The sequence below is a fragment of the Anopheles moucheti genome, chromosome 3, assembly GCF_943734755.1.
Source record: "Anopheles moucheti chromosome 3, idAnoMoucSN_F20_07, whole genome shotgun sequence".
In the NCBI taxonomy this organism is placed as follows: Eukaryota; Metazoa; Arthropoda; class Insecta; order Diptera; family Culicidae; genus Anopheles; species Anopheles moucheti.
Window position 1 is genome coordinate 72,595,485 of NC_069141.1, and position 122,038 is coordinate 72,717,522.

General features: G+C 42.9%; 7 protein-coding genes and 1 pseudogene across 8 annotated transcripts; 5 read left to right on the plus strand and 3 right to left on the minus strand.

Moving 5' to 3' along the window:
- Positions 1-2,598: 2,598 nt before the first annotated feature.
- LOC128302983 (diuretic hormone receptor-like) lies at positions 2,599-17,233 on the plus strand. The gene is made up of 11 exons (XM_053039834.1): positions 2,599-2,911; positions 7,780-7,978; positions 8,071-8,182; positions 8,541-8,634; positions 10,562-10,642; positions 11,837-11,919; positions 12,089-12,199; positions 12,393-12,578; positions 13,533-13,660; positions 14,071-14,121; positions 16,475-17,233. Exons 1-11 carry the CDS (start codon positions 2,599-2,601, stop codon positions 16,530-16,532), a joined length of 1,416 nt encoding a protein of 471 aa, XP_052895794.1. The 3' UTR covers positions 16,533-17,233.
- Positions 17,234-21,456: 4,223 nt separating this feature from the next.
- Positions 21,457-77,514, plus strand: LOC128302984 (diuretic hormone receptor-like). The gene is made up of 14 exons (XM_053039835.1): positions 21,457-21,480; positions 53,023-53,178; positions 53,370-53,493; positions 55,261-55,444; positions 55,534-55,627; positions 56,341-56,440; positions 62,206-62,286; positions 63,728-63,804; positions 65,469-65,579; positions 65,662-65,847; positions 68,605-68,732; positions 72,658-72,723; positions 76,764-76,917; positions 77,251-77,514. Exons 1-14 carry the CDS (start codon positions 21,457-21,459, stop codon positions 77,272-77,274), a joined length of 1,509 nt encoding a protein of 502 aa, XP_052895795.1. The 3' UTR covers positions 77,275-77,514.
- A 666-nt stretch (positions 77,515-78,180) lies between these two features.
- Positions 78,181-81,044, minus strand: LOC128302985 (ionotropic receptor 75a-like; annotated as a pseudogene).
- Positions 81,045-85,413: 4,369 nt separating this feature from the next.
- Positions 85,414-90,617, minus strand: LOC128302988 (uncharacterized; the record flags this gene model as incomplete). Its single annotated transcript, XM_053039838.1, has 2 exons — positions 90,605-90,617; positions 85,414-86,300 (listed from the first exon to the last, which is right to left on the minus strand). Coding segments are annotated over exons 1-2 (900 nt in total), but the record flags the coding sequence as incomplete, so codon positions are not given.
- LOC128305765 (vigilin) lies at positions 89,380-103,402 on the plus strand. 2 transcript variants are annotated; one of them, XM_053043363.1, is made up of 5 exons: positions 89,380-89,426; positions 91,885-91,965; positions 95,659-97,995; positions 98,078-99,715; positions 100,933-103,402. In XM_053043363.1, exons 3-4 carry the CDS (start codon positions 95,733-95,735, stop codon positions 99,694-99,696), a joined length of 3,882 nt encoding a protein of 1,293 aa, XP_052899323.1. In that variant the 5' UTR covers positions 89,380-89,426; positions 91,885-91,965; positions 95,659-95,732; the 3' UTR covers positions 99,697-99,715; positions 100,933-103,402. The 2 variants fall into 2 exon arrangements, with proteins under 2 accessions (XP_052899323.1, XP_052899322.1); XM_053043362.1 differs by having other exon boundaries at positions 98,078-99,710.
- Positions 103,403-104,277: 875 nt separating this feature from the next.
- Positions 104,278-108,296, plus strand: LOC128304698 (kinesin-related protein 4-like). The gene is made up of 9 exons (XM_053041904.1): positions 104,278-104,606; positions 104,672-105,353; positions 105,472-105,673; positions 105,957-106,072; positions 106,149-106,452; positions 106,514-106,548; positions 106,898-107,275; positions 107,405-107,555; positions 107,617-108,296. The coding sequence occupies exons 1-9, from the start codon at positions 104,278-104,280 to the stop codon at positions 108,294-108,296; spliced, it is 2,877 nt and encodes a 958-aa protein (XP_052897864.1).
- Positions 108,297-109,220: 924 nt separating this feature from the next.
- Positions 109,221-111,271, plus strand: LOC128305124 (uncharacterized). The gene is made up of 3 exons (XM_053042431.1): positions 109,221-109,426; positions 109,489-111,112; positions 111,185-111,271. The coding sequence occupies exons 1-3, from the start codon at positions 109,221-109,223 to the stop codon at positions 111,269-111,271; spliced, it is 1,917 nt and encodes a 638-aa protein (XP_052898391.1).
- A 6,272-nt stretch (positions 111,272-117,543) lies between these two features.
- Positions 117,544-118,032, minus strand: LOC128302989 (40S ribosomal protein S10b-like). The gene has a single exon (XM_053039840.1). It carries the CDS (start codon positions 118,030-118,032, stop codon positions 117,544-117,546), a length of 489 nt encoding a protein of 162 aa, XP_052895800.1.
- Between the last annotated feature and the right edge of the window lie 4,006 nt (positions 118,033-122,038).

Consider the following 122,038-nt stretch of genomic DNA (forward strand, 5'->3'; position numbering starts at 1 on the left):
CCATGGGAAAAGGTATCGCATCGATGAAGTTCCTTCCAAGAATTGTGGACATCGATGCTGGTGGTTGTGCTAAATTAGAACATAACCTTTTCGTTTGTGACCTCCGTCCACGCTCCCTACCGATCGGTTTGTATCTTTCCGTCTTTCTGGGAATAGAATTTCCATTTTCCCTTTCACCATTCTTCGGCTTATCTGCCGTTGGACAGTTAAGCTGGAGGAAAGTTTCACTAAAAGTTACACGAATTGATCTGTCAATCAGTTGTGGGAGGTAAACACAACGGGCAGATCGCAGTAGGAACGATCATTGGCGCTAAGAACAAATTATCTTCCATCGGTGCATGAAACAGACATACACAAATCTTTACGACTTGAAGTTGGAACATGTGTCTGTTGCTTGCCGGTTTGCGTCTAAATTCTCCCCCGAAAAGGGAGTAAATTTCTTGCCGAAACAAATGTGTTCTGCACGGTCTAAAATTGGCACCGGGTACCGGTGTACGTAAAAGGGCTTAACTGGCGAAAATGAACTCTACTCAGACCCGGGTTTATACCGATTGTGCAACAATTCGCAGCCAATCATGTAACACAAGCGTTGAACGATGGGCAAGATGAGATGAAAAAAAAAAACCTCTCCGTGAAAATCCCTTTTCGCATGAATAATTTTCCCATGCACATAGGCCTGCCGGTATGCTAAATTTACGCTTCGTGTGCGTGTGTTCGGGGCGTTTTTTTTATTCTTGTGTATTTGTTCCTTGTTTTGTTCCTTCCTTCATCTCGCACCCGTTTAACCGATCGGTTTGTACAAATTATCGCTACTGGAACACTCACGCACCACGCGTGGCACGAGAGTGCGAACCACAATTCAAGCAACGAGCCGCCTAAATGGGCATCCCCTCGTGGAGATGTTGATGGAAAAGTGTGGTTTGTTCTTGCTTTTTCGTTTGGGTGGCATGAAGGAAAATTTACATCATCCGAGATGGCACGAGCGCAAATACGTACAGTCATTAATCTCACATTACTCGTTCGGCTGAAATCGCTTGCTAAAGTGTAGCTGAGGTAGCAGATGTAGCCGGGGAAACTGATCCAAGAGAATGACATTTGGCTGGGTGTTCCTTTAGATTATGTTCTTCAAAGGTTCAGGCAGTGATATAAAATGAATTTTGTATGATATAGGTTGGCAACCATGCCAAAGGTAGTCTGGAGTAAAACTTCATATCGAATAACATATGATTCTTTATGGAAGACAAAAGCATACTTCAAAGTATTGTATTGCTTTGCTTGGTAGACGAGACGGAGTTCCTCTTTTTATATTTATAAAACCAAGCAATACCGTGCCCTTCACTTAGTGTTGCCTTTAAACAATCTCTTCTCAATATTGAACATCACTTTCCTTACACTTTGCAAAGTTTGTGAAGTGTTTTTCCATAGATCCATAAAGTTACAAAATTGTTTCATTAGATCAAACAAAAACTAAACATTAAAAGCGCTTTCGGTTCTCCAGCGCGCGCCTAACAGTAAGGTAAATTCCTTCCTTCGTCTTATGGGGAAACGATTTCAACACTCCATCTTCAAGATGACAGACGGTGTACGGTGGGTTAGGATTTACCATAGCGTGCAAAACCTCGCAACGAAAACACCGGGAAACACCGAGCGGGCACGGTGCAAACGAAAACAGTGTGAACAATAAGAACGGGGCGGAAAACACAAACCCGGCGAACGCAAACGATGCTCCATTTCAGTTGTGTGGTTGTGGTTGTGTGTGTGTGTTAGATTGTGTACACAAGCTTGTACGACTACGACAACGACGACTACGACGATGATGATGATGATGATGATTGCGATGACGACTACGACGACGCGTCTTTGGGGACCGGCAGCATCGAAAAGCTTTCCGCCGGCGAAATCAGTTTCCATCTGGACGGTAACGCGTTTGGTTGCGTGCCGAGTTTTTCCGATCGAGTGCCCGTTGACGGTGATGTAGTGCCAGTGCGCGTCGATGTTTAAATGTGCCTTTTTCTCTCTCGAAAGATGGGAAAAATGTGTGGTTTTGGCGAATGTGAAAAATGTTCCTGAAGAAAATTAGTTAAGAAAAAGGTGCTGCGTGTATGATTTATTATTTAGCGTGGTTCGTTTATTAATTAAATTTGTGAGTGTTTGAATCACTTACAAAGCGATGTAAAGGGCGGTGTACAAAGTGATGTTGGGTGAATTTTGCAATTGTTTTACAATATCTTTAAACGTTCTTCAACATTTTTTCGTTTCCACTGCTAAAACAGTGAACAATCAACCAATTTCCCTGCTGGTGAATGCATTATTTAATAATGGTTTTATGGGAAGCAAAAGAAAATCAACCAACACGGCACTCAAAACAATGTGCAAATGGTGCAAACAATGTGCTGCTTTAAAGCAATGCGAGGTGCCGGCAAACCCAGAATTCGATGTACGACGATCGTGAGCCCCCGAGGCAACCTAACCTTTTCTGTTCCAGCGCTACCCGTACCGTGTGGGTTGTGCAGTGAATTTTTAATGATTCAATACGTTCCGGTGCGGGACGGATCGAAAGTTTCGGTGGGGGAAAATTGAGAGGGTTGTGTGAGCGCGATGAACAACGAAACAATGCTGGCGGACGCGCCACTGGTGACCGACGGTTCCGGCGAGCCACCATACGGGGAGGCCAACCTTACCGACCTGTCGGTGGAAAATCCCTCGCTGGTGGATGGTTTGCTGGCACTTGCGATGAATGCGAGCGGTGCCGAACGGTGCCGGTTGCAGCAACAGGCTGAGGAGCTGCTGCAGGATGTGGCCTGTCCGTCCTTTTTCGATACGGTGTCCTGCTGGCCCCGTACGTCACCCGGTACGTTGGCCGTGTTGCCATGCTTTGCCGAACTGAAGGGTGTGCAGTATGACAGTTCGCGTAAGTATTTATCATATCAAACTATTTCTTGTTTTAATTTTAAGTTGACATTTTTGAAAATTTGTTTGCTATATTTGTAAAATTGTGATAAATTTAAAAAACGATGAAAACGTGTATGTCTTTAAAGCAGAATTTTGTACAGTGATTTAAAATGGAGTAAATTGATGTATTTCTTGAATTATACTTTCAGTATTGCGATATACTATTAATGTTGTCTTTCCTGCATACTTTTACTCGTAATTTTGACGTGACATCATCATTTTTATTGCTGCAGCTCTTATAATCATTTAAATACTATTATTATTAAATTATTTTTACTGTTAGTATTGTTATATAGATTGAATCGAACAAGACAATTAAAATTTTATTCAAAACTATTTTATGATATTTTATTTTATTAAACATAAGATTGTTTTATCATAACTAACTAGCGGTCCGTTAAAAGCGGGATGATATGTATATGACTATGCAAATTAATACAAATTCGCAATAATACGAGAATTAAACACATTTTCGGTTTCTACATCTTACAACTTATTGCTCTTTGAGGTGATTTAAGATAGAAATGAATGTAGGCTTTTGTTTAAACGATCAATTTATTATTCTTTTCGTGCAACATTACGTGAATTTTGCCAACTTATGATTTATGTTGTCTGATGGCTTTTAACATCCAAACGATAACGCCATACCTGAGCACTAGAAATGGAGCAACGGAAACAAACTGGAAGCCTAAACGAGATTATCTTCAAGAAAGGCAATTCCGTGCTGCTGTGATAGCAAAATCTACAAACAAATCTCACCTCTTTTTTTCGCTTACCAAACCACCTAAGCCATGAGAAGTGGGGTGAGTTACCTCCAAATAGCAATTTTCGATCGTTCAACACTATTGTTCTGTCGACAAACACAAAACCCACTCGAAAATTGCACAATTTTATCCTTTGTGCGGACAAATTCCGACTGAGACGCGCGTTTATGGCGCCCCCGGTTATGAGCGATGGTGACCTTGACAGCAGCCGCAGCAACCATATCCGACCTCCGGTGGCGGTTTTGTTGCCGCTAGCAAATGCACGAATTGTGGGGTTTCGAATCGAAGACCAAGATTAGGGACAGGAATTGAAATTTATGTTTCCCAACGTTCTGATCGTTTTGTGCCAGGCCTGGATGATGATATCAGGGAGGTTGTATTTTCGCGCGGTTGCTATAACAGCCGGATTGTGTATGACATGGAGTAGTTCCTTTGTAACTGTCTCCAAAGGTTAGGGACTCGATAGATCTCGGGTGAACAATTATTGAGCAACGATAAAACTTTAAAATCCAAAAACCATCATATCAAGAAAGATGCATCATAAATTAAATTTCCAAGTCCCTCATGTCCTCAAACTTTACTTGTTTTATTTAAAATTTTATTAAATTTTACATCAAGTAGCTCATGGGCAAAGAAAGTAAAACCTTCAAAGCAAAAACGTCTAAACGATACGCTAGAGAATAAAACGGGTGTCCCGTACGTAGTACATTAAATCACAATCAATTTCCAGCCGGGCGAATTCTCCGAGTATATCGGCCGTGAAACCGACATTCTTCACCCTGCAATGGAGACGCCTGGTTGCCCAGTCACATCAAACACACACTTGCTGCTGGTTTGTACACACACCATTGTTGGCGTGCCCGGTTTCGCCATTTCCCTACGCCCAGTACCTTGACCCTGGGCTATCACGCCCATGATAGGTTTTGGCCTAGATGCGAAGTTCCAAAGTATTTAACATTCACCCCCGGAAGCAGACGGGAATGATGAGATAGATAGCTCAGTGTGTGACAGGAGCTGAGCATATTAGCTTGCTTAGATTTTTGCTCCTGTTTGCTGCAACCTTCTCGTCTGCAGCAGCAACAAGATGCCTATTTGTTAAAAGTATGACCAACAGTGTGGGGAAGAGCGTGCGAGAAGCAGCTCTGTAACGTACATAAATCACTCCCACCAGTCACTGTCACGGTTCGGACGTCGTCGCACTGTTAGCCTTCACGTTATCGTCAGCGCACACCGAAAACACACCCGCCCGGCCCAAGAAAGATACACTCGACGCGGTACCGGTGAAGCAGATTTATACAAACCTTCTTTTCATCTCACCCGAAAGATGTACACGGTCGGGGTCTCGGGTCTCAGACAAAACCTGTACTCCCAGGCATCCCAGTACATCAAGTTAATAAGGTTAACTTGCTCGCGCTCGAGAATCTTTGGCTCCATTGGCACAGCGCTTTTCCTTCATTTTGTAATACCCGCCCGTTTAGAGTATGGCCGCTCTTGCCTTCTTGCTACGTTACACCAACCGACAGACCTGCTTCCGAAAGATAATCGGACATCTGCTCTGACCTTTGCCCGTGTTTAAGCTATTGTTTGACTTCGGGCATACATGGAGACGAAATGGATATCCTCATCTGCACGAATCAGTACACACACACGATGACTTGCACTAAAAGACGAAACAATAAGCTGAACCGGGCGCGTTAGATTTATTCCCAAAACGGGACGGGAAGAGTTAGGAAATACAGCCGTAATCTTCCGGCCTGGTAAAGTGTAGCGAAAGTGTTGGCATGAAAGTTTTCCGAACAAGTAGCTAAAGTTAAATTGAATATTGTAGAGAATGTTTTGCCAACTAGTGTCAAGTGTCTTCAAAACGAAACAAAGCGATCTTTTTTGTCTTCGCTCGCCGCTGTGTCTTGGGTAAAACCTACCAACATTGTTCCTGCACGGTTATGATGTTTTCTTTCCATCACTCGGGGCATTGTTTGTTTCGTGCGCTGCAAAGAAAGAATAAAGGAAAACGTTTTATCATACAATAAGCGCAAGTAGCGCGGCTACGCAGAAGCTTTCCATTACTGTGCAGCTCCGATCCAGCACCGTGGAATTACATTACGCTCGTTGTTTCGCGTTGCTCCAGGAGGTGAAACCTTGATATGCACCGAAACGCCGGTTAAGACGGTGGATAAGCTTTTTTCGCATTTTCCCTACGAGAAGGCGTTTTGGTAAAATGCTTCTTTTGCAGTTAGGTGTGGTCGTACGCAGCACGTACGGTTGCTGGTTTTAGCAGGCTCTCACAAAGCTCTCACAAAAAAAATACACCTCCCACTTGATTCTACCAAACGCTGGGATGTAATTTTCCTAGAAAATCATCTATTTTTTACTGCCACTGTTCTCGGATCGCAACACAAAGCGTGTTCGGCATCTTGGCATTTACCCTTGGACAAGCTAAGGAGGGCAGTAGTTGTATCTGCGTTCTTGCGACTCAACCAGCCACCTGTTGCATGTGGCCTACATACAATGGGCAGAACAAAGCGGAACCAGTCAGCAGATCCGCCCGCGGAAATAGCTTTCTGGTTTCAGCACGCGTCTTGAAAGCTAAGTGGTCGTACAATGGCGTCAGCTGATAATTACAGACCCGCCTTTAAGTGAACCATCGAAAAAAGGGAATGGATAATGGACTCGGGCCAGCAATGCTAATTAACTTCCGCGTCGTCGGGTGAAAGCGACATCGCTGAAGGGCCGTGTGGTCGTGTGTGTGTGTGTGACATTGGCTTCCATTTCACGATCAGAGCGACAATGGACGCCGTAGACGGTTTGAAATGAAATGGTTGCGTTTTGTGCGAGTGATTAATTATGCATCCCATCGACAGATTATTTATGAGTAATGGAGAATGGAAAGCAATACCAACCGGTATGGGTAGTGAGCCACTTCCACAGCGTACACTTTTAAAGCCATGTTGTGGTACACGTTACAAACCCCTGTTTCGTTTTTCCATTAGGATTTAATTATTTAATTGGTTTGCTGCAAATTTATGTCACGGACCAACGGTCCATTTCGCCTGAACTTACATCGACCATTGAAGTCCTTCGGCGAACCACAAAAATGGATCTATGCAACCCCATCCGACGACAAAACACACCCAAAACATACAAATAAACCATCCGCAGTCGCATAAATCGCTCTCACTCGTCGGAAATGTAATCAGTGATCAATTGGGCGAAAGCATACAACCATACAGTGTTGGTGTGTTGGTTTGTTTTGTTTCTTGGAACTGTTAGCACATGCCATGCGAAAGCACATCAAAGACTAATTGGAAGTGATCGGTTTTTTGACGTGTGAATGAACATCAAACGCATTGTGAGGTCCTTTGATTTCGGGTTGCATGTTGCCAGTTGGCTAATTTTGGTGCTGACGAGAGAAAAATAAAACATATATGGTTTAGTTTATTTTCCGCCACTTCTAGAGATTGTTTGCCATCATGTTTGCCAAGTTTAACATTTTCTTCTGCTTTATTGGCACAAGAACATCAAGCGATCTCTGGTCACAATTTTCTAGCATTTTCTTTTGACTTTATTTCTGAATAGTTTGACTTGCATAAAGTCAGTCTTGCGTACGTGGGGGATAGGTCCAGATGGGTTTTTAGAGCGATCGTCCACTGGAAGTTTGGCCATAAAAGTTGAACATAGAAATGTATAATAATGTTGAAAAGTTAACATAGTTAACGTTGATATTAAGAGAAGTTTCCTTTCTGTGTCTTACTTAACAATCTTTGCCTTTTAATGTAATAAATTCTTCCATTTAGATCAAGAATAATATCTGGTCTAGAAAAAACCAATAATTTAGATCACTTTCCATAACTCTAAAGGATATGATATGTAAGGATGTGATCCTAAAGGATTTAAATAGCTAGGAACGCAAAATTGTTCCTTCTGTCACTATTCTCATGAGGACTTTCTTCGTGGAAAGTGAATGACTGGCTGATAGAATAACATCTAATGCAATCCTCGCTGGTTAAAGACCTTCTAAATAAAGATTTGATTTATATTCGTATGCCACATATCCATTTTCCAGAAAATGCAACCCGTTTCTGTAACGTCGACGGTACCTGGGATAATTACACCGAATACGATCGGTGCCAGCACCTCGAACAGCCGGCCCCGCTGCCAAGCTTCGAGCCGGAAATCGAACTGCCAACGCTGATCTACTTCGTCGGCTACTCAATCAGCTTGGCCGCACTCGTGCTGGCGGTCGCGGTGCTCGTGTATTTCAAGTGAGTAGTCCATTGCAGTGGTGGGCGGCTGTGTGGCCGCAACCCTACCCGATCATTCGGTGCCGGAAGCGTTACCGTTTGATTTAAAATAGTAACTACTCTGCCCGCAGGGATTTGCGCTGCTTGCGGAACACTATCCACGTCAACCTCTTCCTGACGTACATCATGTCGTCGAGCCTTTGGATACTCATACTATCATTACAGGTAGGTTTGATGATAAATAAACGATCCTAAACAAAAGTTGATACCTGTTCATTTAAGAACCCCAATATATTAATGTATATTAAAAACTGATTAATCATTAGAGCCTCACAGATCATAAGAGTCATGCCTCAAAGTAATACAAAACTATTGCAGATAAATTCATCGTAAAGGTGATATTAATTTCTAAATCATCACCATCGTATAAGGGACATTTCGGTGGAGCTGAATTTCCTTCACAATTTCCACTCCAAATTTTCATCGTACCTTGGGCGGCTTGATGGAAAATCATTCTATTTCCTTTTTTTTTTATTTTCATCTGCCATCTTCATCTGTTCGCCTCCGTGCGATGGATTCACAGATCACCGTAAAGCTGGAAGTGGCCGGATGCATATTTCTCGTCACGCTCTTTCACTACTTCAGTGCAACCAACTTCTTCTGGATGCTGGTAGAAGGTGAGTATTTTACGCGGTGACAATATCCTTCCTTCGCTTACTGTCACGGCGAAGCGAATGGTTCAGATCAATATTTCATACCGTAATCGATTAAGGTGTGCTCCATTTCACTTTTCGCCGCTCCAGAGCTAACAGTTTCGGTAAACAACTTAATTTCCTATCACGAACAAAGGCCAACCAAGTAGATGCACAGTAGGGAACACCTTCTTGACGTCGTGATGAACGGCCCAGAACGTTCATTGATGGATGAAAAGTGTTTCGTTGTCAAATACCAAGTGACACCAGCGAGAGTCTGCTCTTGGCAAGCGCGTTAAACTGTATCGGGTAGTTGGATAAATTGCGGCAACCATCTGGTTCAACGCTATCCATTACCGTGCGTAGGCTAACGATGAGATCATGCAGCAGAAACACAGCGTGCAAGAAAAACTTTTCCCATCAAACCCTGTGCCCGTTACGCGGCCCTATAAAACAAGTATCAACAGCTGCCTGGAAACGGAAGGAAGCAAAAACAAAAAGTATCCATAAAATCTTTATCCTATCGCGGAATCATGAAACAAGTTTAGTGAAACTTCTGGTGTTGGGCGCTCGCTGCTTACTTCACTTGCATCCCGTGCACAGTGGTTTTCCACTTGCGCGTTGAAAAATGAGCTTCCATCAACGCCGATCGCTACTCCATAATCTTCCTGCCCCATGACGCATGTACGGGTAGTTCGGCCTCATAATTGACTTTAATTGCTTTTCGATGTAGCACACACAACCGGCAAAGGAGCCGGTAAGAGCCGGCATATTTATGGCACGATAATTATAATCCGTTTAATTACCGAAAACGATTCTGTGATGGTGGTTTGGCTGTTAGTGAAGCGATGTGTTTTCCGTTTTTTTTTGTTTGGTTTGTTTTGCATTTGCCTTTGCTCCGTGGCGATAATATGATGTTGAAGTAAAGTAAAATTAATCACACGTGTAATAAATAACAGTACTCCGATGCACTGTCTGAATGTGCAAGGGTGAGCTGCGATGATAACGTGCTTAGTTATTTTTGGATCTTTCTTAAGAAATTCCTTTCTTAATTTAATCTGAAACTATTAAATGTTTTTTGTTATGATTTTGTTTCCACGCCATTTTTTTAACATTATTCAAAGCATAATTTTTATTAATCTATTTTTACTACTAAACTATTGTTTCCATACTAACTTCCATCGGGAATTTCATATTGCACGGAAGCTAATTTGCAGAGAGTCCTTAATTGTAATTCCTTCACGCTTCTTATCCTTTAACCTCATAAATTTGCTACAAATCCTAGAATTAAGTTTGAAAAATCGATTTACACAACGTCCATACCGTCGTCGGCTCTAAATCTACTGAAGCATTCCATACGGTTCCCAGTAGGATGGCACACGGGAACAAACGGCTATATAAATCTTGCCACCAACAGTAGGTCCCTGCGTTTTCCACTGTGCAGGTACATCAGTCTGGAAGCCATTCTTTACCCTCTAAATGCAGGCGGGACCGTATCCTGCGCCATCGTTGCACCGTGCGTTGTTTGAGAGATGCACGTAATTACACTCTCGCACTCGCTCACATTGTCTTATGAATAGTTAAAACATCAATTACCTTTTCGCATCTAACAGACTCACCTGTTTGAGGGAGACAGCGAGCAAGAGAAGAAGTGCTTACCAAACTAATCTTTCAGGCAGACACCGTTTTAGAAAGAGACGTAACTAACCGTGTAATTAGTTTAAAGCATCTGATTAATACATGCTCCATCAATTAGCTACACCGGTTTTGGGCCGATGTTGGGCTGTGGCTGAAGAGATTAGTGCTCGGCGGAATCATTCGCCCGAACCAATTTAAGATGTCTATTAGCTTCATGTTCCGTAGGTGTTGCCTAACCTTTCCTCTCTTTCCGGTGTGACTTACCCTTTTACAGGTCTCTACCTTTACATGCTCGTGGTGCAAACGTTTTCCGGTGACACATTGCGCTTTCGAAAGTACGCCATTATTGGATGGGGTGAGTATGGATTTGGGGGTTTATTTGATGTGTTCAGTACATTCTATAATTTAACATTTTATGAAGTAATGAAGGATGGTTTAATAAAATATGATGTTACGATTTTTAAAATACCAAGCATTTTATATTTTACTCATTTGTTGGAATAATTTTGCATGAAAGGTTTCATGAAACGTTTCACGCATTAAACGGTAGCTTAATTGCCCTAGATAATTTTGTTAATCCCATCTAGATCAATCATTAATTATAGAAATAAGAGAAGGAAGATAACGGAGTAAAGAGTCATATACATAACATGGCTATTTCGCCATTTTTGTTTTTTACACTGAATTACTTTTATGATTTTAAAACAATTTGAAAATCCTCAATTCCCTTTACAGTCAAAGGTTGTACGAGCCACTGGGCGTCTCCATTACACACATAAGCGGATGGTTTTATCTGCTTGCAAACCGTAATCAACGAAATAAAAACGATTGTTAATTAAAATCTAAATCAAAAATAGCTTTCACGATAGCATGGCTTACACCAACTTCAAAAGGATACACATCTACCCCCACACAGAGCTTATCCTTTCGCAAGCAAATCGCAAAAGTAACAGTAATGATAAGGTTAATCTCTATCTCTCTCGCTCGGTACGCCCTTTTGCGCTCGAAATAATCCAATCTCGGTTGGAAACGAAACGAACTGTTGAACGTGTTTAGCGTCGTAGCTGCAACAAATGCACACGCTGCGCGAGATGAAAGCTTTCCGTAACGTGAATTGCGTATCTATTCCAATTAAATCGAGTGCTGTGCTTACATGCGATGCTGCATGGAAGACCGACAGGGAATGTTAATTGCGGCAATAAGACCTGCTAATATCGTTTACCAATCGGATAGTGTTCTGACTGCGTATACAGTGAACATCTTCTTCATTTGGTGCTTACGTACTTTGGTTCAATATTGGGCATGAACAAACATCTAACTATCTTTAGCAAGCGAAAAGACTAAAGGGTAATTCACGCCACAAATGCGCAACCACGGTGGATATCGTTTGTTCTGGAAAATTTGTATCACGGCACGATTGTGTGGTTTTCCAACTGATTTTTTTTGTTAGGAAATTATCTTTCGAAAAATGTCTCTCTTCCATTCATATCCTTCCACAAGGTACGACTTTTTAATAACGATTTTATATTATAATCTTTCCACTCAACAGGAGGTCCGTTAATCTTCGTAGGGGCTTGGGCCATCGCAAAACCGTTCTTCTTATCCACCTCGAATTTGGAACATCCTAATAAAGTAAGCAGCTTACGGATATCCTCAATCATCAAATTAAATTGCGTCAAATATATTACATCCCTTTAAGTACATTTCCTGCATTCATGATGCGCATCCTGGTGGATGTTGTAGTTATTTACAACAGAAAAAAAAACACCCACACTCCCATTATCCTTTTACTTTCTTCCAGCTCGAAATAGAATGCTCCTGGATGCGTGAATCTCACATCGATTGGATCATCCAGGGCCCGTCCTGTGCAGTGTTGGTTATCAATCTCATCTTCCTGCTGCGCATCATGTGGGTAAGTGATGCGAAAAGGAATTTCCGTTTTTCCCCCGATGATGATTGATTCGGTTTCAAACTGTCAGAAGAGATACAACAAAAAAAAAAACGAAATGCAATACGGTGCTAGGGAAAAAAATGAACGATTTTTTTTTTATTGTGACGAATCTATCAATTCTTTGCCTTCAATCAATTGCTTCCCACCGGACCAGGTGCTGATCACGAAGCTCCGCTCGGCAAACACGGTGGAAACGCGCCAATACCGGAAAGCCTCGAAAGCACTGCTCGTGCTGATACCGCTGCTAGGCATCACCTACCTCATCGTTATCTACGGCCCAGTCGAAGGTGTCGGGAGCCACATATTTGCCATCACGCGGGCCATTCTTCTTAGCACACAGGTAAACACACACCGAAACCACCCATGAACCGTTCAGGGAAGGGAATATTGCGAATGTTTAATGTTCGCGACTGTCTGAGGCGGACGTTTTGCATCGAAGATTGGGACGGTGCAGGTTTGGGGCGCTGGAAATGCCACATTATGCTCGCTATTCATGGGGATGAAAAAGGGATATGGTTCGATTCGGGTGAATTTGATTCAATTTGAAAGGTTGTAAAAGAACGTAACGCTTCATCGTTTGAGCCGTACCCGTTCAATCGTTTCGTTTAGCTATTTCAATCAGGATCGATTATGGAGCGGTTTGAAGTGTCTGGAATTTGCAAATCACATTCTGATGTTAACGATTCATCAACAATAACATCATTACTTTTCATAGAAGCAGTATTTCTCTCTACTAAGTTTATAGTTTGAAGGAATTAACAAGACTCTTACGCAACGTCTACACGTTTAGCGATAGGACAGACTAATATTTCTGGGAAGTTGTCAATCTTAATCTTATTTCAAATACGTCTCCTACCGTTATGAAATGCAAGAATAATACTTAATAGAAATCGACGGTTAGTTATCTGTGGATCTTGTTGCAATTCATCTGTGCACCGCGCGAGAAATCATAGAAGCATCGCGAATGTGCTGTAGAAAAATCAAACCAATGATGAAACCGTCTCACAATTCCAGTAATGATCCAATGCTATTATCGAATCAAATTAGTGCAACTGCATTCCAAACACGTTTCGATTTGATTTGAAGCTTTTACTAAGAATGGTTTTTTTATGCAGAATAAGAATATCTATTAACAAAATCAAACTAATTAAGCTGTTTTTAAATGTGGTTATAATTTTATGAATATGCTACATACAATAAACGAAAATACGGCATTGCCGTCATAATGGAATTTAAATAAATACATACAATAAAGCATCTCTTCAACAAACACCATTTTATCTTTTCTATTCAGGGTTTTGTCGTGTCACTTCTGTACTGTTTCCTGAATTCTGAAGTCCGCCAAACTCTGCGGCATCATTTTTATCGCTGGCGGGATGAGCGGAACATCCTTTCTGGGAAGGTGAACAATCACCACCGTAGGTAAGAAACGAAGCTGATGCTGCTATTGCGTTTTTATCCAATGTGTTCATGTGTTTGCAAAAGAACTGAAACCTCTCGCACAGTGATGCATCCGGGATTGATTTTGTATTCATTTCCAATACTAGCGGGTTTTATGTATGTTTACAGTTTCATTTATTTATTTCTCCCCTCCCGTTCAATGTTGGCAAACTGTGTGTATATGTGTGTGTCTGTCGGTCAATGTATCTCTTTTCATGTCTCTCTTTCTCTCCCCCTTCCTTTTTCATTCGTACACAAACTTTTACATGGTATGCTTGAAACAAAAATTAAATTCGAACAAAAATAACACCCCCATGACACCGTTCAACGAATTCCCCTGCTCCACATCGGTCAACATTGGGGTAACATCGAAAACATTCGGACAACAACAGGCCAACGTTCAGCAAGGACAACTCGCCCCGTTCGCGTACGGAAAGTACACGGTTGGTATTAGCAAGCGATAAAGCGAAAGCACAGCTTTTATATTGCAGTTTTAAAATGTTGTTCGCACTCTGTTTTGCTTTTTATTGCTGTTTTGATATTTTTGTTTTGTTTTACCGCTCCTTCATCCACCTATTGACTACTTCGACGTTGACAGCAATGTGACGTTCTTTCTTTATCCTTATTCCATTAAGGCGCTGTTTTATTAAGAAGTGAAACAAAACCATCAATGTATTGAGCTGCATAGCCACGGATTAGTAGATACAGCAAAGAAACAATGCCTGAAAGTATGCAATCATCATACTACAACTATCGTTGGTAGTGAAAATAGCATACTTTCAGGCTGACAATTAATTTTGAATTAATTTATTCGTTCACAATACAGGTAACAGTTGGCTAGAAACAATCTAATAATTTTAATAAAAGGCGCAATCTAATTAAAATGTTTTTATTAAATAAAAAGTGAATCACTAACTATGATCTCATATTAAAATCCCAATAAATGATAAAATTCAAACTAATCGCTTTATAGAAATGCTACTTTGTAATTTAATTTATTAAATGGTCTATTCCATGTTCTGCCATTCATTCCGCACTGTTTGTATTTGTTTAATTATTGTTCGGGCGACGCATTGCACTCTCATTGCAATATTGATTTGATTCAATTTCCATGCCACCCGTACCCATCGTTGAGTTGCAGTTGAGCATCTTCGATCCGTGTTTTCATTTAAAATATGTATCCATCGATTATAACCTCGCCCTCCGGGGCACACCACCAAACCCAAGTCCATCCTAATCCACGCCATGGATAGAAAATTGTTTACACGGGGCACCTGTTAGCAGACACCTGTTTGAATGTTCGATCGTGTTTTCATTTCTCGGACAAACACATTTGCTACAACATGCTTGCGCTACACGTGTTTTTAGTTCGCTTTGTTAGATTGCCAATCACCGTTTGTTTTAATCCCTTTTTTATATATTGTTATGATTTTATATCCTTTTTTATAAACTACAGCTTAACAACGACCACTTCTGCACCATTAATTTAATCCTGAGTTCCTGTACGTAGCGATGTGCTTCAGTTTCAAAGAAATTGTTATAAAAAGGTATGATTTTTATTTGGTTTGTATGCTATCATTTCATCCAGCATTTTTCTTTTATTCAAGTATACGTTAGAAGATTGTTATTAAAAATAATATAGCTTTACTTCATAAGGCATGATTCTATTATTAAATTATAATACTTTACAAAGAGGAAAAACACTACCCCGATGAGAAAAACATCACCACCACAAGCAAGAATATCACTTGCACCATCAATAACCCACACACGCCAATCATTAACACTTGCCCTGTAATGATTTCATCCATCGCACCGTTGCTGGCAACGTCGTACGCGTGCTGAATTTAATTTCCTTTCCATTGTTGTCGTTATTGCTTGCTGCCCGTGCTGCTACGCCCACACCTTCCTTGCTCTCGGATTGTCCCGGAACACCGATCCGTTTGGGGACGCATCGAACGAGCGTCACGCGAATGCAACACAACAAAATAAAATCCTTTCTGGTGGTAGAACGGTCGAGTACAGCATCGCCACCCTGAAGCATTCGTGCGTGCTGAGAGATTAAACGTTAATTGCAAGTCGCGTCGTCTCGGCGTACGGTTTATTTTCCCGCGCGAAGAAAAACATGACGGAGGAATGGTTGCATTCGCAAAAAGAAAGCGGTGTACCTATCAACGAAGATAAACGGTCCAGTGTTTTTGTTTGGCTGTCTGCGACAGAAATGTTTACGAATAATCAGTATGCTTTACATTACAATCAAAACACAGATGTTCAAACACATGCATAGCCCGTTGCGCGAAACATATTTTTGATCAAACATAAAGTGATATGAACTTACCAAATGCAAACATTTCAGGATTGTCTATAAATTGCTCCCATTACTGGAAGAGTTATAAGAAAAGAAATATTTTATATCTCGTTTGAAGCAAAAGCTCTCATTTAACAGTTAGCTAGGTAGCATGTATAGGACGAATGTTTAATATAATATAATTGAGTAATTTAATTAAAATTATGAAAATTCATTGATGTAGTTATTTACAAAATGACTAAGCTTTACAAAACAATTAGATAGTCTGCAACACTGTCTGTTTCCCTATTAAGATTTGTTTTGCCTAATTGCGTATCATTTCCCATGCTTCACCAATTCCTTCACAAATGCATCTTGCAACTCACAACTAAACACACATCCATTAAATCACGACGCAGTACAGCTGCATCAAATAATTATCACCACCTCATACAGCTCTAATAATCAACCATTCCTTCTGTTTTTTCCGATTCCTCTTTATCCCTCAGGTTTTCCCAGTTTTCCCGACCAGAGTCGATGAATTTTCCACCCGTTCCATTAGCGTAAACAGTGTATCGATGTATTAATGGTCAGTTATACAACTGGGAAACGCAAAGATCATGCTGTGAGCGGACGCAACAGTGTTGCATATGCATATGAAGCAGGGCGCTACAGAGTGCGACAGATAGAGAGTGAGAGCAGAAAGCAAGATGGGGAAAAGGGAAGCAACGCTAGACTAATTAAATTAAATGAAATGAAAATAAAATAAAAACAAACACTCGCTGTGAAAAACAGAAACTTCGGCTTCGGCAGTAAACAATTTAACCATTTCTCTCGATGTAAACAAAGTGTTCCGCGGGTAGCCTGGAAGGTATACCAACCAGATCAGACCTTTTGCCAGCAAAGGGTGATAAAGTTATATTTTTTCACTTAACGCAAATTAAACCGATAACTGTTTATCGATGTTGAAAGAGTGGTACACAATCGATCAAACCAATCACCAGTAAGTTATAGTAAGTGTATAAGGTATAAGGATGTAATGTAATGTATGTAATGAAAATTCTATGAAGAATATCAAACTGCTATAAGCTAAAACATGCCAAACGGTTCGGAAAGTATAGGACAAACAAGAAATCTTAATGTGTCACTGTGCACGAAACATAAACAATAGAAACAAACGTAATGCGCCAGAATAGGTCAAGTACAATGGCTTATAGAATGTTACTTATAAGAGATGTCTCTATGGCCCCCGGTTATTCTCGAGAATCATGTCAAGAACAGTTTTTGAATGTATTTTTGCTGTAAATAAGAATACAAATATAAAAGAAATCTCGATGTACGCTAACCTTGTGTTGTAGTTCTTTGCTTTATATCACATACTAGAATATCTAACGTTTCTTCATTCTTCTGACCTTACGCATGCTGACAATTGTTTTTATAAAGTTTTTGTGGCATTTTTAAGCAACATAAACCGTATATTATTGCTGTAACTTTAGTGACCAAAGTGAGAAAATATTGGTCGTCCTTTCGTCGAAGTCAATCCCTGACTATTTGTCACAACAATGTCACAAAATTCCACCATAAGGTCACCGAGCAGATGGTTGCAATTTGTGATCATTCCTTTGCTTCTAACTTGATTCTTCCCCTAGTTCCGGGTATGCTTTAGCTGCACACCAAACATTGGAACTACTCCAAAAGTCAAACGGGACTCCCAACCCAGCACCGTACGATGCGTTCCGTTGGTTCACCTTTCGGAGCACTGTATTTTGCTACCGAGAAAATCAACTGCCAGGCAACATTGCAATATCCAATTTCCACATACAGCCCGGTGCGAAGCAACATTCGATGTTGCCCGGTATGTATATCCTCCCGGAAAGTCTTCGTCAAACATTGTTGCACACGGGTATTCTCCCTTGGTCCGGTTTGCTGCAGTCGTAAGTCCCAATCAGCTCGGGCGGAAGCGGATGTAAATATTTATGAGAAGATTATAGCGGTTTGTGGTAGTACGTGGCACGGCGGTACTGGGTGCAGGTATTTCTCACACTCAGCACCCTGGAAGTCACTCGGTCAGTCGAGCATCGACACCGGAAGCAGTTGGGGAATTCTTTGCCAGCGCTGTACCGGTGCTGCTCGGTGTGCTTTTCTTGCGGTTTGTTTTATGGCGATGCGCTTCCAACTTCCGTTTGGTTTCGGTTGATCGTCAAATGGGTGGTTTATGTTGATTGCAACGATGCACCATCGTGCCGGTGCTTGCGACCATTGCCGGGGTTTTGGTTGTGGGCGGTTGTTGCTACTGGGACGTTTGTTAAGCTGCTTTGCTGGCTTTGCACTGCCTGAAGCAGCTGGCATGTGAAATGATTTAATTAAAATTTTGTGACGCGATGCTGCTACCAAACGCTGTTGCTTTGGTGGTTTCAGTGTGTGTTTTGATACGTATTGAAATTTAGCAGACTATGTGTTACTTGGTTTAGAATTATTTTTTTATATGATGTAACACATCTATGTTGTGTTCAAACTATTGTTGAAAAAACCTATATGTACCTGTATATGTAGCTTCTTTATCTCTGCATCTTTTGAAATTAATTTAAAAAAATAAAACATAAAATGGTAAGTTCTAAACTTTAATTAACCGAAGCAAAACCCATTGTCGACATGACTTCTTTTCTTTTTCTGTAAACTTTTCTTCTTCTTTTTTTCTTTTTCTGTAAACTGTTTTGTATTTGTATAATGATGAAAGTATAGAATCCTTAGATCAAATTAAAATGTAATTAAATGATAACGATAATGGTTTAATCTGTAAAAGTTGAGGTAAATAAATCAAGCCACAAAAGCATAAATATTTAACATTTATACTTCTGTTATATACTATTCGTATATCTTTACTTAATTTAGTTAAATTATTTGTGTGTGTTTAATATCATTTTTATATGGATATTATTTTCCGCAACATTTTTCCTAAGCTCATCTCCGGCTCACCCCTAACAAACCACGTGCTCACTGTAAACGTAAACAACCGTGCGTCTCCACCTTAATGTGATGTGCCGCGTTTAGCAGCGAGTTTCGAAATTCGAACATTACTTCCACGAAACGTAAACAAATCGCGTTCCCGCCAACGCTGCTCTTCGAAACCAATAGCAACAAGCGAGAGAAGTAACGAATGTTTGCAGGAGAGAAATTATGTAGTGTAGAGAGACACGACTTATCGCAGAGTCCACCTATATCGTAACACCGCTCAATACACTCTTTTTCTCTCACTTGCCAAACCTGCGAAACTGTTTCGATTGCTTCGTGTTTCGTTATGTTGGTTCGTCACTTTCGTTAAGTTGCAGATGATCGTGTACGGGGCTGTAAGGCTACAAACAAAATTTTCCATGCCCGTTAGTACAACGTTACTCGTGGTTAAATTCGGATACATCCGTGTGCTATCGTGTAATCGTTTCGTGGTTTCAGCTGCATTGCATAGCTAATCGTTCGGATTTCTTTATACCAAAATACACGTCAGTTTTTGGTGTCAGTGCAGTGTTTTATTTCATTGATTAATCAACCAACAAGTGCAATTGAAAAGGTAATTAAGCTTTTTTTCATCTTATAAAAAATGTTGTTTAAATCATATCAAAAGTGCATCAAAAAGAAAGAGTGTTTTGCTTAACTGATTAAAAGTTACTTACCGATATGAGGCTTATTACGAAGCAAAGCTACTATCTGCCCTAATCCTATTTTCCGATGCGGTGTTTGCCGTTCGGATTTCGTGTATCCGTGTCGTGTTTCGGTGCCTATGTGTACTGCTTCGATCCGCTTCGACTGTCACAAAGCGGGAACGAAAAATGTGTTTCGCTGTTATTATTATCCCCAACTGGGCTGGGTGTGTGATTCAACCACAAACCGGACGATGTCTCGTTTCGGTTCCACGGTGAAGAAAAAAATCCACCACAAAAAAATTGTCCCCAAAATTGTGCCCTTTGCGCCTAGGAATGTGTAGAGCTGAGAGTGTATGCTGTGCATGGTTGGGGCTTTAGGGCTCCATAAATCAAGCAATGGTAAACCCTAGAAACGGAAAACCCACCACCGGCAGTGTATGGAAATTTACGTGGAAAATTCGTTAAACGGTTGGATTAACTGAAGACTCGTTTCGCGAAGTGGTTACAGATTGCAGTGTAAACGCGTGTATAACAAAGGATGCAACACATGTGTTTGGTAAGTGAAAAAGGTTTTAGTGGGCTGGTGGTTACATACACGGCCATCGACTGTAACAGAAAGCGAAGCATATTTAACCATTTGCTAATTTAGCGCACGAAAAAATGCTCTTTCGCTTAGCTTGCTTTTGCTGCGTTTGTGTGGTGCGTTCCTAGCTGTTGGTGTTGGTGAGCGATTATTCAGAGTGTTTCCATTTCCAGCTGGTGGATTTTGTCGGCGAAAGTGAATTAAAATTGGATTTACGAAGGTAATTTAATTTGTGACCAGCGTATCTCTTGCTGCAATCATCCCCTGTCAGTTGGTATCGAATGTGATGGAAGGACTGTGGGACGAAATTTTGTGATTAGCAGGAAAAACAGTCACCCACACAAAGGTGGGTTTAGGAACGTTTTTTTGATACAACGAGAACGGGATTGAGTGCATTTTTTCCCAGTGGTAAACTTTGGTGTGTATCCTGCGGTTGTACCATTGGCCATCGGAAGTTGAGTAATACGTGGTAAGAGCAATTAAACGACGCTTAACAAGATGATGTTCCTGGAATATATTGAATGAATATCATTCGCATGAATTTAGCGAATGACGAGAGATTACTTGCTACAAAAAGCGAGCATTGAATATTCCTTGATTATTAATGACATTAATCGGTGAGTAAAATAAAGTTTTATATTTTATATAATATTTTTTCCCGAAGAATGCAACAATAAACACAATTCAAAAATGCTATCAGCATGCTTCTGTACGTTCAAAGCTCATTCAGGTTTGAAAGTCATTCAGTCCGTCTTCGCCTTCACAAAAGTCAACATTTACCTAGGCAACAATTGTTTGTTTTATCCAACGTAGAAACGTTTTCATTAGCGCTCGATGTCCTGCGGCAATTGACGGTTGGTCTTTTCACTCAGACAGCATAGAATTCTTTTTGCGGTCTAAGAAACTCCTTTTCACAGCGCATTGTTAAGGTACTATTTTCCTTTTTGTATTGTTTCTGTTTAATGTCGTACCTTAATAAGGAAAAAAATATGCTCTTTTGCCATTTTTTCTTATGACAAAAACATAATTAAAGCTCTTGATGGAACTTGCACGATGTACTTATTTTTTTTGGATTTTCGATGCATCAGTTAGTTAGATTAGGTATTTATAATCTTCACTTCGTAAAGCATTTATAGAATAGGCGAAACATGAATTCCACCTGAGCTACGTATATCACCTCGACTTCTTTAGATAAGTTACATATCTACTCATACAGAGATATGGCTAGAAGAATATTATGCGAAAATGTCATCAAAATATCGTAGACATCATGAGATTTGTGAGTGTTTCGGAGGTAATTTCAACAAAAATGGTTGTTCTCAAAAGCCTCATCGCTCTCTAGGGAAATTAATTGTTCTTATTCCTTATCTTACTTCTGCTGTACAATGAAATATTCTCCATTTCTTCTGTATTCTAAAGTCTTGCTATTCCTTCCTAGTCCTAGAAGGACATCTTCACTTTGGTACTGCCAATTCTTCATTTCTTAATCACCAAGTCTTGGCGCAGTATGACAATGCTGGCAAGAAATTCGTAACCCCTGTCAAGAGGCATTATTGATTTCATTAAAAATAGTTTGATATTCGATATCATTGCTTTATTTATCCTTAACTTACACTGAGTGCATTGATATATTAATAAAAATTACTTCTCAGTTCTTTGAATTTACGTTCAAAAGTTATCTATAGGATGAATTTAAAATACTTCTCTTAACAATGCGTAGTACAATAAAACTATTTCGATATTAAAGTTAGATGTTACGCAAAATAGCAAATATTCAAACATCCTAAATAATACGCAACTTGATTAACAATTTTATTAGAATGGATAAAATACAAAATACTCTTTCTATTATTGATCATAACCCATTCGATCACACACCCTTGTTGCTTTAAACAATATTGGTTTTATATTCCTTTTAAGTCGCCATCTTTTTCATCAGCATATATTGACATTGGTTTTTGTACGCACAATTTGCTACCTTTTCGATAACGCTCATACATTCCTTGTTTTTATAACGCGTGAGATTTAAGCCAACTGGTTTCGTATTGCATAGCTCCAGTTCGTCAAAATATTGCCTGCAAACATTAGCGAAAACAACAATGCTTCAACATTCCGTTTGAAGAGCGTTCCGTTCGCGTCCCAAGGACAATAACGGTGGAGTGCTTCCGGGTAACCAGGCGGAAAACAAAGCTTTATTTTTAATATCCTTCACAGCCGAGCGTGCGTTTTGTGTACGGCTGTACATTAAAATTAGGTCAACTTAAGATAGGCCCGATGTGAGCAGGAAATGTGAACAAACAAAACAGGAATAGCTGACTTTTAGCGTGGCGTTCGCACCGAGCCCAAAGGTCACATCGTTCTAGAGGCGCGCATTATGAGAGTGATGGAGCAAAAAAAATATATTAAATACAACGTGTTACCGCACCGTGTTACCATTTCCGTGATCCTTGACCGTGAACTAAACCGTCTTATCGGTGAGTCTTTCGTATGATTAAATTTCAACACACCGGTCGGAAGAAACCATTTCTCCCAATAGCTGCCACTCACACCGACCGAGCATGGAAGCGGACGGGAAAATCTCATTAATGTCCAAAAAATAAATCGCCCACTCGTTCGAGTGCTTCTTCCATGGTGGAGAATATGCTTGAGCCACTTTTTTCTCCCACCACCGGAGTGTGGCGATGGCCTAGTTTGACTGTCGTTTGGCACTTCAAGACGCACGGGCTTCCCGGCAGGGATTTGTGTGTTTTTGTCATGGAGCGCCCAGCCGGGGGAATGCCAGTTTGTCTGATCGTTATGTTAAACGAACGCCTGCGAGCGCAATACCCATCATCGTTGCCATTATCGTTGCAAGAAGTTTGCAATTTGTTGCCCATTATAACTTTCGCTACCATCGAAGCGGACTGTGCCAACAAAAAGCACACAAAAACGGTGGAAGGAATTCTTCAAATAAATCGACATTGCTTCAGCTAGGTCAATCTGATGCTTTTTGTTTCAACATCATATCGTTTGTATGCTTTTTGTATCACCGGGCTGCACACACAATTGCAGTGAGGAAAATATAATAATTTTCACAAAAGCGAAGAAAGCTTTTTGCTCGTTCCAGAAAGAATCAACGGTCGTTGTGCGTCTTGTGCTGTGGAACCGGCGCTGAAGCTTGGTTTCTGCAATTCATGATCATTTCTCCGCAGAGCTTTCATCTTCACATCAACAGTCAATGAGCTTCTTTTACTGCTCTTTCCCATTGCGACAGATAAATCCGTTTTCTCGCTCTTTCCAATCACACAAAACCGAAACCTTCCATGCGCCGTCGGATGAAATAAGTTAAAAGAATTCTTCTGTACAAATGCAGAACCCGTGATTGTAGTAATATGCTACCGGCGTCATTCTGCTTCCAACCGGGTGCATGAACGTTTGCACCAGCACAGGCAAAAGATCATCTTTTGAGCAAACATAGGAATGAAGCATATTAAACTAAAAAAAAATCCCCAACGGCAACCATTTCCCCATTTCGAGGAATGCAGCGAGTGCAGCGAATGATGAAAGACGATAGCGAACGGTTTTATGCTGAACAGCAACAACAGCAACGCTCAAAGAGATAACTAGAATGAGTACAACATTCATAGCGCCTTTTCGGGGATTTTCACTACATTGAGAGGGAAGGAAAGCTAATGTGAGCTTTTCTACCATTCGACAGTTACTATTTTCGTGCATTTTGCCTGCTTCATTACAGGGTAGTAATTGAATTTTACAATAGTTTCAATAAAAGCGAGCTTTTTTAAGTCTCGTTTCTATTTTTCTCTGTTTCTACAACAGTTTAGAAGAACTTATAATTTAAGACTAGCTTTGCAGTTTCGCAATAATTTCAACATAAGCACGAAATTGTTTAGTAAAACAATTAAGAATATAAAATGTTGATTTCATCATTTCTAACACACCATTCAGCATTCTTTCATCTGTATTGGTTCAAAAGGAGAAAAAAGTACTTTTAATATTAAATTCTACAAAAAAACGAGCCTACTTTCTTACCCATCCCGACAAGTTTTCTCGTTAATCCTCTTAAAAAGGTTTTTTTATTCTTGTTGAGAAAGAAAATTTAGAAAACATACTGCCGTTATGGTCTGCTGCCCGTGTTGCCAAACAATCGTTTTCTTCCGACCTTTCTATCAGACGCAACCATTCAAGTATCTTCCTCCATTTAGGTAAATTTGGGCCTACTACGCCCTATGAACATGCTAAAATGACTTTTAGGCTTTACAGTCAAGTGTCAGACGGATGAGGTAGACAGCGAATGTTGCTATAGTCTTTATGTTTCACGAGTTTTTTTTCGTAAAATTAGTATTTTATGAGTATTTTAGATTACTCTTAATAGTTCAATGCAGCCATTATATAGTTATTCAATTAGATTGCTGTTTAACAATTTTTAACAGAGTATTATCTTTACAAACAAATTCATGTTAAATGATTTTTATTTTCAACTTCATTCTGTGCAAATGTAATTTTGCTAAAAATGCCGTGGAACTAACGCAGACATGTTCTAACGAAAAAGCTGAAAGACTCGCAATGGTGGTGAATTAAATATTTATAATCTAAAATGGCTAGCGTAGGTGTAGCGCACTTTGCACAGGAATAATTTATCACTCATAAGGTACGGTGGCGTTCAGAACTAGTCTGCCAACGCCTTTTAAATCCATCGTATGGGAGGCAGAGATAATTGAATGATTAAGTGTACAGCTATTCCTTATCTATCACACATCTTGTCTGGTGTGTTTGGTTCACATTTTTCTACAGCTTGCACATGAATATCCTCATCAAACGAACCTGTTTACAGTGGTTGTAAATTGTTGCGGTGTTGTTGAGGATGATGGAGCTTTTTTTCGCACGTAAAAATGTGAAGAAAGATGGAATGAAAATTGCGATTATTATTATTGCTGGTAGAAAATGCAAGAGCAGGAACATGCAGAACATTGTGAGGGAAGATGTTCTGCGAATCATTAAGCGTGGCGTTAAACACATTTGAGGAAGACTCAAAAAAGGAGTGAATTGAAGTGTTTTCCAGGGAAGGGTTTGAGACTAACACTTCCATTTTCTGTCAAATTAAATAGACTATCTTCCTCTCAGAATCCTTTTGATACTACCTCTTTTAAATTAAACTCCAGGAGTTTCCAGGGGTGTGTACATTCAGTAATTTGAATATTAGCTAATCAATCTCTCCAGGCCTTTAAAACCCAAAATTTCAGTTCATACAGTGATTATTGAATTGAGTGAACCAAAATAGTCCCAACTGTTCAAATTCTGCTATGCAAGTAAAGCGTTGAACCATCACTAACAGCCGTGAAATAATTTCCCTCGACCCTAACCTCAGATACTTGCCCGAGGAAAATGAACACTCCAATGGAGTTAGTTCACTAACTCACCTAGTCCCTGTCCTGCTGCTGTCTGGGTGCTTGTGATGGCAAAGGATTTTTGGGGAGCGAGTGTACCGAGCCCGGATATCACTTTCAGTGACACTGATTCACGGAACTAATTATTTTCAACGCAAATTATTAATTAATGCTATGCCTCATCCGCGTCTGACAAACACGAGCCTAAAGCTGTGCCACTTGCGCTTGCACGTCGAATGAGGTTGAACTAATGTGGATAGATTGACGATAAGCTAGAGCTATGGTAAATGTTGAATTTAATGCCAATATCACTAGGCAATGTAGGAACGCGGTGGCAATAACATGTTTTGTACAATCATTAATGTTCCACACCGTACAAAAGCAACAACGGAAACAAACAATTCTATTGACACCAATGTGGCACACCAACACGCCCAAATTGCAGCGTGTAACAATCGAAAACATGTCAACGAACGAGCTGAAATCGTTCGAGACGTGAGCGGCTTACTGACAGTTACAATTTCACATTTACTCATACATTGTCGGCCGCGGGCAGTGAGAAACATCCCCACACGTCCACAAAGCTCCATCGTGCTCCGTGACAATGACCCATCAACGTCAGGCACGGGGGGGTTTTGATTGTTTGCAATACTCGGTGTCATCTTTCACTGCTGCGCACAGACAAAGACACCTCGAAGGCATCAATCACAGTGCCGAAACCGCTTGGCCAAAGTGCAGCCCCTCCGGGTGGATCGTTACGAATGATTTGTGGTGAAATTATGATAAACTAACAGTGGGCTGAGTGTTGGCAGTGTAGCTCTAGCGGCCGGTGCCCGCGCACGGTTGTTATTCCCAAAAATTGGCCTAAATTTATCATACAACTTTGCCGTTTTGGGGGGCGTCGAACGTTGTGATATTTTCGGTAGGAGGATGGAAAAATTCGTTCAAATACTCTCCGATCAAATTTCTTCCCTGGCTGTGCGGCATTGACCGTGAATCTTATGCAAAGTTAATTCATCACGAGCAAGATCCGATTCTATCCACCCTGTTGGGGTAAGCTTCACAAGCAGGACCATCTGCGGGTTGCTCGGTTCCACGGAAAGAGGTCTCCCTTGAGCGCTAATGCATAAATAAGCGTACATCTAATGAAACCGCTGTCAATCAAACTCGTCGCTACCCTGTCAGGCTCGGGGGCTCTCCATCACTCCCGATCGCAGGACAAGAAGCCAAGGGCACTGGGAACGTGTACAGAACGTGTCACGTAGTGGCTGTGATTGAAATGAAAGAATAACATACTTCATACATACTTCAACCGTTATGATGCTTCGTTTCGGGCTGGCTAAACTATATTATGCGCCTGCGGACAGGGAACACACATCAAAAGTGTCAGACGATAAAACCTTTCGCTTCTACCGGCATGGCTCCTAGAGGCAGGGTTCGCAAAAGTTTACCTTGCCAACTAGAAATCTTTGCCCTACCGTACCGGGCAGAAGTTAAAACGGGAATCGTTTGCCATCGGATGTCTCATCATCTTCCGTATGCCGATGCTGACAAGGTGGAACGGTGTACATCGGTAGTTTGTGGAGCATTTTACCATGACTCGTCGTTTGTGGCCCTGCGATTTGCATCAGCATCATCATCGTGCGGAGTGCTTGTACAACCGCTTAAGAAGCATACGCTTTGATGCACGTCTTCTTTAAATGGCCTTTCGGTGTATGTGCGCATACGCTAGTGAGACCGCGGCGGGAGGGAATTGTGTGTCGGAGACGAACGAGTGTTGATCCATATTATTCCATTATCATGCTAATACAATTTATTCGTCGGACACTCACGTAATGCAAACAAAACGCCGGAAGAGTACGACACACGGCACAACGGGACGGACCACCCAATCAGCTTCTCCATTCGGGTCTTTCTTTCCCGCACCCGTTTGTAAAAAAAAACAGTACATCTGAAGATTGGCCTTTCCCGTCTCGTTCACTGCACGCCATTCAAAACAGAATCCAAAATGAAACGAAACGTAACCGAAATAATCTTACAATCTGTTACATAAAAATGGACTCGCTCCATTTCCGATTGGAGGAGTCCCTTGTGTCGTGGAGAATGAAAAAAGTTCTATCCATTTTCGGAAGCCCTTAAAGCTCTTTCCATCCCGCTTACACGGGGTGAGCTTGGGGTGTGGGCAGTAAAGACAGAAAAGGAAATCTAAAACGTGCTGCGTCACGAAACATTTTTGTAAGGCCGGTTGTGTGTTATTATTTCTTCCCGTTTCGCCCCTTTGCTCGGTTGGCACGACAATCGCCATGTCCACATTCATATTCGTCTATCGTTGTTTCATCGTTACGGTACAGGTTGCACACCCGCTCTGCATTTAGGACACAAATGGTCCAACGCCACGGAACATGTGTGTGTGTGGGCATCGCATGCGAGAAAGTAAACAGAACTACTTTCTCCTAATGATGTAATCTGATTACAGCGATAACTTGTGTCCAAACGTAAACGGTCGTACCATTCAACCCCTTGGCCATCGGAAACGATTAGCGTTGACGAGCTTGCACATGAACGACATCGGGAACGATGGAAACGAAACGGTGGCGCTGTTGCGCTTAAATTAACAAAAAAGAGACAGCTAAGCAATATGGGAGGAATTGCTTTCACATGTGTGTTTGGATGAGATTCTTTTAGTGGTAATTAAGCTATTAGAGGAAACAAAATCGTCATGAAGAATGCATCACGCATTCTCATTGTTGTGCTATGTTTTTATATAAAGCTGTTTGTTAGAGTGAAATTTGAGTGATTTTTGTGGAAATATATTTGTGAATTCAATTTGACACCTCTGAATGTCAGGGTAGTAGCGGTTACTTCCGATAGAGGGCGATGGCGATCGCGATCAATATGTGCGAGTAATTTCGAGCCGAAGGGCTCTTTTTGATCGGACTACGACATAAAGCGGAAATAAATTTAAACAAGTGTGAAGAAAACTGCGGCTTATTAAAAATGTGGAATAAAATATCGTCCGAAATCCAAAAATATTGTTCAAACTTGAACATTTGCGTACCGATCTTAAAAACGTTTAAAAAATAAACTTCGTTGTAACTTTATTAATAACAACTAAGAACTAATAAAACAAATTTCCATCATAACCAACACCTCTAACAATCCTTTCAAATATAAACATAAGTAAGGTTAAGTAAGGTAGTACATTAAGGGTTTTTTTTGCATTCGTCAAAAAAACTAGCTTATTCCCATGTTTGTAACATCTCTAAAAAGTCAGTGCCCTTCTTAACAAGAATATTCACAATATTTGTTTGTGACAACATGAGTTTCCACTCACCCTGCTGAGGGTAACACGATATAAATTGTATTGCTATTCACTGTTCCCTGAATATCACACATGACACTCACGCAAGAGACCCTAACCTGAATGCACACCCTCGATAAACCGTGTATCCTGTGTGTCGTGTATCATTTCTGTTCAATTCATCTCGCACAGCCCCCGTACCCAATCAATCGAAGCTCCAAGGAGATTGATGACCGGCTTGTGCATGTCCATCAACCGGTGAGCACGATCCATTTCGGTGTTCTTCTACAGACAACTGCCTACGACATTTTTTCTTCTATTTATGGAGCGTGTTGAGATTTCTTCTACCGTGTATCTTTAGAAGAACGCCAAGAGAAAAAGAAACTTTCCTATTGTGTAGGCCAAGTTGTTTGACAAGACTTTCACGCTTTCTGCTCCAAAAATTCTACCGCTACTGCCAAAAAAGTTTCACGTGGTGATACAAATAAAACGAAGCAAACGAAAACGAACATCTCAATCAACAATTGGAAACGACGTAGGATGAAGACGAAAAACCACACGCGACAACCGCGCCAGCTGAAAGGGGATGAGATAATTCAATCAAGAGCTACGCTACACATACGATTGACAGAGGCTGTCAGTTCGTGTTTCAGCTTCCTGCACGTTGACAGCCCGGCAATAGGGTGGAAGATTAAAACCAAAAATAAAAACCTTCCGAAAGCAGAAATGCAACGAGCGAATAAAGTGGTTAAATTGTACGAATTGTAATCACGGGGCACGGGGATACGAACAGAACACATATTCCGCGCAAATAGCTGCAGTGTTCACGCAGCAGTGTTCTCACAGTCCCTGCATGCAGCTGCACAAACAGCGTCTTTTAAGCAGCAAATAACGTCGTGCCATGTGTCGAGCGCCGCTTGTGTAGCTGTCACCCATCTAATGAGTTTTGCATGCATTAAACATAGCGCCCCGGGATGTGTTGCCATCGTTTGGATTCTACACCCGCTCCGAAACACACACACACAGTCACAAATCCACCCATGATAGCGTCGGATTAGGCACACACACACGCGCAGGGGGAGTTTGCCGAGTTAACAGTTGACCCACATAACGGCACGGTAAATAGTGTGCGAATTCTCGTGCGAGAGCGTTTGTTCCACTGGCAAGCATAATTAATTCGGCAACGTACAAACGGAACTTTCTTCCCGTGGAAGTGAGCGCTTGTGTTTGTGGGATTTAGATCCACTGCTGGAGGTTGGGATGATTCGATAGCATCGGAGCGCCGGAGTGAATTTAATTAAACGCTCATAAGCCGTCTCGCTAGTGTAAGCACTGTTCGTTAATATATCATTCGATAATCTGTGCGTTCAATTATAGCCATTTTCCCCCGGAGAGAAATCATCGAAATGAACTTGGTTCGCTGAAAGTGAAGTAATGATGTCCTCTCGAGATATGCAGTGCAAATGTAGGAAAAAAAATCACTTCGTAACATTGAAACTGATTGATTAATTGAATTGCAGTATTTCGCAGTAATTGAGTTGGAATAATTGATCGCGCTAAATTAATTAAATTTCAATTTGAAAGATCCATGGGGTGTTTGAAGTCAACCTCTTGAAGATGCTCTATAATTACAAAAAATAAATTCCAAAACTGAAAAATAAAGCTCTATGCTACAATTTAACAACATTCTTGATCATTCTTGACCAACATAGGCATAATACTCACTTGCCCCCAACGTGCCTTCAGAAAACACGCTTTATACATTCCATTCCTAACGTATTGTTCGTTTCCGGATTGAATTAACCCACGCACCATCAAACATACCATGCGATACCAGGAACTATTCATAATTTAACCATTCGCTGTTGATCCTGTTTAGCCTAGCCTAATCACATTTACCATCACCGCTTGCTGAAAAAGCTCAATTTGTTCTACCAACCATCGAAACCCGCTCAATCTTTTGCACCATCAAGATAAAGTGCCACCGCCTACGCAAACCCACCCGTCGATTTGATGTTTGCTGTCTGTAGTCGGTCCATTTACAACACAACGCACAATGCACTGCTACTACACCGGTAGTCCATCGTGCTGGCGGCTACACGCGTCACACATCATACGCGACCACTCTGACGTGATGGGGTTGTGGAATGAATTATTCACACCGCACGAACGCTTGGGACGAAAATAAACTTTCCTCTCCTTCCGAAAACACACCCACACAAACGCTCTTCAATCGCTTTCACACCACTTTCCATGGCGCATTATTACAACTGGAAGCCTTATTGCTATTTACGAACGCATCCGTTGTCATATCAGCACGAAATCTTTACCACTCGTGTAAGAAATAAACAAAAATAAAAGGAAAAGTGTCCTTTGGGCGAGGCAAACGTAACGGTGTGCGTACGGTTGGGATGAACGATTGCGGCGACAGAATGGAACGTGCCGGAAATATCGATGCTTGGTTGCCGTTGCTCAAGGCGTTGCCACACTCCTTCAGCCAGCTCTATTTTTCGGGTTTTGCTGAATAAAATATCCTCCCGCTTGCAGCGCTCCCACGGGACCCACACGAACACGCGTTCACCACAAATCCTTACACGCTTCGGTGGAATTTCTTCTGCTTGAGTGCCATCTAGCCGGGGAACGAGGTGAGGAAAAGGAGTATGTTTTGGGAGGACCGAAACAACAGACCTAACAATGCGTGACAATGCGGGCGATCGTGATGAGGTGTTTTCTCATACCTTACGTGTTGTTATGGATTGCTTGTTTTGTGCTGGAATGATACACCGCACGGTAATAATCCGTCAAACGTTTCACTGTGGAATGGCTCCACTTACGCACGAGCGGTGGAGATATGTTATGTCTTTATAAGCAGGAGCGACAACGACAAAAAAAACATTGGATAAGGCAAAGTTAGTTCTTGGATATCTTGGACAGCTATAAGAAGAAGCCCACAATAAAACAGACCAACAAGCACGTAAAAAAAACACGCCCAACTCTAGTAGCCCATTGCCTCCATCGACTGAACAGTCAAGATGTCTTCCCCGAAGCATGCTCGTAAACTGTTACAGCTAAAGGGAGGAAAAAATTGCAAAACTGGGACCTAATCCCGACAAAAGTTTACCACCTAAAGGCAACCGGGTGATAGCGGTTCAGCAGATACAAGAAATGCGAACCCCCGACTTTGTATCATTTTACTTCACGCAGTAACGAGAAAACAGTGGAAAAAACACGTGCCAAACATTATATTAACACTTCCCCGAGGGTTCCCGCGGGTGGCCCATGGATAAATCGTAAGGATCGTAAAGCTTGGCGGGTATAAAACCACAAACCTCGAAAATTGAGCCATCTGCTTAAGATAACTAACTGCAGGTGGCAGGTGGCAAGGCTTTAAACGAAAGCTTTCCCCGAAAAACAAAAAAGGTTTAAGTAATGTGAGCTACCAGGCGTCTCCATTTCACGCGATCTTCCCGATGGAGACGCCTGGTCGCGCACGAATAGCCACGAAATTTGGCTACTCTGATAGACATTTTCTATTGCTTTATTCAGTTACTTTGTTAACTAAACGCCGAATTTAGTTCAAACGACTACACCGGAAACACTTTTAGCCAGATTTTTCCAGCACGAATGAGTGAGATTTGCTCCACCGTAAGGTTTGTTGCTGTTTCATTCAGTGGACTCTAGCGTGCTATACGCTGTTTTATGGCTGCAATAACTCAGTTCAATCTCGTCTTCAGGGCTTTCTAAGGGTGGCTAGTAATTTGAGTATTGAATAAAATGGTACACCGCCGTTCAAAGCCGATGTTTGGAGAATAAATTGAAGCTATATATTTCTTGTGCTTCGTTCGTGTTATGTTTTGAGTCTGTTTTGGGGAAATGCTTCACAACCAATTACTCTTCGTTTCCTGATTTCTTGGGCAAAAAAGTAAGAGAAGACAATAATAAAATTGTGGTTGATCATCATTTGGCTAATCAGAGATAGATTCTGATTAATGCAGAGCATGGTTGTGTGGCTACCTAAATATATTATTGTTATTTTTGTATAAAGCTTATAAAGTTATCAGCATAAAACTTGTAATAAAATACTAAAGTACTTATTTTTAAACTTATTTTCCCGTCAAGTGTCCTAATGCATTTATGAAAAAATCACTGTTAGTAGATAATAACATCATTATAAAGTGAACTACCCAAACAGGGGAAGTGGGGAGCACTTGTCAATAGTTTCTGTATGCGTTTAAATTACACATCCTCATTACACTCGCAGTGCACAATCATGAATCGGAAACCCATTGAATGAAGTACCACTGACAGCGTAATGGATGAAGGTGCCAAAGGTAACCCGAAGCTGGTCATCCACAGGTTGACAGCTCTGAAAAGTTAGCGTTGCAGAAAACAAACAATTTCACACCATCTTGGCATCGAATCGTAAACCGATTCTTACCAAGATCAATTTACTTTCCCTCCATCGGTAAGGTTTTGCGGTGCTCAGCTTTTCCACTTTCAGCACGTCCCACATTACTGTGAAGAAAACCGGATACGTAGGTCAAATGGAATTGGACCAAAAACCCGTTTGCAACTAACTTCTGTTGCTACTCATCCTGTTTATCTTTTCTTTTTCTTGCAATCCCGTTCAACTTCGGCAAGCGTGAAAAAGAATCTTCATCGTGGAAATTTTCACACCACGTGCGGTGTAAGTGGTTATCCTGTTGCGTTCGGGCACTCCCTTTTCGTACCAGCATGCTATTATCATCAAGTGAGCAGGGTGGTAAAATTGCAAACACTATTTGCTGCCACCATGACACCGCAGCTCGGCAAACGGATCAGATTACGATTCCCGTACGTAGAGCAACGATCGAGTACTTTTGTGCACGCGATGAGAGGGCGAACAACGACTTTCAACAACTCTCGTTTGCCGAAGTTTGTTCATTGAACGGTGAAATCTTTGAAATCTTATCTCAAAAAAGGGGAAAAAAAGTAAACGAAAGGGTTGGAATCCGGTGAACTGCGGATGAACACTGCGGATGAAGTCCGGTTGCACATATAAGAGTGGTAAAACCCCCTTGATGGTTACGGCTTGTTGGCAAATCTGGCCTGATTGGCTTGGAAGGCATACGGTCCAGAAGCGGCACTAATGCTCGTTGACAATTTAACGCTTGCCAAGCATGGGGTGAAAACCGAACGTGATAGAAAAATGGTTTAACCGAAGCGGAAAACAAATGCATGCGCATGAAAAAATTGATTACACATAGAATGAGAGCAATATTGGAACCATTTGCCTCATTTGATTTTTAGTGAACTCAACGAAAGTAAAAGCAGATGTTTGAAAAGAAATTACTTCTGTTCTTATACTATTTGTTAAATAACTGACTGGTGGTTCCAAAAACAATTAAACAAAATAAATGTATGGAATAAATCACGCTTTTAAAGCTATGTCAATACAATTTAATTAAATCATTTGTAATGCAAATGTTTAATTTACATTAGTCACGTTGATTTTATTTAAGCTCCATAAATAGTGAAATTCTAATTTGATTGCTGGCTATACAGAAAAGCATTTCTGTTACGGATAAGGAATTGAAACTACTCGAGCAGGCAACAAACGACCACTGAAATTGCTTTAGCTGAAGCACAGCTCAAACCACTGTTCGCCACGTTTTCCACAAGAATCCTTTCATTATCTATGCCACTGTCCATTAGCGACAGACATAAATTTAATCTCCTTCCTTGCGGTTATAATTTATGGTCATGAAGGTGAACCCGTCGCTATTGCTATTGCGCTACGCCATAATCTAAACATGGTACGAAACAATATCGTGCCATCATCGTGTTTAAATCTTTGCTGCAAAGGAAGGCTTCGAGATGCGAAAGAGTTTTTTTTTAAATGAAATTCTATTATCATTCATGATTTCCCTGTAGCCAATGGTGGAATGTAGCCCGGATTTTGGCCATTCCTAATTTCCCTTGTGTGCTTCCTGGACACGTTATTTCTTTCCAGCCAGACAGACGACCTACCCTCAATCCACTCGATTAGAAGCCGCACACTCGCTACCAAAAACATTCCTTTTCTGGCAGGACTTTCCACCAAACAGCAGCTTTATTTCGTTCACTTCCGGTGGCCGGAAACACTGTCTAATGGGAGTATAACATCACACAAAATGAACTCTCCAGTCGGGCCACTTCCCGGCACGGAGAGGCTTGTCTGAGTGGAGTGAATTTATTATATTTTTCTCGCCTCATTTTGCTGGAAAAATTTTCCCCACCGTGCTACAGCTGCCGGAAGCACCACCGGAAGGAAGCGATAAGTTTGCGCTCCCTCTGACATTCGTTCACGGGGGGTTTTTTGGAGTTCCGTTCGTACCGGTGCGCCTTCTCTTCGGCAACCTTTCGGTTAGTAATTATTCAATTAGGATCCCAATCGGTGGAGAAATCTGCTCCCAAGCACAATCCATCAGTTTTTGGAAAAATGGAGGAAAACTAACCTTACGCCGGAAAACCGAGGGGTGGTTTCGGATAAAAATGCTACCTTCAGGCATCGGGAACACCGATGATGGAAGCTAATTTCTTCATATTATAAAGACAAATTTCAGTACTGATTTTATTTATGATTGTACTATAATCAAAAGCGCCTGTTGTACAGGGGTTTATGCTTTCCAATTAAAATAATCACAGTACTGCGCGCAGGACCAGATTTGGAAAACACACCTCCATTAAATCGCTAATGTCATTTTAATTACAAGAACAAATGTTGATCCACGTAGCATTTTATGAGACCCAAATCAGTACACTGGCTGTACCCTTACCTCAAAACACACCATGCGTTCCGCACCGACACAGATTGAATCCATTTCACGCCAACGCATCGTACAAACAGCACAAAGTGCAAAGTCTTTCGGTTGGCAAATTCGATTAATTACTTAAGGTACACTTAAACCAGTCACCATTTGCACAGTTTCTCTTCACTGGTAAGGTTCACTACGACAAATCACTGGCACTAACTTCATCGCACAGCTATGGCGACCCCCGCCGGTGGTGTTCTTCATTGTGCGCTTAAATCAATACGAAACTCAACCACGGTCAAATGGTAAATTTTAGCAACCTGTGTGCAGGTTGTTTAATTTAATTTGTAGCGACTTCTCTGGTTGGCCCAGGTCAAAAATGCTTCATGATTAAATTGAAAGCTCACGAATAATTGTAGAATTATTTCAACAATTGTATATAAGGGTCATATAGTTGAAGAATTCTCATTTACAAATCACAAAAGTTTAGTGAAGCTTAGAGTAAAAGCGACCTCATGAAGAATATGTTTAAATAATCAAATCGTTTTCCTCACAAATATTCTACGACGTCATTATATAAAGCGTGTTTTTATTGCGATTCCTGATAAGATTCCAATCAACTTCTTCAAAAGAGATTACATTACCGCTATCCAAACCAAAAACGACACGTGAAACTTCCTCCGGGATAGGATAATATGAAGAATTGTCCACAATAACGCAGTTCATCCATCGACACTCTACCAGCTCCCGTCAGCAAACTTTCATGTTGTAATTTGATTTACTATATTCATCCTTACGTTTTGAGTAGGAAGAGTACAACATCGCACCCCGTGTCTACCCAATCCATCCACTAAATCTTTGGTGACGTTTGACGAAGTACCAACGGGGCCAATAATTGAATTTTATCTTCCAGCCCTACCGTTTATTTGTTTGGTGTCGCTTATGTTTGTGTTCTGGGTTGGAAATGTTTGAAGTTTGGAAAAGCACAACACCGCCCACATACACTTCAATGGTTTAGGCGTTCCACCCGGGGGTCCCGAAAAACTACCTACAAACTGCCTCTGCCATCGTTTCGGTAAACGCGCCGGATAAACTTTTAAATCACGGTACAAACTTTTCTGCCCCATATTTACACACCGTGACGGTGACTGCACCCACCACCCTCCGTGAAATGTAACGCAACCTACGCCAAATGGCAGCGCACTCAATTGTGCCCTCGGGGGAGGAATTGTGTTTCTTGAACAAAACCGAAGCATAATCCCAAACCCCAAGCTTAGCCAGTTTTGTTTCTCTTTCTTTCTGGTGGTCTATCGGTGGGAAGAGAACACGCCGCGGGCAATTTCACGGAACAGGTCATAACATAGAAAAGATCAACCACTGAGGTTGAACAACTTTTTGGACGAATTTGCCAACGTCCAACGAAGAGAAGCGTAAAACTTCAAAATGTCACAAATCATTCGGTTTTTCTTCAGTCGGTGTAGAAGTTTCTTCAGCTGGTATACGCAAAAGACAACAATCAAACCGTCGTTGTGGTTTTGCTTGGTGGTAGAATCAAAGGTTTGAGTGGCCGGAAAGCTTCTTATTTGCGGAACAAAAAAGTCACAATCTATCAATTTGTCCACAGTCCATCAGCGTCCGTCACGCTTTTCATTCATTTTGCCGTTGGTTTTTTGTGAGAGTCTCGTACCCAAGCTTCAAAGCTTAAGTCTTTTTATTTTTAAACCTACTGAAATGTGATCCATTCTTGCGTTCTATTGCACTGTTTTGCTGAATTCGCAAGAAAGTGGCCAAAAATATACCATATGAAAGAATAATAAACTATAAATAACAACAGGGTTTTCAGTGTTAAATTGCAACCATTTATGGACCACGTTCAAGCTGAAATAGAATATGTAAAGGCAGACGAGGATTCTTTACACCTTACTCAAACTTATGCACGACGAACTCGATTCTCTCTATAACTTTCTCAACACCTATTGTGACAAGTTCTTGACAATGGAGAGGACATTTTAAAAAATACCTTCTGTCAACAACAAAATTAGGAACGCGAAACCTTTATCTATCTAGACGATTTCCACTTCCACTCGTTCAATTGTTATTTATTTGTTTATTTATTTTATTTACTTAAAATTCGAGGTTTTGATAACTGGTCTCTAGAATGTTAAATTAGATTAAACTATTTTAGATAAAATTATAATTATTATAAAATACCAGATTCTTACTATACTTATTACTTGAATCATAAAATTCCAATAGCATTATAAATAATGCTCTAGCCCTGATTTCATTTGGAAAGAAATATCAAAATTTTACATATTTTTGTTATTAAGGTTTTCCATGAAAATTAATTTTTACAAAACAAATAACTATTGTTAACTGTTCCTTCATAATTACGCAACCAAACTCGATAACAACTTGTTTGGGTTCCAAAATTTTACATTTAAAGTATAAAGAATTCATCATCATGTTGTCCCTTCGATATTCCCATAGTTGTTAAAAACACTACCATCAAAGCGTGAAAAAATTTCATGCTTATTTCTATCGCCTTAACTAGCAACCATGTCCTCCCGAAGGCTATTCCCACGAATGGCATTCGGGGAAGACAACGCAAACTAACGGTAGCACCGAAATGCACTCTCGCAAAGCCACTCGACTCATCCTCCAACGGTGCGACCGAATCGAGGCTTTTGAGTTATTTATGAGGCCACAACTATTGTTGACGGGTCTCGAAACTTCCCGGGCTTCTTCGACGCCGTCGAACTTTTGCCGGCCAAAAAGTCACCACACTGGAAAATATTTCCACGCACCTCACGTTGTGCAAGTGGCAACGGTAAAACGGAGAGACTCCAAAACGAAGAAAGATTGAAGTTTTCTACCGTTCGTTCTGTGCAGCGTGATGCTCCACAGCGTCGTCTGAGTTGTTCTGTCCCCAAAATTGCCGTCTTTTCAAGATGAAAATCATTTTAAACCGTTGGTTCTGTTCGCGCCGAATGGGAAAGGCTAGATCGGCAGGCAGGCTGCCTCGGTTGACAACCGGTTAAATGCCGAGGAAGAAACGCTTGGAATTGGACGGTTTCAAACTAAACTTTCAATAAACTTGGCACGCGATAAGCTCCGTTTGCACGCTAGCTGTGGTTGAAAAAGTTTTGTCCGAGGTTTTGTTTTCTTGTTTTGTTGACGGAGCAGAAGTCTTCCCAACGCCGACAACATCCTCGCAAGGAAGCACATTCTGTGCATCTTCGCGTTTTTTGGTAACTTTCGCATGCTGTTTGCACTGTCACATCTTGTTTGCCCCTCAATTTTTCAAGATGTTCGTATATTTCGTGCAGGTATACCTTTAAACCCTGTAATCTTCATCGGTTTTCTTCATTTTGTTCAAGCTACTTTAAGGTTTATGGTTGATTCTTTAACCAAGCCAATGTATTCTTTAACCAAGCCACTTCAAGTTTAAAGCTATTCCTGCCAAAATCTCTATCCCTCAAAGTGCTTAAGCTTAAAGAGAAAACACGAAATTTTGCTATTGTAACTGGCCAGGAAGAAAAACATTCACCTAACAAATTATCATTCTCGCCCTTCCTCAATTAGTGTCCCAGCGGAGAGTTTTTGCCTTAAAACGCACTTTCTAAGCGCTTAAAATTGTGGACAAACTTTTTGCACCGCTTCCGAGGTTGTATGTCAAACGACAAATCCTTGTCAAATTAAGCCCTTTTCATTCCCATCCAGCTTCCTTTGTCCCACCGTAATGGGTTTCCGTCGATGGCGTGTTAATGCATGCGAATGTGTTCCAACCCAACGTTTTTTTTTTCCTTCCCAACGGGAAAATAAATTTAGGTCGAATGTTTTTTTTATCTAAGTCACTTGTAAGCTTTAACTTCCCGGGCTTAAAGTGTAATGGGTGAAAATTATGGATTCCAACCAACAAAAGTACCGAAAGTGTCAGGGCTGGGTAAGGGGACGGAGCAAAGTCCGGAAAGCGTTTTTTATGTCACACTTTCCTGGTTTTTTAACTTTTTTTTTGGTTTTTGGGAAAAATATTTTCACTCCCTGCGAAGGAGTTACTTTCAATGGGTAAAGTTTTCGACACGTTTTATCATTACCATCAAAATGTGTGAGCTACAACACGCCCGCCCGGTCGCCCGTTTTGCGCACGTACAGGTATTTGTGTGAACCTTATAGCTTTCATCCGTTTCGCACCGCTTTCCTTTAAAGTGCCTTCTTTCAGGCTTAATTATTATCCGGCCATTCAACAGAGCGTTTTTGTTAGGGAAAGATCTTGTTGATGTTCGCAGGGAGGTGTTGGTGCTTTTTTCTCTGGTACATGTATAACGTGTGAAACCTGCTTTATGTTACAAGATTTAGAGATTTCGCAGGATTAAAATGTGTGAATAAGACGTTATTAGCACTCCTTTGCACATTTATTCGAAAGAAACTCCTTACTTATATCTATCAGGCGAAACAAATTTGATTCAAAAGATGATGAAAATGAAGTAAAAATGTGATAGTTTCGATAAGAAAAACCTAATAACCTTCGTTTGGTTCTTTCGTGCTTAATGTGCTATATTTAGCGGAATGTTCCAGCACGATGAGAGGCTTTCGGTTAAAGCCTCATTAGCTAGCTCAATCCTCTTCATTCCATCAATCTTCCATCATCCCATACCGTGACCTGATTCGGAGAAGGCTTTTTTGTTACCTCCTGCAACGTACATGTACTCTCGCAATAGGAGTAGAGCTATTAAAGTCTCATTAAATCGTACGCAACGGAAACGGATCAAACACTCCCGCACACTCCAAAGCCATCAATTTCAATTGAATGACTGTAGCAAAAACAGCAAACAAAAAATCTACTCTCCTCCAGCACGCATCACCAGCGATGGAAAAAGGCTACATTTCATCACTAGAGTGTGAGTCCTCATAACACAACCGAACACCCGAATAACTTGTTTGTGTAAAAACATTTCTGTTGCGCTGGGCGATGTTTATCTGCACGTTTGTAACGACCCATCTAAATAGCTACGCAGTAGGCCATCTTGATTTGAGCGTTAAGCTCAGGGTGGGCAGAAAAATTGACCTTAAGCCTCGCCGCAGATCGTTCTGTTCCGTGAGCCCCTTTGCTGAGAAACTATCGAATAACAACAACTTTCGATACGTTCGGAAAACATCACATTACTCTCAATATCCCTCTACTACGGTGTACACGGTGCGAAGCAGAATGGATGTTGCCTTCGAGTGAGGAGAAGAAAACAAAAACAACCTTCGCTGAGTGACCGGTGGCATTTGAGTGAACGTGAATGTTTGTTTTACCACAGCATGTTGCTTGACCTCAACAAACAAACCTCACATGTCATGCTGCTACGGCTCATCGTTGTGTTTCTCAAATCCCTGGAAGTCATGAAAATGTAAATCAAATAAATTTGATATTTTCCCGTTGTGATAGGTTTATTTTTTCAAAACCAACCATTAATACGAAAATGTATTTTCATGCGTATTTTGGTTGTCCTTTTCTCTGTTTTAAAACATCTTTTCAATCCATGGAAATACTCGTCCTTCTTGAAACGAAGAAGTTTCGGAAGGAAGGTATTAAAATAATCAGTCGTAATTTGGTTACCAAACAACAGCACACAATGCGTCCATCATGCAAATGGCAATATTATTTCAAGTATCAAAGCTACTCACACAATTTATCCTAACCCCGCCATCTAATGCCATCCATTCGTATGCCAAACGTACACGTATGTGCATCAACTCAATGCAAGTGACTTCAACTCCACCCCAGCTAGAACAAACACACTTAAAAAAAATGCAATGCAAAACAGAAAAAAAACGAAATCTAAACTTTCTCATACGCTTCCAATGTACCGAGTGCTATTTTCTGCCACATACCACGTACCACACAAGACGATAAAAAAGCGTCCTCGAGAGAACACCCACAGAACGTGTTCAATATTAATGTTGTCAATTCTTCAAAACACGCAAAAATACACGCGGGTGCGCGGCAACGTGTGCGAATGTGGGAACAACCGGGGACCGCAGCACAGAAGGAGCCAGGGATGATTGCTTTTCCATCCCTCGGTACGACTGCACGAGCAGCTAAGTAGAGCGGTGAGCCGATCATCAGGGGCCTTCTCTTCGGTATCGGGCGAGTGGAATTAATCAACGATTATGTTTTAATGTGCTTGTAACGATGTTTTGATCACGGTACTTCCCAAGAGGATACAGGGAGGTGAAAGTAGGAGCGGTAAAATTAATGAAAAACATCGATCCACGCTGTGGTTTTGTGCATTTGTGGTTGCTTTGCAAGATGCGGATATGTTTGCTAATTTTTAAAATGAAAATGCCTGCAACGGTTTATACGTGTGACAGGGTATTCTCACAAGTTGTAGAAAATTATTAAACAATTTTAAAGAAAGGATATTTTACACCACTAACGAGCCACATTTGCACACGCCTAAATGTATGCAATTCATTGTTAAATAGCTCTTATGTACATTTAATTGGCAGTACTTTGAAACTCCGTTTTACCAAACAAAAACAAGTAAAATGTTATATTTCTGGGAATCACAACTACAGACCATCATAAAAACAGCTATTAACGTTCATTTCTGCTGATTAAATACGTAATTCAAACAGTCAAACTTGCATGTTCGATTTAAACATGCGCAAAATTGATATCGCATTACACAACATAATACCCACTCAGCACCTGTTTCGCGTGTCAGCACTCTGGAAACAACTAATTAATCTATTATTTTATGACTTGTACCGGGTACGGTGTAACATGACAATGGCAGTGCCGTCGCTGTTGGGTCAAGCAGTAACATGACGATGACAGCTTGTACAGCGGATGGACAATGTTTTGTTATCCAAAACCATTGCTTTCCGAATTCCAACAGCTGTCTGTGAAAGCTTCCCACAATATCTGATGACGTTTGTTGTTGAAAGTTGTGTCCACTGTGTCCACCTACGAATGCAATATGCCTTTGCACTTACGTTCAGCACAGTATATTGCAAACATCTACTCGTTCTACCGACATATCACTGTCGTGACAAATTTGGGACATTCACGTAGTCGAGAGAATTACAACGGACGCTCTAGCAAGTATTGCGCCAAACGGAGCCTCAAAGGTAATTGCTCGTCAACAGTTCCGTGCACTTACCATAATCAGGTTATGCACCGACGCACTTTTTCAACACACGATGGGGTTCTTTTGACATCACGTGAACCACAAAATCATCGCTGCACCATAAATCCTAACCCCCGGTATAACCTTTTGAAGATTGGCTATAACTACTACAACCCCATGGTACTTCTGACCACTGTTGACCACAACACACACCCACCCACACCCACACATACACACAGACAAAAAACCACCAGACAACTTTCCATGAGAACCATGTGCTAAACGCCTTCAATCTGTCGTTTCTACTTACCCTAGATAGTCAGCAAACCGCAGCTGCCAACACATACCAATTCATTCCTCCCCAGCTCGTGGCACAATGGTGATAAATGTGTGCACTTCTGTCATCAGTGTTGTCTGGGTGTGCGCGCGTCCCGACGACCGTGCTGTGGTAACCGTTTCCGGAAACGCGATGATGGCACTTGAGGCAACGCGTGTTGCCCGATGCACGGAATAAGCAATTTTTGGATTTACTGTTTCTGGTCACAGTTGCCCGATGCAACCAGCGTTTGACCTCGAAACGTCCAACATAAAGCAACATGAATATACTGCAACACTGGCCCAGCTATAACTGTCTCGAGCAATCTGGTTTGACCGGAACCGGGCAGCGAAACACTCCACCCTAACCTTGTTAACTGCAATTGTACGGCCCTGGGACGGAACGCGTCGTATGGGGGGCTACAAATGGAACTGGCATACTGGTTCCCTGCCATCTCTATCACCGTCCGGATACGCCCGCGTACGGATGCCGATTCCGATACAACAAACTACACACACCAGCAGCAAATACTCACATTCACGTACCACGGCACTGCATAACGGGTAGGCTCGGAGTGTGCCTTCTTCATCCGCGTCCAACGGTCAGTTCCGTTTTGGGAAATAGGTTGCATAACCTAACTTTATGCAATACTGCAAATAAAACAAAATAGTATCTTTTATATTGCTGAAAGCGATAACGTTAGTCACTAGCAAAAAAGTCACGTCTAAAACAATCCTTAGAGCAAACTTCTTCCCTATAAACGTCAACTGCCATGTTTAATCCTGCCCAAAATGCTTACCTTCCTTCTTGCACACGAAGCAAAAACTCCCTCTGCCAGCATTTGCATTCATCATCCCATCCATTTGACTCGGCTGGTTCGACGCAACCATACAATAATATAAGACAATACGGCCCAGTGCCGATAGTTTTTTGGGCACCGTGCCAACTCAAACAAATGAAGCGAATGATTACCGCTAGTGTCACTAAACGGCAAGCTATGCGGGTAACGGTTCAACTTTGCCAACGGCTTATGCATGCCGGAAATAAATGACTGCAAAGTTAGAATTGCAATACTAAGTGGTAGATCAGCGCTAGCAGCTGGTGGGAGGAAGTTTGTGTGCACATTTGCATAAGATCGATAAATTGTGCTTAAAGCTTTTCTTGTCGCCTGGGGTGCTGGTTTGTCGTATCGGGCTACACAAATAGTAAAGTGGTGTCATGAAACGCACGCAAGCTGGGTGTGAATTTGAAATGGATCTTACCTTCCATACCCAATACATACTTATTCATCTTTGTGTAATTTCAGTTACTGATACTAATCCATCAGGAAAGCAGCATGAGGCGTTAGAGTTGAATACGAATATTTTTCACTCAGATTGCATAACTTTGGGCGTTTTATTTTGCATTAAAGCTTTACTAACGCACGTATCATTGGATTCAAACAAATGTACGTTCACCTGCCACTTGAAATTATCTGTCATAATGCAGGATACCATTCTTTCCTTTCAACAAATAAAAATTCATTTACAAAATCCCACATCTAGCCATTTCCTGTGCACTAAACAATCTATCACAAACGTTTCCCATATTAATCTACCCAGTGTCAGCAGCAGCATCCTTTCAATGTCATCTACATATCAACGCTTTGCCCTAGAAGCCGCCAGCTCGTTGCTTGAGTGTCTATTTTGGGTATCATTGGACTCATTTCACAACTTATCCTTTACCCTGGAGAACACAAACGCTTCTCCACCGCTTCTTCTACAAAGGAAGCAGGATTTGGTACTTTTTCTTCACACGTCCATCGCACAGTGTCTGGCTTGACCGGTGACCACCATAAGTGTCCGTATTTTATCCTCACTTTGAAAACATAAGAGCTTCATAAGCTTGATACATTTATCACACCGTCAGGGCAGTGTGTGGTGGCCATACGCCAACCGGGAAAGCAGCAAGAAACCCTTATTCATCTCTTATTCATCTCTTTTTTATACATATTTTTACCCTTTTCAATGTATGACGCGTATGTATGAGTATTTTTTGTGCCTTTTTCCGGGGATTGATGCTCGTGTTCAAATATAATATGATCAATATATTCCATGCAGGATGAAACAAACAAAAAATCACTACCAAACCGAACTTAAAGACGAGTGAAAATTCCTTTAAGCACGATGACAGCTAGCATAACCCATTTCTCCATTGTGCTTCCATATGTGGAGGCAATAAAATTTTGATACAATCTGATTTTGCACCATTTCTACGATTTAGCCACGGATGCCGATTGTGGACAAGCAGTTGTAGCTGCTTCCCACGTCCGGCAACTAAGTAAAGCTGGACTCGTGCAAAGATTTTGAAACACATTTCCTTTGGTCAGCATACCAGCGTACCGGGAAGAATGCTTCTGGGCCATCCCTTGTAAGGTGACCCAGTATGCAAAGCATGCTCGAACTGACCCAACCGTACCGAGATGACATGTTTGGGATGTGAGCGTTTCCTGTGAAACGACGATGTAAGCAATTTTCATTATGCATTATGATTATTCCCAACATTCTGTGCATACGATCCCAAATGTGGGGAATAGGTCAGCTGGTTCTTAATCCAGAAGTTAATCATGCTAAATGGGATCGTACCAAAGCCACCACGATGCATCACAGTCACGTTTAATTTAATCCTTTATGAAGCATTATTTTTTAACAAGGAGAATAGCAAGTCTTTAAATCGAATTTCACAGTTTGATAAACAAATTTTCCCTCTTTACATCTTCGGTTAGATTATAAAGAAATTCTTTGCTTTTCTTTATTAAAAGTTGGCTATGATGTTTCCATATGGAGAATTATGATTGTTCAAAAACAAATATTGAGTTTGATAGAAGTTCTTAATGATCTGAAAGATAATGTTAAACTTGTGAGCAAATGTCACAAAACCAAAGTCTAGGCATGAGAAATATGTAGTCAGCTTTAACACATCCGATATATCTTCCCACACAAGTTTGCGACAAAGATCAACCATTTACCATTTGGTGCAATCTTTCAAAATACGCTCCAACTGATAGCGGGGATGATTTATGCAGTTCAATTTAAAATATGCATACAAACAGCTAGCTTTCACTGAAACTCCCAAGCTCCTGAACAAAAAATGACACAAAAACCAATGGAAAACAACCGGCCGGTTGCGTTCGACGAACATTTGTCAGAATTCACTTCTGTGTTTGTGTTTCACATTTCGCCACTGCGAACCCAGTAGAATGAGTTTATTTGCACAAGAAACGACGCTCCGGGACAGTGCTGCTTGCAATATTTCTCTCGCTACCGTTATTCATTATTGATGAGTTTATCGACAGCCCACCGGTCACCGGTATTGAGAAAGATTGCGAGTTTTTGTTGATTTTTTTTTTGTTCGAGCAGAAGATAAATGAATGTCTCAATGAAGATGTTTTCCAATTCTGGAGGGTGCCCTATTCGTTCGACAGAATTGTTTAAAATTGATACCTGATATAAATATGTCTCAAAAATAATATTTATTATCGTATTGTGTATTTCAATGGAGACGCCTGGTTTTTCACAATTTATTTCGACCGTGTAATGGAGACGCCTGGTACTTTGTAGATCCCAACAGATTCTAATTAAACAATGATGAAAAAATTAAAACAAAAACAAACAGAAAACGCATGAAAATTTATATAATGCTGTTCATGGATTTTCATAAATTAATCCGCTTTGCAAGGCCACACTCTCGAGCGTTCGTTCAACTTCATCGCAAACCAATAGCTCGAAAAGCCACTGCCACTGTTGGATGTTGGATGAAAGCCGGCTCGGTCAAGTATAGCAGAACGGAAAGGTTTACGACCCCTTCACAATTAAACCGATTTATCACGTTCAAGATTATCGGTCCACAACGCAATGCCCGTCCAGCGTTGCGGAAACTGTCATCCTTCAAAAGCATGCTTCCTCCAATTCTGGACACCACGCAGGATTCGTACAACGAGAGCAAAGGGGTTCCTTTTTTCATCACGCAGCAGTTTCGAGTTTTCCAATTCGTTTCATTGCATAGACGTTGCAGGGGGAAACTGGGAAATGCACTGGGCTGGTGCAATGGTGATAAGTGTTCGTTGCATCACCTACCGAACCGTACGCGGAAAAGGGATCATTTTACCACCGAACGGTTCGTGCTGCGAGTAAAACCAATGATCAATGCTTCTGTAGCACACCGCGAGTTTTATCCAGCGTTATAAACGGTTTGATAGTTCCTCCCGTACCCGGGCCACCGACATCGCAATATTATTCACATCCATTCGCACGTACCCGGATTTTACTCTCGAGGATTTCATCCATAAAGTTTGCTAGAGTAAAAACAGACAGAAACCGAAATAAAATTAGACAAGGGATCATCTCAGCTCATGAAACTACCAGACCTGACCAGCTAGGTGGACGCTTTAGTGAGATTTTACTCTAAGCTCTTCTTACTTCTTCTGAGCATGGTCACCTTTTTCAAGCCAATCGACACTAATTCTTCTAACCTCCGAGCAGCACTAGGTAATTTCACGCTGTAGCAAATTTGACGAAAGTTTCTTTTTTCTGTACCCTTGGGCACCATGTAATGACGGACACGGACAATAGCTTAACCTTCGGCAACGATTTGGAATAATGACTGGGGAATGAAATCTGTGATCTTTCCATTCTTTCGTGCATACTGGAAATATCAAGCTGGAAGCGCTACAATCCCGAGTTTGGGTACAGAAAATTGAACTCAACACCGTGAAGAAAACAGCGATTTCACTGTTCCCTGATTCTGTTATTTGAATTGATGGAAATAATAAACATTTCTGGTACCGTCCGAAAATTTACATATATTTTGTTAGGATATATCAAACGGGATAATTATGTTTTTACATAAAAATAATTGTAATTTGTTTTTTAATGCAATTATGAAGTTCAATAAAGTTATAATTCTGTTAAAGTAAACATAAAAGATCCGTTTTTCGCAGAAAGTTTTGTTTTATTCATTTCGAAACCTTATGCCACCAATCCGAAACACTGCCATAGAATTATAGCAAAAAAACGAACATAGTGACACCAACCATCTACAACAACAGGCTCAACTATTGCCAAACCCGTAGCATCGTTACTGTCGCGTATGAAATATGTGCTATAAATTTGCCTGCCTTCATTGTCTCCTGTAGGTCAACATCGAACGCGCAGCACATAGCTATCCGCTGCCCGATAACATACATACCAGCGAAAGGAAACCATTAGCACCATCGCGCTGACCCAAACATTATCTTCATCGGAGCTAAAGAGCTATCGAACATAAAACAAACGAAAAAAACACACCCGAAAAAGCATTCTAACGCTGCGCGTTCCAAATAAAACTTTTGCATTCATACCGAGCGTACAACCGTGGGGAGCAAGACAAAACTCACAAATAAATAACACCGACCGAGCGGAAGAAAAACAACCACTCGTGTGGTCCGTGTGCGCTAGGAAAACAAAGACATTTCCCGGCGCAAAACTGCTGCTGCTGCTGCTGCTGCTGCTGCTGCTCTACATAAATTAGTCCTAGCTGTCATTTGCTACGGTCCGGCTGCAAAGGCACATAAAATCTAATTAAATTAATCGTCCCAGCGGGGGGATGGTTTGGCAAAACCGGGCGCAAAATAATGCTTCGATACGGGATGGTCAGTTTCCCCCCCGTCGGTGGCTTTTTGGCCAATTTGAGGGCCAAAAAGGCTCAAAATGAAATGTGGAGCAAAAGCAATAGACGAAACGGTTCACTTGATTTGACACAACTCGTCAGTGTACTCCATTGTTACGCATTTCATTATCTGCTTCGTTTGCCCAAAAAAAGCCTCTGGGTAGAAATGGGTACCAGATGTAAAAAAAGACTGACATCTTTCCATTGTGATGGGAAATTGCATTACCTCGCTACCTTATTTCGATCGCTTGGAAGGCAAAACGGTGTGTAATTTGTGTGAAGATAACAGAAGGGAGATTGAGCAAAAAGTGTCAATATAGAAAACCATTCAAGCACCCCGTAACAAATTTCGTATTATTTCAATATTTGATTTACAAAACATTAAAAAGGAAAGCAAAAAAAAGCGACAAAAACCACACCTACAAAAGAGAAACAATTTCCGCAACTTGGCAAATGCTGTCAAAAAGTTACCAACTTCAAAAGCAATGAAGCGAACCGCTTTCCCGGCTGTTAATGTGTGCAAAGGTAACAACAAGAAAAAAAAACCCATTGCTTCACAATCATTAATTTTCATTCCCACAAACATTCGTCTTGCGCAGCGGATGACCACAGTGCGGCACGCGAACGCGAGGTGAAAATAAAACCCTCCAAAAAGAATATCCAATTTTACCGCGAACCCGACCATGATGGAAAACTTTTGTCCTTGCGGCGGAAGGTTTAATTAAGTTTTTCTCCACTTTCTAATGGTTTTTTTGTGGGACTGGTTGCCAGTTACGCGGGAATGAAAATTAAGTCGACACTTGGACTTAATCAGTGAGCAGGGAAAGACACACAAATACACGGTGACAAAGAACGGATGAGTCTCATTTTCTCACCATTCAGTGCAGCGAGCTGATCGTTAAAAGCGCGTCAAGAACAATAGCTGCGTGTGTGGAAAACATGGAAATCGGTATCGGCACTGATTAAAGTCACACCAGCTGCTCATTTCAATTGCTGTTACCGCACAAAAGATTCTGCATCTGCGGGCGGGACTCGGACAATTCCCAAAGCAATTGCAATGCATCGGGCACCATCAACAGCATTAACCCGATTCGGCAGCGAGGTAGATGCAGCCACTGGTCGGTACGGTTTCTGGTAGATTTTTAAACAGCTGCCTTGCTGTGAGCACTCATTTGCTTTTGTCAGTAGTTGCTGCAGCACTTCCGATATCGATGGCCGATAAAGCGTACAACTTCGTCCACGCGGTGCAGTCATTAAATGGACAGATAAACCATACTACTCGTAACCACCGCATCGCGTTTACGATCGCTGCGCGGAAGATACGCTGTTGCGAACGATAATACCGATACTGCAATCATCCAGAGTCACCCGGATGGCTCGGTGTATCAAGCGTGAGTTTTAATGAGACAATTGTTTAACGATCGATGGTACGAAAACCAGATTCACAGAAAAGCGCATCATTTCATTTGGTGGTTTTTTGGTGGAATTGGATATTGAAGTTCATTATGTTGGTGTTGGAACCGTTCCATAATGGTGATAGTTGATTGTAAATATAATTTATGTACAATTGCACAAATTACTAATCTCATCAATTATCCTCCACAAGCGATATATTTGGAAAAGGTTAGATCATTGTTCGCACGCCTAAATGTATGCAATTAGCATATCTTTTAAGCATTACTCAAATAGAAACACACAAAAATTTACCACATTTATTGTTCAAAAAAATGGTTCTGCTATTTATATAGAATGTATTCGGTTTCTACATAGTTCCATTGGCTTTTCTAACCCATTTTGTAAATTGTAAATTGCAATGGAATCTCCTGGAAACGATTGACTCGGTTGAGTGGTAAATTCAAACAACCGATGGTAACTAATGCACAAAACCAATTCACGTTCCGAACAGGACAAACATACGATATGAAGCATATAACTTTTGTTTCCGCATGTCCAATCTAATTGTAGCGCTATTGATCGGATGCAAATGTAGCTTCACTCTTTGTCGTTCGATATCGTACATTAAATTGACCAAAACAGCTTTCACAAAACCATGCGCAAGTTGCTTTTTTCTCCATGGGAATTCATCCATCGAATGGAAATGGAAAGAAAAACAACACACACAAGCGACAAAACTCCCACGAGCCATCACAAATTAACCTCGCAGCGCACAGTGGTAACAGGCTCACGAGAGTTTGGACAACTGCAAAATGCGAGTGTGAAGAAAGGAACATCAAGTAAGCTTTTCCACGTGCACTGTTCATTTGAGTATGAGATCATCAGCATACGCTCGCTACCAGCACGATCTCCACCCGGAACGAACGATTCCAATAACCGGAGGATATGGATGGTGTGGAGTGGATTTTAAACTAGATTTATGTAGTTCCGTGGTTAGCCGAAAAGAGTAACAAACGATACCGGCGGGTTTTCGGTATTGATTGAACGAGCTTTCCTTTTTTTGTGTGCCGGTTGATTTTTGCACGCTAGTGGCCGGGAGGGAAAAGAAACGAACACTGCAGGTAACAAATGTACTAGTGAGGGCTATAATTAAAGTTGATCTAAATCCGAGTCATGATGGCGCCGGTTTATTCGCTGAAAATGTATGTTTTTTTTGTGTTTGATAGAATGTTTTTATATTTATTTAGAATGCAGTATTATTTGTGCAAACGAGCATTATTTTTGGAGCTTTATATTTTTGTTTGAGTATTTGTTCACCATACGTGGAGTTGTTGGAAAATAATTTCGAAAGTAATGCAACTTTGAAGAGGACAAATTTTCAAACTGGCCATTGATGGGTTACCTAACGGTTCCCCTTTCGTTGTGTTTGTTGATTTTTTTTAACGGAACACATTATAATGCTAGTTATTTAATGATTGTAAATGTCAAAACCGCAACCATGATTTACTTTTAAACATTTAAGATTACCTAAGAATGTCTAGACCGGAATATTATTGTTTAATTAAGTATAAACAACATTTGTGACGGTACCAACGCATACTTTCGCAAGCAATATTCATCGCAAACCGGCGACCAAACTCCTACACTGGTATAACAAACCAGCCGCAACCAAACGAATTATGGCTTGGAAGTTCCACCCGCGGACTGTGCAGCTGACTGGCGACATGATTTTACAGCATCAGTATGCAGACTAACCGACCGGCGTCCCAACAACCCAACGGGAAGGGTCACTGTTCCGGGAAGGTGTGTTTGCAATCAAAGTTTTGCTCCGGCCCTGCTTTGTGGACCGCGAAAAGTGTCCAAACTTTAGACCCGGCTCAGCCAACCTTCCGCCACAATCACACACACACACACACACACATACACGCACAGCGTTAGGCGGGGATGGTTGGGGGCGGTTAAGTTTTGTGGCAAACCAATTATCAGAGTATTTACCACTATTTCAAACGGAAAAGTGGCACAGAAGATGAGCGGATGCGGACGATGGTCCCGGCGTTCCGCAGACGGCCCGCAGCACCAGCCAGCGCAGGATAATTGCAAAAGTTTCGCTGCTTCAAACGCGCTTCCAACGCTCGCTGGTGCCCGGTGCTTAGTGGTCGCTGGTCCTAATCTTATTTCCGAGGCCGTTATCTGGTGGTTTGTGGTCTGATGGTCCTAACCTTGAGTTTGACGGTTATCTGGCGCTGTAGAAAATGTGGCGCTCGTTCTTTTCGCGTTTTGATTCAGCAACGCGGCCGTTGCCGTTTATCTGTTTAGTTGTGGGCAGATGAGAATAAATAAGCCTTAAAAATCCTGCCTATTTATCAAGCTAACTGACAGCCCGTGGTGATTTCAGACGGTAATGCATCAGTGTTTAGGGCTTTTGTTAATTTTAGGTTCAAAATCTCTTCTACATAAAACATAAATTTCATAATCATAAAAAGAATACCGTAGGTAACAAAGTTTTAATTTTAACAGGATTTTAACAAAAAGTAATTTATAGTAAGGTATTCTAATTAGATATTACACTGTCAATTCATTAAAATATTTAAAAACTACCTACAACTTTATCTCTATTTTTACTTACAGTTGATGGAATCTAATAAAAGTCTGCCGGGAAAACAAACTGAACTGAAGCTACATCAATACCAGCAGCATGTCATCTCCCAAGCATAATTGTGTCAGGCACTAAGAGCAGTTGTACGAATTTCTGACACCCAGCAGGAAAATAAACCGGCACTGCTTCCGTTGTCTCGCAAAACACAAACACGAAGGAACAACATACTGCACCGGTACATATTGCGAACGGTACGTGTCCCTAGCGAAGGGTTGCCAGCGGCGCCGGAAGCGACAAGCGGCTGGTCAGCGTGGCGGACTACGACGAACTCAGCTCGTTTCCACCAGAACTACTCGGTGCATTCGAGAACAGCACCGAGCTCGAATGTCTGCTGCGGGCACACCAGGATGCACAGTCCGAGGTAAAGCGTTGGGTTGGGGCGTAAAGGGACGATGTCATCCAGTCACTGTTTTCACCGAGCTAACAATGTTATTGCATCTCACTCAATGAACCAATCGACGTACCTAACTTTGCGCAGCAACAACACAAAAAAAACACAAATCAACTCGGTTGTTTACTTTTTTTCTCTTCGAATCTTCTGTTCCGCCACAGACGCTGTTCGATGGATGTCCGGTGGACTTTGACCGGATTCTGTGCTGGCCGAAAACGGACCCCGGTACCTGGGCAGTGCTTCCATGCTTCGAAGAGTTCAAAGGCGTCCATTACGATGTGACACGTAAGTAAACGCAACCCCGTTCATCCATACACCCCAGTGCGTTTGATTCGCGTTCTGCCCTGCCGATGCTGGGTATGGTACAGCCCGAACAAACACTTTTACGAGCCCAGCAAGCCTGACGAAATATGATCGGCACTAGTAACAGTCTAGGCAAACAAGAACCAACACACGTGTGTACTCTATCAAACGAAGAAGAAAAATGCCCTGTATAGTGTGGTCCTTCCTTCTTCGATGAACCTAGGCAATACCTTGTTAATGGATGCAGTAGTTGATTTTCATATGGCAGCAATTTAATCATGCACTAACAGGCCACCTCTCCTCTTGCTCTGCTTACATAGATTCGATAGAATGCTGTGGTGTACGGTTCGCACATATCAAAGATCATTCCTTTCCTTATGCTTTTTCTTTCAATGAAAGCAGCGCAAACATTTTCCTAATAGGGGTAAATTGTGTCTTGTAATCTAATTGCCCAATAGTTGAACACGTAGAAACTGATACTAGCTTGTTAATGGTGAACTGTACTCTCGTGTGTGGAAATTACATTTGAAACCTGCAAACAGGCTTTTGTTAATTTCCTTTGACATTCGACCAAGTAGACATAGTAGGCCTTGTACAGCTGGATGAGTACAAGTGAATGTGTGGATTTGAATACACTAATCGAATAAAATTCGAGACAACTGAAAATGTTTCAAATCACTTTTACGACATTTAGTCAGAGTGTACACGCCTAAATGTATGCAACCCGTTTTACAACTTGTCAAGATTTGACGAAAAATGGGCTAAAAAGAGGCTTAAATAGTGGCTTAACAACAAGAACATTGCGAAATCGAAGATGCATCCCGAAGTAACTTTGAACAAACGCTACCTTAGATAATAGTGTAACATGTCTCTACTCCTTCTACACTTTACTAATGTTTTTGGATCTTAAACACACACACACACACAGATGTCAAAAGTCTCGTTTTGTACGTTGAAACAAACTTCCTCGACATGGGAAAATATCTACACCGTCGTCCAAGTTAACAACTTTCCGCCCTCCATCCATCCAAAACCAAACTTTAAATAACATTCATTTATGAGCATACGGTGTGCCAAAGTTTCACACAAGTGCACACGAATAGAAATATCAAACCTTACTACATCCCTTCGACGGTTGTTTTTTCGCCATCGTCGCACAACCACACGTTCACCGCCGGTATGACATTCAATTAAAGTTTTCCCAACGGCGTAATTGAAACTTGGTGCACTTGCACTTTCAACCCCACGAAATGCAAACCGGCACACAGACACTCTATTCCCACTCTCTTCCCCCTACTGCAGGGTGGCTTAACGCCCGTATGAAAGCGAATGTTCGGCTCGGAAAACCCTTACCCGCAAATCATTGAACCACAATCAAGCTCGTTCCAATGCTCGGGGGAGCGAAACTTACTCTACGGTGACAAACTTGAACTTGAAGTACACTGTGGCCACACCGCAGCACCGCAGGATTGTCCGTTCCGTCTCGGCCGAGTGCCACCGCTCCGGGTCGTGTGTTCTCCCTTTATTATGGTTTGCTTGTTTTTTTGAGTTCCGACATCGTCTGACCGATCGACACGCTGGTGAAAGTGGGCTCTGAAATTTAATGAGCAATTAAATAATCTTCAACAACCATCATGGTTGAACCGGTTGCCGCCATCGATCGAAACCATTCTGCCCCGGACACTGTGGATAATTATTTCTAATTGTGAACTGCCGCCCTCTCCCCCTTTTCCGTATCATCTTCACCAGAAAACGCTACCCGGTACTGTCATCCGAATGGTAGGTGGGACAACTACAGCCACTATGCCGCCTGCCATCACGTGAACGAACCCCCGCCGGACATTGTGGAAATTTCGTCCATTATCTACTACACCGGCTACATCATCAGCCTGGTAGCGCTTAGTCTCGCTGTGATAGTTTTCGTTTACTTCAAGTAAGTTGCTGCTGCAGTGGCGGAAAGGCCCATAGCTAAATGAAGGGTAATTTCATCAGTGTGCCAAACCGTTTCCATTTCATCGACAGAGATCTGCGCTGCCTGCGGAACACGATCCATGCGAATCTCTTCATCACCTACATCCTGTCGGCCTTGCTATGGATCATTATCCTTACGCTGCAGGTAGGAGTGAAACATGAGTGAATTGTTTATTTATAACCTAATGTACTACTTCAGAGGTAGGTGTAGCGTTTTCCAGAACAGGGTTGTTTGGGAATTGATATCTACAAACAATATAAGGATTCACATGTACTTTTCACAAAACGGTCAAGGAAGTCTTGCAATTTATTTTCAAATTCATAGGTTTTAGAGGAAATAGTACAGGTTGTGGAACCTCTAATATTTCATGTTCAACTTAGTCACTTAGACAATAAGTATACAAGAAATTTTCCAATAATAGAAAACATTTCGCTATTTTCGCGGTAGCTGTCGGATGTTTTTCTCGTTATCCGTTGAGGAATTGTATCTCCTTGTATATTGTAACGAAAGCAAATTAGAAAAGTTGGAGTTTGAAAATTACTAAACGATAGCAAGAACATCTGGGACTCTAACCACGTGCGCTACAACTAGGAAGGTCTCCGGACCTATCATTTATCTCTAGCTTATTAAGCTTTATCCTAATAATGATCGCAATCCTTCGTCGATAGAACTTCGATAGAAGGAAGACGAAATTCTAGTCCTTGAGTTCTGAATCTACTCTGGATCAAGTGTAACTTTGAGAATTATCGTCCTCAATAACTTTAAACTACACTGTCCATCAAGGATATTCGAACATATTACATAAAAAAAACATATTTTTCTACCTAATTTTCCTTTTAACTTCCAATCATACTCAGCTTTCCAGTGGCAACAGTACCGGCATGACAAGCTGCATCATCTTCGTTACGCTGCTGCACTACTTCACACTAACCAACTTCTTCTGGATGCTTGTAGAAGGTATGCTTACTAGCTATTCTTACTCATAAAATCATTGTAGGTATATGTAGAAATCTAAACGATCGATTGAAAAATGGAAATTCCTTTATGCTTCATGTTAGTAACACCAGCAACACCCCCCAAAGTATCAAATCACACATTTCTAAGCTTTTTTGCCAACGATTCTACAAATTGTTTGTACCCCCAGAACACCGTACACCGCAGCGCAGTTTGCTTCAAAAGTTTCCCCACATTTTCGCCTATTTAAATAAACACCATCGTTTACAGACGCGATCTTTATTTGCTCGCGAAACGTGAGCCGCCTCTCGAGTGGCGTCGTTCGTCGTCGTCGTCGTTGATATCATTAAATTTCGCTCCTGCTAGAAACGAGCGTCCTATTGCGTGCAGCTGAAAGCGTCGGCTGGTTTTCGGAAAATTTCCACTCCATCCTTGAGTCGACGAAAAAGGAAACCTGGCTACTGATTCTGGTGCTTGGTGCACAACCGTTTTGCTAATATAATGCCATCACCCAAGCTTGTCTTCGTTCAGATTCCTTTGGAAACGCTCTGTACCAGCATCTTGCTGTGTGTTTGTTTTTCTATATCTTTCGTCACCTTGAACACATTGAACAACTGTGCTTCCCAGTCATGGAAACCGAAATCTTACCAAAATGAGCCCACGTCATACGAAACCGAAAGAAGTACACGGGCTTCTTTTCACTGCTACAGGATCCCCAACACAACGAGCCAGTAATGTTTAGTATTACTGGTGCTTTAGAGGGAAAAAAAATCCCCGGAGTCTCTTGCGCGAAGAAAGCGATCGTTCTGTTTTGCTAACTCCACATCCTTCCGGCGTAACGAAAGCGGAAGCTTTCGCTTGTTTACTGTGAGGTAGCGCAATACCGTGTGTCGTATATGTCGCTTAGTTCTTAGTTGAAAGGCGTACGTTCCCTGCCCATCTTCTCCACTCACAACAAGGACACTCACAACAAAGGACCATATGGTACATCAACGTACCGCCGCTACTCGTGCCGGAAGAACAAAACAAACACTGCGTCGGTGAAGCAAAGCGGATAGCTTAGGACGTGGCGCTTGGCGAGAAGCAAACATCCAACCGGCCGTGTTTAACATTTATCCACATTTGCTAAAGTTTGCTTCTTGAGAGCTGGCTGGGGCGAGGTTGCAGCTGTACCTTAAGGGTTGCAAACACACGCGTAATTGAAGTTTAGCGTTGACAATTCATTTAAAAGAATAACATCATTAGTTAACTACGTGAAACATTAATTATGTCGTACGCGGAACGACTGGAAACCAACCTCAGTGCATCATATTCCGCGAAGAATGCGTTGAATTTACGTAAATGTGGGTTGCTTTTGTTGGATGGGGAAGCAATACTACAGTAATAGACAGATGACAAAGTACGACTAAACAACAATTCATGATCCTTACTGATAAGCTCTTCAAGTACTCCTTACTGTACGCAAATTATTAAAATAAAGTGATTCAAAAGACCCAATAAACAAGTAAAAATGAGATTGTTCTACAATTTCTTTCGCAGTGCTTCTTATATACTAAAGTCTTATTTAACAATAATTGGTCCACCCCCTCCCATCACATCAATACAACAAAAAAACTATCCAAGTACTCCATTACCGTTCTTTCTGCGCTCGCGCTTCAAATCAGACACGTACAAATCAGCATTAAAACACGTTCACCTAGTTTATTCTGCTTCGTCTATCACAGATGCAGCTCATCGCCCATTTACCGTGCGGGCTAATGCGAGTTGATCGTTGGTGAACACGCTGTCACAAAACCAGTCGTCATACTTAGGCGAAAAGAATGAAGGAACGGATTTCGCCGGACGTTACAACAAAGTTGCAACAAGCAGCTTTTAGTTTCTTTTCTCCATCTGCCCATCCGTTGCCAGTTGAAATTTAAGACACTGGAACACGCGAACGTGAGCAAAATCATAATCAGCAGCATGGATTTTGACTGCCACCGGTTTACATTGCTTCGTTAGCTTTCGGTTCGATCGAGCAAAATGAAAGCTTTCGATGGTCCAGTTATGGAACAAAAAACTGGCGAGAAAAAAATGCATTCACCCGTAAGTGGTCGGTTTCTTTATGTTTGGTTGAGATTGGATTTTTTCTGTTCGATGATAGTGTTCGTGATGCAATAATGATGTTCTACGAAATACGATCACTATACCGATCCGAATAAAGATCGGGTTGTAATGGATGCATAATTGATGGAATGCAATCATTTTCTTTTCAGCGAAATGTATTTATTTTACAGATAGTAGCTATCAATATTTTAATAAGACACGTAAAACTAATAAATTAGTTCTTTCGATAACTGTTCTACAAGTCATCGTAATGGATTTTCGTTGAGTTTTTAATGCAATTTGAACAGTGCTGTTATGCGGATTGCATAGTTTTAGGAGGTTTCAGCATTTTTGCGGATTGCATAGTTTTAGGAGGTTTCAGCATTTTTTAAGTGCCTTTAAAAAATTTAATAGTGAATAAAAATAGGTTAACTAACAAAAACAATATAAATTTATTTGGCTTAATAAGGACCCTTCGCTCGAGTGCCATTTTCTCGCCCAAACATTCTTGGTTGACGGTTTCGCAAAGGGAATTATTTGCACATTTCCTGCAGAAAGGACTGCACGGTGACATGTAGCGAAAAAATGTAAGGAATTGTTTAATTTCATTCCTAATTTCATTCCCAATCCAATCGCTGTCTGCCATTGAGCAACTTCCCGGCAAGGATGAAGGACAGCCTGAACGAATGTTGACATTATCCCCTGACCGAAAATAATTGTTATCAAATCAGGCTCAGACCCTTCTAATCCGGTGCGGCGTATTAGATATTCCTGCCGGGGGCATGATCCTACCCTCTAAACCTATTCCCGATTTTCCGATTCCCCCTCCAAAAAAGGGCAATGAAAACCCCCGGAGGTGACATCAGCCTGAAAGACGGTTTTTTTCTTATTTTTCATTACTGTTTTGCAGCTTTTTCTTTGCTAGAACAGAATGTAGATACAAACGATGTACAAGCGCATAAAGGAAAGATCTTGTAGCTAGTAACGAAGGCAAACCCCGTGGTATGCCGCGAATAAAACCGCCGGCGGTAAAAAAGAAAAGACGAATGAAGATAAATATTGATTATGGATTCATCGTTCACCGGGGTTCGAGTGCTTGGAGGGGAAAACTGTGGTGAAATTGTTAGCAAAAAACAGAACCCGGACAGCGGGTACTAAGACGAAACGAACGAACGAAGATTATGGTCTTATGTCCTTGGCAGAAGCACGAACGTTAATGGTGAGATTAACTGGGTTAAATCGATCCGGACAAAACCAGAATCTTTCACCCCTCCCGGCTCTCGCCAACATTACATTACCCTTCCCAAGCTGCCAACCGCCAATCGGGATAGAGAGTTTTACCAAGAAAAAAAAAACAGAGCAAACGCAAACGCCACATGCCCTGAAGGAAAGCATCCCCATAGTTGGTGGTGCCTTGGAGCAAAGTTACATGCCCTTCTCCAACGCGAATGCACGGATCACTCGTTTTGCGATTGGATTTAAACCGATCGAAGAGAGATTTAGCTTGCGTTTGACTTTGGATTAGCAACGGGATCCATTTGTCCTTGGTGAAAGCTTTCGTTTTTATTATTTCCCCTCATCCCCCCAACTCCGTTCACGAGCTTGAAGCGAATCGATTTGTAATCTGATAGTATTTACGATTAGGTTTAAGCGAGAGATCGATTCGCGCCACCTCTTCTCACCAATTAACGCAACGGCACAGATTGCTTTCCAGCCCATGTTCATGTTGCCGTGTGCTGTACTATCCGATAGGAAAATCGAACACACTTGGAGTGTACTAGGTTACCCATACCCATGCACTCTTTTATCACAACTAGAAGCAAATTCTAATGAACGTGCTTGCGGTCAACGGTGGACGGGTTGCTTCGATTCAATTTCCATCGCTTGACTTCCTTCTGGTCGACAGTAAGTGAAATAAGCTTTCGCCATTCGTTCCCATCACGTCCACGATCAATTAGGGCGGGAAAGCTAAACAATATTTAATCTCTTTTGCTAGCTTTGCTTCGAATCAGTAAACTGTGATGAAGCTCAAACCGTGCCTTGTTACGGTCAGCATAGGTTGACCTGTGAAAGAACGTTTCTGTGAGAAAATGATAACCCTTTTTTCCTTTATTTGTTAAATGTCTCCATGACTTTTATTTTAATATTATAATGTTTGAAATTTTATGGAGCTTACCTTAACAATAGCAAATAAATTTGTTTGCTATTAAAACATCTCTCCAATTCATGTTCGTTATGTAAGCGAACTGGCTCTCAAATTCAAATCCCTTCATTTCAATTCAAACAAGAAAAATTGCGTTTATTGTCTTATCATTATTTTGTTTAAAGTAATCTTGAATTAATAAGATCTTTATAATATTTTCCGTAATACCACCGTCTAAACCTAACTGCATATAAACAAACCATTCATCTCTCTTGCACAACACACGATGCTAAAGCAAAATCCAAAACGTCCAACTGTCACAACCGCAAATATAACGAAACCCTGCGTGTACACAGGCACTGTTGACGAGAAATGTTTCTTTGCTGGCCTCCTCGATGCTCGGTGGTACAACTTTTTTCAATTTACCTGCACACTCATTAAGGTAACCTTTGCCAACCGAACGAACAGAACGGCCGTAAAGAGCTCCTGCAGGTGCCCAGGTTATTAATGAGTGCAACATTAAACATTCTAACACGCGTGCTGCCAACACGTTAGCACAGGGAAGACTTTTCCATTCCGCTTTTTTTACGCCATAACCATAGAACCATTCTCTTTCTCCTGGTCGCTACTTTCACACGCTACTCTGCACGAAAATCAAAGAAGAACTTCCAATTTGGAAGCTTTTGGTGGTTGCTTTTAGGAAAAGTTTTGTTCAAAGGTGAAAATTATGAGCGTTTTCACGCAGCGCTTTCCTTTTTTATTCTTCAGGGCAAAATAGTGCGGTGCGGTTGGAACTTAATATAAAAGCAGAAAAGCTGCTAATCTACTCGAAACGTTATTTCTGGTCTTCTTTTAAGCGCCAGCGATATTCTACCGGACTCGATTGTATTAAAAACAGTGAAAAGCGGTTTTCGGACTTTCTTTTAGGCTTCTGGTCTTTCTGCTAACAAACCTAAGAAAAAGCTCATTCAAGAGCTCTGTTTGCCTCCTGATGTGGCACACATTTTGAACGTTGAACATGGAAGCTATTGCCGAGACGCTAATCCTATCGAATCGGATACATCCGCCCTAACCCCCGGAAATGGTACAACTGTTTAAAAGCTTCGACCGGCTTCCAGCATCGAAATCGAGATGTATATCCGAGGTGAAAGCCACGTCCGGCTCGCTTCCAGAACACTATGCTTAGTTCCTTCCAATTATGCTCCAGTATCGTGTTCATGCTGTAGGCCTACGGTTCTGGGAAATGATGCTACGCCGCTCACTGGAATTTCGCTTCGAACTCATTTAGTTCACTATGCTTCGTGCGTCTTAGCGGGCGGAGCATTATAATCACTACCGCTTAATCGATAAACGACTTGCACGATGGCTGCGAATTGCTCATCACGCCCGGGTGTTGTAATCTTGGATTTCATGCAAGAATGAAACGTTTACCAATATTTGCGAATCTTTCCAGCGTGTAATTTGATCCCAGCGTGGACTCTAAATCATTATCTTTCCATATGTCTCACGCGTTCATTCTCGTTCCATTATCCCTTTACAGGGCTCTATCTGTATATGCTCGTGGTGGAAACGTTTTCGGGTGATAATTTGCGCTTCAACATGTATGCCGCCATCGGTTGGGGTAAGTTGAATAGTACAGAAAAAAAAATTATCGTTTCATATTGGGGTTTTTTAGCAATCATCAGACTTTTCCAGAATCAACAGAATACTCGTGTATGTTAAGCTCGCTTTAAGTTTATATATGAGTGCTTATTATTTGCTATATTCATTATAAATAAATAAATAGTAAGATCTACTTTTCCCATCTTAAAAATCGGTTTCCTTAAAGCTTAAACGCCTGAATGTATGTTTTTTGCACTACAACATTGTTTTGAATTTATATTTTTTAATTTTAAGACTTCTATCTTAGTTAACATTATGTTAGCTTTTAAATAAAAAAAGAGCTTAAATAAAAGCTTTTAAAACATTAAAATCATACACCTTAAAACCGCTTCACACTACAACGTAATGAAAAGTGCATGCTCACTTCGCAGCCGTCTCCCTAACACTTAAAGTCAGATTATCTGTCCGACCACCGAAAGCGTCCACTATCTTCTGGCAAGTGGCCAATCGAATACTTAAAACCCAAAGGCCTCCGTAAATGCAATAAAGAAACCCGAACGGAGCTAACCAGCTCCGTGAAGTCGAAAAAAAAGAAACAAAAGTGCAGCGGGAAAAGTAGAAACACTACAGCACCAACACCCAGCAGTGCTGGAGCAACCATTATCGCCACAATAAACACTAAATAAATTGTCCATTTCAGTGTGGCGACCATTATTTCGAACCGGCGCCCGGCCGGTTCATCCGTATGTCCGCTCTGGATGGGTTCTGTAGGGAAGCGATAGAAAGCAAAAAATCACAAGCGCACAGTCTGCCGTTGCCATTTCCCACCAGGGGGAAACACACGACTTGTGGCAGCCCTCCTTTTGTGGCTCGCCTGCAATCATTCGTTTCAAGCGCACATCGCGAAAAAACAAGCAAAATAATAGCAAAAAAAGAGAAAAAACGATAGTCCTTCGGCACTTTTTACTTTTACATTAAACGACCCAACGTTTGGGAAAACCGTTTTTTGTTGCTGCCTTTTTTTTAGCTTTCCATCTGATCGGCCTCTGCCTGTCATTTGCCTTCTGTGCCGTACTGTGCCATGCTCCCGTGAGAGTAGTTATATCGGCAGGAAATATGCTGCGAAAGAAGAAAACACACAACAACACAAACGCACCAAATTGCTGCGTAGTGTAAGCATTAAATATTAACAACCCATTGTGCAACGGTGAAGGCGAAAAAAAATAAAAAAGGCACATCGTTATCATTATGATGCAGTAATTATCTTCGCAAATCGTTTTAGCGCAACATATTGAAGATACTGGAGCGCTTTTGTATCGTTTTTAAACTCCCGCTTCTGTCGCTTCTGCTGCCGTGTTCCCAAACATCATTTTATTAATCTTTTTACAAAAAACAAATTACACTCATAATATAGACTTTTCTTCATTACATAAGTTGTTCCATCCTGTGTTTCCCATCAGGCGGTCCAGCCATTTTCGTCATACTGTGGGCCATCGCCAAAGGGATCACCCTGTCCGGGCAGGGCAAAACGGCCACGGTAAGTAAGCTTGCCCGAAAGTTCCCATATTCCATTCCCATCACGATTTCCGCCCTCGGCCTATCGACGAAACAATTATCTCGAAGCAAAATGGACCATCATCGTTCTCTCGAAGCTGATTGAGAGGAAAAGTGAAAGTTTAAATTGTTACTAACTTTTGCCTCGGGGTAGATACCTCGTAAAGGCGGACATTTGTTTCTCTGTTCCCCTTTGGAACATCCCTATTGGTGTGGTGGCACTTCGTTTCTCTACCAGTGCGAATGAACCACAACCACCAGTGGGCTAGCTGTGCTTGGTGGTTGGGAATACTTTTTCCGAGCCCTAGCTGAAAAGTTCATTTTATAGTGCATTTTTTATATCATATATTTCGGGTTTGACATTTACCATTTCTAACACTTGCTTAATTTTTCATTAAACTGATGTTATTATTAAAATTAAACTACTATTTTGGTTGTAATAACAATAGCCATTTCAACAATAAAAAAAATTTTGCAAATTTCCTTTTATGTTTTTAATAAGTAACAGTTTGAAGTACAAACATTTAAATATGAAACAAATTCAGAAGAGATTTTTGTAGATTATTAATCAACCCAACTATTCGATATTACTGATCCAGAAGAAGAGCTCTCAACAAACCAAGCCCTAGCCGTAAGTGGAAATAGTAATAAGCAGTTGAACTTCTAAGCACCACAAACTGCCCATTGTTTGCAGTAGTTAGTGAAAATTGCCTTTCTTCCAAAATGCAGGGTTGAACAACTTAAACTGTTTCGTTTGAAAAATAATAGCTTTATGAGCAATCTCCAATGCTAGGTCGATTGAATACATAAGAACATGTATATTGCATACCTTTAGGCGTTAAATGTCAGTGGCGATTTATCGCTATTTTTCTAGACATTCTGTCATTGAATGTTTGCATTTTTGTTCCTAATATGCAATATGATTACCTAAAATTAGCTTCAGTAACCCTGTCCAACAGCGGTCTGGCTCTTTCCTACTAGAAGATATGAACAACTTCCAGGAATAAAGGCGAATTCCTCGCTCAATTAGAGGTGATTGTTGTTTTCTTGTCGTATTTCCCTGTCCAATCATACCCACTGGCACGGAGTTGGAGCATTTTCGGAACAATCTTCCCCAACATCGGAGTGTCCGTCCGACACTAGAAACCCGGAAAATAATTGTTCCAGCAGAGCGACGCTGTCGAAAACGCTTTTTACCATCCGTTCGTCCGATTGCAGTGCGCCACTAGAAGAGTGTACCAAATGGCGAAGAAAGCACTAAGACAAACAAAGCTCTAAGAAGAAGAGGACACACTCGTTAAATGGGCGCCGGCCAAAATTGCCATTTTAACGGCTGTTGATATTCCTTCCCTACTGCACGGGGTGGTGTTTTATGGAAAAATAAAAAGGAAAACCCGAAGATACTGTTCCTCGTACCAGCTTAAGGAACCAAGTTTCCAAGAGGGTTTTCTTTCCCATTCCTACCACAAGCAAAACAACTCGGATTGCTGTGGTACACATAATGACCTAGTTTAGATTTTCCGGAAAGCCTTCCCCTTGTTCATCAGTATCGTGTACCGATTTCGATCGATAGTGAAAGCCACTCTCATGTCGTTATTGTGTTTTACTTTTTCCCATTTATTGTGGGTTCGTTAAACGCCCTGCTAGCTGGAAATCGAATGCTCCTGGATGCGTGAGTCGGTGGTCGATTGGATCTTCCAGGGCCCGGTCTGTGCTGTACTGATCATCAATCTCGTATTTCTTATACGAATCATGTGGGTAAGTTGCACCGAACGATACATCCGGGTATGCAATTCCACCTGCTAACGGCTAACGTTACCCGTTGTACTTCCTGTTTTAGGTGCTTATCACAAAGCTACGATCGGCGAACACGGTCGAAACGCGCCAGTACCGGAAGGCATCGAAGGCACTGTTGGTACTGATTCCGCTGCTGGGCATAACGTACCTGGTTGTGTTGGCTGCACCCGCCGAAGGGGTCGTCAGTGACATTTTCGCGATTGCCCGAGCGTTACTACTAAGCACACAGGTAAGTAAAGGAGGGGCTAGGAACGGCTAGGGCAATGGCCTCCCATTACACGCTAATTGTGGTGTGAAAAATAATCGATCCTACATGGGTCTGGTGTGCCCATAAATTATAATTTTACATGAAGTCGACACGCCCATGTTATATGTTATATTTGCCAGTTAATTTAGAAAAAGGAACAAGCTCCCAAGCTGCTTTACATATGTTATGATAACAATCCTTTTTTTCTCTTTATTTTTTTGCTTTTAGCTGACTTTTTTGCTTGTTACCATTATTGTATTGTTCATACTTTCATGGTTTATAGTAGCTTTAGTTATTCTGAACATTTTCAGTGTTGACATCGGAAAGGTGTACAGTTCGTGTTCACTAAAAAGAGATTTCAGAATTAAGATTTTGAAATTTGTAAAACAAAGTCTCAAAACAAACTTATCGATTCAACATTTTCGTTCGTCAAACACTGTGAAAGAACCTGGAAAACTTGATAAACCTCAAAAATATTAAATCTTATGTTCAAGAAAATGTTACGAATCGTGCCGTTTCAGATAGATATACACTCGTACGTTATAATTATGAAAACGGTGGTAAATTTATTATATTGAATTAAAGGTATAAATTACATTAATTATACAGCTTCTTTATATCATCATCAATAAGAAACATATCCACGCATTATGCTCCGCACCAAACCCCTAATTACACTTTATATAACATCAATAGTACAATTTATACCACGAGTACCCTGCTGCTACGCCAACTGGCGAGATCGTGTTAAATTTCAACTCCCACACACACTCACACACACACATACATTTAACATTATGGCTATAAATGGCTAACACATTGTAAATTCCAACCCACAATCGACCCACAAAATGGCTTACAGTGCAACAATGTTACAGCCAAAGTTACAACCACGCTACAGCATGGCTGCGGCCCGTTTCAAACCGGCAGCCAATTAGCTGTTCGGTTACAGCAAGGAGTGGCTTCCATATCTCTTTTCGCCTCTTCAATAGAAACCGGTAAAAAAAAAACACGTACGCTTCGAATGGCAAACAGTCATGCTACAATGTACCCGTAAAAGGTTGAACGACAACGCTTACCAACCCTTATCGAACAGAATTTTCCCACGATGCAAGTACAACTCTCCACAATGTCCGAATATCCCCGACATCTTGCCCATAACGGCTAATCGAAAATTGAAATGTAACACGATGCAGTACGCCAACACTAACCGGTGAGGGGCCACAGTATGTGTGTGTGTGTGTGTGTGCGAAGAGCGTGGAAGTCATCGCGCAAACGGAAATAATTTGTCACGCTGGGCGCTGGGCGACTGTTGGTGTGATACGCTGATTGCTGGCACAAATTAAGCTTTGGCTTGCAAAATTAGGTTATACGTGTGATTACGGATGTGGCATGGCGGAAGCTTCCGACACCGTGTGGCCGTGGACGGGCAGGCGTTTCACAGTTCAACATCAAAGATAAGAACAATAACCGGTGATGATGGGATGGCATAACATAATTCATTGACATGATATCGGCGAAAGCGTGCGAGTGTGATGATTGCAATCATTGATAAAACCGCACGCTAATGTGAGTTATGTTGTGCCCTTTAAACCGCTTTAAGCTACCCCAAAAAGGAACGTGACGACAGGCATTTAAATAAGCGATTAATTTAGAAGCTTTTAATAATAGATTAGGGTGCAAGTGTTAATTAACGGTCGATAGCAGTGCCATTTTTTGCAGGAAGTTGATGTTCTTTCGACCTTTGTAATGTTTAATAATTGGCTCTTTCGATCTTCGTAATGTGTAGTAATCATAATTTAAAAAAAAACATGATAAAAGGTTAAGAAATCCCAATGATGAGCATATATTTCACTGCTCAGAAATAGCAAATAGTTCATGATTTATAAATTAGGTTACAAAATAAATGTCACATCGGCCTAGATCCTGGGGTTCAAATGCAATAATTAAGCTTTTTAATCTGCCTATTTATTGCCACTTTGCCCTTTAATCTCATACAACATTCACACCAATACGATTATGTTTTAAAGTTATAAAATTTTATGCTTATGATTTTGTAGCTTTATCACCTTTTCTGTGATTGCATATCGAGCATGAAATTCAGTAGAAGTGAAGGCAATTGCATAGTGTTTAAACTTAAGAAGAATTGTGAGATAGTGAAGGTGGTTGTTTAATAATTTAATCAATATAATTTATTTTTATATCGTCTATTATTTACAACATATTCATCAATTCCTTATGATGGTTTTAATTGAAATTTAACAAATAAACACCAACAAAGCCTTAACAGTAACAATACGGCACAAAACCTATAATGTAAGGGCAAAACACTTGCCTTGATGCACGTCTCGTTAAGAGATAAAAGTTATTCCCAATCAACCCCCACCCAACACCGACACAATTATTCCACCAGCACAAGCAAAAATAAGCCCACCGTCCCTGTGCACTTTGCAAAACAACACACCAACCACAAAATGGACGGGAACGCAATTTTTCCATCGCATTAATCCACACATCACAGGAAACCCGGACGAATCAGAAAACACTTTCCCATCGTTGGCGTTCGGTCGGTCTCATTTGTGAAAGTGTTTTCCGGGCGTTGCTGTCGCTACCTAATCTCCCTCCTCTTACTCACCTTGGCAGCGATCCATTCCGTTTTTCTTTGTTACACGAACCATGCGGAGCCAACTTGCCAGCACTCATCCGACGTTCTTTTCTTTTCCTTATTGATCTCGGCAGGGACTTTCCGTGTCACTGTTCTACTGCTTCCTCAACTCGGAGGTACGGTTGGCGCTGAGGCACCGGCTGGAACGTTGGCGGGACGAGCGCAACATTCGTCTAGGTCAGGTCCGGCAGCGAAGTCGACGGTAAGTGTGCGACCACCAAATCGTATTGCCGGCGACGGCTGACGGTGCACCGTTCCACCACAAGATGGCCTTCAGGGTTAATTATCTTGGTTGAAGTTTCAGTGCAGCTTTCGTACTGATAGTGCTGCATATTCTCTTTTGTAGTGTCCTTTTATTTTTATGTATGTAGTTCAATATCAGCACTGCTCAACCTTGAACCTTGTATGGTGAATTAGGTTTTTTTTTAATTTTATACATTTACATGTCACGAGAAATTATTTCCAGTGATGAATATTCCCACAGTGAAGGATGCATGTCAAAGGCAGTTAGTTGGTTCGCACCGTATGTTGCCTTACCTTATGCAAATGATGTAAAATGTTCCTACGTGTTATTCCATCGACAAGTAAACAGACCAACGATGCTTGGCATATTGTTGTTTAGGCACTAACCTATGAATGTCTGATTATTATTAACAGGGTTTTAAATTTATTTTGATAACACTTTTGGTAACTATGACAATTTTATGTACAATTAACAGAAAATTTTGTGAAAAATCATATAAGGAATTCAAATATATCCGTTGTGTTGGTTACGATATTTCCATGAGCGGTTATTTAAATTTACTCAGAATAATCTTCATGATGGAGCCGCCCAGTAGTTTATTAGTAGCGGTGTCAGTCACACGAAAAGGCCGGTCAAAAATCCCATCCCCATTTACCCAACTAAGAGTAAATCAAGTTAAAGAAAGCCAGAAATGGCAGGCCTAGCCCTCTTGAGGTTGTTGTGCCGATAAAGCAGAATAATCTTTACGCTAATGGTAATTAAAGTATATTTATTGTGAGAACAATCTACAAGACACATAGAAAATTTTTAGTTGTGTATAAGAGTTATTCCTAATGAGATCGCTTGTTGAATGTTAAGCAAAACATACATAAAATTTTGTGAAAAATAATACAAGGAAATTAAATATATCCGTTGTGTTGGTTACGATATTTCCTTGAGCGGTTACTCAGAATAATCTTCATGATGGAGCCGCCCAGTAGTTTTTTGGTAGTGGCACCAGTCACACCGGTCACCAGACCGGTCAAAAATCCCATCCCCATTTACCCAACTCAGGGTAAATAAAGTCAAATAAAACTAGAAATCGCTTGTTGAATGTTAGGACAAACTCACCAAAATTTCATGTTTCAAAATTTCGAAATTTAATCATTCAGAGCTTTAAGTCTGGCGAACAATAATTGGATAATTATTGACAATATTGTATAATTTACATACAAGCACGACAATCTGATGCATCGAAGCTTTGGTAAAATGCTAGAATATCATTTAAAAAAGGTTCGCCTTCAAAAGCTTATTTTGCACCCAAGGGTTATACCACTTTCGCTAGTCAATTTAATACTAAGTCATAAAAAAAGTCCGACCCTGCCCTACAAACCGTTGCGAAGTCGCGTGTGTTTGTGTCTTTAGCGTCTGGTTTTGTCCCTTCCCTTAAAGGGACCATCCTCCTTGTCTCTGGCCGAGCATTTTCACCGTTCAGCCTCATTTACGATTATGACTTTTACGAAACAAAGGCGTCAATGGGCATCCTACCAGATAGTAGTTTGGAGAATTTTTGTTTCTTTGCTTTCATGGTTGGATTGTTCGTTCCGTTAAATCCTTTGGAAGGGCAACCTCGTAAGGAAAACGGCACTACTAAATATGTTCGTGCATAATTGAGCATTGTTCTGGGGGTTTCGCGATGTACTGAGGTCTTGTCTCCGCTTCATCTAAATTAGAATTGTCATTGAGAATTTTTATAGTTAAGAGTTTTATATTCTGTTAACATATTACAAAATATGTTAAAAGTGTATTTAATGGAATTATTATTTTATAAAATACATTATTTGCAATATTGGCCAGCCAGAGCTGAGTAAAGCAATCCATCTGCTTAAAGTATTTTAAACATTAAAGTGAATACAATTCATCCGTGTGGAAAAAAACGCATAAAAATCCATCCAATCAAACCATTGCCTTAATCTTCACCAGAAAATATACTAAACCGAGCGCTTCGAAACGGGAAGCCAACGAAATATGGTCCACGAGCAGGAGACCACCCTCGCACCATATCGGCCAGTTGAAAAATGGTTCACAGTTTATCTCGGGAAAATTGAAACACAGAGCGCCACTGCACGCGTTCAAGCAGTTTTGTATCGAACCAGCCAGGGCTGTTCATTCCATTCCTTACATTTTCTTCACGTCCAAACGGGGAAAATCTGTGAAAATGTCTTCCACTGTTCCATAGCGTTCCCAGTTTTCGCGTATTTCCTCATATTTTTTTTCAAATCTTCCAAAAGTAAAACACCATCCACCATCGCTTCCCGTACCGGGCCGTGTTATGCATTTTCCCCATGGCAGCCAATTTTCTCGCACCGCCCTTCCGGTGTACAGTTTTATTTTACCGATTTATTTTATAGCCACCAATCATGCTGTGTTCCGCTCCCCCCCAACCACCCATTCTGTTCCGTGTAAGAACCCCGCATGAAGCTCAATCGAGTGCAACGATATTGTGTAAAATATTAGCCGAATATTGTTGGACCGAGCCAAAAATAGCCGTTTCCTGTACCGTGCTCTGTTTGTGTTGGTTTGCGGCAAACCCTTCGTTCACTGTCCTTTTAAATCATATATCAATTCCATACCGGCCATCAATTGTCGATTTAGCTGCTTATCCTGCTATGCTCGAGCAAAATAAGTTTCATAGGATGAAAATCATTGTTTCATTCCTAATTTTATCATGAGAGCGTTGTTTTCAATCGTCGGTACACTAGTATTTCACCAATACTGTTGCGCAACTGGTAATCTATGTGGTACTTTAAGAGAAGTTCAAATTTTATATGAAATAGGAATTACCCAATTACCAAACAGAATTACCAAGAAGAAATGGAGTTGATTAAACTCGACGTATCTAATTTATAGCTAATCTCAACATAAGCAATATACCAACATATTTCTAACAATAATTATCAGTAATATTCCCTAGAGCTGGGACATTTTCTATGGAATCCAATGTTTATTGAAGGTTAATTTCTGTTTCCAAAATAATTAAAGTTACTATTTACCACGAATTTTGAAGAATTTCTAATTGCCGAAATAATTTATTTAAAAATTTAAAATTTTTATTTAAAAAGATGCTAACAGTACCTCCAAATATTTATTAGTACTCCATCGTAGTAACCAATGCGTACAAGCCAAAAACACTCAAAATGACACAATATTTCTACCGATCACTGAACAACTTCTTTCCGTGAAAAACATCTTTAAAAAAAGGGATTCTGTAGCTGGCTGTCAAGAGTAACGCGAAAGCCATCATTGAAGTCCTTGGTGCATTAGTCCCGTTCGTACCATTCCTTAGTAGCTATCACACTGTTCACCATCCGTTCAGCCTTGCCAATGCCCAGTGATAATAGTCGATGTTTTCCTCTTCTTTCAATTCTCCTACCATTTCCCAGCGGCAATCCTTCCCTCGTTGCGTCGGCTCGTTCTTCTATTTTCCCGTCCATTATATCTAACCGGTTATTGTTAACGTCGCAAGCGCTGTTTGCCTACGCAGCCGGCGCTTGCCACATCGGCCCGATATGGTAATGGGGCTTGCAAAATGAGTTTTGAAAATATTTCCCTGCTATTCGTACCGTACTTCTTCTAGTGCTGTTTTACTAATCTTCTATTTTCGTACATGTTTTCTATTTCTTCTCTTACATTTGTGCTTCACTTTCTCTCTTTCTTTCTCGCTATCTCTCTTTTGTGACATGTATTATTGTTCAACAATGTCCAATGTTCGGTGTACATCTTCCCTGTTCCTGATGCGTGTGGTCCCTTCCATCCTGATATTCGCTCTTGCATCATTGCGCTGCATGTTACATCTACCATCGTGGCCACAACCTCCCGCCACATCAAACAACAACAACTACAGCTTTACCAATTCCGGCTACAATCAGTCGAAAGAATGTTCACCGCGGTCCCGCACAGAAAGCTTCCGGTAAGTTTAACTCCATTATCCGATTTGTAGGCGATCCTTGTGCTGTTTGAATCGTTTGCTTTATTTTTTATTCTTCTTGTTATTGAGCTGAAATGATTCACTGAGTTACTCTTATTGTCTAAAACATTTTAAAATTTACAAGTAAAACAATACCTCTAGTAAGGGGAGGCAGTTGTGATGCCTTTAATATAATAAACAAAACTGTTCTACTGCAAAATATTTGTGGACTTAATAATTCTATTATTAGCAATACTTGTACGAGCAAAAAGGCTAAATAAAATCCTTCAAACACTTTGTCGACGCAGTACACAAGGTTCAAGGCTAGACACTTTAAAGACCGCCACGAAAGTGCCATCGATTATACATCCCCGACCCCACACATACTCCATTTTGATGCTACCCCTGCACAAGCACAGTGACAGCGACTCATAAACGTGAACATGCACTCCCTTAGCTAGCCCAGTCTCCAGGACATAACAGCCAAGAAAAGGGTGGAAACGAAAATTTACGATAATTATGAAATTTAATACCCTCGCTGTCGTGAGCCTCGGCATCGAAGTCGCATTTGCGCCAAGCACACCGGAATGACACCGTCACGAACGTCTTTGGGCGGAGTGTCGTAAAAGCTAAACATATGTGTTGTAATCGTTAGCAAACGGGGGCCGAAGTTTTGCGACCATTTTAAAGCGTTTCCAAGGATGGAAAAAATAGGAAATCGCCAACATTTTCCCACACGCGGCGTTGCCGAGCGCCCGGCACGTTTTGTCACGAGCTGTTCTGACATAAAGCTAACGCAAAAGGAATTAAAACAGTCTGACAACCGGAGATAGTGTTCGCGAGCAGTAATAACCCAACCAGAAATAACGACCCCTGGCTAAAACTTATTCCGTACGAATCCGCTCTATTTTTCCCGCAATAATTTAACACGAAACCCAATAGCGCCATAAAACCATAAAATCTCTCATCATGAACTTCGAAACACTTCCAGACAGGCAAACAGTAAAAAAAAGTGGTCCCTATGCGACCATTTCTACGAGCCATTTCAACGGTACTTAAATATTAGTCAATGCACTGTTTTGCACACTCCACTTCCTCACCAAACGTACTGGGCCGGGCGAGCGAAACAAAAGCCCGACCTAAAGTAAGCAAAAATCTTTCAACCTTCACACAACCACCGAAAGAAAAAATGTGTCTTGAGCGAAATTATTTACGAGTGTTTTATGCGCTAAAAACGATGCTTCATAACTCTTGCGCCGTAGCCGGGTAGTAGCGTGCGTTGAAAAACGAATGCTTTCCACCTGACGCTTCCTCACACAGCACAGAAGTCTCCCGGACGAATATCTGCCAGAATTTCCCTGATTCCTATGCATACATTTTCTCCAAGAATGTTCGCACGCCTTGCAAACCGAATTTCTAACGCAAGGAAAGAGATCATAAAAATGATCTGGATGGTTTTTGTCTGACGGTTTTAGTGAAGCGGAAATGTTCATCACCGAAACACCAGATACGGAAATTTAACTCAAACCAAACACCCATCTGTGTAGCGGAGAAAAAGCGGAGAAAATTGTTGTAACGCTACCAGTTTGGGTAGCGAGCATGCAAACATCTCGATGAAGGACACAATATTTACATTTGCCAAAGGTACCCCTAAACATACATGCTGGTACAAGCGCGAATTACCTGAAACGCAACTGGATACATTCACCCTTTTGGATTCTTTTAGAGCTAATAATAGGTCTAAACTGGTATCACTGTGCACAGCCAATGAAAGCCTGTCTGAACTCGTCAGACTTTTGCTTCTGTCAAGGATACCAGCTTGAGAGTTTTCTCCTTTGCCTTGTGCGAAAGTGAATTGAATGATGCAAGCTTTGGGGAATCACTTTCTATAAGTCAGTGTCAGTGTACGGAGTTGAGCACTAACGAGCACTAAGTTCTAAAATATAAACGACATAATTATCTGACCTTCTGATAGATACTGATCCGGAACAGACATGGGAAAGCATCTCCGAAGTCGTCCAAAACTACTTGATTGATCGTTTCTGTCAAGTAAATGGGCAAGGCTTTGTCCTGTAGGCAACAGGCTTGACGATACATATTGTTCAACTTATGGTTATTGTTTTGAAGATCGATCTACATTGAATGAGTAGGTCCAAAGGGTGACACTGGCGAAGCAACATGATCAAAAGGCATGAAACCCCGAAAAGAATTATGCGTCGGGTCGCGTTGATGTTGAATAAGTATGTCCAGGAGAAATAGCCCCCAGGAAAGCAATACGGGGAGCATATCAGGAGCTGCAGTACGCACTCTATTCAATTCGATATTAGAGGTTAATTAGAAAATGATACGCCATGTTCAATGATCACATTTTTATGTTATTAAGCAATCCTACCTGACTATAGTAGCTTTCGGAAGAGAATACGAATATACCGGATCGGTGAACTCAATAAACTTCTACACTTTTATTTGAATTCTGGTTCTGCGACGTCAATGAGCGACGACGTTGGGCGAAACTGTCGCCAAAACAGCAAGCGATGCGTTCGGTTCTTTGACGTTCGGCGGATCTACTGCCGAGTCAATCGATGAAAAGTCCAGAACCTAACGGTTACTTTAAAACATAGCCCATACAACTTGGGCAATGGCTAGTGCACTCCTTCCAAGTATCGATGCATACTATGTGTACGTTTTATATTCCCCTTGCAATAAATGATTATTTTGAAATAAAACAGCTGACCCATATTGAAAAGCCTTATTAATTGGTGGTGTTAATTGGTCGAATGTTTGCAAAATTTACTAAACCTTATGTAATAAAACAAAACAAAAACGTTCAGTGTTATAACGGCGTCTAGCATGGTATTCACAGAATTGTTGAACCAGTACATTTTTGTTAAGAAAAGTAGTAATGAAAACCATCCATCAATTAAGGTGGATTTACAACTTTTCCAACTAGCGATCTACCATGTGAAAGTCCGAAAATTGGTTGAGCTACTAATGCTGTTCCAACATCCCATCCAGGCCAATGCTGGACCAGCAGTTGTGTACCATTTTTTGTTCTAGCCCTAATTCTCCGAACCATTCGAGTGGAGTACCTAAACTAGGTCAGAGACGGCTTTTACCCAAGTGTTAGCCCCCGCTTACCTTCCTCGCGCAACCAGCTTTAAACCAGGAAGAAAATCAAATAAACCCGTAAGGAAAGCCTCGGCGAAGGCAACCTTTCTGGCAGATTTGCGCTGATATTAGCAGTTAATCCAGTTCCTTAAATTGATGATCGTACGGATAGGGGAATCAGAAAGACGAGGCGTCGTTGATCCAGCCCAATAATAGCACCCAATCTTGGTGCAGTTCAGGATTAAAGTACAAGCTTTCGCTCAAATTGGATTTTTTCTTATCATTGTGTTAGTTCAAAGTACAAGTTAATTAAAATGAATACCATGACGAATGCAGGCTTAGGACAATCTCTTTGTAAAAAAACGGGCTCGAAATTAATAGCAGCAAATTCTAAGTAATAGCTGAAAATCAGTACACTGTAATGAAGTTTTCTGTAACGCTCGTTTTATTTCAAATACTATAAATCTTCACACAGCCAGTATAAAGTTGGTAGACTTATCCGGGCCAACGCAAGAAATTTCTGATTTTATAATAATCAATTTCCTCTTCTTCCCAACAAACGAAGCAATATCGTAACATAACTCAAAAGCATGTTAGTTCACTTTACTCGAAGGGAATAACCGTGCAATTGATTAGTGACAATAATTTTTTGCACCATTACCATTACACCAAAAAATACTCCTTCCGGGAGTAGCGTTTTATCAGCAAAAATGAAAACGAAACAATCCATCACAAACTGGGTTCCGGTTTGATTTTTCCGATTCCTTTTTTTTTTTGTTGCCTTCCATTTCATTTTCCGCTTTCTCCACATTTCGAAAACAGTAATTGATTTCGATGATTTTGGACGGTTCGCTGGCGTCTCGCAGTGGCGACACCGTTTGCTGGCTTTCCTATCACAACAAGTTCGTTGCCACTTTTGTTTCTCTTCTTTGCAGACCGCTAACCTACAACAAGCGGGAATCGTGCGCATCGTCGGCCACGACCACAACCCTGCTCGGACCACACACCTACCCGAGTGCGATGCGCGGTTCCAACGGTGCCCTGCACATGCAATCGATAGTGCCACGTGCAATCAGCCCGCTGATGCAGGTAAGTGAGACCCTCGCTGGGCGGTTAGTCACAAATTATGTTTGGTATGAAATTGAATTTCCACGCAGACGAATGTATTGCTTCCCGTGCTCACAAGGATTCGGGACGGTGGTTTGGGTCTGGCCAAGCGGGATTTTCACCCGACCGGTACTGACTCATTGCAAAAGTTTTCCTGTTCGCGTTTGTCGAAACATCTGTCACAGGGATCATTTCAGCGCGACACTTTTGTTCTTTGTTTGGTTCTGCTTGTTTGCTGCTGACCGTTCGATAATAGATAAAATATTACATTCATCTATTTTTTCCCCGCTTTCCGGGGTGTCCATCTTTCCACAGGGTTTAGATGAAAACTCCGTCTAAAGGGGAAGATTTACAGTCATCGAACGGATGAATATACCACCGGGCAAACACCGCAGCAAGGTCCGAGCTGCTGACGATCGAATGGTCTAAACAAAGCTGTGCAACGATGTTACCGTAACCCGCCAAACGCTAGCTGCATTCCTTTTCCGATTGGCCTTTTCACGATGGTGGTGGACAGCTCCGACTAAAACGGGGAACTAAAAACAGTATAGCCGAACCGCTAGCTTTTCGAGTCTTCGAAAACACGAACGAGTCTTGCGTCTTGACTCTACATCGGAAAAGTAGGCGAACAGTATGAGTGAATCCCCTGCAAAAAAGGAAGGTAGTAAAATCGATTGCTAAAACGAACCGTAAAAGACACATTTTATCACCCGCAAGTTGTTACCAGTACTTGATAAAGCGACTTATATTAAGACCGAGAAACGCGTCGGTAGAAAGAATCCACTCAAAAAATCGAGCAGCAGTTGAATGGCAGAAGAAAACCCCAATATAGAATATTGTACTAATTTGTTTCGTTTGTAAGTAAAAGGAAGAAAACCGAAAACGAAAATATTTGTAAAGCAGGATAACGATACGGTAAAATGAGAGCAAAAACACAGAAGAAAAAACCCAAACAAGAAGCTCTATATATAGATGTGCTAATAAAAAAACCTAAACAAAACGATAAAATCGAGCGCGTAGAATCGGTTACTATTTGTATACTCGCTGTAGTAAAATTCACTATACATATTATATATAACATATACTGTAGTTGAAATCTTGTGGCTCTTGTTTTTTGTTTTATTTTTGTCTCTTTTTCTCTCTTTTTGAGTAAATAAATTTATTTAAAAAATGTTCCAAATATTGTCTCGTTCACACCATACCGTACCGGATGACATTGGTTGATGCTCGCGTTGTGTCCGCTGTTCAGTGTTTCAGTCTGGCGCGTACCATTTGCCGGATCTTGCCACGAACACACCGTAAGTAGAAGCATTCCGTGAGGAAAAATCCCGTCGCTAACCCACTGCCCCACAGTATGATCCAGACGGCGGGTTCCACGTCAACCAGGCTGACCGGTACGAATTTACCGCCACCGCCGGAACAGGTGGGCTTCTTCGTGTACAGCTTAGCATTCTCCCGGTACTGTATACCATGCTCGTTCAGGCGAAACAATCTGCAACGGGAACAGTGGTATGTTTAGATGCGCTCTCAACCTATTCACGGGTCCTATTCAACTCGGTGTGAGCTCCTAGACCTTCCTTCGCTGGAATCCAGACGTTGTCTTGGTCAAGGAGCTGTTCATTACAGGCTTACTTCTTGGGTTTACCGATGTGCCATCCCTCCTTTCTATCATCCCTCTTTATGTTCCCACCCCCGGTCCCTTCGCCCTCGCCTTCCTCTAATTGGTCCAGCACGCCGTACGCTATTTGGTTCTAATGACCCACCCATTTTGACTATGGCATCGTCCTGTCTTTCATTTCGCGCTCGTATATTATCCTCTGTTTCTAATTAGCTATCTTCCTGTTTTCTTTTCGCTTTCTGTTTTTCTTCCCACTCTATTTACTCTGTTTTGTGAATTGTCCATTTCCTCTTCTATTTGTTTCCTTCCTTTTTGTCTTTCCGGTTTCTTTTCGCTTGTTCCTGCAGTTTTCTTAATTGCTTCTTGTCGTTGTAGAGGTTAGTTTAGGGCCACTTTAGATTTAAGCTTTTTTATACCATTGTACAGCTCGCGACGCAAACAATTTGATTAAATATCAGTGTCATCAGGAAACTCACCCAATCTTGACCATCTCCTTGAACGATGAGTTCTTCTGGATCGCATAGTACGGATCGATCACCTGCAGGTACTGGATCTCCTGCAGCCCACACTTTTCGTCCTCTTGGTACGTTTCGCTGATCACCTTATAGCCCACGCCCTGCTCCACATGGAACGCGTACAGTCCGTGCCGAATGCGATCGATGCCCTGTTCCAGCGCGATGAACGCATCCGGTCCGTACGGGCGCCTAATCTTCTGCTCGTACAGTGCCCTCCGGGTGGGTTCGGTTGCGTGCGTAAAGTAGTACCGATTAAAGACGGTATCGTGCACACCGAACTTTAGCCGCGAGGCCAACAAATCCTCCAGCGTTTGGATCTTGGTCGAGGGACTCTGCAGCAGGGCGACGATGTTCGCCGAGTAGCTTGCGTACAGAAACATCAGCACCGTGAACGTGAGCATCGTGATCGTGCGTGCTGAGCAGCTGCGTGGCAGCACGGCGGATCCCTGCTGACAGGAAGCGCCGTACATCATCAGCAGCGTATCGCGCAAGTTAGCGTCCATCGTTGACGCATCGTTCGGGGACGGTGCCTCGGGTCCATCGCTTGCAATGCGCCACTCCACCCAAAGCGTGACGAGCAGCAGCACCGAGGAGATCGCAACGACAGCAATCACGCACATCCAAACTTTCTGCAAAACAAACGGAAACACAACATCAATTCGCGAAGCTGTGGCTCAGAGCAGACCAATCGTACATTATCGAACGGCAGCACAAACACATTCTCGGTGTAGGAGAGTTTCGGCGAGCGGAAGATAAACTTCGATCGTGTTTCCGACGTCATCGCAAGGTACTCGATCACCGCGATGCGATCGGTGGTGAAAAATAGAGGCGATGCCCCGAGATCAGCAGCATCGTGCACCAGCTCGCCGATCATCCCGTCCCACATGCCGGTGGTGGTATTGTAGTAGCCCCAGGTTGTGACCCGCGAATAGTTCACCCCAGCACCAAGGTACGACGCCAAATAGTTCGTCAGGATGTAGTTTACCTTCGTGATGGTGTCGATGTGTTTATCCCTGCAAGAGACAGTTGATGAGGACGGATGGACCGCGATCGTCGTGTCAAGGAAGGGGCCAATGTCACGTACTTATAGTCCGTCAGATGGTTCATCGTATCCGGGTTGGTAATAACCATCGAGGCACGAAGCGAGTGCCCATCAAGATGTTTCCGTCTTACCGAGGTAACCTTTTCGGTGCGTAAATCAATCATCGGTTCATCGGAGGATCGGTTCCACAAGGCGTAGTTTTCTGTAATTAACTCCGCATGTCGATTTATCCTGTAAACTTTTGGAATAGAATAAGTTAGTAAGCTAACAATGGACACTTTCATTGGCAAGATTATACAAACCTTGGACAAATCGGATGGAACTGTCGTCCTCCTTAAGCATCACGAACAGCTCACTGCTGACCAGGACTGGTAATTCTTTCAAAGCCTCAAGATAGTGTTCGATCGCAAATGGAACCGTACTGACAGTAGAATCCATCAGCAGCCAGCGATAGTTGAGGTACAAACGCTGCCCAGCGTTGGCCAGAAGCCGGTCCGTTCCATTGCAGCGTAAATCCACCACTACCATCGACTGGTGATTATCAACGTCGTCATCCAGCACAGCGTTCCGGCGATTGTCTGATGGTTCACCTCTCGGCCCAACGTACCGCAAAAAGTGACGACCGCTACAAAGACCGATTCTTGCAAACACAAACTTTTGACCTACACGGGAAGGGAAAGGGTCGTCGTGTGGAGGCGTTAGAAGAAATCCATTTTCGAGCGTACGTTTCGGGTTGCATACCTTCATTCCAACAGCCAACAAAAGCCGTCACCTTCAGCGGTGTTCCGATAAGGGTAAGCAATCCCCCGACGGCCTCAGCCACAGATGAATCAACGTACTCGCCGGCCCCGGGAAGGGAATGCCCGGGAAGCAACAGGCACGCTATCATCATCAGCAGGAGCAGAATTAAATCTTGTTTATCTCTTCCAGCCATGGCTGACGTTCTCGCATGCAGGTGATGGCTTTTTGGTCTTTTGTGTTAACCGGGGTATGCACGACCCGATCTGATGCTCCGCTGAGATCAAACGGTGGGCAGCGTGCCGCGGCAGGCCGATATTTATAGCCGGGCAAGATTCAATCACACCGAGCAAACACAATTAACTGCCGTTATGACGACGGTAGGAGTCGATCGGCAAGAAAGCTTCAGAACCGCCCAGGAACGCCGAGGCGACGGAGGCCGCCCGGGCTCCCGTCCGGAAAGGTCGCACGACTTACCGCGCTACCGTATGCATACGGTTATTGAATTATCCATCTGCCCCACATCGTTCGGCAAACATCCGTCTGTTTCGTTCCGTTTCTTCCGTTCGTACCATTTCTGCATACAATACGGTGTTTGCAATCGTGGGAAGAAAACGCACCTGACGGATGATGTACGGATTGGTCCCGACCGCTCAGGGTTTGCATGGTGGAAACCTTCCAATCCTTTGCCGCGTCACTACACACAAACCAATCAAATTAAGTAAGTAAATACCTTATATTCGCCTGATTGCAAGTGAAGGTAGCTGCTCGGGCAGCTTATCTTTCTTCCACTTTCCGTCCCCGTGACCCAGTTCCGCGAGGTGGAACTCAAAAGTGAAATTAATTTTCTAGACATTAATAATTTTTCCGTACATACTTGGGGTACGTTTTCTTTGTTAAAGGCATTGTTACAAACACAGTGCAATGGAACGGCCTACACAATAGTATGAGCTGATCGACCATGGACGTTGCGGACAGTTTGAGTAACAAAAAGCGAAAGTATGCGGATCTATACATGGTGAAGCCTCTTTTGTCCCTCGAGTATAGTAAAGCAACTACCAAAGAACCTTAGAATTCTATTCGTAAGTACAACAAGAACACAATTTTGTTAGAATTAAAAAAAATTCTACGAAAATATCAATACTCGCCTATCATAATAATCTTCCAATTTTAGCCATTAAAGCCCAACTATATTATCGTTAATGGAATCATTATGACATCGCTTTTACTCCAACAATTCAGCGTCCACTAGCCCCCACCCCATTCCGGCGGGTATGAGTATGTGCAAACAAATTAAATGAAATCCTCAAACCGACCATAATAGGCCCCATTTCCAATTATCGTCCGACGCATGCACCAGGGGAACATTGCACCGGGCCGTATTTTAATATTCAATTTAGTTACGACAACACGAACGGTGCGTACGATATCTTCCACAGCGCAGGCAGCATGGAAATGGCACATCCATGGGCACATCCGTCACCTATTCCAATTCCCGAGACAATCATAAAAGAAAGGGGAGCAAAAATAACCGAACACCGAACTATCTGTTGGGTTGTGGAAAACTTTACAGAGTTACCACACTTCGGGTCGGATATGCGCATATTCATCACCATTAGCAGACCGGTACGGGTCACCTTCCTGGAAATGGTGCCACACGTTTCATCAACATTTGCCGCCGCTGAAAGGTGGAAACGGGGGTGGAACTCACGGACCCTCTCATCGATTCACGTACACGCCGTGCTTTACGGAAAACGTTTTACACAGCAACTTGTTGCTCGATCGTGCTAACTAGCAGGCTTGCAAAAACCTTCGTCCGAAAGGACGTTTCCAAATGAATGGTTTTCCCACGTGTAACATTCAACGTGGCAAAGTTAATCCTGATCAGCTTCAACTACACACCTCAGCGTTCGACGTCCAAAACCAGTTTAAACCAGTGGGAATGACTCCCTCAAGGTATGTCAGTCATTTTTTGCTTCCACAATCCTCAGCACAAAACTTCTTCGAACGGATGCGAAGATGGATACTACGATGAGATGTCGATCGGAAGGCAGTTGAACGCACTTTCCACATTCTATTGCAAGCCAACGGCATCAATTCGGATTCGAGAGGATTGCATTAATGTTTCTCCAGTGCTAGTTCAAAGTGGATTTGCTCTGCAAGTGTTCTCTAGACGGTGGTTCGAACGGAAAATATTGTAAACAATAAAGGATCTACGATAGACAAGTTGTTAAACAAGCTAGACAAAGATAACTTTATGAGCTATTGTGAAAGCTTTACATTAAGTTATAAATCGACCGTTCGACTAACAATAAATGCGCAAATGTGCAATCGGTGTCCGTTTTTGTATGCAAAAGGCTTAAAATGGAGGAATTTCCAGCTTGTTTTCGCCTGGAACTCTGGAGCTTTTCTGCTTATGGATGAACAGAATGAACGCGATCAGTTCTGACGAACGGGAAAAATTTCGGTCGATTATGGAGAACTAAACACTAAACCGCAAAATATATCTTGTTTCGACATAAACAAGCTTAGCCTTAATTAATGGATTGCCGTTTTATTTCTCAGCAATTAATTACACTATTTTCCACAAAACTTTTACAACAAGTTAAAGTGAGTCTGTGTGCGTGTGTGTATGTGTGTGTTATGCAACGAACTGTGCCTCTCACGGATCGCACATCCCTTTTTCTTAACCACCACGCAGAGAGGTGGTCATTATGGGGCTGGAAACTTTTATCATTAGTCTACTGACACCTTGCGCATCGATACATCTAACGCAATCTAATGAGACGTTGGCCATTGGGGGCTGAGAAGTCCCATCGGTCCCACATCATTAGTGTGTCCGTTTCTCAACCGTTCTCTACCGATCTTCGGTGCTCGGACGGGCACGTGTAACATCGACGGACCGCACTTGGCACGTAACTGTCCACCAGGGCAAACGGTGAACCGCGACCGCAGAGCTGAACCCAACCAACATCGCAAGATAGTTATTTATTGTTCCAGGCGGGCTTTGTATCGAGGTGAAAAGTGTGGCTATGTTTCAATTATTATTTCTCATAAAACAATCGTGAATTGAATTCGTTCAAAGCGCCAACGGTGGCGTATAGTAGGGACAAACCCGAAAAGAAGCGGGACAGTTAAATCAGTGCACGTACGACGGGCCACTGTCACATCAAGGTGAAGGCCGTGATTTCTCCAGCAAAACGAACGAAAGTAAACTCCTACAGGGCGAGGGTAGAAGAACGCTGCCACACCCACACCGGGCGCGGTGCGAAATGGAAATGCCTTGTAAAGGTGGTCGGTATCTAGTGAGCAGCACTTTGCTAATTGTGCTACTCTTCGCCATCAGCATCCGGCCGTGTGCTGCCACCTTCTTCTGGCTGCGTCCCGTGCCGACCGACTCACCAATTTCGGGCGATCCTCCGAACGGTTGGAGACCACCGTCATTGGTACCGGGTGGCACTGATGGGCCCAAGAAGCCACAAGGGAGCTCGCAGGATTTGCTACGTTTGCCTCGTAAGGGAACCCTCAACTACGCTCTACCGTGCTGTCCTGTTGTGTACCATGGTCACTCGGGCCAAGCCTTCCCGGAGCTAAACGACCTCGTCTACCATGAACAGTAAACCCACTCTCGCCCGGTACGTTCACATTTCGTTACAGAGATCCTTTGCAACTATGCAGCGACCGGTCGTTGGCCGTCCTATCCACCGTACCTGCAGGCAGCCATCGTTGACCTTGGCCGGCACGTATTTGCCCTCGATGACCCCGGTGTACGCCAGTACTGTGTCAACTACGTTCGGATCGGCTTCGTCCGGAGACCATGTTGTGCTTACCCAGGTGAGTCTCCCGCTTAAACACGAGGAAATGTGGTACCGATACAAGGCAGCAGCACGCACCTTCAATGCAAGGGAAATTCTTATCATATCCATCAAATAAATGTGTACACATGCAGAAACCGATTTTTCTTTTCTTCATTTTAAATCGATGACTGCTTTGACTACCCTACTGATTGCTCTTTTTTGTTCTCCTTCTGCATATTTGCTGTGTGTTGTGTGGTTCATCATTCGTGCAGTTTACCCAGTTTACATAATGCCGGGCAGGAAATCTACTACTGAATCGTCGATTGATACGGATGTTGTAACAGGTATTACAAACGTGCCAGATGAGGCGGATGAAGGCACCGAAGGCGAAGGTGATGGCGAAGGAGACGGAAACGGGGAAGGAGAGGGTGAAGGAGACGGAAATGGGGAAGGAGAGGGCGAAGGAGACGGAAACGGAAACGGAGAAGGCGAAGGAGAAGGAGAAGGAGAAGGAGAAGGAGAAGGAGAAGCAGAAGGAGAAGGAGAAGGAGAAGGAGAAGGAGAAGGAGAAGGAGAAGGAGAAGGAGAAGGAGAAGGAGAAGGAGAAGGAGAAGGAGAAGGAGAAGGAGAAGGAGAAGGAGAAGGAGAAGGAGAAGGAGAAGGAGAAGGAGAAGGAGAAGGAGAAGGAGAAGGAGAAGGAGAAGGAGAAGGAGAAGGAGAAGGAGAAGGAGAAGGAGAAGGAGAAGGAGAAGGAGAAGGAGAAGGAGAAGGAGAAGGAGAAGGAGAAGGAGAAGGAGAAGGAGAAGGAGAAGGAGAAGGAGAAGGAGAAGGAGAAGGAGAAGGAGAAGGAGAAGGAGAAGGAGAAGGAGAAGGAGAAGGAGAAGGAGAAGGAGAAGGAGAAGGAGAAGGAGAAGGAGAAGGAGAAGGAGAAGGAGAAGGAGAAGGAGAAGGAGAAGGAGAAGGAGAAGGAGAAGGAGAAGGAGAAGGAGAAGGAGAAGGAGAAGGAGAAGGAGAAGGAGAAGGAGAAGGAGAAGGAGAAGGAGAAGGAGAAGGAGAAGGAGAAGGAGAAGGAGAAGGAGAAGGAGAAGGAGAAGGAGAAGGAGAAGGAGAAGGAGAAGGAGAAGGAGAAGGAGAAGGAGAAGGAGAAGGAGAAGGAGAAGGAGAAGGAGAAGGAGAAGGAGAAGGAGAAGGAGAAGGAGAAGGAGAAGGAGAAGGAGAAGGAGAAGGAGAAGGAGAAGGAGAAGGAGAAGGAGAAGGAGAAGGAGAAGGAGAAGGAGAAGGAGAAGGAGAAGGAGAAGGAGAAGGAGAAGGAGAAGAAGGAGAAGGAGAAGAAGGAGAAGGAGAAGGAGAAGGAGAAGGAGAAGGAGAAGGAGAAGGAGAAGGAGAAGGAGAAGGAGAAGGAGAAGGAGAAGGAGAAGGAGAAGGAGAAGGAGAAGGAGAAGGAGAAGGAGAAGGAGAAGGAGAAGGAGAAGGAGAAGGAGAAGGAGAAGGAGGTGAAGAAGGGGGTGAAGAAGAAGGTGGTGAAGAAGAAGGTGGGGAAGAAGGTGGTGAAGAAGAAGGGGGTGCGGAAGAAGGTGATGCCGAAGAAGGTGGTGCCGAAGAGGGTGGTGCTGAAGAAGGTGATGCCGAAGTAGGTGGTGCCGAAGAGGGTGGTGCTGAAGAAGGTGGTGAAGGAGAAGGTGGTGCCGATGAAGGTGGTGCCGAAGAAGGTGGTGAAGGAGAAGGGGGTGCGGAAGAAGGTGGTGCCGAAAAAGGTGGTGAAGGAGAAGGGGGTGCGGAAGAAGGTGGTGCCGAAGAAGGTGGTGAAGGAGAAGGGGGTGCCGATGAAGGTGGTGCCGAAGAAGGTGGTGAAGGAGAAGGTGGTGCCGAAGAGGGTGGTGCCGAAGAAGGGGGTGGTGAAGGAGAAGGTGGTGCCGAAGAGGGTGGTGCCGAAGAAGGGGGTGATGGAACAACCAACGAGGAAGTGGCCAGAGAAGAGGATGCACCTGCAGAAATTGTTCCATCTTCCCGGCTTATTTCCGATAAAACGGAAAAGTATCGTCCTTTGAATGAGCTAACCACACAAACACCTATTCGTAAACGTCCCAATTCTCGACCAAAAAGAAACAAGAAGCATTCGATTACCACTACATCAGTACCGATATACTTTAAACCACTGCGATCTACATCATTGACGCACACAGTCTCCGGTAGGCTCAATTTGGAAGTGAAAAAATCGCAACCGATTAGGCAAACCTTGGTGAAAACAAAAAAATCCAATTTTCGGAAAGGGAAACAATTAACCAGTAATGATATATCACGTGTAACATGGCACCCACAAACAACAATGCCATCAGAAATACGAGAACAAACACTAACAAAACGTAATCTACACAAAACCGTAGATAATCATGGTAGATTACACAACAAATGCAAGCGAAAGATAAATGAAGAAAATGAAAAGATTCGTGAAAAGGCAAACCAAACCCCTACCACGCATCCATCCAGATCGGTGGCATACAAAAGAACCAAGAAATTTAAGCTCACCGCCCCCGTCAAAGAGCAGGAAGTAGCTGATAAGCAAAAGCGTGTTAAAGTAGGCCATGGAAAGTTGCCCTCGAAACTGCATCGCGAAAAGCAGAAAGTGACTACAGCGGAAGCCACTTCAATGAACGATGAAAGCGAAACCAAGTAGGCCATTACAAAGCACACAGTGATCCTAAAACGGACATGCACTTTAAAAAGCGGATAATGTTAAAAAAGTGCTCTATATTATGTTACTTCGGTGTTTCCACGTTATATAATTTGTCAGTATTTTTGATCACAGTTTATCTGCAAAACAAGTGTGTAAAGAAAATAATAAAGTAACGTATTATAACCCTGGCGTACTATGATGTTTTCATTGTGTTCCAAGCATTTACAACTGTACAAGCTCTTCCCCCTATCTAAAAGTTTGTACATTTAATTGTAATAACCACTTTTGGAAATGGTTTCCTTGTGCGATAGGTATTAGAGGAATAAGTGCTACAATTATTATCTGCCACCGTTCCACTTTTTGCGATGGAGACGCCTGGTTGCGCTTTAAGACGCTTTTGTTACGCACTGATGCTTCGGCAATTGGTTGATCATAAGGTTCAAAAACGCCTTTTATTTATTTTTTTTAGAAGCGCTTATGGTTAGCAAAAGGTTTCATGGTAAATGTTGGTGCCTATTTTCCCGTGTTGTTACCGAACCCCCAGACTTTCGGTTGTGCTTTGGTTTTTTTTGTGTGGGCTGTTGGAGCAAGAGTAAATGTTTTTCGCAGAACAACGTCGGCGAGGGATGGGTATGTAAATTGGGTCGTTGGCAAATAGGACCGTCTTCTTTATATTCAATATTTTCCGTCCATGTGGGATGGAGAGCTATTGTGAACTTGTAGAGAAGGGAAGGAGTGTACCTAAAATAGACAGCTGCGGTTCAAATTAATCACCTGGTTGCATCTGCATATCGTATGTGAATGCGTAAACAGACGATACGATTTGTGTACTTATTTTATGTAATTTTATTCTATTGTGTTAATAACGTTTTAGTTAACGAGTGCAATTACATATTTGCAAGATACGCAAGAGATGGTAGAGTCGTGACAAATATTCTCAGAATTGTGTAAAGGAGCACATCCTTTTTGAAGATTTCATGTCTAGTGTTCAGGAAACACTTAAAGCTAAGTATCAATTTCCTACCCAGATTAAAGCAATAAATTCTACACACAATAGCTTTGCTGCACATGAATCTCGACCCGGCGAGTAAAATCCTGTCTGGCGAAGTGATCCTTAACTTTCTTCTACCAACTGCATCAAGCCATATCTGGTGTCCCATAGCACAGAGTGGAATAGTAAATTGACTTTCCTATAGAGAGTTTCTAAGTGGATATATCACAGTTGAGAAAAAAAGAAACTTCCTTCCAGCAGCGAGGGACCAAATGAGTAATGCACTAATTTCTTTTCCCTTTCGCAGCTTCATTATGGATTTATTTCCCTTTTTTTATGAAATAACTAAGAGTAAAAGTCGCTCTATTCGTAGTTCTCGTTTTGTCCTAAAACTACGTAATTTAATTTATTACACTCACAGCCGCGATTTTCTCGAAACTCTGAAGCAACACGCTACTGAAGATGTTGTAACTTTGAGACAGTTAGTTTAATTAGCTACAGGTGTTACAGTTGCAGTTAAAGATTTATTACGAGTTCCCGAATTTGAGACCTGCACTCAGTTTTACTGCAGTGCCCTATTGTATCATAAATGTTTACATTACTACATTAGCATTTAAGATTATCCTTCTGAAAATTTCCCTTTTCTTTAAAAGCATACGCGTTTGTAATAACGAAGAGATCAATATTTTTCGGCAAATTCAGCACTTTGCTTAACAGGGAATTTACGCGCACTTGAAAACTGTTTGAATTTACAACTTTCGCTGTCGTACAGACCTGATATATCAACACACGGAATTTAATTCGCACCAGTTTGGCGAAATTCTCGACACCGCACGTGTAAAATGAACACACCCAAGATAGTTACAGATGAATTTGACCGTGCTCAACAGTCATTTCAAACCTCAGCAACCTTGGCATGAAGTTTCGGCTCTATTCGGCACCTGCGTTTACAGACGGGCGGGTTCAATTCTTCCCGATGTGGTGCATTTTTCCTGACCGGATAATTCGTGCCGCTCGAACGTCCGGGAATTCTTTGAACCGTACAACTCATCACATACTTGTATAAGTGCGTGGCTCGAGAAGGCTGTTCTTGTTATCTGCGCCGAGTTTTCACCCGTAAGATTTTGCGTTTTCCAACGTGTACCGTTCTACATCGTGCCAGGGATTTCCGTACTGTTGCCCTCCCCAAAATCTGTCCGGGTGTGTTGTTTTTGTGTGTGTACGCTATCTCACCCGTCGTCCGAACTTTACTTCCGAAACCGGTGGTGTGCAACGGTAGCGACCGCGAGATCGGTCCTGCTCCTTCTTCTGCCACATCTTCAATGTGCGATATTGTGCCCTCCTACCGGGTGAAGAAAAGTGACACGCCACCGCGTGTTAAACGGTGTCCGTCTACTCCCGGGCGGTGCTGCTTCAGGCGGTCTGTGGTTTGTCGGAACAAATAATGGGAAAATCAGATCGAGGGCCCAATAGAAAAGCAGCAACCTTCTTAGATTTATATGCGTGTGTGTGAGTGAGTGAGTGAGTGTGCCTGTGGTACGTGCGTGTGGTAAAAATTCCGGTTCTGGTCTTTAGCAAGCGGACGCGTCATCGTCATATTGGGCATTGTGAACAAATAGTGCTACGCGACCAGGATCCGGTTTTCCGGAACGGTCCGGGGTCAGCTTGCGCTTGCCAATGCCCTTCAAATTGTCGCATCCGATCGTGGGTCGGGAGGGACACCAATTCCGCCGAACCATATTGCTGCTGTGGCGCTGTGTGGGTCCTGACCTCCTCTTCTGATCTATTGTATTCTCCCCCTAGCTACCTGGTTTCTTTTGTCTCGCTCGCTCTATCTGGGCGCGTGTCATTTTATGCTCGCACGAAGAAACGTCTCAAGCAAAAAGATGGTTTCGCAATTGCCAGCCGATCTCGATCGCGGGTGTCGCAGTGTCCTATTTTTTAGAACTTTTCATCTGTTGTTTTTTTTTGTTCCCGTGCAATGGACCTCACGAAAATACGCAAAACGTACGCAAAAGGTGTACGAGCTAGCTGTTATCGGAGGCACACCGAGAGATAAAAGGTCTGTTGACCAAAAAACCCCCAAACACAAGCTGCCGGTTTTCATGCGATAATTCCATTCCCTTCAGGAGCTCCGGACCTTTTGGATACCAATCGAGGCAAAACATATGCGTCCCACACCATAATAAAGTGGTACGAAATTCATCCCGAAAATAACCGGGCACAATTTGGATCGAAAAAACGTGGTCGCGCTTATCGTTCACTCTCTTTCGCTCGCACTTGGTTTCACTCACCCGAGTCAGCCATTTCGCTCGCTCCTACGGTACGGTCAGGTAGGGCGCGCATTCACTTGCTGTCACTCGGTTGTCTCGCTCTCGCTGTATGGTACCAGAGCGTGATAGAAGCTGTTTACAGTCTCATGCAATTGTGCATGTGTGTGCGCGCGTGTGTGTAGCCAGAGCCAACGGAGGTTAATGGCAGAAGCAGGAACGCACATACAAACACACACACATACATACGTCCATATCCACGCAGGGATTGCAGCAGCTCTTGTTTGTGTTTTGATATCCTTTTCGGCTTTTGTGCGAACGAACTCCATTCTCTTTCGATTTGTGTTGTGTTCTTTTTTTGGTCGAGAGCGATCTGTCAGTGCAACTGTCAGACAGTCCTTTCGTAATGGCACAGATACACGCTGAGAGCTCGAGCGAGGTGAGAGATTTGACAACTCAATTTTCAACGCTTGAACTGCCATCATCAGCTGACTGCTTGTTTGTTTCTCAAAGGATGTTGTAAACAAATATTTTTTTACTGAAAAATTTCAGCGCCGCATCACCCTTATTCGGGTGCTGTGTGTTCATTTCTTCCCTCACGATTAAAAAACAAGAACTTATCGGGCAGGTACCGATCGGTAACACCGGTATCCGGCACAATAGATATGCAAGATGATACAATTGGGGCTGGGAGCTTCAAAACAACATATATTTGCGTGTGTGGTACAAATCCTTAGCAGGAGCATTGCAATGCAAAGTGGCTTAGAAGATGATGGCCGGAACCTCCACTTTTCAAAACATAAACAAACAGCCGACCGCCATTTTGCTTAAGCGTTTCGTTTGGCGTTTGAAGCGTGTAACTGTCAAAATCCGGGGCTGAGCGATCTCTCGCCTCGCTTGAGCTCTCAGCGTGTATCCGTGCCATAACAGGAGGCTGTGCGACAGGGTTATAAAATAACATAAAAAACAGACGGGTGAAGTTGTGCAGAAAGAGCACATTTGTTCACAGCAGTGCAAAAAAAACTGTTAGTTAACTGGCTTAACTTTAATCGGTGACAATTTTGGTTTAGACTGTGTGGCGTGTTGAATAAAGGGAGTGCAGAAGTACGGAACACATCCCAAGTGCAGCAGAAGGGATTTTTCGGCCGACGGGTTTTTTTTTGCTGGGGTATCTAATTTTATATCGTTTCTTTTCTTTCATATGTCTCCCTGCTTGTGAAATTCGGTGTTTCGATCCGTGCTGCGAATGTATGCGTGTGCGTGCGGTGAATCCTGCCTTTGCTGCTTCGTCCATACCATCAAAGGTCAAAGCCAAGTGCAGCAAACTGGAGTCTCTAACGAGAACAACCCCCATCTAATCCCGGATCTTTGATAAACGCAGTACAGTAAGTATACTAGGATCTGGACAGGTTTAAAGTACACCAAACTTTTTCGATTGCCGTGTGTTGCTTGGATACTTTCACCCACCGATTGAATCACCCGGCGAGACGTTTATAGCGGTGCCTATGTTTTCCAATATGTCAACGTGCCGGGGTTTTAACCTCATTCTTCACATTCATCGTAGCTGTGTGTGTGCGTACGTTCGCGGCAACAATGAAAAAAGGGATTAGCTGCTGTGTAAAGAACTCACGCAAAGAGTTAGACCAGGTGTCGGGAAACAAACTAATGCACAAGCCACCGTCGATGGTGTTGTGTGCGTATGTGTATGTGGAATACAATCGCGTGCTGTCACGGATTTTTGTCGACGTGTGATTTGTTCTTCTTGAATATTAAGTCCTGGGCAGGAACAGTAGACCAGATGAGGTTTGATCTTCACGAAATGAGTTGACCTTTAGTCCATTTCAAAAACCGTCGACACAAAACACCTCAAATACTGTATGATGAGCAAAGGATCGAGAGCAATACGGAATGTACCTCACTACGTCGCAATTGACAGGTCAAACCGTGGGCCTCGGTTCAATGTGTTTTTATTTCACCGGCATTTGTCTCGCTTTTCCCCGCGAGATTGCGATTAGCGCATATGAAAATGAATGCGCTAATTTCGCTAATATTAAATTGGAAAAATTGATTGAGGAAGTCAGCGAAAGACTTTCCACCTGAAGTCGTCTGGAACGGAGTGGAGGTTTTGTTGTTGCTGTATTTAATTTCCTTATTATTATTGCTCTCTCTTAAGACGCCATCGGAATGCGTTGGCTGGGTGAAAAGAGAATCACTAGAGCGAGATAGCAACCGAGCGAAAGCGAATGACACGTCAATAGAAGGCCCCCGTCGATTAGGTGTGTGGTGTGTGCGTGTGTTTTGTGTTGTTGTTCTGCTTATTCTTTCGCTTTCCTGGTGCTTTCGCTTACGCACCCAGCGCGCTCTTGCTAACACTGTCCCGTTCTGGCCACTCTTTTCCTTTCATAAATAAATAAAAAAACAAGCAAAACAACTGCACCAACGGTAATGAACCCACACCTGACGACGTGTATATGCGTTCATCTGGTCTGGCATTGCATGGGTGTGGAACCGAAACGGGGAAGGCAACATTGAGACCACACCGTTCCGGTGGGAAAGGGCTAGAATGAATACATATCTTTATGTTGGCGGACCCTTCGGTTGGTGTGGTTCGTCGACCATGCATGGATCTTGTGTGGGGAGGGATGGGTGACGGCAAGGGAGAAGGGACCAGCTCCTCGCAACTGCGTCTCCCGAATCAAGAGCGAATCAAAACATAACCTGAAACACCGTTAGGAGCACTGAATTTTTCAGCCGTACGTTCGCTCTTTCCAGTCTTTCGCATTTATCGCTCTTTTCTTTAATCGTGTTTTGTTCCATTCCCTTGCCGCGGTTTGCACTGGGGCAAGAACCAATAACACGCAATAACACTCACACACATAAACACACCGGAATAAGTGCATAGTGAAGGACAGATCAGTCAGCATCGTGCTAACATCGAACTCCCATCGGCACGGCGGATAAGTAATTCCTGCCCCAGGGGAAGATTTTCGAGTTCTGGTTAAAATTATTCTTAACAATGTGTTGCAGAATTTCTCTTTTAGTCGAACACAGCGAGCGGAACTGTGTGTGCACCCCATTACGACATTTTGTGTGTTGGTGCATTAACACGCTATGGATGCTGCCGCTGTTGCTGCCACGTGCGCAAATGCCTTCTCGTCAATCCCGCGTGGATCTTCTGCCCAAAATCTGCACCGCCGCTCGCCCTTGGTCACCAGGCGAGGAGGCACGGTATGCCGCCACGATGCTTCGTTGGCAGTAGTAGCATGCTGTCCGGTCGAGGCGCCCACTGCGCTCAGCAACCAATCGGCCACCTCGCCGCTGGTGATAAGAGTACGCAGAGCGCCCGGTTTTTGCTTTCGAACTACAGTTATCAACGTCAGCATAAAGCTCTATCAACCCGCAAACACACACACACCAACAGGCCCGTCCTTGGAGGAAGAGGGTGCGAGTGTTATTCCTTGCCGGTCTGATTGGCGCGGGGCAGCTTATCAGCCTCCGGCGATTACTTAACACTGTTGGGGCCCACTGCCTAACGTTGGACGCCGGCTCTATGGGGCCGTAGGTTACAATCGGTTGCCTACTGCCGCCGGTACGATATGATGGGTGTACGATCACCTTTACAATGCCTTGCTTTTACTCGATCTTACACTTACATCGACCACAATGCATTGATAGATTTCGGTATTGTTACGTTTGATTGCTTGTGCGAACTGTGGGGTAGTTTTGAAAATATCACTCCTATTGATAACCGCGTGATGATCCTTCCGATACGCTTGGGCAATAATAATAAGCTTATCGTGCGGGCGCATGCCCAACAATGTTGCTGAATTGGCCAAGAGAGGTGGAATGGAAGAAGCATAACAAATATAAATAGTATTAAAGCTGTTAGTAGAGGTAAATCGAGAGTTTTAGAAGAGTTTATAACGATGTTGTTTAAATTGATCATCCATTTTCATGAGGATTGACAATTCTAACGTAGTTTTGTTGTATGACTTTTACTTATACATACTGTAGTACGAACCCAAAACCATGTTGAAACATAATCCACGTCTTCGATATTGTTTTCAAACGTAAATCTCTTCGTATTTCTCGTGTTAACCATTACTAATATACCAGTTTGAATAGTTAAATGGTAAATGAAATCTATAATCAAATCTTCATATACAGTTAAAGTCATTTATAGCAACAGACTTGAATGCATTTGGTTGTCAAACAAATATGCGTTATATTACCTCTGCCATGCCTCATTGTAGCTGTTACGCGCAGCAGCATGCAGCATGCACTGGCACATATATCATTTTTAGTTAGAGAATATATCTGCCGCAACACGCCTAATCGTGTGCTTGTGTGTGTGTGTGTGCGTAAAACTAGGGAAATGAGAGCAGTAAAAGCAGCGTAGTCAAAGGGAAACCCCAAAACAATATGACAAAAGCGAGAGAAAGACAGAGCAAAAACGAGCGAAAAAGCATAACTTTGCGCCCTTTGTAAACCAGTCCCGGTTGTTGTTATGCTTTTTTTTTCTTTTTCGGGCCACGTAGAACGAACGACCACTTCGTTACGGTTCTTATGTATCCGTTGCATCCAAATGGTTTTTGGGGCCACGACTCTATCGCACGCTGGGAATGCGCTCTAGCTCCGCATTGGAGAAAGGTATACAGTGCATAGCCTTCATTCTTTGGGCTGATATACAAAATGGTTACAAATTCAATACACATATCCATGGTTCGTCGTACTGCGCTATGTTCACCACACCAAATGCGCGTGCTGGGTCTGCGAAGAGACATGAGGGATCTTCTTAAGCACAATTAACACAGAATTCTACGCTACCATACACGCACAATCGTGTGTTCTCACTTGTCGTTGTAACATAGATGGAATAGTGATTGTGCGTAACTAAAAGAGATAGAGAGAGTGTATGCGGTAGAGGGGACGAAATTGTTAATTGGCCGTTTAGGCCCTTGGCTAGTTTCGTTAGGGTGATATCTCAGTTTTTGGGTGTTGGGTTTTGGGGTACTACCGTTCGATCGAGGCAAGTGGAATACATAACTAACAACGTGGCCATTTCTCTTTCGTTCCAGTTGTACTGTAAAGACTTGCAACGAAATAGGACTTTTCTTTCCAAGCAGTAACAACAAGCGGGCAGGCAGTAAGGATGGAGGATTCAACTAACCCAATGGCAGGAATGGATCAACAGCAGTTGTTGGCGGGTGCCGGTAACACGGGCTACGAGAACAACGTGTCGGCACCGGCACCGACACCCTGCTACGACGATCTGTTCCCGGCACTGCCGGAGAGTGAGCCGCCGCGCTTTAACAGCACCTTGTCGCCGGCCACGCAGAACATGCGCGTCGGCAGCTCGATCGTAACGCAGGTGTTTATCGTCGCGTCCGGCGAGCGCAAGTACGACTCGGATAAGTTCGGCGAGGGCGAATCGCTGCGCACGTGCCAATCGATCATGAAGGAAACCAATGCACACATCGAGATCTCGAGTGGCAAGGACCAGTCGCTGACGTTCCTGGTGACGGGTAAGGTGCATGAGGTGCTCGAGGCGCGCCGCAAGATACTGGTACACTTCCAGACGCAGGCGAACAAGACGATCAATATCCCGCGCGAGCACCACCGCTGGATTCTTGGCAAGAAGGGCGACCGTTTGCGCGAGCTGGAACGCACGACTGCGACCAAGATCAATGTGCCGCGCATCAGCGACGAATCGGACGCGATCACCATACTCGGCACGAAGGAGGGCATTGAGAAGGCGGAACACGAGATCCGTACGATGTCGGACGAGCAGTCGCGCAAGGCGTTCGAGCGGTTCAACGTGCCGAAAATCTATCACCCGTTCATACTTGGCGCGTACGGCGAGAATCTGCAGAAGATGTCGGAAGAAACGGGCGCCAAGATTAACGTGCCGCCGCAGTCGGTGCAGAAGGACGAGATCTTCATCACGGGCGAGAAGGAGGGCGTACTGGCGGCGAAAGCACGCATCGAAGCCATCTACAAGGAGATGGAGAAGAAGTGTACGTCCGTCGGAGTGGAGGTGGTACGAGCGCAGCACCGGTACGTGTATGGACCGCGCGGTTCAACCATCCAGGAGATACTGCAGGCGACGGGTGTATCGGTGGAGATGCCGCCGAGCGATTCGCCCAGCGATACGATAACGCTGCGCGGCCCCCAGGACAAGCTGGGCAATGCGCTGAACGTGGTGTACCAGAAGGCGCACTCGATCCGCACGGAGGTGCTCGAGTGTCCGCAGTGGATCCACAAGTACATCATCGGTCGCGAAGGCGGTCATATCAAGGAGTTCTCCGTCCAGCATCCGAACGTGCATGTGGAGTTTAGCGAGGACAAGATCAAGATCGATGGGCCCCCGGAACAGGTGCTGATTGCGTCCGAAGAGCTGCAAAAGATGGTGAACGATCTGACCGGTCGTCTGCGACTGGCCGAGATGGTGGTCGACCCGGTGCATTGCAAGCACATCATCGGTAAGGCGGGCTCTAACATCAATCGCATGAAGGAGGAATATGACGTGCAGATCAACATCGACGAAAAGGGAGCCAAACCGATCCGTATCGAGGGCCCGGTCGAAGGTGTGGCCAAGGCGCAACAGGAGTTGCTGGAAAAGATTGCGAAATGGGAAAACGAGAAGGAGGAATCGATCATCATCGATCACCGCCTGTTCAAGACGATCATCGGTGCGAAGGGTGAGTCGATTCGCGAGATACGCGAGAAGCACAACCAGGTGCAGATCGTTTTTCCGGGCCCGAATGACAAGTCGGATATTGTTAAGATCCGCGGCATGAAGGAGGACGTCGACCGGTGTCACAAGTATCTGACGCAGTACGTGAAGGAACTGCAGAAGAATTCGTTCGTGCTGGAGGTGCCGGTATTCAAGCAGTTCTTCAAGTACATCGTTGGCAAGGGTGGCGCAAACATTAAGAAGATTCGCGACGAAACGCAGACAAAGATCGATTTGCCGTCTGAGAGTGACACAAACGAGGTGATCGTGATTACCGGCAAGCGCGAGAACGTGAACGAGGCGCGCGATCGCATCCAGAAGATCCAGAACGAGATGTCAAACATTGTGTCGGAGGAGGTTACTATTCCGGCCAAGTATCATTTATCGCTGATCGGAACCGGCGGCATGCTGATCAATTCTATCATGGACGAATGTGGCGGTGTGTCGATTAAGTTCCCGAACTCGGATGCGAAGAGCGACAAGGTGGTGATCCGCGGCCCGAAGGAGGATGTGGAGCGTGCCAAGCAGCAGCTGCTGGAGCTGGCCAGTGAGAAGGAGCTGTCTTCGTACTCGGTGCAGATTCGCGCCAAGGCGCAGCATCACAAGTATCTGATCGGAAAGAATGGTGCTTCCATTAAGAAGATTCGTGACAAGACCGGTGCTCGGGTCATCTTCCCAGGTATGTATCGTGCTCTTTCTGTGTAGGCACGTGAAGGGAGATAAACAATACTGAAGCAATGGTATTACCATTTTTGTTACAGGTGTTAACGATCAGGACAACGAAGCAATTACGATCATCGGCAAAAAGGAACAGGTAGAAGAGGCGAAGGCTGAGCTGGAAACCATTATCAAGAGCATCGATAACATTGTCGAGGACGAAATGATCGTCCTTCCGAAGTATCACAAGCACTTCATCTCGAACCGTGGTAAGGTGCTGCACCGTATCGAGGAGGAATGCGGTGGCATGTCGATTTCTTTCCCGCGCATGGACCGTGACGATCGTAACGATCGCGTGAAGCTAAAGGGCCCGAAGGACTGCATCGAGCCGGCCAAGCAACGCATCATGGAGATCGTGCAGGAGCTCGAATCGATGGTGACGATCGAGTGCTACATTCCTGCCCGCCACCATCGCATCATCATGCGCCGTGGTGGTTCGAAGGTGCAGGCCATTACGTCCGAGTTTGGTGTCAACATTAGATTCCCGGAGCGTGGCACCACCAACAATATGGAACCGGCTCCGGCTGCGGTCGATCCGGCACAGCAGCAGAACGGCAATGGTGATGCGTTGCCTGCTACTGAAAACGCGACAGACGCTGGTGCGGTTGTGAATGGAGCCGGGGAACAGCAGCAAGCCGAACCGGTCCAGCGTGCCTCGGATCTTGTTCGAATCAGCGGCAACAAGGAGAAGTGCGAGCTGGCTAGGGAAGCACTGCTGGCGCTGGTTCCGCTGACCGAGGAGATTAACGTGCCGTGCGATTTGCATCGTTCCCTGATCGGACAGAAGGGCCGCGACGTAAAGGAACTGATGAACACGTACGATGTGCACATCGAGATGTCGCCGCAGGACAAGAAGCTCGACATCATCAAGGTGACGGGCACGAAGACGGCCATCGCCGAGGCAAAGGAAGCGATTGCCGAACGCATCAAGCACCTGGAGGCGGACCGGAAGGATCGCGAACTGCGCTCGTTCGAGGTCAAGCTGGAGGTGGATCCCGTTTACCATCAGAAGATTATTGGCCGGCGTGGCGTTGTCATCAACAAGATTCGCGCTAATCACGACGTGCAGATTACGTTCCCCAAGCAGGATGATCCCCAGAACAGCATTATCACTATCCAGGGCTACGAAGAGAAGGCACTGGCTGCGCGGGACGAAATCCTAGCTATGGTGGACACGCTCAGCTCGGTCTACAAGGAGGAGATCCATTTGGACGAGCGCGTGCACCGACGCTTCATCGGTTTCCGTGGCAAGCGGCTGCGCGAGATTAAGGAGCAATACGGTGTGGATATTACCTTCCCGCGCATGGACGATGCGGACAAGTCGCTGGTCACGCTGGCAGGCACCCCGGACAATGTAGAGGCGTGTCGCGACTACCTGCTCAATCTGGAGGAAGAGTTCCTGCAGGATGTGTCTGCTGCCCCGACCCAGCCGACCTCCTTCTCGCAGATCATGGAAGATACGATGGCGAACCAGCAAACCAACAAGCAAGGCTTCGTTGTGAGTGGTGCACCATGGGAGCGCAAGGCGGCGCCCAACACACAGTCGCTGGAGGACTTCCCTGACTTTGGCGGACTCGGCGGTGGCCCGGGTGGTCCGGCCGCGACCAGTGCCGACACCAACACGCAGACGCCAATCAACTCCGCCTGGAATGCCAAGCATTAAGCGGATCACGTGAGGTGAGGTGTGTGTATGTGTCAGCGAGTTTTTGCAAGTAAAGAGGGCAACTAACGATGAGAGCAATAACCTTAAGGAATCGTGGAAAAGGATTGCAATTTATCTATTGTCTGTTTTGTGGATGGATATTAATTTTTTGTCGCTGCTTCAGGCAATTATTGGGCTAACTTTTGATTATTTAATTATTTGTTTCTGTTTGTATGTTTGTTTGTTTGTTTTTTTTTATTTCATTTCATTTTCACCTTGTTAAACCAATAAACAACGAGATGTTGCAATGTACATAAGCAAACCATTAACAGTGAGTAGCATCTAGAACGAAAAAGGTAGGAAGGAATTTCTGAATGAAAAGCAAGGGAAAAACAAACCGCAAGATCACCTAGGACGGAAGTTCGAAGTACTGGTATAAAATTTCATATTTGTATTCCCTGTACGATCGATTTGAAAGAATGCTTTTATTTTTCATTAATTTCAATTCGAACAGTTTACTCAATATATCATTACAGTCTACTTGTTCTGCATAGATTGTAAGGATGCGTATACACACGCGTCCACGGATGTTGTTGGATGTTTTGTTTTGCGGTATATCAGGGCAGAACATGGATGTTCAATGTGCACAACGCGGCCTATCGGTCGCTCGCACGTATGTCATGTTGTTGAACTTGCTGAAGATCACAGAGCAACTCGAGATCATCGAGTGTTCAGTGCAATTGACGTAACATGGGCAGACAATTACCGTGTCAAAAATAGTTAGAAGACATCGAAGTGCAATGAAAAAAGTACTAGGGTTTCCAGAAGCAAATGATTGAACAGCTAAAATAATAGCAGAAGCTACGATAAATTAGTTGTAAGCTGCAATGCGACTAGCATGTTGCGCAAGCTCTTACGGAATTGTTACGGCACATTTAGAATCTATGCAACAGGATATTATGTATTCGTCACCATCGAGTATAGAAGCGCTTCGGGATTATAATAATAGTAATACGCATAATCATTAGACACAGAATTGTTTTAATTATTCCAATACCTTCACAAACGTACTGCAACACTCATCGCGTGTTTCATAAATTTTTGTCCATGGTTAGCCCTGTTTTTCCCCTGTTTGCAATTTAAAAGCATAATCGTTGAAAAATGAACTCATCTCGTCTGAACGGTAGCACTTAAAGCCTTGCAACACCTTATCTATAATTTCTAATTAACTTTTGGTTTCCTTTTTTTTCTCGACAGGTGCCGAATGTTTTTGTTCATTTAATTGCCCCCCTAACCTGTTCGCAAAAGGATTTTCAACGCGTCAACCAACCGGTCCCGGCAAAGGAAACCCGACGAAATCTTACAAAAGCAATCATTTATTAGAAGAAAAATTATCTTTTAAGTAGTACATCAACCGGCGGGACCATAAGTCCCTCTTTCCCTCTCTCCCTGTCCATCCCTCCGCTACTACCGCGAGCCCTCTCGGGGGATCGCGCCAAAATCCTATGGAACTATAGCGATATAGCATCGTGGCACGTGTAGCAGAAGCTCAATCGATCGATGGTCGGAGAAGATGGGTTGTTATATCGAGGTTAACACGGATGAGTAGATACAGTGTGGTAGAATTTAGTTACGAGCAAAATTGCAACCCTGTCTGTGGACAAACGGGAACGAGAACGGTATAGGGCGCAAAGCTGTGTAATCCCGTAAAGGCACCTGGTGTTGCCGCATTGCAAACACACATAGGAACTCTGTATCATAACTTTCTAAGGTTCCCCCCTTCCCTCCTTAATAATAAAGACACATAACACAACCAACCAACAAAACATGTTTTGCTCATCCCGAGACGCAATAGTTTCGCGCCCCTGTGTCAGGTATTCGCATGCGTAAATTCTTCATAGCAGGGATGAAATATGAAGTATAAAGTAGGGAAGAATGTTTGAGGTTTGATCGTTTTTTTTTTGTTTGTTTTGCTTTACTGTTGCGAATTGTCAATTTTTCCTCCACTGCGCACGTTTAGGACGCGAGAAGACGGGGAAGAGCGCGAAAGAGAAACGATAGAGAATTAGTAGATAAAACGTATATAGTAGTGGAACAAAAGAAATCCCCTATTTGCTACACCGACTTGCTCTTTCCTTGCTCCTGTAGCAGCATTGTGTTACGTTTGTTAATCTGTTTTCTGATACGTGCGTGCGTGAACGTTTTTACATGTACTTTCTTTCTATCGCAATTGTAACGTTTTGCAATTTATCTATCCGGATAATGTGAAAACACTTGAGGTTAGGGTGTAAACATAACAAAAATTGTGTAATGAAAAGAAAAAAGTGGTATGACAGAGAGATATATACACACAATATATATATAAAATATATATATATACATATTTTGATAATCAAATATTATTTTCACTATCGTATAAAGACACGGTCGGTGTGTGCGGCACGTATTTGCGTCTGTGTAGGGTTTTGGTACGGTTACAAATGTGTTGGCACCCTCCATCGCGTTCCTCTCCGGCAGCCGCATATATTTGGGAAACAGAGTGAAATAGAGCTGAAAGACACCAAAACAAAATGGCAAAATGTGAAAACAAACAAACCCGGAACAATGGTGGTAACATAGAGCGGCATGCATAAGAAAAAGTAGAAAAAAATGCCTATATAAACACAGACACACTTGCAAAAGAAAGAATAAAACAATAATAACTGCGTAAACTGAGGGAACTAAACTCGTAAACGTGAAAGGAGTGAAAGCGAAACGTTGAAAAATCTGCAATTAGATGAAATGAAGGAGTGCCCCCGAAAGAGAACTAATTATACACTATATATATATATACATATTGAACCTTATAGAGATAAAAGAGGAGGGAAGCAAAAATACTAAATGAAGGATAGGAGGAGGATGATCGTTAGGTCGGGTGCGCGAAATCATACGCGCGCGATGGCCACTACTAGTAGTCAACGAAACGGAACAGGTTGGCTAAATAAACATGTATAGGGATGCGGAAGCATAAAGAAAAGCTCGTAAACATGGCAATACATAAAGAAGCAAAACGAAGTTTATTTAGCAAAAAGCCTAATCAGCCTCCAGCACGAACCACGAACCATGCGTGGTGAGGCGCATCAGATCGCTTAAAGTGAACACGTTTACACGCCTAGTAGGAAGGAGGGGGCAGTAGGGACACCAATACGCCCGCGCCCTTGGCCGTCGTCTGTTGAACCGGTGTCGAGTAAGTTTTTTGCACGGGACTCTGTATGAAAGATTCGCAGCTTTGTGAAGGACTGTACCAGGTCCCCTGTACTAAGAAGTGGAAGTAGAAAACACAAACACACACAAACACACTGGATAGAAAGATAGAACGCGGGGATGCTGATATGCCCGCGGTATCTATGTGCATAGAACACGAAGAACGAACTCTACATTAGCTTCCTTTTACAAATCAATAAGCGAGAACGCAAATTGAAACGAGCGAATTACCCAATACGCAACCGTTTGGGTCGCGTTGACAGCATAATTATGAGGTGGGTTAACATTAGTATGCGCTAACAGCTAGAGCACAGCGCGAGAGTCGCAAAGAGAGTTGTGCGACGATGAACCGGGGGAAAAGGAAATCCTCGGCAGGCAAAATGAAGCAGCAATTGAATTTGAAGCGCGCGGCGTGCTTGGTGCAACCGGAAGGGAAGCTAATACCTAATTTGTGGTATAATAAAACTTATTACATTTTCTGTAATCATTTCGCGTGTGTTGGACGTTGGTTTCGTTAGTGTGCACAGTTCAGTTTGAGCACGTCTTGCTGTTGTGACCGGCTCTCATCCATCAGGCCAGCCTGCATCCAATCTCTGGCCAGTTTGGTTCTGCTTGTTCTACTACGGTTGAGATGCTTAACCAGCTAACAAATTCGCCGTGCTCCTCTACGCTTCGTGTCCAGCTGACGGGCCCCTTCCCAGTAGGGGTTCCCCTCTTCACGTGCCCCAGCCATCATATCTTTCCAGCCTTGTTCTAGCCACTGTCAGGATGTTTGCTTCGGATGTCCGCATTTCGCATCTCCCAGGGCTTAATATTCGTTCGCTACTCCAGAAGAATATTTAGAAAATGGTACGGAAAACAAAATCACACCATTTGCATCGTTGCATGACCTAGGAGCCACTGTGCATCGTTTTCCCGCTCAATTACACTGCGAGCGCTTGCATGCAATAACCAGCCTGCTTGTACACAACCCTGCACTGCAGTCAGCTAGCTGCGTAAAGGGCCGTCGCCATAGCAACCGCTCTAACAAAAACACCAACAAATCAAACTTTTTTTCTTCATCAGCGCAACCTTGCATTGTTTTTGCGCTCATCCTTTTGTTGCTTTTCAACTTTTGGTGAGAGTTTCGCGTATGTGTGTTTGTTGCGAGGCTGTTTCATTACGTTCATGCAAAAATGGTAGCACGACACGTCTGTCCACGCTGACCTAAACCTCGCGCGCGCGTTTGTGTTTGTGTGGCATTCAAAATTTGCGTGTAGACAACAACGTCGTCACAAATCGTGTCGAATACCCTAGTGCCGTCCCGGGGTGTTGCACCAGAGTTCCAGTTGGTAAAACGAACTGGACTGCTACGGAAGGATGGGGAAGGATTCGGTGCGCGAAAAGGACACCACCAGAAGGACGGGCCGTCCGGTCAGTGCATCACCGTACTCGGAAAACTATCGACCACCGATCGACCTCTGCCAGCGTCATCTGATCAACCATCGGCTGATGGTGTCGAAGCTGACGCGCCGCGAGCTGGAGGACAAGTATCTCAGCCTGTGTGACGAAAACTACACCATCAAGAAGCGGTTCCTCGAGCAGGAGGAACTGATAAAGCGGCTGAAAACGAAGCTGGCACGCCTGTCGAACGAGAGCAATAATCGATCGAAATCGCGCCTCGACATGAACTCCAGCGAACACTACAGGTAAGCGCGGTTACGCGTGCCCGTGTCATTGTTATTCACTGATGTCTTCTCTATTGCCTTCTCAGCAGACTGCACGATCTGGAACTGCAACGGCGAGAACTGCACGAAAAGCTGGAAGCACTGCGCCGTGCAACGTCCACCGATGTGCGGCGGCTGGAAAATGTCGGCAAGGTCAACAGCGCTGGTCCCGCTAGGACAAGTGCCGGGAGCCAACGTCGCTCGAAGAGTGCCCGTCCGGCGAAGGATCCGGATGCGGGTCGCCGAGAGTGCAAGTCTTCGTCACCCTCGAATGATGGGTACGACGAGGAGGACGATCATCACCATCGGTCAGTCGGTATGGGAGTCGGGCGCGCCAGTACGGACGATCCAACGGAGGACGACGATGAGCACAGTGCTGGTAGAATGGCGCATCGGAACAATCACCGGAAGTCATACGGTGCGGACGATGAAGATGAGGATGACGAGGATGAGAACGGTGTTGGTGGCGGTGTAGATGAGGATCGGGACGTACTGTCCGCGGACAGTGATGATCTGATTCAAAGCGAACGCGAGTCCGGTGGAGTTGAAGCTAGCGAAGTCGTTGGAAGTAGTGCGAAGGTGACTGGTCAAAAGGTTCGCCGCCATGGCACAGCGAAATCCAAGGCGCGCCAGGCCCAGTGTCCGGACTGTGAGCGCCATCGTACCGAGCAGCTAACGCGTGAAACAGACCTCATCAAAATGAAGCTAAACATCAAATATCTTCACAAGGTTAGTTGGTATCGATTTTTCGCCTTGTTACCAAGGGTGGCCCACGTGTCAGGTTTTGTTCAAATGTTGTTTCGTTTTTCTCGCCTTCCAAACACCGCACTTCAATCATCGCGCGCAGGAGCTGCAAAACGAAAAGGAAAAGAGTACACTGCTGGCGCGCCAGCTGGAGGAAAAGCTGTCGTATGAAATTATGAAGCGCAACGCGGCAGAAAACCTCGAAATACTCAACCTCAACCGGCAGGTGGAGGACCTGGCGAAGGAAGTGCAGCGACAGGTGGACGAGCAGAAGCGCTCGATGGAGCACGAGATGCGGAAGCAAGGTAGGAGAAAGTGAGCTACTACGGCATGTACTCCTTTGCAGACCTTGGTGTTGGTAGGAATTTTGTTATATGTATACAGTGATCTAATAATCTATTGAAGGTCTCTTACGTATGCCTTTTAATCTCTTTGTATAACCGAAATGTTGGGCTATTCTGAATCATGTGTGTTTTTTTTAATTGTCATTTTTTACTGAAGTGATATCACAGTAGAATGTAGCTTCCCCATCGGATTGGTGAGAGTTACTCCGGAAATTAATTCCACCCTCTGCTGTATCTTTCGCAGGTGATCTTGAAGCCCAAATACGCAAGGAAAAGGACAAAAACGATTCCCTGTTTGAAGAATGCGAACGTTTGAAGAAAAACATCGAAAAGCTGAAGGAGAATATGTCCGAGGTTGAGGTAAGTGTGTCTTACCATACTTGAAGCTAGAGGATTTAAGCTTTCCCATCCATACCGCTTTCCGTCTCTACACAAGATTGAGCGCGACTTTCTGAAGCGACAGCAGGAAAACTTTACCAAAATAGTGGACGAAAACAAGCTGCTCAAGTACCAGCTGGACGAGCTGAGGAAACACAACGAGGAACTCCTGAAACAGATCGATACACTGAAAGAGGAGGAACTCGTTACGAAGGAATCCCAGCAGGAATTGCTGGAAAAGCTAAAGACGTTACAGCAGGATAACGATACGCTCTCGGTGATGCTGGAAGGTTTGCGCACCGAGAACGAACTGTTGGCAGAGGAACGAACCCAGCTGGAACACAGCCTCAAGAGTTTGGAAGGTAGGCATTGCGCGCAGAGTTCATGTTGGCGTGTGCTTATACCAAGCTTCTTTACTTTTAGCCTCACCGATCAAAGAAGTTCATCCAGTTTCGCCGGTAGGTTGAATGCAATACCTCTTAACTGCTTCCAACAGAACATCCGACTGGCTAAATGACTTAAACTCCGCAGACTGTACTGTCAACATGTCGACTTTCCTTCGCTACTGACTATTCTGGCGGTAACGTAAAGGACTACTTTTGCCACTCTCTCTCTCCAAACTGCAACGTATTGTACGGTCCCATGTAGAGCTTAGTTAAAACGAATGTGCAAAAGTGTGATAATAGAACAAATTGTGTCTATCGATAGTCTCCCTCTGTGTGATGACCATGTACGCTAAAGTAGTATCTGTTTCAATAACCGAAAAATGTTGTATGTTCTTACCGTATTTATTTTTGATGACTTTAGACACGCCCGTCGGTAAATGCGTCGGTGCAGACTGAACGGGTGTATGAAGAGAAAAGGGATACTCAAAATTCTCAGACCACTGAACCGAGAACAGTTATTCTCGAAGAACCTGCACCCGTCGAACGAACAGTGCGTGAGCGGGACACGTTAACGGTGGGTCCAACACCGTTGTCCAGACGTTCGTCGGTAGCGGCACGTATGAGTCGAGAAAGGCATGCGTACGAGGCGGCGGACGCCGCTCAGCAGCTGTTCCGGCAGGTAAGTGTCAGCCAGATGATACCGAAACTGTCGCAAATCATGAACAATCGTACCGATGAACCACCGAAACCAAACAATGTTGAGCTGCTGATAGCGAACAGTTACCCTGAAACGTTGGAGGTAAGTAATTTGCTGATTTTATCTACTGAGCAAAGTACTAGTGGCAGCAACCGCCATCTGTTATCAACTAGCCAAAGCACAACATTGTACTGCATTTCAACTCTTTTTCTTCAATCAATTCCGTTGCAGAAATCGTTCCGGGAGAATGAACAATTCTACACAATGCAAAGTGCGGCACGACGTAGAAATACTGACCGAGGCTCCATAATTTCTTCCGTATCAGAAAAACGACGGATCTCCTTCCGGGATGCTGCCAGCAAGAATGAACCAGAACTGAAAGGTATGGGCGGATTGTTGCTATACGAATAAGCTTAACTCTTTTTTCCTCATTCACTCTCCAGATGGGGATTACTCGGTGCAAGAAAATTATGCCCGGCTTTTCAACATCCAACGGCTTCCGTCGATGTGGCACAAGATTGCGGAGAATCCTGTTCCCACCTCGTCCTCCATACCAAACCAAATTTTTAAAACCCATCGTTCCAACGCCGATATGCTAACGATTGAGATACGATCCGTACGGTGGAACGAATTGGCCGTTCACCGATTGCTAGAGGCCAACGTGTCGCTTTACTATGTCGAGTTTTCGTTTCTCGACCTGTACGGCCATCGTTTGGAAACACCAAATTCGGTGGCGTTCGTTACCAGTGAGGGTGAAGTAAGGCTGGATCATTCGTTCAACTTTCGGGTAAATGTCGAACTGGATGCAAACCGGCACGCGGAACGGCGCGAGGAGTTGAAGAAAATGCTTCGCCCGGAAGGTAACGATGCGGTACGGTTTGTTGTTGTGAATGAGGATCGTACTGCGGATGTTGCTGTGGGACACTCCAGTGAGGATATAGGATACTCTTCCATTAAACTTCGTCATCAGTTGCAGAAAGCTTCCGCGCAGAACGAGTCGGAACTGGTTGTCGCAGCACCGATTTATGATTTTGGGCACGAACACGATGAGCTGGGTATCCTAACGATTAAATTCGACAACATCAAACTACTCTTGTCACTGATGCAGAATAGTTCTGTATAAATGTCTAATACAATATATGGTTCTGTATAAAATAATAATAATTCTGAACTATAAATTAGTTGTAAAACTAACAAATTCCTACACATGGACTGTAGATGTAGGTACGATTGATGTTTTCCCGCCTTTTGCCTTTGGCGCGTTTGGTGACAGCTGCACAGTGGGTGATTTCCACCAGTAAAACTATTCCCCGGATATCATTGAATTGTCCATATTTTATTACCTTCTGGAATAATACTTTGGAAAAATGTATTTACAAATAGGGTAAAAGCGATTAAATCTATGCATCCGAATAACGTTTCATCATTCTTCAACTGTGCGGTGAAAATAGCTGACAATCCAAATGTCCATACGACCAACCACGTTTCTACCCTTAATGATTTGTTGTCATTTGCGCACCATTGCCGCGATTAAGTCCTACCGGTCCGTTCAAATATCATTTTTACGTGCAATTTGTGTTGTATTCGTACGTGAGTGACTGACCAACGTGTGAAGAAGCATCAACTGCATCAGAACAGCATAAAGGGTGAGTAATGTTGTAGTGCTAATTCGTTTCACTGATGAATTGCTTATGTTAAGTTGTTTATCGATATGATGAATGTTTGTTGAAATGCTACAGGTCTATACAAAATACAAACTAAATGCGATATAAAATTAACTAAAGTTTAATATGCTGGAAAGGGGTGTAGTGTGTTTCGCTTAGAAATATGAGGGGAATAACGATGAGTCATACTGATACCGGCGAGACATTAATGATTAATTAATGTTATTTCCTATGTGCGTGCGAAGCATGCGCAAATGCCTTATGGTGACGTGTTCCCAACACGATTGTAGTAAATGATAATGTATAACAATATTTTAAACGTGCCATTAATAGTTCTGTTGAAGACTAAATTACTAAAAACTGTTATCAATTGATTGCAGGAAATGGCATTCAAGGTAATGCTGATGCTGGTCCTATTGGGCCTTATATTGGTGTTGCTTTCTTTGCTAGATTCGGCCATTCGATTCGTCACACTATGGTTATTCGGGATCAGTATAATCTCTTGGATTTTCTCGTTTGGCCCGGAATTGATGTCCAATATTGCAATCGCAGCCGTTCAAGCAGCTCTACTCAATTGGACACTTACCAGGTATGTTAAGTAAGTGCCGCTGAAAGGAAATATGTGCTCTACTTTCATTTATGTAATTACAGCTTTTTGTGTTCAATAACACACGTCAAGGTGCAACGTATGACACTTTCACAAGATCCCGTCTCTTCCACCTCCAAACTAGAGTTTTCGTTTGATGCAATCAGCTATAATCATCGAGACACCAATGCCAACATCAGATCGATGAAAATTTCGATAGACATCGATCCAAACGTATTGCCATGGATCTCAATCTCCATCATCGATCCGTGTGTTACCAAGCGTGTCACTAGTGAAATGTTTAACCGAGGAGTAAATTCATTCCCGGCACATGAACCTCAAACATCCGTACCGAAATTGTTGGGATTGTTTTTAAACACCAAACATGGAGGATTGTTGCAACTTTTCTTACGCCATGTAAAGTTCTGCGTTACCAACGGTACTTTGGAAGTTGTGGATAGGACAAGCAAATTTCTGCTTTCAGTTCGCTTGCACTGCGATGAATTTGGACTTCGCAACCACAGATCCATTCACGAGGATGCAATATACACTGACGAGTACAAGCAACTGTACGTGAGGAAATTTACTACAAAGATTTTCGTCGAACCGAATGCAAGCGCAACATTTCACTGCAGATTCTTTTCACTGCACGTTGCTAATGTTGATCGTGTACGCGATCAACTGTACCACAGTAGAACGATGAACATTCTGCTCGGTCGGCAGTATTGGAAGTGCGACGTGTGGATACAGTTGGTTTGCTTTTATCTGGGCACTTATGAACTGGACGAAAACGTACGCAAACGTGGTGAAATATTTTTCGCACGACAGATTGATATTAAGCTGGCCAACATGCGAAACAAAACACAGGAAACGGGAAAGCTTCAGATCAAAGTGGAGCTGCCGATATGTATGGAGTATAATCCTGAGTTGGCCCATTTCATTATAGATCTGTTTCGCTGCATCGCTCATTTCCGACCAGCTGTTGCAGACAATCGTGACCAACTTGCAACGGTACTCGTACCGACCAGTCGGCAAACTTTTCCGGCCGCGCTAGACATGGTGATCTTCGTCACTTTGGGGAAGGCATCGTGTCTGCTATGGAACGAGCATGGAACCTGTTTGTTGATGAATTGGAAGAAGCTAACGATGAAGAAATTGGACGGCGATACGGAAATCCGACTGCATACCATAGCCCTGCAGATGGATGATTACAGCGAATTTACCAACGCAAAGACGGGCAACGAGACGCTTACGGTGGACGAAATCATAATCAAGCATGGTGATGATAATGCATACTATCAGGATTTGTTTATTAACCTGAGCAACCCAACAGCCACCTGGAACAAGGATGTGCACAACCATGTTAAGCAATTGTTCGAGGAAATGAAGACACTTACGGCGAAGCTAACCCGATTGAGGCCACCATCTCAGCCAGGGAAACTTGTAACGATTTGCGTAAACCTTTACGGCACTATACGGGTTTTCCTTCCCCTAACTGCTATAGGGCCTACCGTGAAGATAGAGATCAGGAAGATAAAAGTTACCAACGCTGGAAAGGACCACCTCTGTGTATGGGATGCTGTGATATGCGTTGGCATTGTACACTTAATCACACACGAATATCTCTGTATTGAGTCAGAGGACCGGGAAACCAGGGGTGGCTGGATAATGACTACCCACAACAAAGATGTAAGTAGTGAATGTATGACGCGGTAATTCGGAAACCTAATTGAATGATTTGTTTTTCCGTTGTCTTTGCAGCCATTTGAAATAAATAAAACCTCAGTGTACAAGGTAGTATTTAACGGCTTTGTGCCAATATATAAATGGCTACAGGAGTGGTGGTAACAGCTGATATGACTACTAATACGCAAACGATTTGAATTTGCAAGTATCTCAGGAAGCATGAAAGGGTTTTATACTGAAGGTATATATTACTTCAACATTTCAATCATTGAACTATCTCACTGTTAATCGTTCGTATGTTTAACATGCATTTTCTCAATATGTTTGCACCAGTTTGTGCCATAATCTCTTTTATATAAATTCTGTAACAAACGCACTCTAAGCTACTGATAGATACTATTGCTGTTTTACTAGCAAGTGCAGGTCAACAATATTTATATACATTGCATTTTTGGGAAGTCAAAATTCGAGATTTCATTCCATGCGAGTGAAACTGAGAAACTTAAGAAAGTGAATAAAATATTTTCATAATCACTATCATTATTTACAACATATTTATTGCGATGACTAAACAAAGTGGATGCGGATTATGTCGAGAGAGAGAGAGAGAGAGAGAGAGAGAGAGAAAGAGAGAGAGCGGGATCGTGAATGATAGATTCAAATTGTTTGACTTGCTCGAGTTTTCTCATCTCTTTAGCATATAACTATATTGGAGCAACACAAATAAACTCTTTAATAAACGTAATTAATTTAACCTTTTACAAGCACACTGCCAAGAAGTCTCAAAAAATGGCAATTTTCTTACCCCTTGATGCTACATGATCAGTTTTTTTAAATTAAAATAATGAAGAAATTACATCTACGCACTCTATTCGATTGTGAATACTGTATCCTGCTGCTAAGAGTCTTAACCGTACAGAAAGGCGCAGATAACTTAAAAGATCACGCAAGTCTGTCCTTAAATTCTCTATGATTTGGGGTGGCTTAAAGAAGGAAGTCATTGAGAAATCGTTCAAAAAGGATTCGTCCAGGAAGATGATCCCAGAATATGATGATCATTTCGATGATGATTATTCCAGATTTCGAAGATGCAACTGCCGTGGAACTTGTCGAGCCGGATTGAGAGCGAAGAATTCCACCATAGTTATGATGATCTGTTTACTTTTGCTAAAAACAATCGTAAAATGTAGGTGCACACTGTACTCGATAACGTACGATAATTATGCCCTTAGTTCACACCGAGCACACGGAATGCGACAGAGCGAATGAATCACCCGCATGCGGACATAGAAAACATCGCACACTGCTGGGACGGTTGGAGCAGAAACTAACAACAACGAACAAATCCGGAACAGCCCGCAACGTAACTACAGAAAACGAAACAACAAAAATCAAGCGTCTGCGTCGATCAACAAGTGTGAGACGGTAATTAAAAATACGCCACGAAACCATGAAACCGAAACCAACGCATACACTCGTACCCACATTTGCACGTGGTTCTAATGTTAAACTGTGTATAATTTTTTTTGGTTTTGCCTTTTCTCTTTCTCTCGTTTTAGTTTGTTGGCACGGAGGAAAGTGCACATTAAAATAATTCCCATCCGGATGCTGTGTCGGAATCGTCGGAAAAAATGCGAACCGAAGGAAACAAATGGAGACGCCTGGTCGTTCGTTCACATGATGCGCCTACGCTTGGTGAGAGAGCGGACGGGTTTGTTTCAAAATTTCGCTCTCAATCTCACCTACCACGATGTATCGACCACCTCGCGAAAAGAGGTACTGTCCCTCGGGGGTGTGGAAGTAGATTTAGGGACAAAGAAAAAATCGAACTTGAAGCCAGCTCGAAAGAAGGACGGTAATCATGATCATGACATGTGCGGGACCGAATTCGAGTGGCCGGCATCATGCGAATGCTACGAACAGACGAGACACACGCACACCTTCACCCCCTCCCACTCGATGCTCGTCCGTCGCCCAATTCGGGGTTTTGCCGAAACGCTCGATGCGCTCGGAGGACATGCGGGACAAACCGAGCAAAACCCGAACCGTACAGACTGGGACGCAAAACCGAGCGTACAAATGATCGTAAATGTTACAGGCGAGCGCGGTAACACACGCACACAAAAAAGAAGCAACAAACAACACCAGCGGATCTGCAGATCGACCGTGATCGAGCCAACGAAGACGGCACGGGCGAATCAGTTTCAGTCGAGCTTTCGAGCAGTAAAGTGAGTTTAACCTAGGCTAGGCAGCCAAGTGTGGACACGGGAGATTTCGGTGTAGACGGACGGAGCAGCGGGCCGAGTGTTACGTACCACATTTCACTTTGTGCCCCGTAGTCGTTCCTATCGAAAAAGAACATGTCGAGTCGCATCGAGTGCTTATACAGTGGTTTTGAAACAGGCGTAAAAGTTACGTTTATTTAGACGAGATTTGTGCTGAAGGTTGTTAAAACTAGTTCAACAATGGAATATTAAGATGAAAAGTCTGCGTGCCCAAAAGATGTTAAACTCCTTGAGAAGAAGGATCGGTTGTCGTTCAAGAATTCTGGTCCGAAACGAGAAAAAATTCTTTCAAATACGAAAAATTGTGACTTAGGAAGGAAACCCGTCTTAAAAAAAACTACTAAAGTCTGCACAGCAATTCAATTCCACAATACCAGCAACCCGTCCAAATGTGAATTAAATCGTGTGTCCTCATCGAGAACAAACCAAGTGCTCACACACACACACGGTATAATAAAAATGAAAAGGCTTTCGTATGGAGCCTGCAAAATGATTGAGTAATCGCGGAATGGCAGTCATCCTTACATAATCGTGATGGGAGGGACGGAGGGGCGAAGGAGGGGGCTGGTTGTGTTTTGCAAAAAGTGATCACATAATGCAATCGGTGCGAATTGCGAAAGAGTGCGGAAAAATCGGCAACCCGCCCGAATATCGCTCGATCCACGCGATCGTTGGGCTTGCGACCGATCGATTGCTGAACCCGAAGCTAAGTGTGCTGCTGCGTGTGCGTGCATATGTTTGTTGCAGTGTAGGGCCGGTGCGGTACGGGGCGAGGGCGAGGGTGGATGCATTGGCATGAATGTCAACTCGAAATGGTGTGTGTGTGTGTGTGTAGGTGCGACCGTTGCACCATTGCTAAGTAGGGTGGTTTTAAAACAAAATAATCGAATCTAGCTCAATATCCCTTCCCGGTCGGTGTGTGCATATCGATAAGGGGGGTAACGTTACAATGAAGCCGATGATGCCAAAAAGGTCGTCGACGAAGAGATGCAACGTGGTGTTGCAACAGGTTTTTCGCAGGCTGTCGTGCTTCGATTGTAGCCAATTGTTCGTTCGCGTAGTGTGTTCACGCCCCGAACCAGAGGCGTGTTCGTGTTTAGCAACAGTGTGTGCGTGCGTGTTGGTCTGTATTGCTTAATGTAAAACAACAACAAACAAAAGCAACAAAACCTATTCGCTGGGGTATCAGTGTGAAGGAAGGGAAGGTTCGTGAACTCACGCGGTTCGCTCTCTCCCCGATAGATACACCGCGACACATCGGGCACGCACATCACCGTAGCAACCCATCCGGAACGTGGTTTTATTTTCGATTCCGATACCGATCCGAGGCTGGTGCCGGTGCAAAGCTGACACTGCTGTTTGGGTTTATTGTGTATGCGAAACCCGACGTCCCAACGTCGATCCATCTGGTTGCGTTGGGCCCGCGGGACTGTAGCAGCTGTTTTCGGTTGGCGCCGGAATTGGAAGCTGCAAAATGATGGTGATCGTGTTTCGCGCGAGTGCACGCAGTGATTAAATGTGGTGTGGCAAAAGGGATTTAGGTGATCAACCCCACGGCTTATCCACCCGGTAATAGTGATGGGGGTTTTTGGGATGAAAATGAACCGGATCGGATAGCTGGGCAGAGGCGGACTTGATCGTAAGATCCTCGTAAGCAAGTGGAAATGTGGGAAATTTGATGCGTTTTGACGGTCCCAGGAGATATACTCTAATTAAACTAATTTAAGATAGGCTTGAACTCCGCTAGAAAATTGGAATAGAAGTCATCCTGTTTGATAATGTTTGTTTATGTAGCTACTTGTTTGAAGTTATTGTGAGTGCAATACTCTTAGTAACTCTACACATTTATCATCTGCTAAACACATGTAGTATCTATCTCCTAAAACATACATAAATCCTCATAGATTCACGAATCGTCAAGGATTCATAAATCGTCAAAGGCTCGTGAATCTACAGTCTTTTCATGAAATCTTTGTTTTCAGCTTGTGAAATAGGAATTTTCGTTGTGATGAAACAACCCGTGAATTTACGAAGATAGGAAGATGTCCTCATAAAACTTTGAGGATTCCTTAATCTTTAACGATTCATGAATCTTTGGCAAATCATGCGATTGAGAAGATTGACGAATCGTTGTACAATCATGCATCTGCAAGATGAGAAATTCAGAGTCATTCAGAGCTATGCGAACAGATCTTTCAGAATCTTAAGCTGACTCACCCAACATTAAATAAATCGTTGGAATAGCGATTATGAATATTAATGTGAGGTAAATTAACTACTCATCCCACAGCAATCTCAAGCTGGATAGTAAGTCCTGCGTATGATAGAAGCCTTGTTGGAAAATTGTTAAATATGAAGCATTTCCACAAACCATTGGCTAGCAGTGTTGGTGTTTCAAACCAAAATTAATAGAACAATTTGCATTGTTTCATTACACCTCAGATAAACAGAGGTAAATCCTTGAAGTTTGGTTTTGGAATTCTCTATGGCGCAATCTAGTTCTTTGCCATCTTTCCGTTGGATAAATACAAATATTAGTAATTACAAAATGTGCTCTTGATAACATGGTGTAATATCGAACACAAGGTCTGAGGAGCCCAATTCGAACCGTTTGTTCAGAGACGATAGTAAACATTGCTCTGCAAAACAACTCCTGCAAGGAGTTACTCATCTTACTCAAAACCTGATGTCGGATCGACCCCGTGAGTGGAATCGGTACGCATTGCACCGAACCAAAGAGGGGATCAATTCGCGGTTATATCTCACAACCACCGACAAAGCCGCGGAGATTTAGATGATGTACCTTGTTTTTTTTTGCGCACTGTAGTTCAACCACTCGAGTGAACCAGCAGGTCGTCGGAACGTGGTTACAAGAGCGCACAGTCCCACACACAGTGGTGCGCACTGTTCGGATCGGTTTTGTTAACCGTTTGCCAACAATTTATAGAATCTAGAACATGGTATTTTAATTTAAATTGAAATTTCTCTACACACACTGTCTTCGGGTGCGACAATGTGGCGTTCGCGCAATGACGGAGAGTGTACGTCTTTGGGACAGGCGCGTGTAGGCTAAGGCTAAGTAACGATTAGTAGCTGTACAGAGGGTGTAGTAGTGTGTTTGCTGCTCTGTGTACGAGGAAGCAACATTTCTAACAACCTGAACCGCACACATCAAGTCTACAATGAAAACGGGACAACATTATCCCCCGAGAACCTATCCGTCGGGCAATGACAGACGACAACACAGCTAGACAACACGAGAGCAGTCAACAAGCTAAAAGAAGAGAAAAAAAACATGATACTCTCAAGCGAATAGGAAGTGGAGTACCGTACGGTGGGTGGTTAGCGGACGGGTGTTTGATTGCCGGCCAGCGATAGGCTGCGTAATTTATAATTAGCGCTAAAAACTGGCTGCCACATTGCGTACGGATCTACCGACAAGACTGATGGTGGATGGCGTTGATATCCCCGAAACCCGCCCGATTCACACGGGCCTGCAAGAATGTCTCAGTTTTCAAAACGTATCAATTTTACTTGGTACCAAGGCACAAAACAGCTAAACAAAATCACAAACCGGTAGATATTTTGGGCGCCATAAGTGCCGCTGATAAGCGCAGAAGCTTACCGATGTTGTTTGTTTGGTGCGAGTGGTACACACGCAGGACACGCAACCAGTTTTCATTCATGCATTCCCCAAGAAAACTCCCGGGGAGAGGTCAGTTTTTGTTGCTTTCTTTTACCTCTAAAGCTACCACTTTGCAGATCGTTTTGGCAACCGTTGCTCAATGTACGAACGAGTTTTCACTTACCTCTATTTGCAATGCATCACACGTCCCGCATGTCACAACATGCTTCGACTGGTTCCAATTAGACATCGGATAATCTTTGCTTGACGGTAAAGATTTGTTACGTCCCATGGTGCTGCTTGTTTTGAAGGTTAGAAACGTCGGTAAATCGTACAATTCGACCACCACGGAAAGTCATCTACAATGCGAACAAGAAAACGATATGCCAGAAACATTCTTTGAGGTTATGGCTACAGCATCCAAGCATGCCTTGCATGTTTCGTGGAAAAGTACATGGCAGTGGCTTTGGTGCAATTTTATTACGCCTTTATGACCGCTATGGTAACAACTTCAGCTGATGATATTAATGTTCCTCATTTCGACGTCCACGTTCAAATCCACCGCGGAATACCATTTCGTTGGTTCCAGGACCAGCATTATCTCGCTTGTTATATCCCTGGCGAGGCTCCAAACGACGATAAATTCCACGGTCCGAAGCGTCGCGCGGATCGGGAAAGCCGCGATTAGTCGGCGGGCAGCTCGCCACATTGGGCACGGCTCGGGAGCGAGCGATCAGCGTCGACGGAACCAATTGATCCGGAATATGCAGATAGTTGCGCAGATAGATAATACCGTCGTTCGTCAGCCTCCAGTAATACCAGTTCCACGAAAATTGTTTCACCACAAGATGGCGCGAAACAAGCGACTCCATTGTTTTAATAACATGCAAGTTTCGAATCGACTTCAGCTCGCAGTGCATACGCTTGGGATGATGGTTACCGAAGGCCACCAAGACACCACTTTCGAACAGCGCCCGGTAAATAGCCTTGCGTTCACTTTTACGGATGTACATGATGCTGCTAAATGACACACGTACAAGGTTCAGGTGTAATTATGATTTGCGAAGGACACGGATTAAATTACTCTTAAAATTACCTTTTAAAAGTATTGCTGCGATGTGAAAACTGCGACTGACCTCCAGAACGCTATATCCAGTACTCACACGTGATAATGTCAAATCTGCGCAAGGTTGCCAACTGCTTTTTGTACAAAGCGTCGATGTAATTGTCCGTTTCCTGTACCGACAAAGTGAGAACGTCAAAAGTCGGTACATACTTGCGGAAAGTCGGTACAACTCTCCACCAAATGTCATGGAGATTGATTGTAAACAATCTGCCTCATGTGTTGAGGATATTGAGTAGAAATACACAATATTTCAATAAATTTACATTTATAATATTGCTTTTGGTGCAATTTTGGATACGCTTAAAGCGATTGATTGTGTTTAATCGAATGTTAATGTTTGCGAAAGGATAACCGACGATTTCTCCTTCAAACAGGATGAGCATCGTCTGGTGAATGAAATACTTATCACACGCTTAGCTCATCCCGAACGCTGCTCATTGGTGATTAATCCGCACGTAAAACATTGCTGGTTTTACACATAAACTTTATTTGTTTTGTAGCACGAAGCACATTTCAATGCTCAGTGTATCTGATGGAACAGAGGTGACGAAGGCGCAGTATCTACTAAGTTAGAGGCAAATTTGCTGTAAGTAACCTGTCCTAAAAATCCTCCTGTAGGAATGATTTTGCATTACTCACAGTTCTAATATTTCACCAACAGTTTCCATCGTGTTCATGTATAGAATGCGATCGACGATCGTACGAAAGCAGCGTAAAAGATCAGCGTCAAGGAAACCACATCTGATCTTGAAAAATATTAATACCTGTCCACCAACGCGAAAGGTGTGTCCGTACGGTAAGCTAGATTATTAATTCATCCTCGCCAGCATGTGCCGGTTGAGCAAATGCAAAAATGAGCACGATTTTACGGCTGCTCTACTGTCCGGCGAGCAGCGAATGCTTTATTTACGATCCGTTTCTGTTGCTGTTTACGTATAGCATCGGCGTTTACCTTTGCGACTGTGTTTTTTCTTCAATGTGTTTCTTTTCCACCCAAGATTACGGGGCGGAATGTTGGAATGTTCCTGCCAACAGTTCATTTCCAACTGCGTAGGCGTTGGCGTTGCTTAGAAATGTGTTCGGTTCCACCGTTCGGCAAAGGGTGTTTTGACGGCTCTAGACGCCGGGTGCAAACAGCACAACCAGGTGCGAAATTAGCGTCTACTCATTCACCTGTGGCAGTCGCCACCGGTAGTTGCCACCGGTACGGCAAGAAAAAAGCGGAAATTGCTCAAAAATCGCTACAATGTGTTGGTCTTATTTTATACAACAACCGACAGGCAACAGCCGTCGTACCTGACCCTCGGTCAATTTGGTTCGGTGTGACCCCGATTGATGAGTTTTTGTTGGTAATGTTCATGTTTTTCTTGGCCAATTTCGGTCGAACCGTTTGACGTATTGGCGTGCAAACTATTCAGCTTCACCTTGTGCCGGATTGGTTTCGCGATGGTCATTTACAGGCTGTCAGACGATCCGATCCGATTGCGCAATCGTAATTGAAATTGTGTGTCCCAGCCGAACCGTGGCTACTTATCACAAATGAAAGAGGCGCTACGGGAAGGGTGATGAAATTGGGAACTATATTTAAATTTTTAAAGCCGATCGTTAACTACCTCCTAGGCGCCCATTTCATTGTTTGAGGTTAGGTCGATTGGTTCCTTGACGCTGTGGTGTGTTTTTATTGGCTTTTATCTACGCGTTGCCACATCTTTCGTTCAATCGGTTGGCAATGATAGTGGAATGTTGCACCATGCTTTGCTAATTGAGTGTTTGGTTGCTTACTTTAGAGTGAGTGTATTTGTTAGTGCATTCAGTTATATCATGCGAGCAAATTGCGAAACCCATTACGAAATTAGTATGCATATAAACACGAGGTTAGTATTTAGGAGAACCGATCGAACGATTCGTGTTGGAAGTGGTGTGTTCGTATTCTAGACATAGCATCGAAACAAGTTCGACCACCTGTTGCTTTTATGTCCATGTAGACGACGTACCATTCTAATGACATGATCAGCAAACCGAAGCCTGACCTGGCAGGGAGTTTATTTCCCTGTACGATAGTGAACTCTTAGCGGCATCTTTATTGATCTTCAACTAATAAGGAAATGGGCTAATAAGGTCCTTAAATGTTTCTGACCATATTCCTCTCAAACGCGATAAAGAGGGAATTTTATTTGAACTTTGTGGTTGACTTAGTTTTATCTAGTCTTAAAGTCGGTATATCGGTAAAGAAATTTTGGTCTGGCATTTGTGACTTTCTAAGACTTTATTTATATCAATAGTTCGATCGGAATATTGAGAATATTTTTGTAACTCCTTATCAATTTCCAGTAAATTCTTTTAGGACGTGCAGTCCCTTTAATATTCTTGAGGTTTTCAAGGCTATTTCATGGTGTCTTCAATACATCACAGTATTTTCAATATTCTTAGCAGCGTATTTTAACAATGGCTTTAACTATTTGAATATTTTATTATATTTTTATACATTCTACTCTCATTAAATCATTCTCACAAAATCTCGCTTTAATCCCCTTTCAACGGCTTAGTTTTTCCCCCCGTATCAGGCGAAATAGAGAAATAATCAGTAAACCGATCACCGCCCCGATTGAATACTCGCGTGTGGTGTAGTAGTGCTGTGGGTTAGTCAATGCGTAGTGTGTGTGATTTTACTTAGTGCTCTGAAAAAAAAAATACCGTCAAGAATTTCCCCATCTGGGTAGTGTTAGTGCGTGGAGTGTGTTACTCTACTCCTTCTGAACTGTGAACTCCTTCGATCGGCAAGTTTATAGGCCGATATAGTCCTCCCTTTTTCGTGCTCCTCCACCCCGCTTTCATCTCGTGCATCCTAGGAACACCTAGGGGCGCTTCTTACGAGTGGCGTCAGCCTTAGAACTGCCGTCAGCATGACGCTGAAAGATGAAATATTGACCGCCGATGTCAAACCGGGTAATGTGTGCTGCCTCTTTTGGTGTCTTGTACCCTTACCCACCTGTCTTAAACGTGTCTGTACCTCACACAGTAAACAGTATGGGTGATCTTCACTCCGGGTTAGCTCCGGTCGCATGTCGTTGACTAAACAATGATGTGTCGATGTTTGCACGTGTTTTGCTCACCACCTACACTATATTCGTCCCTCGTCACTAGGTAACTGTTGACAGGTAGCATCATCTGCACACACACGAAAAATAAAGTTCACGCACACTCAAGGGCGAAGCGCGTAATACAAGGGAAGAAATAGCTTTCGCGTTGACAAGGTCAAGCGCTTACTGCATCGTCCCGTCATGTTTATGGTTTCGACAAACCTTTCCCAGCCGTGAACGAAATTTTCTCCGTGTTCCCAAACGGTCCCCAGTTGACATTCCATTCGCTTTCACGGTTCAAGACGGTTCGATACTTGGCGTGATCTATTTCACCCGTCCCAGACACATACGGTGTCAGGCGTGTGTTTAACGGTGTTTAACGTGTGACAAATTTATCTACCCTTACGATACGCTGCATTAATTTTCGGTTGATAGTTGTTTGCTTGTTTTCTTTTTTAATCAAAAATGTCCCTCGAGATTTAGCGTTAAATGCAGTCCCAATAGTCTAGTCGTGTGTTTATATGTGTATGCGTGTGTATGTGTCTTTTTATGTGAATCATATTACAACCACGAGGGGGAACCGTATCATGCAGCGATGTGTCAATTAAGTGCATGGTGATTAAATGCGATTGCATCAGAGCGTGAGCACGGGTGCGCAAGTGATGTGATACTCCTTATAATTAAAGCCGATGGCCGAGATTTATGGCTTTTTTATTAACACATTCATACGTTTGCCGTGCCGCGGTACATTCTGGGATCCTGCCTTTGCATTGGTGCAAAACGTGATCCTCTAGAGCGTTGTCGTCGCGTTGC

Bases quoted from the DNA above. Each gene is read 5' to 3' on its own strand.
- LOC128302983 (XM_053039834.1), top strand. From the start codon at position 2,599: ATGAACAACGAAACAATGCTGGCGGACGCGCCACTGGTGACCGACGGT. The intron at 12,579-13,532 runs GTAAACACACAC...TTTTCTATTCAG, and splicing joins CCATTCTTCTTAGCACACAG to GGTTTTGTCGTGTCACTTCT. The intron at 14,122-16,474 runs GTTGGTATTAGC...TTTATCCCTCAG, and splicing joins TCGCGTACGGAAAGTACACG to GTTTTCCCAGTTTTCCCGAC.
- LOC128302984 (XM_053039835.1), top strand. From the start codon at position 21,457: ATGAGATTTGTGAGTGTTTCGGAG. The intron at 55,628-56,340 runs GTAGGAGTGAAA...AATCATACTCAG, and splicing joins TCATTATCCTTACGCTGCAG to CTTTCCAGTGGCAACAGTAC. The intron at 68,733-72,657 runs GTAAGTGTGCGA...CAACAACTACAG, and splicing joins GTCCGGCAGCGAAGTCGACG to CTTTACCAATTCCGGCTACA.
- LOC128305765 (XM_053043363.1), top strand. From the start codon at position 95,733: ATGGAGGATTCAACTAACCCAATGGCAGGAATGGATCAACAGCAGTTG. The intron at 97,996-98,077 runs GTATGTATCGTG...TTTTTGTTACAG, and splicing joins TGCTCGGGTCATCTTCCCAG to GTGTTAACGATCAGGACAAC.
- LOC128304698 (XM_053041904.1), top strand. From the start codon at position 104,278: ATGGGGAAGGATTCGGTGCGCGAAAAGGACACCACCAGAAGGACGGGC. The intron at 105,674-105,956 runs GTAGGAGAAAGT...TATCTTTCGCAG, and splicing joins GCACGAGATGCGGAAGCAAG to GTGATCTTGAAGCCCAAATA. The intron at 106,453-106,513 runs GTAGGCATTGCG...CTTTACTTTTAG, and splicing joins CAGCCTCAAGAGTTTGGAAG to CCTCACCGATCAAAGAAGTT.
- LOC128305124 (XM_053042431.1), top strand. From the start codon at position 109,221: ATGGCATTCAAGGTAATGCTGATGCTGGTCCTATTGGGCCTTATATTG. The intron at 109,427-109,488 runs GTATGTTAAGTA...ATGTAATTACAG, and splicing joins CTCAATTGGACACTTACCAG to CTTTTTGTGTTCAATAACAC. The intron at 111,113-111,184 runs GTAAGTAGTGAA...TTGTCTTTGCAG, and splicing joins TGACTACCCACAACAAAGAT to CCATTTGAAATAAATAAAAC.
- LOC128302989 (XM_053039840.1), bottom strand. From the start codon at position 118,032: ATGTACATCCGTAAAAGTGAACGCAAGGCTATTTACCGGGCGCTGTTC.